The sequence below is a fragment of the Staurois parvus genome, unplaced genomic scaffold, assembly GCF_062004578.1.
Source record: "Staurois parvus isolate SC_StPar_1 unplaced genomic scaffold, SC_StPar_1.0 ptg000850l, whole genome shotgun sequence".
Taxonomy (NCBI): Eukaryota; Metazoa; Chordata; class Amphibia; order Anura; family Ranidae; genus Staurois; species Staurois parvus.
Window position 1 is genome coordinate 1,286,935 of NW_028318646.1, and position 144,179 is coordinate 1,431,113.

The 144,179-nt window shown below is 40.2% G+C and overlaps 1 long non-coding RNA gene across 3 annotated transcripts; it reads right to left on the reverse strand.

Annotated features, from left to right (window-relative positions):
- Window positions 1-4,207: 4,207 nt before the first annotated feature.
- Window positions 4,208-118,087, reverse strand: LOC149443537 (uncharacterized). 3 transcript variants are annotated; one of them, XR_016306656.1, is made up of 5 exons: window positions 98,435-98,948; window positions 47,453-47,504; window positions 34,828-34,951; window positions 8,222-8,289; window positions 4,208-5,798 (listed from the first exon to the last, which is right to left on the reverse strand). It is a non-coding gene; the product is annotated as an uncharacterized LOC149443537 (long non-coding RNA). The 3 variants fall into 3 exon arrangements; XR_016306655.1 differs by lacking the exons at window positions 47,453-47,504; window positions 98,435-98,948 and adding an exon at window positions 117,947-118,087; XR_016306657.1 differs by lacking the exon at window positions 47,453-47,504.
- Between the last annotated feature and the right edge of the window lie 26,092 nt (window positions 118,088-144,179).

Genomic DNA, 144,179 nt, shown 5'->3' on the forward strand with positions numbered 1-144,179 from the left:
GGTCACTGACATCCCCAGTGACACCAATACAGTGATCAGTGCAAAAAAAAAAACACTGACACTGTACTAATGGCACTGGGGAGGAAGGGATTACCTTTTTTTTGCACTGAAAGGGTTAACTGTGTGAGGGGAGTGTTTTACTAGGGGGCGGGGGTGTGTACTGCAGGGAGACATGCTGATCGGGACAGAGAAACTCTTCTCTCCTGGTCAGCTTGTCAGGAACTGTCAGGGAACTGACAGAAAGCAGAGCTACTGCAGCCCTGATCTCTGTCACTGATTACCGCTAATCGCCGGGACACAGCTGATAATAACCGGCTGTGACCCGGTGACTGACACCCGCGGCTGAGATCGGCGGTGAAGGTAGGGCGGCGGTGCGCCTCGCGCATGCCCCCTACCTGTTTTGAAGCAGCACATTTTAAAACATGCTTTTGCCCAGCCGTGCCGCCCTGCCACCGTTTTTATACAGTGGCTGGGCGGCTAGTGGTTAAGGTAAAAAACATTTTAAGAGCAGCTCCTCACACACCCCCCTAAAAAGCCACCTGAGCCCAATCTTGGTCCAATGCTGTGCACATCTTCAGCATTACTTCTCCCCTCTCCCAGCACTCACAGGCTTGGCTGAGAGTAGCGTGAGCCATTGGCTCCTGCTGCTGTCAGTCAGAAACAGTGAGCAGAGAGTGGGGAGTAGGACCGAGCCAGGCTGTTTGTCTGAATAGATGTAAGCAGCTTGGCTCGAGAGCAAGCCAGCACGCGAGACAACCACAGGAAGCGGCTTCCTATATGGTGTGCACTTGGCAGAGGGGGAAGAGCCAGGAGTGCCAGTGGTGGATATGAGAAGATGAGATTCATGGCTGCTTTGTATAAAACCATTCTATAGAGCAGGTAAGTATGACATGATTATTATTTTAATTTAAAAAACCCTCAAGCTTTAATGTCACTTTAAGGTAAAAAGCCTTCCATGATCAGCCCCCTCAGTCCCCATAAATAGTTACCGGGCTCCTATTTCAATCCAGCGCTGTGCCCGAGAGCAGGATTGCTGCGTGCTCTCTTCACACAGAGGCAGTAGTGGGAGTAATTGGCTCCTGCTGCTGCCAATCAAATGCTGTGAGGAGGGAGCCAGGGGTGGGATTGAGCTAAGCTGTGTGTATCTATGTATGCACACAGCTTGTCTCGGGATTAAGCCTGCATGTACACCCCTATAGCAAGAAGCTTTCATTGGTGCTGTACACAGAAAAGGGGGAGCATAGAGTACCAGTGGGGGACCCCAGAATAGGAGGTTTGGGGCTACACTGTGCAACATCTTTGCACAGAGCGGGCAAGTGTAACATGTTTATTATTTTAAGAAAAAACTAGGAGTCTTAACAACCACTTTCAGAAAATTCCCAGTTTCTACCCCAGTCACTTTTGAAGTAAGCATGGCTGTAAAGGTCTCCACCCTCACAGCTGTGTTATTCATTCCCAGAGATCTGTGAATAAATGAAGTACATGTTCTCAATGGAACACAGGCATGGTAAGCCCCGCATTCATGGTCTATGACACTTCCTCCAGCTGTACAACTAAAAGCCCATACCATAAATGCACATTTTTTTCCTGCAAATATGTTTTTTTTTTCTAAAAAGTGGGCTTTAAACCAAGCTTTCAGAACAAAATCCTTAATGACTACAAACCTTTTCTTCGGTTGCAGTGATTAGGTTTTTAAAATATAATTTTTATATTGTCACATTAATTGTAGCAGGTAACATACAGATACTTATAAGAACATAGCGGTGATTGAGAAAAGGATGACAAGTATAATAATCAGCAAATGTTACAGTAAGTACAAGCATAACAAAGTTTCCAGTCATTCCTAACTAGAGAGTAGGAGTTTTAAAAGTTCATTTCTGCGACCCCATGTTCACAAACTCATACCCCTATCCATACTTTCTCTCAATTATATGCCATAATTAAAATAAATAATAGAAAATCTAGCGCTGCAGAAACCCTCTCTGACTCATTTAATTGAAAACCTATTTGAGAGTTGCTATCACCAAGTTGTGATTTACACAATAGAGAATAATAATAATAATAAAAACAGAAAAACATTATATACTGTAAGTGCAGTGCTCCTTTGTTATAAATTATAATATATATATTCAAATTGTGACAACCCACGTGGTACCACAACACCAGTGTAAAAAAAACATGCACACCTCTTATGCAAAAAGAAATACAGTATATAATCCTAATTGGTGAATATAAACCTAAAGTGCAATCAATATTTATAAACCAAAGTGTAAAAAAAATAAAAATAAATAAATTACACTCTCTCTCTGAGGTCAGGTACTGATGTCATACGAGAAGGCCTGGCCCGCAGTCTCCACTCTAATTCATCCCAAAGGTGTTCTATCGGGTTAAGGTCAGGACTCTGTACAGGCCAGTCAAGTTCATCTACCCCAAACTCGCTCATCCATGTCTTTATGTACCTTGCTTTGTGCACTGGTGCACAGTCATGTTGGAACAGAAGGGGTCCGTTCCGAAATTCTTCCCACAAAGCTGGGAGCATGAAATTGTCCAAAATGTCCTGGTGTGCTGGCGCCTTAAGAGTTCCCTTTGCTGGAACTAAGGGGCCAAGCCCAACCCCTGGAGAACAATCCTAAACCATAATCCCCCCTCCACCAAGCTTTACACTTGGCACAATGCAATCAGGCAAGTACCGTTCTCCTGACAATCGCCAAACACAGACACATCCATCAGATTGCCAGACAGAGAAGCATGATTCATCACTCCAGAGAACATGTCTCCACTGCTTTAGAGTCCAGTGGCGGCATGCTTTACACCACTGCAGCCGACGCTTTACATTGCACTTGGCGATGTAAGGCTTGGCCATGGAAACGCAATCCACGAAGCTCTCTATGCACTGTTGTGCTTATCTGAAGGCCACATGAAGGTTGGAGGTCTTTAGCTATTGATTCTGCAGACAGTTGGCGACTTCTGTGCACTGTGCGCTTCCATATACACTGACCCCGCTCTGTCATTTTATGTGGCCTACCACTTAGTGGCTGAGTTGCTGTTGTTCCCAGTTGCTTCCACTTTGTTATAATACCACTAACAGTTGTGGAATATTTAGTAGCAAGGAATTTTCACGGATGGACTTATTGCACCGGTGGCAACCTATCATGGTACCACGCTTGAATTCACTGGGCTCCTGAGAGCGACCCATTCTTTCACAGATGTTTGTAGAAGCAGTCTGTATGTCTAGGTGCTTGATTTTATACACCTGTGGCCATGGAGGCCATGGAGGTGATTGGAACACCTGAATCCAATTATTTGGAGGGCTGGCCAAATACTTTTGTCAATATAGCGTATATATATATATATATATATATATATATATATATATGTGTGTGTGTGTGTGTGTGTGTGTGTGTGTGTGTGTGTGTGTGTTTTGTCAAACTGTGTCACATATGCCACAGTTTAAAAATCAACACACAAAGTCTCTTCCTGCAATATGTCAAGTTACTTATGTGCTAGAATGTGCATAGATCTTCAAGCATGCCAAAGTGAAAAAAGTGCACCTCCTCCTTCTGCCACAAACACCATGTGCTCTTAAGTGTGGTCTCACCTTCTCCAAAAAAAACTGCTAAATACGCACATGATGTCCGGATTTTCCCACACGCACAGAGCCTCTCACATAAAGAAATAAAAACACATCGAAAAGAATAGCATAAAAACACTCACATCTGTGTAGATAATTTTGTAGATACATAAACCACTTTCAATACTAAACAAAAGCTCACTCATGTCCACATTTAAAAGAGTGCTTAGTTCTCAGTAAGTTCTCTGACTTTGCCCCTTGTAAATCAACAGACGCTCCCACCTGATGTGTTGTGTCCTGATTGGACTTCTTCAGAAATAGGAAGGATTCTGTCACATCATGTTCTATATATTTTCTATTGCAAGTTGCTATAGCAGAGTGTACACAGCACCGCCACTACTTTCTCCAATGGTTGCCACAGCCACATTTATACAATCCTGTGATTGATAGAGGCTTTTTGTCTTGGATCCTATCACCCCCAGAATATACCCAAATCTCTTCTCCTTCCCTTACCCCACTCCTTCCCTCTTCTTTTCACCTGCCAACTTTTTCTTTTTAGTTTTACACCCAAATGACAATTTATGGAACTTGTTTTTAATATTCTTATACTGAATAATACCACTCTTTGTCTTTGTATTTATGTATTTATTTGTACAGAAAAAGATTTTTTTAACTCATCTCTTTTACTTTAACATTCTGGATAAAGTAAGTAAGGATTTCATTTTCTGTTGGGTTGTATTTCTGTCTGCATCCCTACATCCTAACACACTGACACCAGTAATAATTCCACAGAGTAAAGAGCGTAATTGTCCCTATTTACTTTACTGATTTTTTTTGTATGTCTTTAAAGAAGATTTACTTTATTTCCTGTTCAACTAAAAAGGGGACTAAATAGCAAAAAAAAATATTTTGTAAGTCTTAATTTGGTTTTATTGTAGTTTCTAAATAGTGTCTGATCAGTTGGAATGACTGAGCAGATCGGTGGAAAATAGTGTGGGTTTTTGTAGATTACTTGGGATCAATGGCTGACATTAGTGACAGAAAAGGTGGTTTTAGGAAAATGCTAGGTGGCCATAGATGAGCAGAAGGAACAGAGAAACAGGTAAAAGGGAAGTGTTACAGCTTCTGAAGACCACTGAAATATTTCTCAACAAATAATTTCAAAACCACCAATTTTCATAAATGTATTACAATATCAAAAGGAAACTATAGCTAAAAAGGCAGCAATGGAAAGCTAGTACTTTTCAATCATTTAGTGACCATGGTGTAATATCAGGCATATCCATGAGGGAGATTTACTAAAACTTGTGCTCTCAGAATCTGGTGAAACTGTGCATGGTAGCCAATGAGCTTCTAACTCCAGCTTGTTCAATTAGGCTTTGACAATAAAACCTGGAAGCTGATTGGTTTCTATGCAGAGCTCTACCAGATTTTGTACCATGCAGTTTTAGTAAATAACCCTAAATGAGGTTTGAACTTAGAAGGCACTTGTTTCTGTTTACATTTATATGCACTGCTATCATGTACCTGGTTACAGATCCTGATATCATGAGGAAGGCCTCTGACTCGGGGCTCCTCGTAATGTAAACAGGAGGCTCAGGAGTGCAGAGTGGCATGAGTGCCTGTAAGTCTTGCTAGCAGCAGAGCAGATATCCACACTGGACAGGTGAAGTCATCAGGGGTCTTCAGTAAGGCAGGCAGACTGGCAGGCAGCAGGGCAGCAGACTGAAAAAGACTGGTACTGGTGACAGCAGACAGATGAGACAGCGGCCGGTAGCAGACTGTAGATCAGCAGGAACAGCAGAGTGGTAGGCAGATACCAGTGGCCACAGGCAAGTGGCAGAGTCAGACAGCCCAGGCCATACATGGGCAGAATATATCAGGTACAGGGCACAAGCAGAAGTGTGGTCTAGGAACAAGCCAGGTCTGGAAGCTGATCAGTGAAGCAGAAGCCAATGGAATAGACAGAAGAGAGGGTCAGAGGACAAGCCAAGGTTGGTGCAGGCAGAGTTCAGGGGGTAGTCAGGACAATCCAGGGCAGCAACTGATCAGAATATACGATATCACGGGACACATGGGAGGATGAAGACAAAGCAGCCCAGTTTAAATAACCCGTTTGGTAGCAACATCTGTCAGAAGTACACTTGAGCGCCGGCACGCACAAAAATGCATGGTTCCACAGGTGCACGCAAGAGAATGTGCATTAGTATTAGCAAGTGTCCAATTTCTGCAAGCACAAAAGGGAACATGTATTAGCCTGTGTACAGAAGTTCATTCAGAGGAGCCAGCCCGTCTATTGTCATGCTCTTCCTGACAATTGCATCGGAATATTTTTTTTTAATTCTGACGTAAATATTTTATTATTTTTTTTGTTGTGCTGTAAGTATATGCAAAATAATATAACATTTACAATCAAAAGCCTCTTGTCCGTGTACTATAAGGCAAATGGTGTTGTAACCTGAACCACTCTAAATTTGCATACCATGGAGAGAAAAAAATTTGGTTAATTATTGTGTCTATTGATGGAAAACTACAGCTTAATGAAGCCTGCAAGCATAGTTGCAGGTTTTATTATAGATATTGTATGTTGTAACATTATTCTTGTTACAAAATATTTTGATTAGTACTTTTACATGTTGTTCAGAGGAGTTCCGTTAAATATGTATATCTCAGTTACAGCACCTTTGCAGGTTAAAAAATATATATATTTTTTTATTAACCATGGTTTTATTGAAATTTGTCAAAGAAAAAGGGAAAAATGTACATTTTACAGTAAAATGTAGTTGGATACATTAGTAAATACTACAGTCCAGAGAAAATAAGTAATAATAATTTTTTTTGCAATAGTTCTGACATAAAACTATTTTATTCAAAGAATAACCAGTACATAAACATCATTCTTAAAAACTTAGTGCATTTTACATCTATTTATAGATGCCATCACCTAGAGAGAGGGCTGGTTAACTGCATTATACCTTGAGGCATTCTGAAGCATTAGAATGATTCAGCCAGTATTTCCAGATTTTATGGAATTATTTTTTTAAGATCTTTATAGGCTAATAGTTTTTCATAGTAACACTACACATTTAAGAGTGCTATGACTTCATCCAGTGTAGGAGGTAATGGAGATTTTCAATGGCCAGAAAGGGCAATTCTAGCTGCAAACAGTATATAAGCCACTACTATGCTATGGGTCATAGAGTAAGACTCAGTTCCTATATTCAGAAGCGCCAATTCTGCTGTGATGGGGGGATTATTATCAGTTATATCACAGATCGGCTCTGATATAGACTTCCAAAATGGTTGAATATGGGCACAGCGCCAAAATATATGGTCAAGATTACCTAATTGATTACAAAGTCTCCAGCAAAGCTCTGACATATTAATACACTGCTCAAAAAAATTAAAGGAACACTTTGAAAATACATCAGATCTCAATGGGGAAACATATCATGCTGGATATCTATACTGATATGGACTGGGCAATGTGTTAGGAGTGTAAGGATGCCCCATCATTTGATGGAAATGAAAATTATCCACCTACAGTGAACTGAATTCAAAGACACCCCGAAAATCAAAGTGAAAAAATGATGCAGCAGGCTAGTCCATTTTGCTGAACTTTCATTGCAGCAACTCAAAATGGTACTCAGTAGTTTGTATGCCCCCCCCCACGTGTTCGTAAGCATGCCTGACAATGTCGGGGCATGCTTCTAATGAAACGACAGATGGTGTCCTGGGGTATTTCCTCTCAGATCTGGACCAGGGCATCACTGAGCTCTTACACAGTCTGAGGTTCAACCTGGCGGCTTCGGATGGACTGAAACATGATATCCCAGAGGTGTTCCATTGGATTTAGGTCAGGTGAGTGTGGGGGCCATTCAATGGTATCAATGTCTTCCCTCCAGGAACTGCCTGCATACTCTCACTACATGAGGCCGGGCATTGTCCTGCACCAGGAGGAACACAGGACCCACTGCACCAGTGTAGGGTCTGACAATGGGTCCAAGGATCTCATCTCGATACCTAATTGCAGTCAGGGTGCCAGTGGCGAACCTGCCAAATGCAGGTGTTCAGTGGCAAATGCCAATCAAGCTCTATGGTGCCGGGCAGTGAGCATAGGGCCCACTAGAGGACATCAGGCCCTCAGGCCACCCTCATGAAGCCTGTTTCTAATTGTTTAGTCAGAGACATTCACACCAGTGGCCTTCTGGAGGTCATTTTGTAGGGCTCTGGCAGTGCTCATCCTGTTCCTCCTTGCACAAAGGAGCAGATACCAGTCCTGCTGATGGATTAAGGACCTTCTACGGCCTTGTCCACCTCTCTTAGAGTAACTGCCTGTCTCCTAGAATCTCCTCCATGCTCTTGAGACTGTGCTGGGAGACACAGTAAACCTTCTGGCAACAGCGGGTATTGATGGTCATTTCATTGTTGCCCATCTAGTGCACCTGTTGTTCATTTCATTAACACCAAAACAACTGAAACTGATTAACAACCCCTCTGCTACTTAACTGACCAGATCAATATCCCAGGAGTTTATTTGACTTGATGCTATACTCTGAACAAAAAGTGTGCCTTTAATTTTTTTCAGCAGAGTTTTAATACTTGAACATGTAATTACACATAAATATCTGATAAAATGACATATATTACATCCCACTGAAGAATGCCGACGTGTTTTGCAGTTCACATCTGCTTCATCAGGGACATTGCGGGATCAGCTAGAAGACATTAGAAGACAGTACAAATAGCAATATAATTATGAAAGTTTTTATACACAAAGTATATGCTAGTCATTTACAGCTTACCACATCAATCACAACCATCTGATAACTGTTAGTTCTTGAGGAAATGCCATATATTACAGGGGAGGGTATGCTGGGCGCTGGGCCAAATGGAGGGGAGAAGGAGGCGAAAGCCGCCACCAACCATACATTCCCAGCTACAATACACAACACAGTAAACACACTTAGTATGTCAAATCCACAGCCTGAGCTTTCATTGGGGGGGGGGAGAAAAAAAATCTATGCATGTGATAATGTAAAACATTAGTTGTAAATGTCTGTACCTTTAAGAGCAGGAGCACAAATGTATTCTGCTTTAGTATATAACCCCCTATTGTCATGGTAGCCCAGGGAATAACAGGTAATCAGTTATAAAGCCCTCTTTCTGAGGACCCCCGAGAGTCCTCCATGAAGGGGACCAGATACAAAGTAACATAAGCCCATCTATGTCATTAGATGGAGAGGAAACAGATCAATAACACCAAATCTACCCCCTCACAATAGCAACATATAGGGCTTACCCAGGGCAATAGTTCGGGTGATCTTCAATTAGATATGGCAGGTATAATGAAAATGCACCACCGCCAACCAAATCATCCGTGAAGATGGCAATCTTACAATGGTGTGTACCATTGCTGCCTCCTCTCCTGTAAATAGCCCCAGCAAACAAGACGCCTAACCCTGACATCCAGACACTAAGCCTGCATGTGATGTCACATCTACTGCATGTGCCCATGTCATGCATGCACATGCCCAACCAAGAGCGCCTTGAGTTGGTTGTGCTCTATATGTGGAACCCCACAGTGCTGAGTCCTCGCCCAAAGATGGAGACAGGAACCTCCCCCATCAACAGCTTGGGCGCTCAAGTGTCTGACCCAGAAAAAAAATAAATAAATCTATGCCGCATCTCTGCAGGAGCAAACTTACATAAAAAACTCCATAATACAACAAACAAAATGTGTATTTTATATTCAATACATTAAACAAAAAACCCACAATTTTTTCAATAAAAGGTTTGAATGTAAGTGTAGTATTCTGACTAGGAGAATGAGTAACTATTAAATTGTATATCCAATGGGCTTCTTGTCTGGGGTCATATCCATGTGATAAGCCCAGATGATCCTAAACCTGACGGCTAAATTCTCTCTTCATCTTTTCATCTTTCCAAAAGAAAGATCCACAGGTGCAGGTCACTGGGTAGACTATCCCAGTGGTCTGACAATTACCATAATGTTTGGATTTCAGAAAGCCCATCACGTGGAATGGGAAATCATTCCCAGAGGCAGTAGTCACACTCCCCATATCTGAAGGTCCCAATTCTATGAAGGGAGACCTCCAAAGTATCTGATGATATAAAGTGACTATGGACCAATTTATCATGAAGTGACTGAGTCCTACATAACGCCACCTCAGGGTGGTCATGAAAAAATGTAGATATGGTCTCATCTTCTGTAAGAAAATGCCAGTTGCGCATAAGGATCTGGTGAAACATCCTGATGAGCACTACATTTTATGATAACTTTTGTAGTTGCACAGTTGGTCCAAGGTTTCAAAGAGAAGATTAAATATTCTATTTTCTGTTCTTTGGCTCTCTGGTAAGATTTTTTTAAATACGTTTTTTACTATAACCACAGGCCAATAACCTATTTCTAAGTGCTTTAGCCTTTATTTCAAAGTCAGTTTCTCTAGCACAATTCCTATGCAACCTAAGGTATTGGCTATATGGTAAACTTCTAACAAGAGGGGCAGAATGAGCACTGGAAGTGTGCAATATAGTGTTACTGGCCGTATCTTTGAGGTATAGCATGGTATACACTGATCCTTCTGAATTCACCATAAGGTACACATCTAGAAATCAAATCTTCCGTTGACTAGCCTGCATAGTAAAATTGAGGTTAAACTCGATTGTTTGATAAAAAGGACATGAAATCAAGTAGTTCACTGTAAGAGCGAGTCCATACAATGAAATATATCCCAATGGTCAAAACATGAAGAGGCCAAATAGCTTACATAGATAGCCTTTCTCCACTGAATCGAGGAAAAGGATTGTGAAAGATCTTTTTCCCATTTTAACATATCAGGGCCCTTAACAATTTACAAGTTCAGGGTCAGAGAAAAATAAAAGAAGGAGATACGTTGTGTTTCTGTCTTAGTTTTGTTTTGAAGATACTACCAGATAGATCTGGGAATCTCTATCTTTTCCTTGCAGTCACTGGCTAGGTGGAAATGATTAATCTGCTTAATCCTATAAATTTCCTGAGGCAATGAGCTGTTTCTAATACTGTCCACAAAGTTATAACCCCGTGTCAAACAATCTCTCACTGAGAAATGAGGGATTAACCATTCATATTCTCTTACTGGTATATCTATAAAAGCACAGATCTACCTTCGATTGGTTTAAATGCAGTAGCATACGCTCGGCCTCTGGTGTAGCTGCTACAGTTGGGTGGCTGATGACACACAAATCTATCTCTCTACCCCTCAGCTCACCCAGGGGCGGACTGACAACTCATGGGGCCCCCGGCAATAGGGGATCATGGGGCCCCTGTGTCCTTGCCAAAACTCAAAAAAGCCTATGAATAGGTACCAGGGGCATCTCATGGGTCACCCTACTGACCCCGGGCCCTCGGGCAGTGCCCGAGTTTCCAAATGGTCAGTCCGCCCTTGAGCTCACCCCATCAATTTCCCTACGTATCACTGATTTAGTAACAGACACATCGGACTGGATCTCACATCACTTCTCCAAACTCAATCTATCCAAAACTGAGCTCATAATATTTTCTCTATCATGTGCCTCTTCCACTGATTTCTCGGTCAAGGTCAATGACATAACTATCAACCCATCCCCACATGCCAGGGTGCTAGGGGTAACCCTGGATTCTGAACTGTCCTTTCAGGCCCATATCCAGTGCTTCTACTTCACTCCCTGGTTATCTCTCGCCTCAACTACTGCAACTCCCTCCTCATTGGCTTATCTTTACATAGGCTATCCCCCCTTCAGTCCATCATGAATGCTGCTGCCAGACTCATTCACCTTACCAACCATTCAGTGTCTAGTACCCCTCTCTTCCAATCCCTCCACTGGCTTCCACTCACCCAACAAATATAATCCACTGTACTAACAACAATTTACAAAGCCATCCACAACTCGTTCCCCAGTTACATCAGTAAACTGGACTCAAAATATCAATCAAACCACTCTCTTCGGTCCTCCCAAGACCTCCTGCTCTCAAGCTACTGTGTCACCTCCTGCCATGCTCACTTCCAAGACTTCTCCCGAGCTTCTCCCATCCTATGGAACTCACTACCCCAATCTGTCTGACTATCTGCTAATCTACAAACCTTTACACAATCCCTGAAAACCCTTTTCTTTAAAGAAGCCTATCCTGCTTTTAACCGTATGCACTGTGTTTTTACTTTCTCCATCAGCTCATCCCCTACAGCTATTACCCTTTGTATCACTTGACCATCCCTCTTAGATTGTAAGCTCTAAAAAGCAAGGCCCCCTGATTCCTTTTGTACCAAATTGTATTGTAAGTGTAATGTCTGCCTTCATTATTTAAAGCTCTGTGCAAACTGTTGGCGCTATATAAATCCTCTATAATAATAATAGTAATAATAATACAGTTAGGTGGGCAATTTATATAAATTGGGTGACATAAGAGAGGCTATCATAGGAGCGGAGAAATCATGGTGTTTAATAAGAGATTGTTCAATAGATACCCATAATTTGTTGTTAAAGAGGGTAGTCCAAAACTTTAATTGAGGTAGGCCATTCTCCCACACTTCCTATGTTGGGTTAGTGTTGCAAATGCTATTCTAGGCTTTTTTCCGTGCCATAAGAATTTTCCTTGCTATAGGATTTTTCTTAGCAGTGCATTACAACTAGAAAAAAATGTTTTCGTGGGATGGGTATCAGTAATCTTCTAAAATGATATAATATTTTTGGAAGCACTTGCATTTTAAAATCTGCTGCTTTGCCTATTCAGAATAAAGGAGTTATACGAATAGGTTTCAGGTCATCAATGATAACTCGTAGAAGGGATGGGAAGTTAGCTTCATAAGGTTTATTAGTGGGAAAAGCCAATTGCATCCCTAAGGCCCCATGTACACGGGACGTTTCTGAATTATGGAAACTGACAGTTGGAAAATGTAGGTTAAAAACCGTCTGTTTAGCCGCGTTTGGATAACTTGTTCATGCGCATTTGCGTTTAGAAGCATTTTTTAAAGATAAGCACAGGAGAACCTCCCAAATGCCTAGAATGCACTGAAAAGTGCTAAATTATTAACTATTTCAGACTGTTTCAGAGAAATACACACAGTAGAAGCAGAGACAGCAGTATGTGTTGACATTAGCTAGGTGTGAGTTGCTCATTAACATTTCTTTTGTTTCCAAGGGTGGGAAAGGTGTCTGCTGGAGGGAGTCTTTTAGGTCACCTGGCAGGGGGTTTTCATGAGGAATTTGAGGTGTGAATGTGCATTAACATATCTTTTGTTTCCAAGGGTGGGAGAGGTCTGAGGTGTGAATTGGTCATTACAATGTGTAACAAGCTTGGTAGGAACATCCTGTGTTAAGTGTTTTGTCCATCTGAGCACCTTGAAAACTCTTTGCATGCATTTTTCATGATGAAAAAATGCTCTGGACAGCATCGGGAACTAGAAGAGTTAAAAAAAAATTTCAAACGCAACGCTTATAAACGTAATTTGCCGTATTTAGATGCGTTTACAAGCATTTTGCATTTGAAACACTGATAACATTGACATCTGAACGCAAATTTCTTGCGTTCAAAAAAAGACTGTAAACTCAACTGCCTGTAAACGAAGATGTGTACATGGACACAGGAAAACATTAGGGTGAGTTCAGGGGCTGCTGCAAAAAACGCTGAACAGCTCCTAAATGTGAGTTTAGCAGCTGCAGTGTACATGAGCCCAGTATGTGATTGATTGGACCTCCCAGTTGTAATTAAATTTACCTTTCAGGTGTTGCATCAGATCGGAGGAGATGTCCAAGGAGAGGACAAGGTATTTACTAGTATTCACCTTATAGTAAGAGATGCATCCAACATCTCCTGTTAACCACTTTCAGGCTGCCCACAATGTACTGCAGACAGGCAACAGCTAAAGGACCAGCGACATACCTGTACATTGCTGGTCTCTTGCCAACATGGGAGGGGGGGGCGTTCCACCGGATATAGTGGAATGAGAATCTCAGTAATCGGGACCCAGTGATCATTTGATTCATAAAAGCTTTTCTTCTTTTTCTGGAGAGCTGTGATTGGTCTGCAGCTCTCACATGGCACATGGGGCCAATCACAGCACCCTGTACCATGTGACCAGCTGGAGCCAATAACAGATCGCTATTATTTTGATCTGTCATGAACTTAACATATTCATGACAGTTTAAAGCAAGCTTTGCATTGCAGAGCAATAATCTCCATTGCTCATGCAATGCAAAGTGTAAAAAATAAAAAAAATCCCTGATCACCCCCCAGAGTAGTACAATGTTACTATAGTAACATTGCACTACTCCGATGAATGTATCTGAATGTGCAGGCAAGTGGCTGCAATGGGTAAAGCGAAGTAATCTTATGTCACTTTCTATTTCTGTGGGGGCGTACACCCTGCACTGCCCCCTATGCCGTCCACGGAGATAAAAACAAACACGGCACTAAGCAAAGGCACTACATTTTACACACACGTTAGATTAGCACATTTAACCCTTTGATCGCCCCTATTACCCTCTTGATCACCCCGTCACCCAGCCAGTGCCATTAATACAGTGCCAGTATATAGAATTTTTCACTGATCACTGTATTACTGCTACTAGCAACATCTGATAGAGTCAGGGTCAGTAAGCACCCCTCCCAGCCAGGGTCATCTAGCGTTATATTGCCCATACACTATCGCACTCACGCTATAGGTCACTGATCACCTCCATTACTAGTATACTGTAGTCTTTGTACATATCAATATATTGATCACGAACAAAACTATACTAGTGCCTACTTTGTATATTGTCCCCAAAAATGCAGTGTTAGCAGGATCGGCCCTGTTCACTGCCAGCACTAGCATTTAGCCCCTTCAGTGAAGATTTGTATGAATTGATTGTGGGCCAAAGCAATTTATACACACAACAGTACATCGCCGCCCACCAAAATTCAGCTCTTGCCAGACAATTCGCATGGAAACATATCACGGCTTCCGATATTTAAAACTTTTTTGGGCCTAACCCTCAACATGGGCATTGCAAAAAGAATGAATTGTGGTCATATTGGTCCACAGACCCGCTTCATCATATGCCCATGTTCTCTGCTGTTACATATATGCCCAACATGGACCAGCAACGTACTGGTACATCGCTGGACTTTGAGTGGTTATACCAGAATGATGCCTGCAGCTACAGTCATCATCCTGGTATCGTTTTTTTCAGCTTTCATGTAAAAACAATCCTAAACACTAATTAGCCGCTGGATCGCTTTTAAAAGCAGCAGGAAGGGACTCCCCACCCCTGCTACCATCTTCCAAGGTTTTCTTGGGCTCTCCCATTCCAAAGGGAAATCCAAAAATGCAGCCGCTGGCTGACAATAGAGCTAATCGGAGACTGGAATGCCTCCAATTATCTCTATGGTCTAAAAGCCCGGAAGCTACAAGCATTTCATCATTTCTGTTTTGCCAGATCTAAACAGCACCATTTTAAAATTGGGAAAGCATACCGATCTTGGTGTGATCAGATGCTTTAAGGGCATAGGCGAGATCTAGAGTCTAAAAGACCCCAGATTTCTTAGAAAAGAGTACCTGTCACAACCTATTGCTATCAGAGGGGATATTTACATTATCTGTGATAACAATAAAAGTGATTAAAAAAAATTAAAGGCACAGTGTAAAAATATTTTAAAAAACAAAATAAATAATTAAAAAAAATTCAACCCCATCTCTGTGCTTGTGCGCAAAGGCAAACGCAATCGGCGGTCTAATGGCGGTATGTAAACAGAGATTGCACCATGCATGTGAGGTATCACCATGAACGTCAGATCAAGGGCAGTAATCCTAGCACTATAACTTCTGTGTAAAGTGGTGACCTTTAAAGGATTTTAAAGAGTCACCTATGGATATTAACAATTTCCATAATTTGTCACCGTTGAATGGGCGTGCGCAATTTTTGAAGCATGTCATGTTTGGTATCCATTTACTCTGTGTAACATCATCTTTTATATGTTATCAAACAACTGAGCAATATATTGTGTTTTTGTGCATTACAATTCTAAAAAGTGCATTTTTTTCCAAAACGTTTGCAGTTGAAAAATTGCTGTGCAAATACTGTGTGACATGAAAAATTTCAACACCCACTGTTTTATGCTCTAGGGACTCTGCTTTAAAAAAATATATAATGTTTGGAGGTTCAAAGTAATTTTCTAGCAAAAAACCCCGTTTTCTCAAATATTTTTAGGGCCTCTGGAACTGTGATAGGTAGTGAGGAAGTGATATGAGGAAAAAGGCCCTTTGAAAGTTTGAAGTGGCCATTGGATTTTGGGGACGTATATGTGGCTAGGCTGACAAGAAGCCTTTCACATGTGGTAGCCCCATATTTGGGAGAAGTAGAAGAATGTGTTTTGGGGTGTTATTCCACATAAACCCATGGCATGTGTGAGCAATATATCATTTAAGTGACAACTTTGTGTAAAAAAAAAATATTTTTCCAAAAATTTGCTTAAAAAATAAAATGTTCCATGGACTCACCATGCCTCTCAGTAAACTGCTTGGGGTGTCTACTTTCCAAAAAAGGAAAATTTAAAGTTTTTTTGTATTGCACTGGCATTTTAGCACCTCAAGAAATGTGATAAGCAGTCAGAAAGTAGAAGCTGCGAAAATTCCAATATATATCATAGTTTTTAGATGCTATAACTTTCACACACCCCAATTAATATACATGTATTGAATTTTTTTTTACCAAAGACATGTAGCACAATATATTTTGGCCTAAATTTATGACTAACTTTTAGTTTACTACGCTGCTCAAAAAAAAATAAAAGGAACACTTTTTAACCTCCCTAGTGGTCTGATTATGTCCATATTTCTGTGCTCAAAGCGGTACTTTTTTTTGCATGGAAATATGTATTTTTTTTATTGTAGGCCTGTAATTTTTAGGAATAACTCACTGAAATCTGTCCGAACAAGAGTCTAGTAAACATCCCGGGTAGGATAAAACTTGAAACACTAAATCATAAATTATAATTGAATAAATAATCATAAAAAATAATAATATAATAATAATTAATTTAATTCAATAATATAATCAAACCAAAAACACTGAAATGTGAAATATAGCGCCAAGTTCGCACATCACTGAGCAAAGTCGCAAAATCGTTTTCAGTGTCTGATGACGAATTTCCCCATAAATCATTATCACTCAATTCTGCAAGTAGTTCTGATTTGCTATCACTGTATTCTAGCCGGTCTAAAACCGCTTTTGACCTAAAGGGATGCTTTTTGGACGCTATGGACGTTTCTCAGTTTCCAGAAAGAAAGAACAGTAAAAATGCAGGCAGGGCACAGGACAAAGCACTAGGGACAAAATGTATGTGAAATGCTTTGATACAGTAATGTTTTACTATGTTATTTTAGTGATTTTAGTGAATGTCACATTTTGTCATTTTCAAATTTCCCGCCGTTCCGTCTCCCGTACGTCCCGACGCTTGCAGGGGACAGAACCCGGATGACAGATGCCGGCATCCACAGGAGGACATTACAGGGGACACTGCAGGAGGGACATCGCGGGAGCGCAGGACAAGGTAAGTGATCGAGGGATCGCTGAGCAGCGCCGCGCCGCATGGTAAGCCCAAGTGTAGCTCGGGGTTACCGTTTGTGGTACTGAAACTTTACCTCGAGCTACACTCGGGAATACCGCCAGGGAGGTTAATCAGAGAATAGCATCAAGTCACTTAAACTCCTGGGATATTGATCTGGTCAGTTAAGTAGCAGAAGGGGTTGTTAATCAGTTTCAGCTGCTTTGGTGTTAAAGAAATGAACAACAGGTGCACTAGATGGGCAACAATGAGACAACCCCCAAAACAGGAATGGTTTTACAGGTGGAGGCCACTGACATTCTTTTCCCTACTCATCTTTTCTGACTGTTTTTCACTAGTTTTGCATTTGGCTAGGGTCAGTGTCACTACTGGTAGCATGAGGCGATACCTGGACCCTACAGAGGTTGCACAGGCAGTCAAACTCCTCTAGGATGGCACATCAATATGTGCCATTGCCAGAAGGTTTGCTGTGCCTCCCAGCACAGTCCCAAGAGCATTGAGGAGATTCCAGGAGACAGGCAGCTACTCTAGGAGAGCTGGACAGGGCTGTAGAAGGTCCTTAACACATCAGCAGGACTGGTATCTGCTCTTTTGTGCACGGAGGAACAGGATGAGCACTGCCAGAGTCATACAAAATGACCTCCTGCAGGCCACTGGTGTGAATGTCTCTGACCAAACAATCAGAAACAGGCTTCATGAGGGTGGCTTGAGAGCCCAACATCCTCTAGTGGGCCCTGTGCTCACTGCCCGGCACCATAGAGCTTGATTGGCATTTGCTATTGAACACCAGAATTGGCAGATCTACCACTGGCACCCTGTGCTTTTCACAAATGAGAGCAGGTTTACCCTGAGCACATGTGACAGATGTGAAAGGGTCTGGAGAAGCAAAATGTTATGCTGCCTGTAACATTGTTCAGCATGACCGTTGTGGTGGTGGGTCAGTGATGGTCTGGGGAGGCATATCCATGGAGCGATGCACAGACCTCTACAGGCTAGACAATAGCACCCTGACTGCCATTAGGTATCGGGATGAAATCCTTGGACCCATTGTCAGATTCTACGCTGATGCAGTGGGTCCTGGGTTCCTCCTGATGCACGACAATGCCCGGCCTCATGTGGCGAGAGTATACAGGCAGTTCTTAGAGGATGAAGGAATCAATACCATTGAATGGCCCCCATGCTTGCCTGACCTAAATCCAATAGAACACCTCTGGGATATCATATTTCAGTCCATCCGATGCCGCCAGGTTGAACCTCAAACCGTCCAAGAGCTCAGTGATGTCCTGGTCTAGATCTGGGAGGAAATACCCCAGGACACATCCATCATCTCATTAGGAGCATTCCCCGACATTGTCAGGCATGCATACAAGCATGTGGGGGCCATACAAACTACTGAGTACCATTTTGAGTTTCTGTAATAAACTTTCAGCAAAATGGACTAGCCTGCTGCATCATTTTTTCACTTTGATTTTTGGGGTGCCTTTGAATTCAGTTCTCTGTAGGTTGATAATTTTCATTTCCATCAAACGATGGGACATCCTTACATTCCTAACACATAACCCAGTCCATATCAGTATAGATATCCAGCATGATATTTTTCCCCATTGAGATCTTATGTGTTTTCAAAGTGTTCCTTTAATTTTTTGTTGAGCAGTGTATATATTTTTTATAACCAAAAGTAAAAAATATAATTTCTTTTTAAATTTCAGTCTTTTTTTGTTTATATCACAAAAAATAAAAAAACCATTGGTGATCAAATACCCCAAAAGAAAGTTCTATTTGTGTGAAAAAAAGAACATAAATTTCGTTTAAGTACAGCATTGTATGACTGCGCAGTTACCAGATGAAACAGCGTAGTGCGAAATAGCAAAAAATGACCTGGTCATTAAGGGTGGAAAATCTTTCGGAGGGCAATGGGTGAAACAATGAAAATTCATGAACAAATATTTTGGGTCAGATAAAGAAAGGATGATATCATCCGCAAAGAGTCCTACTTTATGCTCATAGCTTCCACTGGTCAGATGTTTAATGAATGGATTAAATCTAATTGCCTCTGCGAGTAGTTTGATTGCTAAAGAAAATATTAGAGGAGATAATGGGCCCCCCTGTCTAGTTCCGTTTGTCAGGTTAAAGGCCTTGGACAGCGTGCCCAACACAAAGACTCTCGCAGACGGGTTTTTGTATAACGTCATAATAGCTGAATGGATTAACCCTGAAAATCCAAATTTAAGCAAAACTTGAGAAAGGTATCCCCAATGCAGCATGTGGAATGCCTTCTCTGCATCCAAAGCTAGGACAAAGAAGGCATTCGGTTGGTTTCTGCATAGTGAATTAAATTAATCATCCTCCATGTTCCCTCAGGAGCCTGTCTCTCTTTGACAAACATTACCTGTTCTAGACCAATAAGAAAAGGAATTGAATCAAGGACCCTGTTTGCCAATAATTTGAAGTAAATTTTTAAATACAGATTTAGAAGTGAAATTGACCTAAAGTTCTGTGGTTGGGTGGGTTCTTTGCTGCATTTAGTAACAGCTACTATTACCACTTCCAGCATTTTTTGGGGGAAACTCTTGAGAGGATACAGCTGTATTATAAAATTTCACTAGTTGTGGGCTTAAGATCAATGAGAAAGATTTCTAATACTCAAATGAAAGTCTGTCTATAACCGAAGACTTATTTAAAGGAAGTGCAGAGATAATAGTTATACTTTCCCGAAGTTCTATGGGCTTATTTATCAGGGATAGTGTATTGGAGTCCAATGAAGGAACATTTATACCATTCAGAAAGGATGAAATGTCTGAAGAATTGTGTTGGGGTGTTAGTGGCTTCCTTTAGGTTATATAATGATGCATAATAATTGCAGAATGATTGGGCTACATTGTGTGTTCTTATGGCTACTTCATCTGTGCTATGGTGCTTTACTTTAGCTAATCTCATTTTAGCCTGTCTTTGTTTAAGTTGGGAGGCCAACAGTTTCCCTGCTTTATTTCTTTGAGAGTAGAAGGATCATTTTAATCTTTTATTGAATTTATCATGGTCTGCAAGGAGGGTTGTTTTGAGGTCATCTCTAAGAGATCTAAGTTGGGTCAGAGTAGAGTTCTGTAGGTTCTTTTTGTGTAAGATTTCAAAATGAGCAATATCAATCAGCAGGGCAGATATGCGCTGTGACCATTTCTTTTTTTCCCTGGAAGCTAATTGTATTAAGATACCCCTAATAAAGGTTTTATGAGAACACCAAACATTAAATACAGTATATTGCTGGAGCTGTCATTACTGAACAAAAAGAACTCTTCTAGTTGTTTCTTTATCCAGCAAATTGGGTGCGTAGTCTGACAATGAGATACTGTGGATGTGAGCCATGGCAACCTCTTGCAATAAACGTTTATCTGTGAGGAAAAAGTCTTTTCTAGAGTAGGTAGTGTGTGAATTACTTGGTGAGCATTTGGGGCATATAGAACCAAGAGAATGTACATAATATTATTCACTTTAGTGACCAAAATTTTGTATCTGCCTTTGTTGTCTAGACTGGAAGCAAGCAGTTTGAATGATACTGTGTCTCTTGTTGCTACTAGTACCCCTCTTTTTTTTCTGATCGTTAGCCTGGAAAACTTGAGAGAAGTGTTTATGGGTACAACAAGGTCATTTAGTAGCAGAAAAGTTTTTCTTTTGGCTGCATAAGATATCGCTTTGCTGGGTAAGTTCCTCTTTCCAAAGTGCTCTATGCATATATGTGTTATTGAGCCCCTTGTCATTCAATGGCAATAGTTTGAGCACCATTTTAACATTTTGGGAATTTGCAATAAGTTAAGAAAACCTTCTACTGAAATGACTTGAGTAGTGACATCACTAATGTACCACATGTACTGGTAACACCAACTCAGAAATAAACAACAAAAATGTAAAAGTATTCTAACCAAAGAATACTGAATAAAACAGAAAAAACTTATTATGATACAACTTAAGGGTACAGGCACTGTATAACCTATACAGATCATAAAAGAGGGAAAAATGTCCAGCAAGACAGGATCCAAATCGATAAAGATAGAAGCTGCAGTGTGTTGAGGACTTCTCAAGAGTTATTGGCCAGTAGTAAAAGCCCACACAGTTAAGAGAAAGTTCTTACATATAGGAGGCAAGGATGACCATCAACCAGGACTAGTATTCCATGACGAGGATACTCGGTGAGGGGAGGATCTGTCTGTTATACTGTATCTTCTTAATCCTGTGGCAGAAACCCCCAAGTTTTCATGAGCTTTAGGCCATCTTCCAGATTGGAGATAAGATGGGATGTGTTGTTCCTATCAATGGAAAACTTAGTAGGGATTTTCCTTTTATAAGGAATAATGTTGTTGCGTGATTGTATTTAGGTTCTTGTGGGCTAAGATAGTTGCCTGAGGCAGATCTGCGTACAAAGAGATCCCCACATATGGTTCAGGTAGGGAATATCATTGTCAGGCTGATCCTTAACATGGAAGAAATTAATCTTCGCTATAACATCCCTGGGTGCCTGATCAGGGAAGTATGCTGGTTTAGGGAGCCTGTGAGCTCTATCAATCACTATTTATTGGGGTTTAACTGATGGGAGTAGTTCTGCTATCATTCTTTGTAAGTATGGACAGAGATCCGCAGCAGGGATGGATTCCACTCTATCCCTAAACTTAACATTATTTCTGCAGGAACATTCCTCTAGGTCCACCATTTTAATTCTAATGTTTTGGATTTCTTCCTCCCAGATCTTCATGAGTATCTACAAGTGTGCCTGAGCATAATCTCCCATTTTGTGCTCAATGTGGTCAACCCTGTCCCCAAGAGCTGCTAAATCCCTTTGGTCTGCTTCATAAAGGAAGCCATGTTGTGTTGTAGAGCCCCTGTGAGAGTAATCAACATTTCTTTAAGAGTTGTGCCCAGTATTCGTTGCCCAGCAGTAGGGAAAGAGTCAAGCTGTTCCCGAAAGCCATTGATATCAGTCACAGAGTCAGTGCCAGATTGAATATCGCTTACATTATCTTCTTCATCGTCCAGGTCTGTTGGAGTTATCAATGTGCTGATGAGAGCCTCATGCAGGGGCAGCAGCTGCCACCGTGGATTTATGTGCTGAGGTGCTGGAACCATCTTGGCTCTCTCGGGCTCCCGAAAGAAATCAGTCAGTTTGCGGGGCCCAACATGTGTTTTCCTCTTCCTCATCACTCTCTTGCAGGTCACTGGGTTGAAGGGATGAACGGGGGAGAGAGAATCTAGCTCCCTGTTGCTCTGTGCCGCTGTCTGGATCCCGCTTCACCGGAGCTCAGTTACTGAACGGCCATATCCTCCGACTGCTGGACACGCCCCTCCCATTTTTTTAAATAAACTATTTTACTATTAATTCCCTTTTTAACCCTTGGTTAATTTTATCTATCACCTATTGACTGATACACTAAATACTGGGGGAACCAAAGAGGTCCACCCCTAAAAAAGTAAATGTTCTTAAGGACCAACCGCAGTGTAACCAAGGCTCACAGTAAACTTTGTTCAATATGATATCAAAAAAGTACAATCATGCTATTTTGGCAAAAATATAAAAGAATCCTCCAACTACCACTATTAAAACCAAAGTTTGACAACTTTGTCACCTTATTCACCCCTTGAGCCCGGCCCCCATTGAGCGACATAAGCAGTGTTACGAGCATGGGACTCATCTGTAACAATCGCTTCCATCTTGTTGCCCCTCTTACCCCATACCCAAAACAGAAAATCCAGAAGCCATGAAGAAGGCATGAAGGGAGTGACCTGGATAGCATGTTAACCAGCAGATTGCCATGAAGCAGGATGAAGCAGACAAGATGTGAGCTGGGACACACTAGCACTGAAGTGGTGGAGCCTATGGGCAATGGGATCCTGTAAGAGTGAATGATATAAGGATCCCCTGTGGATTTCCTAGTATATGGGACTGAAGATTTCTATGGAATACATGATGTTTTGAAATTGCTTTATTCTGTCTACTGCGCATAGACTCAGCTGAGCTATTTTGAACTGCTTTCCTAGAACTGATTTGCCTGCTTAAGCTCTTAAGCGTATAAGGATGGACTACCATGGCCTGTGGACAGAATGGTCAGTAAAGACACACTGCTGATAAACTGCTGCCAATGCTTTAATAGATTCTGGACTGCATCTACTATGTATGGTGGACTTTACTTACCTTTATCATTAACAACAGCAGTGGGCTATTGACATTCCTAAGCAAGGAATTACTATCTATTTGCTGCTACATGCTTGACATATTAATTCCAGGGAAACTGATGTTGTGCTACGGCTGATTCTTCAGTTTGCGAAGCTTATTATGAGTAGGCCTTGTAACAGGTGCTAAAATTGTGGCTGGTCAGTCTTTTTGGATTAATTAATTTATGATCCCTGCATAGTGTGAATGTGTGGTTGGTTGTACAGAGGCCTGGGCTCAAGGCATGAATAAGGTGACAATGCTTTCAAACCTTGGTTTTAATAGTGGTGGTTGCTGGATTATTTTATATTTTTTGCTAAAATGGCATGATTGTATTTTTTTTATATATTATTGAAAAAAGTTTACTGTAAACCTTGGCTACACTGTGGCTGGTCCTTAAGTGAAATTACTTTTTTTAGGGGTGAACCCCTTGGTTACCCAGGATTTAGTATATTGGAGTGGTTGGCTTCAAAGGACTCAACCTAATCGAGTGAGGTGAGTCAGTGCCCCCACATTGCGACTTTAAAAAATTGAGTCTCCTTATATGCATTTAAATATTCTTATTGTATTTGTTTCGTTTTTAGTTAACTATCACTTATTGACTCTGATTCATTCATTTCATTCTTCTGTTAAAGTGTATGTCCAGACAATTTTGTTTTGTTTTTTTTAGTTTTGTACAGAGTGGGGAATGTAGGCCCTGGAATGTAGGGTTTCCAATCCTTCCCTACCCTAGCCAAAACTAAAAAAAAACTTTCAGGTAGACATACACATACACTTCTATTTTCTTTTTTGCTCTTTTTTTTATTTTTGTATAAATGACTTTGTAATAAATTGTTATTGCATAGTTGTTTTACTCATGAAAGCTTGTCCCCTTTAACCAGCCATAGATGGTCCTGAATCTTAGCAGGTTGAGCAGGGATCAGTCAAGATTCGAACTATGCATGAGCAGGCTGATTGTACCCAATTCAATTGTTGAACGACTTGGGTACAACTAGCATGTCGGATTTTTAATTTTCCTTCCTGCAACCTGTGGTTGCAGTAAAGAAAATAACACTCTAAAGCTGGCTTTACATTTTGTCATATCAGCCAACTAGATTTAAAACATTTATTTTAATGTAAAGTATGCATGCATTGCAGGCCCACTTGCAAGGGCAAATATACTGTATGCACATTAAGAGATTGCAATCCCTGAGCCTATCTAGTAGATGGTACACTGATGTTCAGCGCATACAGGGTTTATTTATTAAAGATAGAGAGTGCAAAATCAGGCTCACTTCTGCATTGAAACCAATCAACTTCTAACCTGAGCTTGTTAAATTATGTTTTGGCAATAAAACCTGGAAGCTGATTGGTTTCTATGCAGAAGTGAGCCTGATTTTGCACTCTCCAGCTTTAGTAAATAAACTCCACAGTTTGGTCATATTTTGCCGTGTGCACAGAACATTCAAATACTTTCTGTTTCTCTATGGTATATAATGGAATGTGGGCATTAACATTTTAAATGAAAATTAAATCAAATTAATAAAAAATAGGAATGGGATTTGCTCACTCAGCCTTGCAAATTGTTCATGTGCCACGCTACAAGGCATATAAAAATTCCCGTATGCAATGCTGTCATTAAGAAAAAGGCAGAAGATCTACTGGCTTTTATATTGGAATCTCTATTCAAAGCTCCAGCATATTGTGTTTGAATGTTTGTGCATGTGCACAAAGGATTTACATATATGTAAATCAATACCCCTATTCATTTGGTTCAGTTAAGCTTTAAAAAAAAAAGGATTTTTTTACAGTTACTTTCAGTGATACCATGCACCTGATACAACTTACAGTTGTGTCCAAAATTATTCAACCCCCACTGAAATTGAGTGTTTTGGCCAGTTTGACATTGCTTTTGATCATTCAGTCATCTTGCTTACATTTACATTAAAGAGGCACTTGTAGGTCAGACAAATATAACATAACAGTTATAATGAAATAACCACAAATGTCTTTTCTGTGCTCACAGCATTATCAGTTTTATTCAACCCCCAAGTGACATTCAATCTTAGTACTTAGTACAGCATCCTTTTACAGTTATAACAGCTTTTAAACGTGAAGCATAGCTTGACACAAGTGTCTTGCAGCGATCTACGGGTATCTTCGCCCATTCTTCATGGGCAAAGGCCTCCAGTTCAGTCACATTCTTAGGCTTGCGCACTGCAACTGCTTTCTTTAAGTCCCACCAGAGGTTCTCAATCGGATTTAAGTCTGGTGACTGCGATGGCCACTCCAAAATGTTCCAGCCTTTCCTCTGCAACCATGCTCTAGTGGACTTGGAGGTATGCTTGGGATCATTGTCCTGTTGAAAGGTCCAACGTCTCCCAAGCCTCAGGTGTGTGACGGACTGCATCACGTTTCCATCCAATATCTCCTGGTACTGAAGAGAATTCATGGTACCTTGCACACGCTGAAGCTTCCCTGTACCTGCAGAAGCAAAACAGCCCCAAAGCATGATTGACCCTCCACCATGCTTCACAGTAGGCAAGGTGTTCTTTTCATCATAGGCCTTGTTCTTCCTCCTCCAAACATAGCGTTGATCCATGGGCCCAAACAGTTCTAATTTTGTTTCATCAGTCCACAGAACACTATCCCACAACTTTTGTGGTTTGTCCACATGGCTTTTGGCATACTGCAGTCGACTCTTCTTATTCTTTGGAGACAGCAAGGGGGTACGCCTGGGAGTTCTGGCACGGAGGCCTTCATTACGCAGTGTGCGTCTTATTGTCTGGGCTGAAACTTCTGTACCCACATCTGACAAATCTTTTCTCAGTTCCTCAGCAGTCACACGGGGACTTCTCTCCACTCTACGCTTCAGGTAGCGCACAGCAGTCGAAGTCAGCATCTTCTTTCTGCCACGACCAGGTAGCGTTTCAACAGTGCCCTTTGCCTTGAATTTGCGAATGATGCTTCCTAAGGTGTCTCTTGGTATGTTTAACATCTTTGCAATCTTCTTATAGCCATTGCCCTTCCTGTGAAGAGAAATCACCTCTTCTCTTGTCTTCCTGGACCATTCTCTTGCCTTCACCATGTTTGTAACCACACCAGTAAATGTCTAGAAGGAGCTGAGTATCACAGTCATTTTAAAGCTGCCTAATTGGTGCTTATTATGCTTGATTGCTGCTCGGTGACATCCACAGGTGTTTTCAATACCTGATGGAAAGCACCTGTATGAACCTCTGTTCTTCAGAGTGGTAGTCTTTAAGGGGTTGAATAATTGTGGCAATGAAGAAACCACATAAGAACCATTTACTACTGTATTACATAAACAATTGATGTCATTTTAGTTGCATTTGGGTAGTTACAACGTCCTTGTAGGATTTGATTCTGAATACAATTCCAAATGTACACTATAGTCCCTAAACCCCTTTACAGCATTGGGGGTTGAATAATTTTGGACACAACTGTATGTGGTTGGATACACCCAAAAACATTGGAAAAAGTCAATTTTTAAAAATATTTTTTAAACCTTTCTACAATTTAACTAGAAGCTGGAGCATACAGTGTAGGTGCATATACAGAACATATATACTGCTGAAAAAAATTAAAGGAACACTTTGAAAACCCATCAGATCTCAATGGGGAAAAATATCATGCTGGATATCTATACTGATATGGACTGGGTAATGTGTTAGGAGCGTTTGATGGAAATGAAAATTATCAACCTACAGAGGACTGAATTCAAAGACACCCCGAAAATCCTGCCTGACTATATCAGGGCATGCTCCTAATGAGATGACAGATGGTGTCCTGGGGTATTTCCTCCTAGATCTGGACCAGGGCATCACTGAGCTCCTGGACAGTCTGAGGTGCAACCTGGTGGCATCAGATGGACAAAAACATGATATCCCAGAGGTGTCCTATTGGATTTATGTCAGGAAAGCATGGGGGCCATTCAATGGTATCAATTCCTTCATCCTCTAGGAACTGCCTGCATAATCTCGCCACATGAGGCCGGGCATTGTCGTACACCAGGAGGAACCCAGGACCCACTGCACCAGCGTAGGGTCTGACAATGGGTCCAAGGATTTCATCCCGATACCTAATGGCAGTCAGGGTGCCATTGTCTAGCTTGTAGAGGTTCCTCCATGGATATGCCTCCCCAGACCATCACTAACCCACAACCAAAACAGTCATGTTACAGGAAGCATAACGTTTTCCATGGCTTCTCTAGACCCATTCACGTCTTTCACATGTGCTCAGGGTCATCTGTGAAAGCACAGGGCTCCAGTGGCAGACCTGCCAATTCTGCTGTTCAATGGCAAATGCCAATCGAGCTCTATGGAGCACAGGGCTCACTAGAGGACTTTGGGCCCTCAGGCAACCCTCATGGAGTCTGTTTCTGATTGTTTGGTCAGAGACATTCACACCAGTGGCCTGCAGGAGGTCATTTAGTAGGATTCTGGCAGTGCTCATCCTGTCCCTCCTTGCACAAAGTAGCAGATACCGGTCCTGCTGATGGGCTAAGGACTTGTATGGCCCTGTCCAGCTCTCCTAGAGTAACTTCCTGTCTCCTGGAATCTCCTCCTTGCTCTTGAGACTGTTCTGGGAGACACAGCAAACCTTTTGGCAATGGCACGTATTGATGTGCCATCCTGGAGGAATTGGACTGCCTGTGAAACCTCAATAGGGTCCAGATATCGCCTCACGCTACTACCGTAGTAGTGACAATGACCCTAGCAAATGCAAAACTAGTGAAAAACAGTCAGAAAAAGATGAGTAGGGTAAAAAATTTCAGTGTCCTCCACCTGTTAAATAATTCCTGTTTTGGAGGTAATCTCATTGTTGCTCATCTAGTGCACCTGTTAATTTCATTACCACCAAAGTAGCTGAAACTTATTAACAACCCCCCTGCTACTTAACTGACCAGATGAATACCCCAGGAGTTTAATTGACTTGATAATATACTCTGATTAAAAAGTGTTTCTTTCATTTTTTTGAGCAGTGTACTTTGTGAATCAACAGTATGACAGCAATTAGGATGTCAAAGCTCACCTGACATAGACAGGCAAAAAATGCAGCACTGCAAGTTTCAATCTGGAAATAAATTGTGCAATTTGCATAAAAAAAAAGTTATAATCTGCGTGCATATATACACATCATATTTATTTGGCAAAGATGTTTTTCTAGCAAAACCCTAAATGCACTTTTCTTACCTGAACTAGTGCATTCTGATTTCAAATCTTGTAGCTGTATCTTCCATATTATAAACATCTTTAGCGACAACTGTGGTGTTTTTTAAAATATTTTTTAAAACATATTAATAGATGACAACTTATTATGTTAGTTGTCCTGATATCATTCTTTCAAATAGAAATGCCTCATTTTCATAATCTGTGCCATGTTAAAATAAGTGTCCTCCTTAATTCCCTTGCTCTCCCTTTCATTTGAAATATTCCTTTTTTAATGTTGCCTTCTGGCTTAATATATTTTCAATTTCCTTGATAATATGCATTTAGCAATTTCTCTTTTTGCCTGTTAATTTCATAATAGTACCAGGGTTTACTGGCAATCAACATGCACTGTAGCTACATGCTCATTTTGCTCATTCCACTCCCTGCTACAATCTAACATAGAAAACTGCTGTTGGTTGTGCTTCCCAATTATTGCCTACAATTGAGGGTACAAGAGACTGAAATGACTTATTAACTACTTCAAAACCAGGCACTTTTACCCCCTTCCTGCTCAGGCCATTCTCAGCTAGCAGCACTGTCACACTTTCAATGACAATTGCATGGACACGCAACACTGTACCCATATGAAATTTTTATAATTTTTCTTCACACAAATAGAGCTTTCTTTTGGTGGTATTTAATCACTGCAACCCCACACCATAATCTCCCCCCCTCCCCACCAAACACTTACACTTGGCACAATGCAGTCAGGCAAGTACCATTCTCCTGCCAACCGCCAAACCCAGAAATATCCATCGGATTGCCAGACAGAGAAACGTGATTCATCATTCCAGAGAACACGTCTCCACTGCTCTAGATTTCAGTAGCGGCGTGCTTTACACCACTGCATCCGACGCTTTGCATTGCCCTTGGTTATGTAAGGTTTGGATGCAGCTGCTCGGCAATGGAAACCCATTCCATGAAGTTCTCTTTTAACCTCTTGCCGTCCGCCTGCTGTTTATAAACGGCAGGGCGGTGGCACTCCAGGGGCGGGTTGCCGTTCATAAATGGCACCCGCCTTTTCTATCTGTGTGCGCTCCTTGGGAGCGCACAGCACCGCGATCTGGTGCCCGCTGTGTCCTCCGGACACAGTGAAACACCGATCGTCGGACGGGACCTCTGTACGAGGTCCCGATCATGTGATAACTGATAGGCCAATCAGTGATCACATGCAAAGTAGTAAGCAAGATGTCACTTGTGACATCATTGCTTACTACGTGTGAAATCTGTGAATGATCACAGAGGTCACATAGTACAAGGCTATTCACAACAGCCTTGTACCATGTGACAAGGTGTGACCAATCACAGCTCACTCAGTATTTCTCAATGGCTGCAAGAATGCAGACAGAGAGAAAGAGAATTGATTGCTTTTACATCCTATATGGGTGTAAAAGCAATCACTGTAAAAAAAAAAAAAAAAAAATCTTCATCACCCCCACAAGTAGTACAGTGTCACCATGGTGACACTGTACTGCTAGGGTGACAGTATGTAAAAAAAACCCCATAAATAATAATATAAAAAAATAAAATAAAAATGTAAAAAAAATGTTTAAAAAATATAATTTTTGGTTATAAACTAATTTGGCTTATTTTTTTTTTACTAAAAATATAACGGAATAAATTTTAGTCAAGATTTATTATGAAAGATTATTTATTTGCAAAATTTTATAAGAAAAAACACTTTTTTAAAATTTTTTTGGACATTTTCATTTACATAGCAAAAAAAATAAAAATCCCAGCGGTGAATAAATACCACCAAAATAAAGCTTTATCTGTTTCAAAAAAATGGTAAAAAATTCATATGGGTACAGTGTTGCATGACCGCGCAATTGTCATTCAAAGTATGATAGTGCTGAAAGCTGAAAATTGCCCTGGACAGGAAGTGGGTAAAAGTGTCCGGACTGGAAGTGGTTAAGCAACCATTTTTTCAGAATGAAATTGATTCATTCAGTGTTTACTATTGCGATTAGCTGTGATTGGCCACAGCTAATAACATGGTACAAATTGGCTGCCATTGGCCCTGTCTGTACCATGTGATCACTGTGACCAATCACAGAGCTCATCACAATAGTACACAATCAATGGCATGAAACACAGCCGTCCATTGTGTACAATTGTCATGTAATCTGCTGTGATTGGCAGTGGGCCATTACAGTGACATGTCTTGACCATGTCTGGTGGACACAGCTAGTGACATATCACGCCGGAGCATGGCCCGATCCTGGGAGGACATCATATGGCATCCTCTCAGGAATATAGGGCATTCATATTACAATTGGCTGGGCAGGAAGGTGTTAATATAAATTACTCCATTGGAGACTGGAACTGGCAACTGGAACTGAGAATAAGCAAGTTTGAAATTCCTCAATTTTTTTTAGCCGGATTGCTAGTGAGCCAACTATATAGCGTATCTGTTTGGATGCACTTTCCAGACATTTTAAAAGGTTGGCCAACATGGTGTCCAACTTACTGCCTTCAAAATAACATTTAATTTGATTTTGTTTTTTTTTTTTCAGACAACCTGATCTGTTTTTGAGCTTTTTCTATGAGGTTGAGTTACTTCCTGATATGGTAACGCTTTTGTTGGGGTCCAGGGTCAAATTTAATTTGCATTGTATTCAGAGAAAGTGAAATTTTGACTGTAGGCCCACGATCTGGGCTATTCTTTTTTTTCCCTTTGAAATTGAATGAATATGCCTCTGATTGCTACTTTATGGGTGTTCCAAACAGAGTACACTTTGGTGCATGCAGTTGCATTATGTGTGAAATATTCTTGTAGGGTGTGCTGTACAAGACACAGACCTCTCAGTAGGGAGTCATTGTGGTACCATCTGTCATCATTTGGCCTATCATGAATAGATGTCAGAGTGAGTTGTACTGCATCATGATATGACCATGGTATTGGAAATATGTCACAGGAGGCTTTGGAGCAGGAGGGAGCAAGGGACCAGAATATAGTGGATCCAGGACCAGTTCTGATGCTGATGGCAAAAATAAGTATAATCCTATGTTTTATGATGCCATTCTTGGTAACAGTCTGCAACAGTTTTGAGCAAAAGGCCCTGAGCAGGGTTTGGGAATGCAGCTAAAGTCATAGTTTGGGGACATTTTCTGTCACGTTTAGAAAAGACAATAAGGTTAGAGACACAGCATAGCAATAAGATACCTTTCTGGAATGGATATTTTAAATGCAAGCAGTTTGCATAGACATAGTAGACTTGTAAGTAAGTAGAAGAATTTGTCTTGGCATTAGCCTCTTAAAGTCCCTATACAGCAGAGCAGAATGGAAGAGGAAAAAGCAGCACAAGGAGCCAATCAGTTTATGTGCTGGCAAATATCATGTTAATAGGAGAAGAAAGAAGAGTTAAAGGAAATTGAGCTCATCATGTTGATGTTTTTCCTATGACTGGGGTCATTAAGGGGAGGAAAAAAGTATGGTAGAGGATAGTTCAAGATTGAAGGGGAGTGTTGCAGCAAAGCTGTTTTTGTATTTTAACTTATTTTTCATTTTTGACTGGGTTTCTGCTTTAAACATACAGCTACTGTGCAGGCACAAGTAGTATATTATTATAAGATCTGTAAGAAAATAGGAAGAATGACATCCCGTGGCCACAGCCCTGAGGAAACTATAGGTTCCTGAAACAGCTCTAAATGCAATAACAGGTATGAAAATATTTTTATAACATTTAATATGGATAATTACCTTAACGAGTTTACCTAATAATATGAAGATACAGATTGTTGATCTTTTAAATTAAATATATCTTTCAAATCCAAATTTGAAAGTTTTATGAGAGACAGAGTAAAATAGCTTATGTTTTAGTTAACATTTTCCCAGGGTGTTTCATTTTTTACTTTTTTTTCACATGGGAAAAGAGAAAGTGCTTCCAAATGCATGATAGTAAATTTAATTTTGGAATATTTCCATTAAAATGTACCTCTAGAGTACTCTGTATAACTAATATATATATATATATATAATAAACTTGCGCAGTTGTTGTTTCAGCTTGTAAACTTGTTTCAGCTGTTTGCATGTCAGAGCTTTTTTTTTTCTAGTGAACTTAATGTTGTATGTAGAAAAAAAAATGTTGCCACTTTCACTGTGTGGCATAGCAAATCTCTGATATCTGCTTTGTTGGCCTATACGCATGAATAATTTTCCCAGTATTTGATTGTGATAGAAAAGAGAAAGAGAGAATTACCACAGTACAATCTCTTGTTGTCCTCTATCAGAATTCCGTTGGTTTGAGCTGGCTTACAACAGTGTAAAGACATCAGTGGCATGTGTTATAATATATTGGGCATTGTACTCCCAGAGAACACACAAAATAAAGATCATTGTTCTACCAGGGTGCAATTCACTGGGTTTTTCCCAGAGACTTTTAGGTCAAGTTTTTATAGGGTAATTTGATTTTCAAATTCTCCTTCTCTCTTTCCTCTCAGTGAGCCATAGTGTCCAAAGTTGTCTACATTTACTTCCCATGTTTTGTGCATGGTAGATGTCCTTTAAAAAGAGTATCTCAAATAAGTCTTTATTCTTGTTTTGTTGGCTCCTATTCTGTGTTTTCATGAACTCTGGCCCTGGCCATGGCAACTGCTAGAAAAATGTTAACATTGATTGACAGGATTAAAAAAGCCTCCATCCCTATCCGCATTTCAAACACTTTGAGAACAATGGTGTTTGGTGTGATTGAATTAATGAGATATCGCGGACTGTCAAAAGAGCACACATACTTTACATAAACCTGATTATCTTTGCATGGCAGAAACTAAGGAGGAAGAAAAAAAGGGAAAATCGTCAGCAGAGGTTGTCTTTCAGTGATACCTCCAAAGGAGCCATCAAAGTGTACACTCTGGCTCAGGGAGTGATGTGTTCACTCAGCTGGCCAAGCCTACCCTTTTTGTTAACTGCATGGCCCTACTTAGCATATATCAAGCGTGGATTTTAACAAGTCTATTCAAAGAATCAGGCCCTGAACAGCACAGTTTTCATAAGAGCACCTCACTGCAGAATCTCTTTTCTTCAGAAATTCATTGTTTAATATGAACTAAAAGAACACTAATAAAAAAAGTCAGCTTCCAAGAGTCACAAGATGCCATATGTTAACAACAATAAAACACTGATTCAAAAGCAGGAGGTTAAAGCAAGTTTCCATATAAACTAATATTCTGTATATAGAAAACTGATGACAGATCAGAACAACTTAAAAAGCAAACAAAAATTATGTGTGATATATTGTATATTTTAATTTATTGCAGTACCCTAAGCTGAAAAAAAAGTATTTTCTTTTTGGTACAATAGAACTCCAGTTTTAGCAGACCTACACTGAATGGTCATCAATACCCTTCCAGTTGTTTACCTATCCTTGCTCTGCCAAACAGTCTTGGTTGGTGCATCTCCTTTACAATGTTTACTGCAACGTCCAGTTTCACCCCTACATGTGCAGCAAATGTTCCATTTATTTCAATAGAGAGTTTGTAGTGTGCATGCAGGAGGAGCAGGACCCAACAGCAAAGGCTTGAAAGAGAAGATATGCTGAGCATCCAGTATAATGAAGCAAAGAGGGGACAGGCAAGTGAGGAACTTGTCAAGGGTGATCAGACACAGTATCAAAGAACACTAAGTGTAAGTAAACTGAACGTGGAGATACACCGTGTTAACTTGTAAATACAGAATGTCCATTTCAGCCACTCTCTTTTTTTTAAATACATGCCAAACGACTGCAGTACTTGTACTGCAGACAGGCAGCAGCTACAGGTACGTCGCTGTGGCTGTACTAAAACCCCCCATGACTGCTGTATCCATCAGTAATTGGCACCTGCTGATCATGTGATCGCTATGCGATCACATGATCACAATGTTAGCTAAGCTGTTATGAATCAATCTGCTTCATAATAGCTTTGATTCTCTTCCTGGTGAGCTGTGATTGTCCCACAGCTCTCACATGGTACATGGACCAAACAGAACCCTGTATCATGTTATTAGCTGTAGCCAATCACAGATCACTAGTATTTTGAACTGTCATGAACGTAATCCATTCGTCCGTTCAATGCAAGCATTGCATTGCAGGAGCAATAATCATTATTGCTCCTGCAATGCAAAGTATAAAAAAAAATCCCTGATCATCCCCACAGAATAGTACAATGTTACTATGGCAACATTGAACTATTCTGATGAGAGTCATTTTTTTAAATAGTAAAAAAAAAGAAGAAAAGAATGTTTTTAATTTTTTTAAGGTTTTTTTTTAACTACTTCTTTAATGCTCACCTGCAATGTGTGGGTGAGCGGCTGCTCTGGGTAAAGCAATGTACCCTTATGTCGCTTTCTATTTCCGGGTGTGAACGTGCATGCGTATGCTCCCTGCTGTTCCTCTGTTGGTCCTAGGAGAGAACTAAGAGAGAGCACCACACTGTGAGTAAAAGCACTACATTTTGCAAATGCACGTTAGATTAGCACATTTACCCTTTGATCACCCCTATTAACTCTTTTATCACCACTTCACCCAGCCAATCCCATTAGTACATTACATTTTTCACTGATCACTGTATTACTGCAACTACCGACATCAGATAGTGTCAGGGTCAGCTAGTGCCCCTCCCAGCCAGCGTAAGCTTAGATTGTCTGCACACTATTGCACTCACACTATAGGTTGCTGATCACCATTACTAGTATAATGTTTGTACGGATCAATATATTTATCATGAACAGAACTATACTAGTGCCTCCTTAGTATAGTGTCCCCAAAAATGCAGTGTTAGCAGGATCATCCCTGTTCACTGCCAAGGTACTAGCATTTATCCCCTTCACTGTTTTTTATGGAAGATTTGTATGAATTGATTGTGATTATGCACAACAATACATTGCTGCCCACCAAAATGCAGCTCTTGCCAGACAATTTGCATGGAAACCTATCATGATTTCCAAATTTAAACTGTTTTGGGCCTAACCCTCAACATGGGTATTACAAAAAAGAATGAATTGCGGTCATATTGGTCCACAGACCCGATTCATCATATGCCCACATTCTCTGATGTTACAAGTATGTCCACCAAGAACCAGCAATGTACTGGGACTTTGAATGGTCATACCAGGATGATGCCTGCACCTACTGGCAGCATCCTGGTATTGTTTTTTTCAGCTGGTGGCAGTCTTTAATGTAAAAGCAATCCTAGTGGCTAATTAACTGCTGTATCATTTTTACAAGCAGCGGAAAGGGATGCCCTCCTCTCACCACCTTCCATGGCTTTCTCTGGGTCTTTCATCCCACCGGGGAACCAGATAATGCAGCTGGGGGTTCTTGGTGTGATCAGATGCTTTAAGGGCAAAGGAGAGAGACTAACAGACCCCAGATTTCTCATAAAAGAGTACCAGTCGCTGCCTATCATTATCACAGGGGATATTTACATTCCCTGTGATAATAATAAAAGCAAAAAAATGAAAGGGACAGTGTAAAAATAAAAAAAGCAAAATAAATAATAAAAAAAAAACAACCTTGCAAAGGCAAATGCAAGTGCCGGTCCCATGTCGCTATGTAAACAGATATTGCACCATGTATGTGAGGTATCACCGTGAACATAAGATTGAGGGCAGTAATTCTAGCCAAAGACCTTCTGTGTAAATCTAAAGTGGTAACCTGTAAAGGCTTTTAAAACATTGCCTATGGATATTAAAAATGTATGTAGTTTGTTGTCGTTGCACATCATGTTTGGTATCTATTTACTCGATGTAACATCTATTTTTATCAAATATTTGGGCAAAATATATTGTGTTTTGTGCATTAAAATTTAAAAAGTTTATTTAAAAAAAATAGTGTTTGAAAAATCACTACACAAATACTGTGCGAAATAAAAAAATTGGAACACACAGCATTTTATTCTCTCTGCTTTAATAAAATATAAAGTGTTTGGGACTTCAAAGTAATTTTATAGAAAAAAACCCTTGTTTTTTTAGGTAAACAAAACGGGGTTTATTTACTAAAGCTGGAGAGTCCAAAATCAGACTCCCTTCTGCATAGAAACCAATCAGCTTCTAACCTCAGCTTGTTCAATGAAGCTTTGGCAATGAAACCTGGAAGCTGATTGGTTTCTATGCAGAAGGGAGTCTGATTTTGGACTCTCCAGCTTTAGTAAATAAACCCCAAAGTGTCAGAAAAGGTTTGGTCTTCAAGTGGATTTAGAAAGACACACAGTTTGACACAGTTCCCCACACATGGCTAATGTGTAAGGTAAAGTCTATAGGCTTGGAAAAATCTGTATGTAAATGCATAGAAAACTGGCTAAAAGATCGTATTCAAAGAGTAGTGGTTAATGATTCATACTCTGAACAGGGGTGGACTGACAACTCATAGGGCCCTTGGACAATAAGGGATCATGGGGCCCCTGTGTCCTTGCCCAAACTCAAAAAAGCCTATGAAAAAGGTACCAGGGGAATCTCATGGGGCCCCCTACTGACCCCGGGCCCTCGGGTAGTGCCCGAGTTTCCAAATGCTTAGTCTGACTCTGAATGGTCTAGGGTTGTCAGTGGTGTACCCCAAAGTTCAGTGTTGGGCCCCTTACTTTTTAATATATTTATAAACAACATAGGGTCTGAGATTAAAAATCCCATTTCAGTCTTTGCAGATGACACCAAGCTGTGCAGTGGAATAACGTCCTTACAGGATGTCTCCAACTTAATTGGGCAACTATGTGGCAAATGAGGTTTAATGTTGATAAATGTAAGGTTATGCACTTGGGGGCTAAGAATATGCATGCATCATACATACTAGGGGGGTACAACTGGGGGAATCAATGGTGGAGAAGGATCTGGGAGTTCTGGTAGATCACAAGCTTAATAATAGCATGCAATGCCAAGCTGCAGTTTTTAAAGCGAGCAAAATCCTCTCTTGTATTAAAAGAGGTATAGACTCCAGAGAGAGAGATATCATATTACCCCGGTACAAATCATTAGTAAGACCTCATCTGGAATATGCAGTTCAGTTTTGGCACCAATTCACAAAAAGAACATTGGGGAACTGGAGAAAGTACAGAGAAGGGCATAGTGAACTCAGTGTAGAGCTATTTACCCTGAGGTCAACACAGAGGACACGGAGGCATTCTTTACATCTGGAGGAAAGGCTTCTTCACAGTGAGAGCTGTGAAAATGTGAGATAGACTCCCTCAAGAGTTAATTCTGGCAAGCTCAGCAGATTGCTTTTAAAAAGACCTGGATTCTTTCTTAGATACACAGAATATAACTGGATACTAACATTTATAGGTAAAGTTGATCCAGGGAATATCCGATTGCCTCTCCGGGGATCAGGAAGGATTTTTTTCACTGGAGGAGCAAATTGGATCATGCTTTGCTGGGTTTTCTTGCCTTCCTCTGGATCAACTGTGGATATAGGATTATAACTTTTGTTTGTTAATGGTTGAACTGGATGGACTGTTGTCTTTTTTCAGCCACACTAACTATGTAACACTAAGGTATTTACTAAGAGGCATGCTGAGTATTTTGCAGATCTCATTTGTTGCCACAAGTTTTTGGAAAATCAAGAAAGAAAACAAAAATTTATTTTTTCTTTTCTTTCTTTCTTTTTCAAAACCCTGTGAAAATGATATATGAAAAATACTCACCATGCCATTTACCAAATTACCTGGGTGTCTAATTTCCAAAAAGGGGTCTTTTTTTTTTTTTTACAATTCTGGCATTTCAGGGCCTCCAAAACTGTGATAAGTAGTGAGGAAGTGACACGAGGAATTATGCCCTTTGAAAGCCTGGAGGTGGTCAAAAAGTCTCTCACATGTGGTATTCTCATACTCATGAGAAGTAGCAGAATGTGTTTTGGAGTGTCTTTCCACATATACCCATTGCATGTGTGACAACTTTGTGTAAAAAAAAAAAGTCATTTTCCCAAAAATTGTGCAAAAAAGAAAATATTCCATGGACTTAAACATGCCTCTCAGAAAATTCCTTGGGGTAACTACTTTCCAAAAAGGGGTCTTTTTTTTATATATATAATGCCCTACCATTGTAAAACATCAAGAAATGTGATAGGCAGTCAGAAAGTAAAAACTGTGTAAATTCAAATATATATATACTATAAACTATGGTGTGTGTGTATATATATATATATATACACACACCATAGTTTGTAGACGCTATAACTTTCACACAAACCAATTATTATACACGTATTGGGATTTTTTTTTTACTAACAACATGCAGCAGAATATATTTTGGCCTAAATTTATGACTAAATTTGAGTTTATTGGATATTTTTTTTTAACAGAAAGTAGAGAATATAGCATTTTTGCAAGATTTTTGGTCTTTTTTTTGTTTATATCCCAAAAATGCAAAATCCAGTGCAGATCACATACCACCAAAAGAAATCTCTATTTGTGTGAAAAAAAGGACATACATTTCATTTGGATACAGCGCTGCAAGTCCACGCAAATACCAGTTGAAATAGCGCTGTGCTGAATAGCAAAACAATTGGCCTGGTCAGGAAGGGGGGAGGGAAACCTTGCAGGGTTGAAGTGGTTAAACATATTTATAGGCATCTGTTTGTTACAATAGAACAGGATCTGAGCAACATTGGGTACATCTATCCAAAAGCATTAAAAAATTTCAGTTTTTTTTGTGGTGCTAAGTAACACCATTTTAATATTGTAAAATACTGAACTTAAGGCATTTATTCATCTCAATATTTTTGCAAATATAAGCAATACAAATAGATAAAATAACACTTATTGCTATTAAAGCAGTTTTGATTTTGATCATAATGTTACTTTGCTGTTTAAAAAAGATGGAATTTGTTCTGGCAAGATGGTAAGTAAAATGTTCCCACCTATTGTCAATAAGAAACACAGTTATTACATACATCCAACAAGCATATCACAGCAGGACAAATTTCTCTGCAGAATGCATGCCCTTTTGCATGCCACATAAAAAATGTATTGAGACAGGACCGATACCTTCACATTTAACCACCTTATATGAAGCCTTGTAATGTAATGGCAGTTATTTTCCATAAAGTCTCAGATATACATTTGTGATAATGAATAATGTTATATTATGACTGGAGGTCACAATGTTTGATTATGTTAATGTAGGGAATATAGACAATTTCTAATGAACAAATGTCAAATGTAGGTGAAATCTCCTAACACAATGATAATGCATTATTATGTTGTGCAATACTTTTATTATCATCCTTGTTATCCTCCTATTTTGTTTAAGGGTTTGTTTTGCATACACCCCCTCACTCTCTGCCCGCATCGCCCGCCTCCTAAATGACATATCAGACTGGATGTCGCTCCATTTCCTCAAACTTAACCTATCCAAAACAGAGCTCCTGGTCTTCCCCCACCCTGTGCCCCCCCATCTTCTCCATCACTATTAACAACGCCACCATCTCTCCCACCCCACACGCCAAAGTCCTGGGTGTCACCCTGGACTCCCACCTCTCCTTCCTACCCCACATCCAACTGCTATCTAGATCTTGCAGGCTCCACCTCCGCAACATCTCCAAGATATGCACATTCCTCACCCCAGACACCACCAAACAACTCGTACACTCCCTCATCATCTCACGCCTGGACTATTGCAACTCCCTTCTCACTGGCCTACCCAAACAAACGCTATCCCCACTCCAGTCGATCCTAAACTCAGCGGCTAGACTTATCCACCTCACCAAGCGCTCCACATCTGCCTCCCTCCTCTACCAATCCCTTCATTGGCTCCCGATTGCCCAACGCATCAAATTCAAACTGCTAACTCTGACCTACAAAGCCATTCACAATGCCGCCCCAAACTACATAACTGACCTGATGCCCAGATACAACCCTACCCGTGCCCTCCGCTCCTCACAGGACCTCCTGCTCTCTAGCTCCCTGGTGTCCTCCTCCCACCCCGATTGCAGGACTTCTCCAGGACTTCCCTCATCCTCTGGAACTCCCTACCCCAATCCATCAGACTGTCACCTACCCTCCTCACCTTCAGGCGGCGCCCCCTGAAAACCCTCCTCTTCAGGGAAGCCTACCCCAACCTCACCTAACACCTGACCTCACCTAACAACTAACCTCCTCCAATCCTCCCACCACTCCATCCCCCACAGCCATTTCCTCGTGTACCACCTTCCCCTCCATCCTAGATTGTAAGCTCGAAAGAGCAGGGCCCTTGAACCCCTCGTGTATTGTATTGTTACTGTCTTGTCTCATGTTCTGTCCCCCTTGCTACTGTACAGCGCTGAGCATACCCTTTGGCGCTATATAAATACTGTATAATAATAATAATAAGTAGCTAAAAACATTTTTTTGGATAAACATGTAAAGGGCATCAGCCTATTGTGTAAAAATAACAGTAATGAAAGCAACGATATTTGCTCATTGCTTACACAGGCTCTTGTTTTGTGAAGCTGCTGCTCACAATGCAAGTTTATGAGTCATTCAAATCATTGAAAGCCATGTGCACCTTGTCTTTCAGATACAGTATGTTACCTTTACAGCTGTACACCAGCTAGTTGCAGTCATTTTAGCAGCTAATGTATCTTGCCCAAAATGGCTTAACCATACATTTTTCATTCAAAGTGAACCATTCCCCAAGTGCAGAACCACACTCTACATCATTATTTGTTTCACCTGTTTTCTCCTCCAAAACATCAGTGTAAGCAGACCAAACAGTGCTGTGTACTGTCATGCAAATTTCAACTTTTTGCAAAGAAATAAAAAAAATCAAGAACAAAGCCTAGTCACTCCCTGACAGCTCAGGAACCAGTAGCACATAACTCTCATTGGAAAAAGAGATGTCATTGACATGTGGGGCGTAATTGACAGCTGTGTTTTACCTTTGCCATGCTGTGCAAGGGGCAATGCTTAATAGAGAATAGCTGGATCTCTGAGAGCAAACTCAAGCTGAGTTTTTTGCACTAATTCACCAGTGAGTTGTTCATAAGTTAAACAGTTTACTTGTGGTTGAGGTTTCCATAAACATCAGAAAAGGAATAGGATAACAACAAAAATAAAAGGACAAAATATGTAAAACACATAAAATTACTTTAAAGAATATAAAAACCAAACCTTTTTTGAAAAAATATTTGGAAAAAGTATGGAATGGTTAAAAACTTTGTCATGGATTTTTTTTTTATAAGCCTCAACATCAAAGATCAGTGGGAGTATGAAATGACCCTACATCAGAGGTCGATGGGAGTACAAAATGTCCCTACATACTGTATGAGGATAGTGGGAGTAATGCATACCCTGCCATCCATAGTCAGTGGGACAGTGATCAGTAAAAGTAAATAAATGCCCTGTGTCAGTTAAAATACGCCTTCATGTCAGTGGCCAGTGGGAGTAATAAATGCTCCTGCTTCAGTGGGAGAAAACCATGCCTTAACATTACTGGGAGTGAAAAGTAGAACCTGTGCATCCTTGAAGGTAAAAAAAAAATCCCCATTTATGTATATGAGTTAAACATGCCACTGAGTAATTGGGAGTAATAAATGTAGCAGTGTCAGTGGTCAGTGAAAGTAATGAATGCAGTGGGTCATTGGTCAGTAGGAGTAGTAAATGCACCACCTTACATCATGTTCAACAGAATTCCCCCTTACACTGTAAGGGGGTCTCTGAAGACTCTGCTGTAAAGGGGAACTCTGATGTAAGGTGGGATTCTTGGAACCCTGATATATAGGGGAATGTTGTGAGGGTTCATCCTGACTGCTGCAATCTTGTTTTGTATGTTACTTACTCCTGACCCCTGCACTCTATACAATATGTTGTACATTACATACAGTAGTCCTGACCAAAGTGCTCATTGTCCCAACAGTTGCTAGTTTTAATGAAGTTCTTCTTTAAGGTTGGCTAGGTCAGTCATTCCTTTTTGTGTGCATGAAAGCATATGCAATGAAAATGTTGAATTTTTTTAAAAAAAAGATCCTTTGCCATGAGGTTTATATGTGTCTATGAGACTGTCAGTTGTGGTACAATAATTAGGAATATTTTGCGGGTACAAGGGCCATTATACAGTATGTGTGCAATGTATATATAGTGACTAGGCACAGATTCCGTTTAATGGTTCCCGTTTAATCCCCTCCCACTGTTAGCCAAAATTTGGCAATGCATATTGATCACAGCGACGTGCTACGCACACCGCAGAACTTATTTTTCTGTTTAATCCCAGGATGCCCCAGGTTTTTTATCATCCTAGTCATGCTCACATTTTGTCTTTCTGTTCGGGATTTGTCATCGTAAAGCTAGCAGATTATTTGTTCTGAGTATTGTTAATGTTTATTCATCGTTCATACTACTTACAGTAGATGTTGATTGTCTGAGTTTATAATAGGAGTTTCTGTCATATTTCAGGATGTCAGTAAAAATGTGCATCCGTAAATTTTCTTGTTCAAGTATTTTTATTTTAGAATAGTGAATGCAGAGAGTACTGGCAGAAAAACCTCACCAACCATAGTAGCAAAGTAGGTGCATACAGAGTAGTTCTGGAGGTTAACAATGCACAATCCTGAGAGTTTACTGTTGTGCTGGGAGTTACTGTGCCATGCTAGGATTTACTGTGGTGCCATACTAAGGGGTTAATTATTGTGCATTGTTGGAGGTTAATTGTTGTGCAGTGCTGGGGGTATATTATTTTGCCATACTGATGGTTCATTATTGTGCCGTTTGGGGGTTAATTATTGTTCTGTGCTTGGGGATAATTATTGTGCCAAGCTAGTTGTTTATTTTTGTTCCATACCGCTATTATGCACTTTCTGTCCGCCCACCCACCCGCAATGTACTGTGAACGGGCGGCAGCTACAGGACCAGCAAAGTATCTGTATGTTGCTGGTGTTGTACCAATACAGGTGTGTGCTGCCATGTCAACTGTGTCAACTGGACATATCTGAATGAAGATCCTAGTGAACAGGACCCGGTGATCATGTGGTCAAAATGTGATCACATGATCACAATGAGAACAAAGCTGTTATGAATCAATATGATTCATAGCAGCTCTGCTTCTCTTCCTGGTGAGCTGTGATTGGCCCAAAGCTCTCACGTGACACTTGGGGCCAATCACAGCATCCTGTACCATGTGACCAGCTGTAACCAATCACAGATCAGTGTATTTTGAGCTGTCATGAACTTAACACATTCATGACAGTTCAAAGCAAGCTTTGCATTTCAGGAGCAATAATCTTTATTGTTCCTGCCTACAATGCGAAGTGTAACCCCCCCCCCCCAGAGTAGGGAAAAAAAGGAAAATAATGTTTAACCAGTTGCCCTTCGCCCTATAACAGAAATATTGCTACAGGGTGGCAGGGCTGTGCAAAGTTGGCAGCTACAGATATCAATCACTGGGTCCCGGTTTGGAATGGTATAGAACAAAAATAAACAACTAGCTTGGCACAATAATTATCACTTTCTGACTATCTATCACAGTTTCAGAAGCCCTGAAATGGCTTGATAGAACACCCCTCCCAAATAGCCCCTTTTTGGAAATTAAATACCTCAGGATATTTGCTGAGAGGCATGTCGAGCCCATGGAAGATTTTATTCTTTGCCACATGTTTTTGGAAAATGACACTTTTTTTGCACAAAATTGTCATTTTAATTAGATATTTCTCACACATGCCATATGTGGGACTACATCCCAAAACACATTCTTCAATGTCTCCAGAGTATGGGGATACCACATGCGTGAGACTTTTTGGGAGCTTAGCCATGTACTGGGCCTGAAAAACAACGACCAACATCAGACTTTCAAAGGGAGTAAAACTTATTTGACTGACTTATCACAGTTTCAGAGGCCCTGAAAGGCATGGTATTACAACCCTGCACCCCCCAAATTACCCCTTTTTGGAAAGTAGATGCTCCAAGGTACTTGCTAAGAGGAATGGCAAGTATATTCAAGATATTATTTGTTGCTACAAGTTTTTGTAAAATGAAGAAAGAACACAAAAATGTATTTTTTATTTTCTTTTTTCATTTTCCAAAAATGAGATCTGCAAAATACTCTTCTGGCCTCTGATCAAATTCCATGGGTTTTCTACTTTTCAAAAAAGGGATCATTTGGGGAGGGGGGTGTTTCTACTATCCCAGTTTTTCTGGGCCTCCAAAACTGTGATCTGTACTGAGGAAGCGACATGAAAGCTTGAAGGTCATTGGATTTCAGGGGCCTGTACGTGGGTAGGTTGTCAAAAATTCTCACACATGTGGTATCCCCATACTCAGGAGAAGTAGCAGAATGTCTTGCCATCTGTCACCCATGGCATGTGTGAGAAATATCTAATTAAAGTGACAACTTTGTGCAAAAAAAAAAAAAGATTTTTTTGGTCATTTTCCAAATACATGTGGCAAAAGAATATCTTCCATGGACTCAACACGCCTATCAGAAAATAGCCTGGGGTATCTACTTTCCAAAAAGGGGGCATTTGGGGGATGTTTGAACTGTTCTGGCATTTTATGCCAAACATTAGAAGCTTCTGCCACACATCCACCTACACTTCTAATGTTGGGCATGCATGTAATGTTACTTTTTTATGTATCCTATGGGCTGCAAAAAAAAGAATCTAACTGATTCCTTCATTCACACCAACCAATGTAGATAAAGAAATCTCGGCCAGATAAAAGTGAAAAACACATATGCTGATGCATAGGAGCCTACTGACCATCCCACACTCTTAGTGCTTAAATAGACACCTTTTTGTACCAATATTGAACTCTACAGGAAACTAAATACGGCTTCATCATTTGGTTGTTAAGCATACACCTCCCATATTAAGATTATATTCTTGGACACAGAGAATCTTTTCAACACACACTGAAGCCACGCAAATGTGGACTTTCATATCTGATTGAATGGCAGGCAGAATGAAAACATCCCATTTGTCCTTCCACTTCACTACGGTATGAGTAATTTACCATTCAGCAAGTAGGCTTTCTCCCACTTTCTAAGTCAGGTGTTAACAAGCCATTGAGGGAAGATCCGGCAATTAGGTTGTATGGTGCCACAGCAGCCAAATCCAAGATTGAATAAGTGTCTAAAAAATGACAAGCTTGGATAGGAAATGTCCACATACAAATGGTATCCCTTCTGGAACAAGGATGACACCAAGTGCCATACTATCTTGTCACTTCTATGTATTCTAGAAAATCGGTTAAAAAGATGCTGCATCAATGTCAACTGATTGATGCTTGGAGACTTAAACATCCAAGAGAGATTATACTTTCTTTTCCTCTGCACATAGGATGTACTCTTGACTGGATTATATAATGACTGAGCATAGACTCTTGGGCCCTGATTTACTAAGAATTGAGTCTACCAGCAGACGCTGAACATTCGGCAGACTCAATTCAATCAATCAAGACCTGTCAGTCTTCAGAAAGGTACCCAGCAAGCTGATTAAAAAGAATCTACTTTCTAGACTCTTTCCTGTTAGTAAATACATAATGACGTTGGGCACATTTCTAGATGCAATGCCAGATATGTTTGCTAGGTGGTGTACAACCACGGGCTTTGTCCCATTGGCATTTATCTGATTGCATATGAGAATACTTATAATTTAAAATAAAAAGCACACCTATATTATAATTTATTTTTTTTGCTGCTGTTTCTCCAAAAATGATCGGCCAACTAATGTGTTTCCTAATGAATGTCATACATTCTATTTTCAAATATCAAACATTTTCACACTTATAGCTCAAATAATTTGAATGTATAGTTTATATGTCTAGTTTAATTATATCAAAGTATAATTATATATCTTAATTCTCTTTAATTGTGTAACTATTCTGCATTCCAGCTCAAACTCTGTCTCCTACAGTGGCTTAGTGATTAGAACTCAGAATTCACAGCACTTGGGTCATGGGTTCTAATCCCAGTCATGGCTACACTTGTCTGGAGTTTGCATGCTTTCTCTGCACGTGTGTGTTTCTGTCAACACTCCAAACACATGCTGTTAGGTTAATTGGGCCTAGTATATGTCTGAGTTTCTGGCCTTAGATTGTATGCTCCTTGACATTTGTAAAAGCCCAAAATATGGAGATCAATTTCCAGGGTTCTGTCAGTGCCAGGAATATTGATCAATCAATTAAGTTTTTGGCTACTGACTAGAAAGTGGAAAGGGAATGAATCTTACCTGCGTCATGTTCTTCTGATAAGTTTTAAACTTTCAAATTTTCCTTCAGTTTATATTTCATTGCAACTTTGTTTCTCTTCTCTTAGGCTACGTTCACACTAGCTTTGTCAGCAGACGTCAGACAGGCGTATGGGAAGCTTTTTTAACGGTTCTCAAATGCCTATGAAAATTCTGCACATGGCAGCACACAGTGCTGTTCACACTGAAGCGTTAGCGTTGCGTCACGGCAAAACTGTGCCTCATGCGAGTCAGGAGGAGTTGAAGCCTCCCATTCAAGTCTATGGTGCTACTCCTCAAACGCCTGGCAGGCGTTTGCGGTGCAGTTGCAATGCGGTTGCAAGGCGTTTGCGGAGCGGTAATACCATTTAACTTCATTATAGATGTTTGTGGTGCAGTTTTAACGCTTGGCAAATGCCTATAAAATGCCTCAAAACTGCACATAGGGCGTTTGGGGAGCAATTGAGGAGTATTAAAAACACTTTCCAAATGCCTGTCATATGCTATAGGAGCGTTTGGCGAGAGCAGAAGTAAAGTCAAGTGTGAATGAGCCCTTAAACCTCTCTCCTTATACAACTTGACCCCCCCCCCCCCCGTCATCACCTGTTCCATCTGAAAATCTATGTATCACCGCCCCGCTCTTTTTATTTAAATATTTATTTACTGATCAAGTTAATGTGTCTCATTTCCTATCACCTACAGCTCAGATCTCGCATTATTATAAGATTCCTAAGTGTATCTCACCACTAGTCTGATTGAATTCACAATTCCTGGTCAGTCCCGTTAACTTACCTCTAATAATCTTTAGGGCCAGTTCACACTACATGTGTTTCAGTTGTTTTTTCTGCATCCAAAACACACAGAAAGAAGGTTATATGGTTGTCAATGTCATAGTTCACATCAGCACTTGCAGTTCCAGTGCGTTGCAGGTGCTGCCAAACAAGTCGAACAGGCTGCATTGTTTATGCATAGACTGGAAACTGTACGGGAAAATGCCCTGGAATGCACTAACATGCACATGTCCCTAAATAAATTGAAGAAAAAGAGAGGGAAAAAATTAACTGGAAAGCATAAAAAAATGCACTGGAACACATCAAAAACACGTCCAAAATTCACTGGAACATGCTAAACATACATCAAAAAAGTGCATGCAAAAACGCATCTGGAACACATCTAGACAGTGTTTCTATAGTGTGAACTGACCCTTAGGACTTGTTCACACCATTTGTGGTGCAGAAACGCATGCAAGAGCACACATTGTCCAGCACAGCAAAGAAATGCAATGCCCTCTGCAGATGCAGGTACCATGGTGAAAACTTAATTACACCTCCACACGTCTAGTAAACACAGACGCATTCACAGACACCAAAACGCATGGCACCACACTACTGTGCGGTTAGGCGCAACACAATTTTAAAATAATATGCCTGCAGTATTTTTGCATGTTCCCACATGTTAGGCAGCACATTTAACCACTTGAGCCCCAGAGGATTTACCCCCCTTAATGTCCAGGCCTTTTTTTGCTGTTTGGCGCTGCACTAATTCAAATGATAATTGCGCGGTCATGCAATGCTGTACCCAAACAAAATTTACGTCCTTTTTTTCACACAAATAGAGCTTTCTTTTGGTGGTATTTGATCACCTGTGCACTTTTTATTTTTTGCGCTATAAACAAAAAAATCCACGAAACTTTTGAAAAAAAACAATATTTTCTACTTTCAGCTATAAAAAATATATCGTAAACTCAAAGTTAGTCATAAATTTAAGCCAAAATGTATTCTGCTACATGTTTTTGGTAAAAAAAATCCCGTGCATTAGCGGGCAAACTGGCGCTATCTAGGAGGGGCGCCAACACTATCGGAAGTCACCAGTGACACTAATACAGTGATCAGTAAAAATCTGTTCACTGTAATCAATGACACTGGTGACAGGGCAGTGAAGGGGTTAACTGGGGGGGGGCGATCAAGCGGTTAAATGGGATTTCTGGTGCACTAGCGGGAAAACTGGCGCTATCTGGGAGGGGCGCTAACACTATCGGAAGTCGCCAGCGACACTGATACAGTGATCAGTAAAAATCTGTTCACTGATCAATGACACTGGTGACAGGGCAGTGAAGGGGTCAACTCGGGGGGGGGGGCTATCAAGGGGTTAGACGGGATTATTGGTGTATTAGCGGGCAATCTGGCGCTATCTGGGAGGGGCGCTAACACTATCGGAAGTCGCCAGCGACACTGATACAGTGATCAGTAAAAATTGCTTCACTGATCAGTGACACTGGTGACAGGGCAGTGAAGGGGTTAACTGGGGGGGAGATTAATGAGTTAAATGGGATTACTGGTGTACTAGCGGGCAATCTGGCGCTATCTGGGAGGGGCGCTAACACTATCGGAAGTCGCTAGCGACACTGATACAGTGATCAGTAAAAATTGGTTCACTGATCAGTGACACTGGTGACAGGGCAGTGAAGGGGTTAACTGGGGGGAGGCGATCAAGGGGTTGAACGGGATTACTGGTGTACTGGCGGGCAAACTGGCGCTATCTGGGAGGGGCGCTAACACTATCAGAAGTCGCTAGCGACACTGATACAGTGATCAGTAAAAATTGGTTCACTGATCAGTGACACTGGTGACAGGGCAGTGAAAGGGTTAACTGGGGGGAGGCGATCAAGGGGTTAAACGGGATTACTGGTCTACTGGCGGGCAATCTGGCGCTATCTGGGAGGGGCGCTAACACTATCGGAAGTCGCCAGCGACACTGATACAGTGATCAGTAAAAATTGGTTCGCTGATCAGTGACACTGTTGACAGGGCAGTGAAGGGGTTAACTGGGGGGGGAGATTAAGAGGTTAAATGGGATTACTGGTGTACTAGCGAGCAATCTGGCGCTATCTGGGAGGGGCGCTAACACTATCGGAAGTCGCCAGCGACACTGATACAGTGATCAGTAAAAATTGGTTCACTGATCAGTGACACTGGTGACAGGGCAGTGAAGGGGTAACTGGGGGGGGGGCGATCAAGGGGTTAAATGGGATTACTGGTGTACTAGCGAGCAATCTGGCGCTATCTGGGAGGGGCGCTAACACTATCGGAAGTCTCCAGCGACACTGATACAGTGATCAGTAAAAATTGGTTCACTGATCAGTGACACTGGTGACAGGGCAGTGAAGGGGTAACTGGGGGGGGCGATCAAGGGGTTAAACGGGATTACTGGTGTACTGGCGGGCAATCTGGCGCTATCTGGGAGGGGCGCTAACACTATCAGAAGTCGCCAGCGACACTGATACAGTGATCAGTAAAAATTGGTTCACTGATCAATGACACTGGTGACAGGGCAGTGAAGGGGTTAACTGGGGGGGGGGCGATCAAGGGGTTAGACGGGACTACTGGTGTATTAGCAGGCAAACTGGCGCTATCTGGGAGGGGGGCTAACTCTATCGGAAGTCGCCAGCGACACTGATCAGTAAAAATCGCTTCACTGATCAGTGACACTGGTGACAGGGCAGTGAAGGGGTTAACTGGGGGGGGTGATCAGGGGGTTAAATGTTACCTAGAGTGTTCTAACTGTCAGTGTGTAGTGTTTTACTCACTGTTTGGATGTCTTCTTCTCTGTCTGGAACGGAATGTGTCCAGGCAGAGAAGAATGACATCATATCCTGCCCTGTGTAAATGTCAACACTGGACAGGATAGGACAGGGACCGATCATGAGATTTCAGCCAGAAATCACTGGCTGAAATCTAATGATTGATCCCTCCTGGATCGAATCCTGTCACCCGCGGGTCGGCGGGAGCGCACGTGCGCGCCCCCTACCCGCGAATGTGTCGGGAGCGTGGAGCACGTTTTAAAACGTGCTTTTGCACTCCACTGCCGCCCTGCACACGTATATACACAGTGGCAGGGCGGCAAGCGGTTAAATTAATGAGCTGAGGAAAAAAAGTCAAAAATTCCACATTCACACAGGTCCTCTGTCCTGTACAGCATGAATGAGGGGGTTGTTCATGTGGAGCCACCTGTTACACTATGGGGACACAGCAGCTGTATGAACACAGGTTTTAACCTGACAGGTGTGCAGGTGTGGGGAAGTGGCCCTGAATGCTCACTGTACATTCACATGTACAGGGCTGTACACCTGCACCCATATGTTTGTCAAATTAGGACCTGCAGCATTTCCATAGTGTAACATAGGTTGCCTGCAAACGGTGACAGCCACAAAAACAAACCCTTGATTCACACTCTACAGGCCACAGCACCCATATGAATGAGCCCCAAGGCTTCAATTACACACACAGCTTTATTTATGAACTCAGTACAGTTTTATCATTTAGATTTCACAGGAATATGGTTGGGATTATGTCTATTAATAATGTTTTTAGTGTATTTTTACCATAAATATAATTTGGATATTTTCTCTGGCGGTGGGGGGCTGTCAGGTATGCTGTATGGGGCCCCATGATATCTAACAGTGGCCCTGGGTGTATGCTTGTGTCTGTGCCACCTGTATAGTTAGGCAGAACAATAACTTCTTCTATGGAATACCTTGAACCTCTGCTATGTACCTCAATGTATCTAGGAATTGGACATGTTTTCAACTGAAAATACAACAATTATTAGTAATGTTTCCCCGGCAAATGAGGATCAGCTCCTCGGTGGAGAACAGCGATCTTGCCATGTCCAGATGTGGTCTGGAATTCCACAAAAGAACAATTCACAAAGCCAAAAAATAGACTTGCAAATTACCACTAAACTCTCCTAACTACACTCCCATCCACTAACACTCCCCACTACCACTTCCGGGTGTGTGCAAACTTCCTTCCGCCAACATCATGACGTATTTCCGGTATGACAGCTGCTCTAGCGCCTCCTCCAACAGCCGTCTTGGCGTTTATTTGTGCACCATAGCAATTTTCCATGCGGCTCCATTGTGTATATTATTAATTGCAACAAACAAGTCAAAGCTGCTCTTTTTCTTTAGTATGTTTCACTTAAAGGATTCTGTACTCTATTTTGGATGTCTTCTTTTATTTTCATATAAATCTTGTGAATAAAAGGCCTTTCAATGGCTCTCTTGGCATACTTTGCCTAAGCAGTATTTGTCATTGTGCATAATGCCTAGCTATTCTATACAATACCTGAGTATAGTATATAGCAGGACGACTAAAACATGTTATGTTTTCAGGACTCTCTTTTCATACATTGCCTAAGTGGTATTTTGCTTAGGTATTCAATAGAATGCCTAGGTAAAGTATATAACACATTTAATTAACTCAGACATGTCATCTTTTCAGGACTCTCTTTTCATACGTTGCCCAAGCAGTATTTGTCATTCTACATAATGCCTAGGTAGTCTATAGAATGACTAGAAAAAGTATGTAAGAAAATAAAAATTAGGCAGACATTTTACACTTTGTAAAAAACATCACACATTGTATATAATACTAAAGAAATACTAAATTCTAACGAATACTGGATTTCATACTTTGCCAGTAGCATACGCTATCACTGCCTGATCTGCTGCAGTAAACGGATTTTGAGTATAGCTGCTATTTATTGTTTATCTCAGAGCAGGTGGAGAGTGAAATTGCTAGGGGGGGGGGGGGGTGACAAAAAATGTTTGCCCAGGGTCCAAACAATATTAAAGATGGCCCTGGATAGATAGATAGATAGATAGATAGATAGATAGATAGATGGATAGATGGATAGATGGATAGATATATGGATAGATAGATGGATAGATAGATATTTAAATTAATCTGAGTGAATCTCTGCAGACAGCATACAGACGGCATTTTAAGCCTGTGATGTGTAATTTTATTATCTCTGTTTTCTGTGTCACCGATCACATTCAGACTTCCAAGGTAGGTTTTGATCTGATAAGTAATAGACATTTTTTAGTGCTGTCATATTTTACATGAGGTGTTCCATATGTGAGAACAAGGAGATTGCAGGGGGTAGAGGTTGCTATGCATTCCAAAATTATTGACACAAAAAATGTATTAGAGTCTGCAGAGACACTTGTATAAAAATATGAATGACTGATTTGGTGGGCTGTGTATGAACTCCAAGGCCAAATATTTGAGTTTTACTGTAGTGTATCATCCAACCCTGTAATGGACTTCTCCTTCTGAGTTTAAATATGATAAATATTTAAAATTCAGCCTGACAAAATCCAGATGTGTCCAAAGGCTAGTTTTTAGCTGACCAGACAATTAAATCTCGTTAAGGTCTTCAAATACGACCCCCCTTTTATTGTATTATACAGATATATGAAGCAGTACCCTGTCCTGATCTCTAAATTGTGATCTACATTAAATGTCTGGTGGCAATTTACATTTCTATTTTATGGCCTTGAAAAGTATTGGAAAATGTACATGCCTTCAAAAAGGGGTCAGTCTCAAATTTTCAGCAGATATGTGTATATCTTTGTTGATTTTCACTCCAATTTTTATAAATAAGATAAAAAACCTTAAAGTGAGTGCTAAAAAAATAAGTTGCTAGTTGGATTTTATTGGTGCCTGTTCATGTCTGTAGAAGCTTTCATTGCACATTGTTTACCTAAAAGTCAGCCTGTTAGGAGCTTTGGCATGTCTTTGTGATGAAATGTGCATGCCCCTTCCCTCCACCCACACATTCCTTTTGGCCAGTGAGACATTTCATCATAACAATGGGCCAACATGAATATGGGGGTGTTTCAGAAGGTTTCAGGCAAGATCCAACACCACCTTGCATACATTTAGGTGCCTACAATTTATACCTGCTAGCCTTCAGTTCACTCCCCACTGATCCTTTTGCTGCGTGAAGTGAAGAGTAAAAACTCAGGTATGTGTCACATACAGTGGGGCAAAAAAGTATTTAGTCAGCCACCAATTGTGCAAGTTCGCCCACTTAAAAAGATGAGAGAGGCCTGTAATTGGCATCATAGGTAGACCTCAACTATGAGAGACAAAATGAGAAAAAAAATCCAGACAATCACATTGGCTGATTTGGAAAGAATTTATTTGCAAATTATGGTGGAAAATAAGTATTTGGTCAATATCAAAAGTTCATCTCAATACTTTGTTATATATCCTTTGTTGGCAATGACAGAGGTCAAACGTTTCCTGTAAGTCTTCACAAGGTTGGCACACACTGTTCCTGGTATGTTGGCCCATTCCTCCATGCAGATCTCCTCTAGAGCAGTGATGTTTTGGGGCTGTTGCTGGGCAACACGGACTTTCAACTCTCTCCAAAGGTTTTCTATGGAGTTGAGAGATGGAGACTGGCTAGGCCACTCCAGGACCTTGAAATGCTTCTTACGAAACCACTCCTTCGTTGCCCGGGCGGTATGTTTGGGATCATTGTCATTAGAGATGAGCGAATTATTCAAAAATTTGATTCGGCTGATTCGCCGAATTTGCGGGAGAAATTCGATTCGATGCGAATTTATTCGCCGCGAATTTAACTTATTTAAAGGGTTTCTAGGCTTCAGAGAGCCTTTATATTAGTGCAGAACACTGTACCTTTAATTTAAATGCCCTTGGAGTCTGCTGGGGAAGAGAAATAATACTGTCAGTCAGTATGACATGCAGATGAGTGCCGTCGATCTTAGAATCACCGCACACTTCACTCATTTGGGCAGTCACGGGGCACGAAGAAGAAGAAGAAGAAGAAGAAGAATGAAAAGAAGAATGAAAAGAAGAAGAAGAAGAATGAAAAGAAGAAGAAGAAGAATGAAAAGAAGAATGAAAAGAAGAAGAAGAAGAATGAAAAGAAGAAGAAGAAGAATGAAAAGAAGAATGAAAAGAAGAAGAATGAAAAGAAGAAGAAGAATGAAAAGAAAAAGAAGAAGAATGAAAAGAAGAAGAAGAAGAATGAAAAGAAGAATGAGAAGAAGAATGAAAAGAAGAATGAAAATAAGAAGAAGAATGAAAAGAAGAATGAAAAGAAGAAGAAGAATGAAAAGAAGAATGAAAAGAAGAAGAAGAATGAAAAGAAGAAGAAGAATGAAAAGAAGAATGAAAAGAAGAAGAAGAATGAAAAGAAGAAGAAGAAGAAGAAGAATGAAAAGAAGAATGAAAAGAAGAAGAAGAAGAATGAAAAGAAGAAGAAGAAGAATGAAAAGAAGAAGAAGAAGAAGAATGAGAAGAAGAATGAAAAGAAGAATGAAAAGAAGAATGAGAAGAATGAAAAGAAGAATGAAAAGAAGAAGAAGAAGAATGAAAAGAAGAATGAAAAGAAGAAGAAGAAGAAGAATGAAAAGAAGAAGAAGAATGAAAAGAAGAATGAAAAGAAGAAGAATGAAAAGAAGAAGAAGAAGAAGAATGAAAAGAAGAAGAAGAAGAATGAAAAGAAGAAGAATGAAAAGAAGAATGAAAAGAAGAAGAAGAAGAATGAAAAGAAGAAGAAGAAGAAGAATGAAAAGAAGAAGAAGAAGAAGAATGAAAAGAAGAATGAGAAGAAGAATGAAAAGAAGAATGAAAAGAAGAATGAAAAGAAGAAGAAGAAGAAGAATGAAAAGAAGAAGAAGAATGAAAAGAAGAAGAAGAACAATGAAAAGAAGAAGAAGAATGAAAAGAAGAAGAAGAAGAATGAAAAGAAGAATGAAAAGAAGAAGAAGAAGAATGAAAAGAAGAAGAAGAAGAATGAAAAGAAGAATGAAAAGAAGAAGAAGAAGAATGAAAAGAAGAAGAAGAAGAATGAAAAGAAGAAGAATGAAAAGAAGAATGAAAAGAAGAAGAAGAAGAATGAAAAGAAGAAGAAGAATGAAAAGAAGAATGAAAAGAAGAAGAATGAAAAGAAGAAGAAGAAGAAGAATGAAAAGAAGAAGAAGAAGAAGAATGAAAAGAAGAATGAGAAGAAGAATGAAAAGAAGAATGAAAAGAAGAATGAGAAGAATGAAAAGAAGAATGAAAAGAAGAAGAAGAAGAAGAATGAAAAGAAGAAGAAGAATGAAAAGAAGAAGAAGAACAATGAAAAGAAGAAGAAGAAGAATGAAAAGAAGAAGAAGAAGAATGAAAAGAAGAATGAAAAGAAGAAGAAGAAGAATGAAAAGAAGAATGAAAAGAAGAAGAAGAAGAATGAAAAGAAGAAGAAGAAGAATGAAAAGAAGAAGAATGAAAAGAAGAATGAAAAGAAGAAGAAGAAGAATGAAAAGAAGAAGAAGAATGAAAAGAAGAATGAAAAGAAGAAGAAGAATGAAAAGAAGAAGAAGAAGAATGAAAAGAAGAAGAAGAAGAATGAAAAGAAGAATGAAAAGAAGAAGAAGAAGAATGAAAAGAAGAAGAAGAAGAATGAAAAGAAGAATGAAAAGAAGAAGAAGAAGAATGAAAAGAAGAAGAAGAAGAATGAAAAGAAGAAGAATGAAAAGAAGAATGAAAAGAAGAAGAAGAAGAATGAAAAGAAGAAGAAGAATGAAAAGAAGAATGAAAAGAAGAAGAAGAATGAAAAGAAGAAGAAGAAGAAGAATGAAAAGAAGAAGAAGAAGAAGAATGAAAAGAAGAATGAGAAGAAGAATGAAAAGAAGAATGAGAAGAATGAAAAGAAGAATGAAAAGAAGAAGAAGAAGAAGAATGAAAAGAAGAAGAAGAATGAAAAGAAGAAGAAGAACAATGAAAAGAAGAAGAAGAAGAATGAAAAGAAGAAGAAGAAGAATGAAAAGAAGAATGAAAAGAAGAAGAAGAAGAATGAAAAGAAGAAGAAGAAGAATGAAAAGAAGAATGAAAAGAAGAAGAAGAAGAATGAAAAGAAGAAGAAGAAGAATGAAAAGAAGAAGAATGAAAAGAAGAATGAAAAGAAGAAGAAGAAGAATGAAAAGAAGAAGAAGAATGAAAAGAAGAAGAAGAAGAATGAAAAGAAGAATGAAAAGAAGAAGAAGAAGAATGAAAAGAAGAAGAAGAAGAATGAAAAGAAGAATGAAAAGAAGAAGAAGAATGAAAAGAAGAAGAACAATGAAAAGAAGAAGAAGAAGAATGAAAAGAAGAAGAAGAAGAATGAAAAGAAGAATGAAAAGAAGAAGAAGAAGAATGAAAAGAAGAAGAAGAAGAATGAAAAGAAGAATGAAAAGAAGAAGAAGAAGAATGAAAAGAAGAAGAAGAAGAATGAAAAGAAGAAGAATGAAAAGAAGAATGAAAAGAAGAAGAAGAAGAATGAAAAGAAGAAGAAGAATGAAAAGAAGAATGAAAAGAAGAAGAAGAATGAAAAGAAGAAGAAGAAGAAGAATGAAAAGAAGAATGAGAAGAAGAAGAATGAAAAGAAGAAGAAGAAGAATGAAAAGAAGAATGAAAAGAAGAAGAAGAAGAATGAAAAGAAGAAGAAGAAGAATGAAAAGAAGAAGAATGAAAAGAAGAATGAAAAGAAGAAGAAGAAGAATGAAAAGAAGAAGAAGAATGAAAAGAAGAAGAAGAAGAATGAAAAGAAGAATGAAAAGAAGAAGAAGAATGAAAAGAAGAAGAAGAACAATGAAAAGAAGAAGAAGAATGAAAAGAAGAAGAAGAAGAATGAAAAGAAGAATGAAAAGAAGAAGAAGAAGAATGAAAAGAAGAAGAAGAAGAATGAAAAGAAGAATGAAAAGAAGAAGAAGAAGAATGAAAAGAAGAAGAAGAAGAATGAAAAGAAGAAGAATGAAAAGAAGAATGAAAAGAAGAAGAAGAAGAATGAAAAGAAGAAGAAGAATGAAAAGAAGAAGAAGAAGAATGAAAAGAAGAATGAAAAGAAGAAGAAGAAGAATGAAAAGAAGAAGAAGAAGAATGAAAAGAAGAATGAAAAGAAGAAGAAGAAGAAGAAGAAGAATGAAAAGAAGAAGAAGAATGAAAAGAAGAAGAAGAACAATGAAAAGAAGAAGAAGAAGAATGAAAAGAAGAAGAAGAAGAATGAAAAGAAGAATGAAAAGAAGAAGAAGAAGAATGAAAAGAAGAAGAAGAAGAATGAAAAGAAGAATGAAAAGAAGAAGAAGAAGAATGAAAAGAAGAAGAAGAAGAATGAAAAGAAGAAGAATGAAAAGAAGAAGAAGAAGAATGAAAAGAAGAAGAAGAATGAAAAGAAGAATGAAAAGAAGAAGAAGAATGAAAAGAAGAAGAAGAAGAAGAATGAAAAGAAGAAGAAGAAGAAGAATGAAAAGAAGAATGAGAAGAAGAATGAAAAGAAGAATGAAAAGAAGAATGAGAAGAATGAAAAGAAGAATGAAAAGAAGAAGAAGAAGAAGAATGAAAAGAAGAAGAAGAATGAAAAGAAGAAGAAGAACAATGAAAAGAAGAAGAAGAAGAATGAAAAGAAGAAGAAGAAGAATGAAAAGAAGAATGAAAAGAAGAAGAAGAAGAATGAAAAGAAGAAGAATGAAAAGAAGAATGAAAAGAAGAAGAAGAAGAATGAAAAGAAGAAGAAGAAGAATGAAAAGAAGAAGAATGAAAAGAAGAATGAAAAGAAGAAGAAGAAGAATGAAAAGAAGAAGAAGAATGAAAAGAAGAATGAAAAGAAGAAGAAGAATGAAAAGAATAAGAAGAAGAATGAAAAGAAGAAGAAGAAGAATGAAAAGAAGAATGAAAAGAAGAAGAAGAAGAATGAAAAGAAGAAGAAGAAGAATGAAAAGAAGAATGAAAAGAAGAAGAAGAAGAATGAAAAGAAGAAGAAGAAGAATGAAAAGAAGAAGAATGAAAAGAAGAATGAAAAGAAGAAGAAGAAGAATGAAAAGAAGAAGAAGAATGAAAAGAAGAATGAAAAGAAGAAGAAGAATGAAAAGAAGAAGAAGAATGAAAAGAAGAAGAAGAAGAAGAATGAAAAGAAGAATGAGAAGAAGAATGAAAAGAAGAAGAATGAGAAGAATGAAAAGAAGAATGAAAAGAAGAAGAAGAAGAAGAATGAAAAGAAGAAGAAGAATGAAAAGAAGAAGAAGAAGAATGAAAAGAAGAATGAAAAGAAGAAGAAGAAGAATGAAAAGAAGAAGAAGAATGAAAAGAAGAATGAAAAGAAGAAGAAGAAGAATGAAAAGAAGAAGAAGAAGAATGAAAAGAAGAAGAATGAAAAGAAGAATGAAAAGAAGAAGAAGAAGAATGAAAAGAAGAAGAAGAATGAAAAGAAGAATGAAAAGAAGAAGAAGAATGAAAAGAAGAAGAAGAAGAATGAAAAGAAGAAGAAGAAGAATGAAAAGAAGAATGAAAAGAAGAAGAATGAAAAGAAGAAGAAGAATGAAAAGAAGAAGAAGAAGAAGAATGAAAAGAAGAAGAAGAATGAAAAGAAGAAGAATTCCAGTACAGCAAAAAGTGTATCTGCAGAGAGCTCCGCTATTTCTGACAGTTCTCTGACAGTTCCTTCACATTTACTGCGGTTGAAACATTGTATCTATTTATTTCCGAATAAAAACATCTGTATCCTAAATGGAAACAAATAGATACAATGTTTCAACCGCTGTAAATGAACTGTCAGAACTGTCAGAGAACTATCAGAAATAGCGGAGCTCTCTGCAGTGACACTTTTGCCGGCTGATCGGGGAAAATTCGATTCGTGCATCCAAAGTTGGCTAAAATTCGGATTCGATGCAAATCGAATTTTTCCTAATATTCGAAACGAATTCCACTTCGCCAAGTTCGATTCGCTCATCTCTAATTGTCATGTTGGAAGACCCAACCACATTTCATCTTCAATGCCCTTGCTGATGGAAGGAGGTTTGCACTCAAAATCTCATGATACATGGCCCCATTCATTCTGTCCTGTACATGGATCAGTCCTCCTGGTCCCTTTGCGGAGAAACAGCCCCAAAGCATGATGTTGCCACCCCCATGCTTCACAGTAGGTATGGTGTTCTTTGGATGCAACTCAGCATTCTCTCTCCTCCAAACACGACGAGTTGTGTTTCTACCAAACAGTTCTATTTTGGTTTCATCTGACCATATGACATTCTCCCAATCCTCTTCTGGATCATCCAAATGCTCTCTAGCAAACTTCAGACGGGCCCGGACATGTACTGACTTAAGCAGGGGGAAACGTCTGGCACTGCAGGATCTGAGTCCCTGGCGGCGTAGTGTGTTACTGATGGTAGCCTTTTTTACGTTGGTCTCAGCTCTCTGCAGGTCATTCACTAGGTCCCCCCGTGTGGTCCTGGGATTTTTGCTCACCGTTCTTGTGATCATTTTGAGCCCACGGGGTGAGATCTTGAATGGAGCCCCAGATCGAGGGAGATTATCAGTGGTCTTGTATGTCTTCCATTTTCTAATTATTGCTCCCACAGTTGATTTGTTCACACCAAGCTGCTTGCCTATTGCAGATTCAGTTTTCCCAGCCTGGTGCAGGTCTACAATTTTGTTTCTGGTGTCCTTCGACAGCTCTTTGATCTTCACCATAGTGGAGTTTGGAGTGTGACTGTTTGAAGTTGTGGACAGGTGTCTTTTATACTGATAACAAGTTCAAACAGGTGCCATTGATACAGGTAATGAGTGCAGGACAGAGGATCCTCTTAAAGAAGAAGGTACAGGTCTGTGAGAGCCAGAAATTTTGCTTGTTTGTAGGTGACCAAATACTTATTTTCCACCATAATTTGCAAATAAATTCTTTTCAAATCAGCCAATGTGATTGTCTGGATTTTTTTCCTCATTTCGTCTCTCATAGTTGAGGTCTACCTATGATGCCAATTACAGGCCTCTCTCAACTTTTTAAGTGGGAGAACTTGCACAATTGGTGGCTGACTAAATACTTTTTTGCCCCACTGTATCTGTTGGAGATCAAGCTGGAGAGGGGGTCTTCTCTCGCACCTCTTATCCAACATCCCTATTAGTAATGACAGGAGGTCTATTGACACAGAGTGTCATGAGGGCTGGTGTAGCAGGCAGCAGCAGCTTGTGTTTGCAGGATGCAGATGACCATAGATCACCAGACAGGAACCAGGAATCAGAACACAGTGACACTTGATCGGCATGCAGGAGCATAGCCAGTAGACATAACAAAAAAAATGTGTTTATTCGTTTTTGACAAGATTCAAATTTTTACAATGGATTTGAAGTATTCAAATAGAATTTGAATTAAAAATATTGAAGTGATCCGAGTTCATTGTGAAGAATAGCTGGTTTCATTCTATTCAAAATTGGAAGAAGGTTTTATGCTTTCTATTTTATTCTATTCTATTATTTTCTATTCTATTTTAATCTATTCGATTTTTATTCTATTCTGTTTTATTTTATTCTATTCTTTTCAAAATTAAAATTTTGGAAGACGGCTATATTTTTTAAATTTTGTTCAATTCTATTCAAAATTAAAATTTCAAAACATGGCTATATTCTTTCTATTTTCTTCTATTCTATTTGCCATTCATATTTCAAAATTAAAATTTCAGAGGACTGCTATATTCATTCTATTCTATTTTTTCTATTCTATTCTCTTTTTTTCTATTCTATTCTTTTACATTCTATTCTTTTATATTGTGTTCTAATCTGCTTTAATCTATTCTTTTTAAAATTTGAATTTCAGAACGTGACTATATTCCTTCTATTCTATTTAATTTTTCCTTCTCTATTCTTTTCTATTCTATTTGAAATTTGACGGCTATATTCTATGGCATTCTAATCTATTCAAAATTCAAATTTTGACATTTCAATTTTGGAAGACAGCTATATTCTATTTTGTTCTACTCTATTCTACTCTAATTTTACTTAATTTTTTCTATTCTATTCTATGTTTTATTTTATTTTATTCTTTTTCAGAAGGAGGCTATATTCTAACACTGATACACACGGTCTTTGAAGGAAATAAGCAATAGTCAGCAATATGTTTACATTTTGAATTTGTTTTCAAATTAAATTTAGTTTTTGAATTTGTTTTGAATTCAATTCAAATTCAGATAATTTGTTATTTTGGATGAAACGTTCTTTCATTGTTTCTGATTCATTTAAATTCATTTCTATTGTAAATCAGAAATTTGGACACATCCGAATCTCTGAAAAATTTAAAAATTTGCCAAAATTTTGATTCAGAACTAAACGCACCACACATTGCTAATAGCCTCGATACAAGCCAAAAGGTCATTAACAGTTGGGCAGCGAGGTACAGGAACATCAGGCAGAGACAGAGTCAGGATACAAGCCAAGATCGGTACACAGCCGGGCAGTGGGATACAATAACATAACGCAGGAATGGAGTTAAAGTACCAGCTGAGGTCACAACAGGTTGGCCGGAATCCAGAGGCAGGTCAAGAGTAAACCGGGTTATGCACAGGAAGGAAAATATAGCAAGTCAGGGTGCGGGTAAAGCAGGAACTAGCTAAAGACCATTCAGAAATCTGTTCATGTCATAGTCCACCTTAAATAGACAGTTTGGTGCCAATGCCAGTGGCAGGCATGTGCTTGCAGTAAATCTTTGCACTTGCAATAAGCATGCAATAATCTTCAATCTCCAATATGTACTGTTTTTTTTTACACCATGACAGAGCATACACAGGTCTGAAGAAGCTCTACTTCTCCCCATGTGACAGCAATGGGCGTGGGCAGTGGCGGACTGACAACTCATGGGGCCCCCGGGCAATAAGGGATCATGGGGGCTGTGTCCTAGCCCAAACTCAAAAAAGCCTATGAAAAAGGTACCACGGGCATCTCATGGGGCCCCCTACTGACCCCGGGCCCTCGGGAAGTGCCCAAGTTTCCAAATGGTCAGTTCGCCCCTGGGCGTGGGAGCATCCAGTTGCCAAGCATCAGCACTATCATACAGGAGAAAATGGAGAGAGTCACATTATTCTCCATTATACATGGTAGAAATTCAGGTTATCAAAGCTGCTGGTAGGGTTGCCAATAAAGTGAATCTGTTGTTTTGACTTTCATGGGCAAAACACAGTTTAATTTGAATTCTGTATATATTATTTAAAATACTTGATACTGTTTTAATTTTATGCTACATAACTTTTTTTTTGTCTGATACAGAATGCGAAGAATTAAATCTGTTGCAATTTTTCAATCAGCCCTATGGCAGCCTGGGGTCAACTTTGCTCATAAACTCAAGATAAATATTTCTCTTTCTGATTGCAGAATCCTAATTTTCTGTGGTGACCAGTGTCAGATTATTACATAATATTAAATATTAATTAACATTGTCTGGAAGCTGTAAACTGCAAGGGATACTGTAATGGATAAAAATCTGTTCACATGTAATTAAACAAAGGCTGAAGAGTACAGCCATTTTGGTTTAATTTACTCCATCTTGCTGTATCAACATGTATAATTGTATCTGTAAATTAATCTGTATTAATAAACAACAAAGATCATTTACAAAGAACAATGTAAAGTAGGTTGGTAGTACTGAGCCTTTTAGTTTACATTTGCTTTCATTACTGTATCCTTCATTGGCTACAAAGACCCATTATAGCTTTCATCATTCCATTAGGAATAATCATTCCATTACACGATCCTTTTCTCACAAAATATGCACATCGGTAAGACTCAGTAGGCAATCTCACTATAGAGCATGACAAAAAAAAGGCTGGTATAAAATTGGTCTAATGTTAATCATATGGCTAGGTTATTGCACTACTGTATTATAATCATTTATATTGCTGGTCAATTTGACCCCAATAATCAGTGTTTTCATACGTACTAAGAAATTGGCTTTTGTTTTTTTGCAAGTCTAAAGGAATACAAATATCACAATGGAAAATTAAAAACATGTTCAACATTTCTATTTAAAAAAAGAAAGAGATTCCCTTTTAGGTTTTTATTGATCTCTGTGTCCTCTGGGTGGATCTGTTGCACCTTCAGGACAAGAAGTAAAAATACATCTTTCCAGTGGGGCACAGACAGTAAAAATAAAATTATTGAGGTTTTTACCCTTCTCTACTCTATTCCAAACTGAAAAATATGTTTTTCCTACACATACACACTATTTGTCCACATATCAATTGATGTTTTTGTGCACCCTAGTTTCTCTTTCATCCAGTTTTAAAAACAAGTCCCAGAATTTCTGGAGCTGTAAACCCTACCTCCTTTCCCCAATTTGATGGTGTAAGTGTAACCAATTCTTGGGAGTGTTTGCTATTCTTATGACATTTAGACATTTGCTTACTCAGCAGTCCTTGGTAGAAGGTTCAATATTTCATATTCCATTGAGGCAAAATGTATATATGATAGATTGCAGGTTTCAATACATATCAATATTTCTCTCAGTTCTGAATGTATCTTATGTATTACATACAGCATTCAGTATACAGTATGTGCAAGTTCTAGAACTTTTTTAGAATATCAGCTGTGCTTTTGCAAAATTAAAATTCCCATCAAAGTCAATAGCATTTCCAAAAACTGTATTACAAGGCAGCAAATGGTGCGTGATTGTACAGAAAAGTATTAGAAGCTCCTGGCAGCTCTCCTCACTGAGATGATGAGGTCCCAAACAGTCTGAGTAACTTTTTTGCATCAGAGATACTGAGATAGAAAATGTGACTTGGTGGCAGGCAACAGCAGAAACAGATATAGGGTATCAGGAAGGAATATTTTCCCAGCAGGAGTAAATTGGATCATGCTTTGCTGGGTTTTTTTTGCCTTCCTCTGGATCAACTGTGGGTGTAGGATTATAACTCTTTTTTTTTATATGGTTGAACTGGATGGACTTTTGTCTTTTTCAGCCAGACTATGTAACTATGTATAAACAGTAGACATGTGCAGTTTGTTTCATTCTGAATCGAAATTCAGACAGATTTTCCGTAATTCGGAGATTATTTCAAAAACAAATTTGAAAACTAATTTGAATTTGAAAACAAGAATAGAATAAAAAAGAATAGAAAATAAAGAAATAGAAAATAATATAATAGAAAATAAAAGAATATAATAGGAAAGAATAGAGGAAAAAAGAGCAGAATAGAAAATAAAAAAATAGAACAGAATACAGTAGAAAATAATAGAGTAAAACAGAACAAAATAGAATAGAAAATAAAGGAAAAGAAAAGAATATAATTCATTTGAATAGAACAGAAAAGATTAGAATAAAAACTCAAAGAATAAAATAAAAAAGAAAAGAAAAGCTTAGACTAGAAAATCAAAGAATAGAATCAGTTAGAAAAGAATAGAAAATATTAGAATAGAAAAACAAAACATAGAATAGAAAATCAAAACATAGACTAGAAAAGATTAGAATAGAGAATCAAAGAATAGATTAGAATACAGTAGTATAGAAAAACAATAGAATAGAATAAAATAGAAAGAATATAACTACCTTCCAAAATTCAAATTTTTGATAGAATGAACTTGAATTAGAACAGAATACATTAGAATAGAATATAAAATGATAGGAGACCTTCATTTGCTTACTATTTCCACAACTTCTGTAGACCAGAGTCCGTTGGTTAGTCTGAGCCCTATAGTTGCACCAGCCAGTCTGCCTCCTACAGCTACACCTGCTGTGGTACTATCACCTTCAGAGCCCAGGGTCCCCATCCTTGAACGCTTCTTAGGGGACTAACGCAAATTTCAAGCTTTTAAAAATGCCTGTGAGCTGTATTTCGCATTGCAACCAAGGACCTTCTCACTAGAGGCTGTTAAAGTGGGGTTCATCATTTCTCTTCTTTTTGATGAACCTCAATCATGGGCACACAGCCTACTAGAACAAAAGAACCCCACGCTCAACTCCGTGATCACATTTTTCGAAGCCATGGGGGCTCTCTATGATGATCCCCAGAGGATCTCCACTGCTGAGTCCGCCCTCCATGCTTTACAACAAGGCCAACGGCCTGTGGAGGACTACATTGTGGATTTCCGCGAATGGTCAGCCGACAGCGGGTGGAACGATGCAGCACTAAAATACCAGTTCTGTCTTGGCCTTTCCGAATCCCTTAAGGACGTTCTAGCTAGGGTGTAAACTCCCTCCTCCCTGGAGGACCTGATCCAGCTCGCTACCCAATTAGATCGACGGCTACGGGAAAGGCGTTCTGAACATACTCAGTCCTTGCGCCCGAAGTGGGTTCTGCCAAAGTTTCTAAGACCAATGGCTCCGCTACCTATTGCTCCGCCCATCAGCAACTCGGAAGTAGAACCCATGCAAATTGGCCTTCTCCGACCCACTTTAACTCCAGAGGAAAGAGCACGCAGACGGCAAGGCAACCTATGTCTTTACTGCAGGGCCATGGGTCATTTCTTACGCAACTGCCCTGTGCGACCCAGTAAGTCCAGCCAACCTCATCCCTCGTATCTCCATCACCCTAACCACCCATGTCATTCTACCCATGTCATTACAGGTGGCTGGAAGGGAAGTCAAGTTGCGGGCAATCGTTGATTCAGGGGCTTGTAGCTGCTTCTTGGACATCAACCTTGACAAGAACCTAGAAATTCTGCTGCTTCCTAAGAAACAAAGGCTGGATGTATTACTGGCAGATGGCACCACCCCTAGTTCAGGACCCGTTACCCAGGAAACCATTCCCATCCTAGCGACAACAAGAATTCATCCGCTTTGCTGTCCTTAGATCCCCTATGTTCCCAGCCATCCTTGGTTGGAATACCTTGGTTGCAAGCCCACAACCCACAAATCGACTGGCCCAGGAAAGAAATTACCTTCCCATCGAGTTACTGCCTGCAACACTGCAGCAGCTCCACACCCTCCAATGTCCCTGTGTGCCTTTCAGTTCGGCCTACTTCAGATGCTAGTCAATCCGTTCCCTCTGTCTACCACAGTTTCCTGGATGTGTTCAATAAGAAAAAGGCCGACACTTTGCCTTCTCATCGATCCTATGACTGCCCTATTGAACTGCTTCCATGGGCAGAAATACCATTTGGATGAATTTTCCCATTGTCCGAACTGGATCTGGAAGCCCTCCGGCAATATATTGACAAGAACCTTGCCAAAGGATTCATTCATCCTTCTTCCTCCGCTGCCACAGGCATTTTCTTCATTGAGAAGAAGGATCAATCTCTCTGACCCTGCATCGACTGTAGAGAGCTCAACAAGATCACCATTAAGAATCGGTACCCACTCCCTCTTGTTCCTGAGTTATTTCAGAGGTTCTGGACAGCCCAAGTGTTCACTAAACTAGATTTACGAGGGGCCTACAATTTAGTTCGCATTAAGGAAGGTGATGAGTGGAAAAAAGCCTTCAGAACACTCTTTGGGCACTTCGAGTACCTGGTGATGCCGTTTGGATTATGCAACACCCCTGCAACATTCCAACACTTCGTAAACGACATCTTCAGGGAATACCTCGATCTCTTCTTGATCGTCTACCTGGACGACATCTTAATTGTCTCGGACTCTCTAGATATACATCGAGACCATAAGGTACTGACTACGCTGAGGACACATGGCCTGTACGCTAAGGCGGAGATGTGCGAGTTTGATAAACAGTCTATCCAGTTCCTGGGGCTTGTCATCTCCACTGAAGGAATCTCCATGGATCCTCAGAAAATCTCCACCATCTTGGAGTTGCCTGCACCTACTGACAAGAAAGGGGTCCAAAGATTTGTGGGCTTTGCCAACTTCTATCAGAAGTATATCCAAGGCTTTTTAACCATTATTGCCCCGATTACTCAACTCACCCGCCAGCATGCACGTTTTTTCTGGAGCCCAGAAGCACAAATAGCCTTCGAGTAACTAAAGAAGCAATTTACATTGGCTCCTCTGTTACGACATCCAGAACCAACACTTCCCTTCATCCTTGAGGTGGATGCATCGTAGGTGGCTACAGGAGCCGTGCTCTCACAACGCCAAGGTCCAAAAGCCCTGCTCCATCAGGTAGCCTTTTGTTCAAGGAAACTAAGTCGAGCGGAAAAGCACTACAACTTAGGTGGTAGGGAACTTCTGGCGATCAAAACGGCCTTCGAAGAATGGAGGTACCTTTTGGAAGGAGCTAGTCTTCACAGATCATAAGAATCTAGAATATTTAAGATCCGCTAATCGCCTAAGACCCCGGCAAGCTAGATGGGCCTTATACTTCTCCAGATTCAATTTTCATATAACCTACCACCCAGGAACCAAGAATGGGAAGGCAGATGCTCTATCCCGGCGCTGAGCAAATGTTTTGGTGCTATATAAATACTGTATAATAATATAATAATCCCGTATGTTCCCAGATTCAGTTGAACCTTCGCCCCCCCACACCATCCTGTCTGCCCCAAATTTTTTGGTAATCCAACCCAGTCTAAGATCATCGATTGAACAGGCCTAGACAAGCTATACCGAACCCGAACCAGACTCAATAAGGAGGCAGAATGGCTTTCTGTGGCACCAGGATAAGATCTTTGTACCCCAGGAGGTGAGATTCAAGGTTTTCAGGACATTCCACGACCATCAACTTGCTGGACACTTCGGGGCCCGTAAAACTATGGAACTAATCCAATGGTCCTTTTGGTGGCCCAACTTAAGTCAGGACTGCAGAGCCTACGTAAAATCCTGCACAGTGTGCCTTGTTCAGGTCGGTGGGCTCCAGTGAGGGCTTTTTAAATATGGGAGTGATATGTGCATGCTTTAGGGGGGAGGGGAAGATGCCAGTAGAGAGGGAGAGATTGAAAATGTGAGTGAGAGAGCATAGGATAGAAGAAGAGGGTGACCATAGTGTTTTTGAGGGAACAGGATTCAAGGGACAATTGGTTAGGTGGGCATCTGAGAACAGTTTGGTAACCTCTTCAATAGTAGCTGGGTCAAAAGAAGAAAGTGTTGACTGTGCTGTTGGACAAAGTATGTTAAGTTTCCTCACGTATTGCATCAATCTTGTCTTTGAAGTGATTGGCAATCTCTTGGACAGTCAGTGAGTTAGTGGGTAAAGGAGGTGGAGGACAAAGCAGAGAGTTAAAGGTAGCGAAGAGTCGGAGAGGACTGGATGACAAGGATAATAATAAGAGAGACAAAGTAAGTTTGTTGGCAGCATGGAAGAAGGAATGGTATTTTCGGAGGGCAGATTTATATAGGGTGAAGTCCTGCAGGGATTTGGTTTTATGCCACAGTCGTTAAGAATACAATAACGTCTCTTGAGATTTCTGGTGTTGTCAGTTTGCCAGGGTTGTAACGGTCGGGGCCTGATTCTTCATGTAATTAGAGGAGCAAGTGCATCCTCTGTGGATGAGAGTGAACTGTTGTAGACAAAGGTGGCCAGGTTAGGACAGGAAAGGGGAGAGACTTTGTCATAGATGTGGTCAGTAGCATAATAGAGAAGTGAAGGGTTAAAGTGGTGAAGGCTTCTACAAGTAATCATTTGCTGCTTGGAGGGATAGGTGGTTGAAGAAAAGGATACTGTGAAAGTGATGAGGTTGTGGTCAGAGAGAGGAAAGAGGGTGTTAATTAGGAGTGCAGAGATGGGAGAAGACCAGGTCAAGGGTATTATCATTAGAGTGAATAGAAGTGTGTGCCCATTGTGTTAGGTCAAAAGAAGAGGTTAAATTGAGAAGCTGAGCTGTAGCTGGACTGTTAACATTACTAGGAATGTTTAAGTCACCAAGAATGATAGTGGGTATAATTCCCAAGAATTTCACCTAGGTAGAAAGTCCCTAGGCTTTATCTCTGTTTAATACCCATACTCTGTCCTCCATGTTATGTATCAGAAGGTGCAGTGTTTCAGTTACATCCTATTTAGTCTCCGAGATCATAGTGTCAGATGTAGTGCAACACAACAATTTTAAAATTCTGGGTGCTCAAATCTTATTAACTATATGACAAATCATTAGAAAATGAAAGTAACTTTAAAATTGGTGGTGAAAATGTACTGGTGACTTACCCATACAAAGGGAAATGGGTCCTGACACTTCAAGTCTATTCAGATGGAAAATAAAGCTTTTGCCAGGTTTATCACAATGGGATGTTCTCCCATCTTGTTTGCAATTCTTTCAATGGAGATCTCATCAGGTACAGCTGACCTTAAAGCAAATGTAACTTTGTGTAAGTCTTTGTAATATACGGTTATCCCATATGTCCTATCAGGTTTCTTTACTGGGAACACCAGAGCCAAGAAGGCGCTTAAAGCAAATCTAAGGATCTCTATTTTCAACATTTCTTTGAATGGTCTTCCCAATTATCTTTGTAGCTATTATTGTTATTATTATTATTATACAGTGTTTATATAGCGCCAAAGGGTTTGTTCAGTGCTGTACATTAAAGTGGGGGGACAGTACATGAGACAATACAGTAACAATACAATACACGAGGGGTTCGAGGGCCCTGCTCTTTCGAGCTTACAATCTAGGAGCTATGTATATGGCAGTCTGTACTGCCAGAGACAAAATAGCTTAGCTGGGGATGGAATGTACAAGGGGTTCATTTCAGATGGCCTCTGACTGCAGCCCCTTACCAGATATGCTGTGTGAGGATACCCAAATGTGAATGCGCTACCTTCGATCTGGATTGGCTGTTCTTGAAGTAAATTTATCACAAGTATGTTATTAGGTAACTCTTAACCCAAAACATTTGTCCAAAATAGTGGTCCCTTAGCAAAAGCCAATTTCATTGTGTCCTGAACTCTGGTGTGGTCTTTCCTCCCAAACCTTCTACATGGGTTGCCTCTCCTTTATGATGGGAGGGGTTTCCTTGTAAAAACGAGACTTCGGCACCAGTGTTCTCTAAAGCCATCACATATGTAGAAGAAGGTGACTTCCCTTTCATTCAGTGACAGATTCATATGGGTGGAGGCTGCCTGGAGGCTTTGGAAATTTTATTTATGTAGGTCCACAGTATACAGAGGACTCTTGATGTGTGACTGTGGCTTACGCATGTGTTTGCAAATATGTGCAAACAAAACCCTCTGTTTTTAACACATACTGTTAGAAAGGCCCAAAATGGTTGTTTTGCAAGCTGGCTGGTAAGTGTGCTGGGAAATCTTTTGTTTGTTTTGCGATGTGCATTGTCATTCCATGTGCACCTTACTGCTAAGGCTGGTTATAGGTTGGGATGGTTGCCATTTTGTTTTTTCTTTCTGTATCACCAATAGTAGAATTCATTTATCAAGTATAAAAGGTAGGGACCCTCCTGGCAAGGTAATCCCCCCAATGTTCAGGACATTCCACCTGGTATGGTTTTTGGGGGGGGGGAGGTGATCATTCCTCCTTTTCATGGCCAGTGAGTCTGATTGCTCAACTATGGGTCTGGTCTGGATATTTGGCAAAAAGACCTCTTTTTAAAAAAGTTTTGTGGGCAGTTCCTTATTGAAAGTCATAAAAGACCAGAAGGGTATTTGGGGTGACCCATGCCATTTTTGTGTGAGGTCCCCCTTGACATCCATACCAGACACTCATCAACAAATAGGGGTCTAGGATGTATTTTTAGTGAGAACCCCATGCTATTTTTTTAGTCCCCCATCAATATCTATATAAGACCTTCATCTTGGATAAGGGTCTGGTATAGATGAAGAGAATCCCCAGATGCTTTGATTTACAAACAGAAATGCTCATTCAGGAGCTGTCATTTGTTGGCAATTTAATTAGCATTTTTTTCTTTATAAATGTCAATTTTGCTGTTCCAGGTTGTCTACATCATACAGGTGTGCCACTTCCCAGGCAGCTTAAGGGCATCCCCCAGGCACACTATTTTAATGATTTTTTTATGTTTTACTTTAAACATTATTAAAATTGCAGCTCTCTGCCAAATTAATTTTTTTTTCTTTGGTACAAGTTTCCCAGGGCAGTGGCCAGCTACTATACATTGGGTCCTCTCTTTATTGAGCCCGGTCCCATGCTTGAGTAAAACCTCCCCAGATCACAGCTTTATGTGCTTCCCACACACACAGAAAGGAAAGATCAGTATTAACATTTGCGCTGAAATAAGCCTCTGATTCCTATGTGAGATCCACCACTGTAGCAGAGCCCTGCAGAAGGGATTCACTTAAGTGCCAGGACCAGAACATTTGAGTCGTGGGGCCCCAGGTGAGGGATAGCATAATCTAAATGTTATATGGCCTATATCAGAAGCGGTGGTTAAGTGAAGGTGGGAGTGTTTAATCAGGAAAAAGTCAATGCATGAGTAAGAGTTATGCACTGAGGAATAATAATAATCTTTTGTATCTGGGCGGTGGATCTTTCAAACAGCAACTAGTTGGTTGATGTTTTATCCATTGAAGGAGATGTTTTATCTGTTAAGGGACAACTTGCTAAAGACGTGAAGTAGGGCCTGTGGAATCTATGGTTGGCTCCAGTACCAGATAAAAATCCCCCAAGTATTCTTGTATAGTCAGTAAACGTCAAATGAGTTTTCTAGTGCAGATTCTAAATAGTAGATTTGTGATTAGTTTGGTAAATAAACTGATATGTCATTATTTGAGTATTAAGATGGCTTTTCACAAAAATATGTCTCCCACATTTGTCTTTATATTCCACCTGAAGAGTCCAAGAGGTAATATGCGTGAGCAAAATACTCACATCTCTGGATTTTTTATCTGGGAGAACCTGCATGATATACAACCAGGAAATGTCTCTCAGTTATTTTAGGTATCTTTCCAACCAGAAAATGAGTTTCCTCTTGACCTCACCTGAAATGTATGCTTCTTCAGAATAATCTTCTTTAGAATAATTGTACATCTGTCTGGTGTATTTAACCCACTAACCCTAAATAAAAGAATATGTAATGAGGTCATAGCAGCAAGCAACAGGTAATAAGTAAGGGAGTTTGGCTTGTCTCTAAAGGTCTCTTGGTAAAGCAGAACAGCAGACAACAGATGTAATGCCCCCCACCTGAGTGCTTGAAAAAGAAAAGAGGGGGAGAGGGAGGGAGTCAGGGATGAGGGAGAGAAAAGGAGTCAAGGGGAAAAATTAAGTAGGGAATCAGCAGAGTAGTGTTTGATTAGTGAAATATACCATAATCAACCAAAAAGAGTAATGTGACTGCTAAGGTATAATGCATTAGCAAAACAGTCTTCAGGAAGAACCTGATAAAATTCCAAAGTGGTGAAAGGTGATAGAACATGCGGCAGAGAAGCCATTCATGTGCCAAAAATATGAACAGAAATGGATGGCATGCAGAGAAAAATCTCAGTGAGAAATAGTACCAAATAGAAACTTAAAAGTCAAAAAGCTATGCTGTAGAGTAAACGTAAGGGAAACCGAATTCCTATCACCAGTAAACCAGTACAGGCTTATGCTCATATCCATATGCATTGCTCATGTGTTTATACTTCAAAAGCAATAGCATTTGTGCACGCATGCAAACAAGCACACAAGCATTCCAATTAGCATGCACACTTGGCACCCAATAGCCTATTTAAACTGGTCTGTTGTTATCAGCAGTTGCTGAATTGTCTTCAGCTTGTTCCTGTAACCTAATACACTGTATCTGCTTACCTGTGTATGACCCGCCTTGCCCTTGGACACTGCTTCTGCTCCTGCCTAAACTCTGTTCCCTGATTACTCTGAGCTTGTTTTCTGGGCTTGCCTTTGCCTGCTGTTTCTGTACCGCTTTGCCCAGATGTCACTGACCTTGTCCTGACTCCTGGACTTGCTCAGCCTGCCGATTTGGTCCCTCGCTGCCTGGTCGTTGGTGACTGCTGAATGCTGCCTGTCTCCTGGTCTTGCTTCTATCTTCTGCGCTGGTGCCAATATGCTCCTGCTTTCCATTCAGAGAACTGCAACTACCAGCTCTACCCACCTACAGAGTGGACACCACCAGCCAGCTACTCCGGCACTTGTGCCACTATTTGCCCTTGCACTCTCTGTCTCCACCTTCAAGAGCGTTGGGCAGGAGGTGCAAGAGAGGCCTCCACAACATTCCAGTCTTCACCAGGTATGTGATAGTAAACCTCAAAAATAACACAATATATCAGATTGCTAAATGCAGTAAGTAGGAAATGTAACATCCACCTGGTGTCAGAAGACTTGCTAAAGGTTCCTCCTAGAGGGTCAGTTAGGCAGAAGGGGTGACCTATCTTGTGTACGGTAGCATTACAACCCAGATACCCAACCCATGTTTATACAGGGAAAAGAACATGCAGACAAAATGTACTATCAAGCCTGGAAATCAAAGTTGATTAACTATTAAATCTCCCCAAGGGTAGAGCAAAAGAACAAACAAGGATCACCCACTGCAAACCCCCCCCCCCCCACAAAAGAACAATCCACTCAGTAAGAAAGACATCAGTAAGCTGGGGTGAAACCAAAAAGAAAAAACAGTATCCTACTAGGTCAAAAAGATTATATACTGTAAATCATATCACAATACCTGGGTGGGAGCTGTCCACAATATCCACAATCCAGAAATTCTATCATACAAATGGACTACAGGGCTCTAAACCAATCCCAGACAATTTCTTTACAAATATTATTGTAAACCTGATGGTGAAGGTGAACAAAATAAAGATTATTTCTAGACAGATGTCCTTTAAAGGATAAGTTCACCTTTTGGACAAAAAGAATAAATGCACATTTTTTTGCAGGTAAAAAAATGTGAATTTATTATTTTTTTTCATAGGAGTTTTTTTCTTTTTGATGTGACCTTTTGGGGAACTATTCCCAGGGTATCCTCTGTTAGTATATAGGTTAATTCACAATATTGGAGGATTTTCCGCTCGGTTTCTCGCTTTTTTTTCTACTATTATTATGGATCCCCAATTTTGGGATGAGATGGTGAACAAGATACAGATACAGGAAGGTATAGCCTCCAGGGATACATCAGAAGGGAGCAAATAAAGCTGTTATTCAAACTGAAGGGCCTTTATGAGAGGAAATCTAGAGTTTGGTGGAATATATACTATTTTAAAAGATATCTTTATGAACAGATTTACCCAAAGGGCTTGAGAATTTTGAGTGTACCATGAATATGGTTGTTCTCCTAGTGGATTTCTATGAATCTCAGATGGTGGCAGGGGAGCAGCTTTACTACAAGAAACATCTTGGAAGGCCTGACAATGTTGAGGGAGCATCGGAGAGGTGGTGGCCTCAGCCACAGGTACAGTGCGAGGTGGGAGCACCTTAGGGAGACAAGTCCAATTGCATTTTGACCCCCAAGACAATACTTGGCCAGAGTTCCAGTCAAGATTGGGTGAGTGTTTCTGCAACCATGGAAGTCCAAGAATGATGGGACTAGAAGACTTAGGGAGAATCAGGAAGGAGATTTCCTCACGATGAAGAGTGCCAACATGCATAGTTATGGAGGTGGTTCGGAAGCGTAGAGGTCCTAAGGCCAAGGTAGAACCATCAACTGTAGATACTGATTGGGGTGTCATCAAATGGACAAGAGGAATGCCCAATTCAGTGACCAAAGATTGCTCGATGAAGTTCCTGGTTGCCCCAGAGTCCACGTAAGCAGAAATCTGGTTCGAGTTCAGGGCCCAAAGAATAGAGACAGGTATTATAAATTGAGGGAAGGTGGCAGAATTCAAGTTCTGGTCTAGATCACCTCCCTCAGAGTGACGTAGACCAGAGTTTCGTGGACGGACAGAACAGGACTTAATTATATGACCTTCAGCCCCGCAGTAAAGGCATAGACCAAATCTTAGGCAACGCGATCGCTCTTGTGGAGTGAGGCATGTTCGACCTAACTGCATAGGTTCTTCAGATGTCAGTATGGTTGCAGAGGTAAGTTGACCAGGGGCTTTCTGGAAAACAGGAGCAAATGAACCCATTGGGGGGTGACGTGGACGAGCCCTTTCCAGATCTTGCTCCTGGAAGTAGATATCGATTTGGATGCTAAGAGCAATCAAGTCATCTAGGGTGGTGGGTATGGTTCTTCCAGTTAGTTCATCCTTATAAGACCCTGCCAGTTCCGAAGCTAAGGTGCAAAACTGAACTGCATATTGTCCAACAGTCATGCTACCTTGACGAAGCTGAAGATGAGCTCCTGAGGCAGACGAAGTTCTACCAGGCACATCAAAGGCTTTACGGAAAGCTTGCAGGAAGGCTGAGAGGCTGCAAATAGTTGGATCTTGACGCTCCCACAGTGGCGAGACCCAAGCCAGTGCTTCACCAGAAAGGAGGGAAATCATGTATGCCACCTTGGAAAGGCACTGCAGCAAGGAGGTAAGAATACACAAACAAGAAACTGCAGGCTAACTTGTGACAGCAAGCTCTGCATTCCTAGAGCTTTAATGGCCTTACATGTCATGTGTGACAGGCTGAACTGAGTTATTATTGTTGTACGATAGGTCATAGGGAAGACTTTTTTATGGTTTATGGAAACAGACATCCTGCAGACCTCAAATAATGTTTTACAACTCTAAACGGGTCTGTTTGCTGTGTTCTGTTGTCCCTGATTGAGATAAGAGGCTCTTTTGAAGTTTGTTAAAAGAATGAAAATGTTAAAATGAAAACAAAATGGCCGATACCTTAACAAGATGGCTGTCGCCTACAGCTTCCATGTTCCTATTGTGCACAATCATTACAAGGGTACCTAACTAAGAACCACTGCACAACCAGGTTTAGCATGTCTGACTGGCAAATGTGTGAACTATTCCTGCCAAACTGCAGATAACAGGCTGGTGACATTGCCTCACATGACCTTGTCTTGAACAAGATGGCAAGGGGTGAGCCACCTCTTGGCTGGCCCCTGAGGAGCTGCCAGAATCTCTGTCCCACTGTAGTTCCCCCAGCCATATCAGCTGCAGAAGATCATAGAAAATGTTTTCTTCCACTTTAGCAGCTGGAGAAAAGACACTTGGATGGTAAATGCTGCTGCTCAAGATGGTAGGGTGGGGTTAGAGGACTTATGGGGAGGTTAGGACCTATGTTTAGCTTTTCTCCCAATGGCCCCAAATGCTGACACTCTTTCCTGCTTGATGTGCCTTAAGGTAAGCCTTTAAAATCCTTCATTCAACTTCCAGCCAAATCACTGGAGGCTGCAAATATTGCAGTGGATGCAGATGAAGATTCTTGTGGTGTAGGTGGAGAGGTTGAAAGGGTAGAGAGGAGGAAGAGGAGTGCAGGCCTTTTGCTGTGGGTCAGTATCATTGATGTGCTGCTCCTACCAAGCTTTGTGGTGAAGAATGCATGTCGTACCTAAATGATTGGTACATTTACCACACATCATCGCATCATAAAGAAGCTAAAAACCACTCCAGTGATGTCGGCTGCAGATGTATGAAAAAAAAGCCCAGGCTCGATAGCATAGCTTGGATGACCCAGGAATATGGCCCTGGATATGGTTCCCTCATAACCCTTCCCTCCCCTCCTCCTTTTTCTTCCTCATTTCTTTTTCTTTCCATATCTTTTGCCATTCTGAATCTTTCTCTAGTCTTTATTTCTGCTGAGAACCCAGACTTTTATAGAGAGAGGTTTGAAACATAATAAAGCCCCATTATTTTCCCTTCTAAGCCATATGACCATAATTCTAAGGCCAGGAAGTGTGTGATTGGTAATTGGTTTCAATAGTAACAAGCAGTCATATTAGTTGGCTATTTTTCAATACTGCAAACAACTTGACTTTGAATTGAACTTATGGTCAACCTGAACCTGAAATTTATCCATAGTTATCCGTTATCATTAGTTTTTGTGTTATTGTCTTTTGATTTGTTTGCTGGTTTACTGATAAATTAGCTTGCTTTGTTGTTACCCTAAAGTTACTAGTTTTGCACTGAAAGGCTCAATAGAGATGAGTGTATTAGAGAAAGCATGCAACTAAAAGATTGTTTTTAAAAGGAATTTTCAGTCTGAAGTCTTTAGACCTTTAAATTCATTGATGCCAGTAAATAAAAAACACTGATGACTTTTATTGTTGTAAAACGTAATTATAATTCACGAGGCCAAGCCTTTTTGTGCCACTGAATGCTTCACTTGTGGTTTGCATGAACAGATACATTAGCTTCTTTTAGCTTGTTTCGTTTAAGAATGCTATTACCCATTGAGGATTGATCAATACATCATCTATATAGCAACTTGAATGTGGTTGTCTGGATCTATTGTGGACTTGCTGATAATGACTTCTTTATTTGAGCTAGCATGTAGGAACAAGGAGATAAAGAAAAGGACAAAGAATTATAGCATATGCTCATGAAAGTGTTTCAAAGGATATAAGCAGGGAAGAAAAGCATGTCGATACAGTGGAAGAAATTTATGGAGCGAATGAGCTCAAAATTATATGTAAACGTAGAGAAAAAAAGTAAACATTTTATAAAAAGATTGTAGTTAATGGTTGTTTGCAACCTTCTATCCCTTTGGGGATTTACTTGCCCTACCAGTTTTAAATCCTGGCCTTTATTTTAATACATGTACTGTACATTTTCTTTGTATATTATTTAAATGTTTAATTTTGTCACTGTTCTTTTAATATAATTTTGTATCTTTTTTATTGTACAAAATACTGACATACAAAACATCAAAATAATAAATATCATAAATCATATACAGTATATCAAAATTATCGGTCATGCTAACACACTGATATCATTGATCCAATATTGTGCTTAATCCACGCTTGGCAAATTAATTAATCAAATTAAATGAAGGTGAGAAAGTAAAAAGTCCTGACTGCAGCGCTCACTGATATTTACACATAAATATTGAAAGACAACTGAAAGAAAAAAGTGTTGCGATGTCAGGAAAACATCTAATTCAATATAGTGTATGACAAACATATCACAAACAAAGTCCTACAAATGAACCCCTTGGCACCGGCGCCTCCTGGCCCTTTAAGGGTCTCAGAAGCCGGGAGGCGAGGCAGAGTTTTAAGGTTATATGACCGCCTTGATTCGCCTCATAATCACTTCAGCATTATAATCACTTGGCGGTAGGTGCACAGCTGCTGCATATACACGCAAAACTAAAAACTAGCTGGTGCGCTGGTCAGACGAGCTACAATGGTTACAGAGGATGTCAAAGTCAACATCCAAGGCTTTGGGTGCTACAGCTCTCTAAGGGCTCGTTCACACTTGACTTTATTTCTAACTCTTGCCAAACAGCCCTATAGCGTTTGACAGGCGTTAGACAGGCGTTTGGGAAGCATTTTTCATGCTCCCAAAATGCCCTATGCGCAGTTTTGAGGTGGTTGATAGGCACCATAGACTTGAATGGGAGGCTTCAACTCCTTCTGACTCGACCAGAGGCGTCAGTTTTGTCGTGACGCGATGCTAATGCTTCCGTGTGAACAGCACTGTGTGCTGCCATGTGCAGAATTTTCAGAAGCGTTTAAGAAGCGTTGTCTCAGCAGCAGCTGTGCACCTACCACCAAGTGATTATAATGCTGAAGTGATTATGGGGCTCTGTATGGGACCTTGGAAGATGCCCTGAGTTTAGCTGTGACATCATCATGCCTGCCTGGAGAGTTGGCGGTGTGATATGCTTGTCATAGTATCTGTTTTGTGAGTACCCACTTGATTTAGTAATAAATGTTTTTAAACGGTACTTCACTATGGGATTTCCTTGCTCTTTCCTGGGTATGTGTTTTTGCTGCTTAGATCGGTATATATGAAAAGTGATCCAGTGACCACTTTTGGGGCATGCCATTCATGAAAGAGTGAGGCTTTGAGGCTTGCTGAGGTGTGAGAGGATGAGAGCTTGAGCCATCCATCCATGCAGGATTTGTCATCTTTTAAATGCTGATCCAGAACTCTTGAGTTGTGTGGTCTAAGGATTTGCTAAGGGGCATTATAATCGCTTGTCTGATGCCTGCTGACAGAGCTAGTGCGAACGTAGCCTAAGACCTCCACTAGGGGGGGGTGGATGCAAGCCTAAAGCAATACAAAGGAGGGAGAGTGGACTGTCATCCCTTGTGTGATAATGTTTTATTAAAAAAGCAATTCAAATCTAATATAGATGCACTCACAGTTCCCAAAAGGGTATGTAGCATATAATGTGCCCAAATGCTTCTGCGTGGTCACTGTAAGAAGGAATATGAAGCCTGTGGATGACACACTGCTTAGGTCTACACTGAGTCTGCCACAAACACCGGCGTTCTCTGCCAACTGCACATGCACCCGGTCCAGCCGGCACACAATCCACAGAAGACAGATCGCAGTAAAGGCAACAGGATGGCAAGGCAGGAACACATGTAGCGGTTACTATGACAACACATTTCAGGGCAGAGCCTTCTTTAACAAGACGTGCCCACCCTCCTCCCTCTCAGAATTATATGGGGAACCTATAGCTCCTCCCTACACTCAGATCTTAAAGGGAACACATCAGACGAAACAGATGAAAATGCAGAGGGATAGTGGGACTGGAGCAACCTTTCAATACATTAATATATAAATGAAAGTGCATCAACTACTTAGTCAACATAGTACTTTTATACAACCACAATAATCATTTAAAAAGAATTATTATAATCATAATTAAAAATGTTTCTGTTTCAGCTTACTATAGAGAGATTGAGTCATATAATCCATACAGTATATAGAAGATAATAAAAATAAAATATAAAAATAGTTTATCCTCATATTAAATAACATTTCATTGATATCCATGTATGATTAAAGAGATAAAAAAGCAAAGCATCCTGCTGTATTCCTTATACCTATTTAACACTATGAATTAATATAAGTTTAATATAAATTAATATACATCAGATTGTATACTTGAACCTCGGCTGTCGGTACTTAGATTAAAATATTAATCTCAAACTCCTCATTTAGCCCATCTGGGCACATGATATTTAAGGTGAAAATGCAGACTGTTTTGCATGCACAGTCTGGAGAACCTTTCACCTTGTGGGACAACCATAGGTATCACCTCAATGCCAAAAAGCTCTAGGTCCTCAGTACTACCCCCATGTACCTGAGCAAAATGTCGGGGGATGCTATGTTTATCTTTTTTGTGTTCTATAAAGGATCTGTGCTGCCCAAACCTTGTGCACAACGTGAGCACTGAACTTCCCACATAATGCAGGACACAATAGCACCTTAAGCCATACAGAACAAGCTGAGTATTGCAACTAGTAAACTTAGTAAACTGCCTAATATGAAATATTTGGTCATCTTTTCTTAAAAAGGTTTTTTTACCATGGGACATAAACTGTCAGGTTTTACATTTACTAGATTTACACTTGAATGATCCTGTTATATTAAGAAAAGTAGGGATATCTTTCACCCAATGGTGCTGGTCCTGATCCGACTAGGGACAACCAGACTTTTAATTTTTTGCCTGTCTAAAAGCCACTTTGGACTTGTTTGAGAACACTCCCCCAAGGGCTGGGTCTTGTTTTAAAATGGGCCAATACCTTTCTATCATCTATTTTATAGCCCAATGTTGGTCATTGAATATAGTAATGAATGGAATGTCTTGAAATCTGCCCCCCAATTTATCCTTTACACTCAAACAATTCGTCTAGAGATCAACCGCCTTCTGAATGAGGTCTCTAGAATAACCCTTTTCAAGAAACTTGTTCATCAATAACTCAGCTTGCTGGAGATAATCTGAGGTATTGGAACAGTTCCTACAAAGCCTAAAGGACTGAATATAAGTTACATAGTTACAAAGTTACATAGTTAGTCTGGCTGAAAAAAAACAAAAGTCCATCCAGTTCAACCATTTAAAAAAAAGTGATAATCCTATACCCACAGTTGATCCAGAGGAAGGAAAAAAACCAGCAAAGCATGATCCAATTTGCTCCTGCAGGAAAAAAAATTCCTTCCTGATACCCGAGAGGCAATTGGATATTCCCTGGATCAACTTTACCTATAAATGTTAGTATCCAGTTATATTATGTGTATATAAGAAAGAATCCAGGCCTTTTTTAAATCAATGCATTGAGCTGGCCAGAACCAACTCTTGAAGGAGCCTATTCCACATTTTCACAGCTCTTACTGTGAAGAAAGCTTTCTGTATTTGGAGATTACATTTCTTTTCCTCCAGACGTAAAGAGTGCTCCCTTGTCCTCTGTGATGACCTCAGGGTGAATAGCTCTACACCGAGTTCACTATATGAACCATTGATGTATTTATACATGTTGATCATATCCCCCCTTAATCTGCTCTTCTCAAGAGAGAATAAATTCAGTTCCTCTAATCTTTCCTCATAGCTGAGCTCCTCCATGTCTCTTATCAGTTTAGTTGCCCTTCTCTGTACTTTCTCCAGTTCCCCAATGTTCTTTTTGTGAATTGGTGCCCAAAACTGAACTGCATATTCCAGATGAGGTCTTACTAATGATTTGTACAGGGGTAATATGATATCTGTTTCTCTGTAGTCTATACCTCTTTTAATACAAGAGAGGATTTTGCTCGCTTTAGAAACCGCAGCTTGGCATTGCATGCCATTTTTAAGCTTGTGATCTACCAGAACTCCCAGATCCTTCTCCACCATTGATTCCCCCAGTTGTACTCCCCCTAGTATGTATGATGCATGCATATTCTTTACACACAAGTGCATAACTTTTCATTTATCAACATTAAACCTCATTTGCCACATAGTTGCCCAATTAAACAGTGCATTGAGGTCGGCTTGAAAGGTGAAGACATCCTGTAAGGACGTTATTCCACAGCACAGCTTGGTGTCATCTGCAAAGACTGAAATGGTATTTTTAATCCCAGACCCTATATCATTTATAACTATATTAAAAAGTAAGGGTCCCAACACTGAACCTTTGGGTACACCACTGACCAGCCTAGACAGAGTATGAATCATTACCACTACTCTTTGAATACGATCTTTTAGCCAGTTTTCTATCCATTTACATACAGATTTTTCCAAGCCCGTAGACTTTACCTTACACATTAGCCGTGTGTGGGAAATTGTGTCAAACGCTTTTGCAAAATCCAAGTATATCACATCCACCGCCACCCCTCTGTCCAAGGTTTTGCTCACCCCCTCATAAAAAGAAATCAGATTTGTTTGACAACTTCTGTCTTTCATGAATCCATGCTGTCTGTTACTTAAAATATTTTTTTCCAGCAAGAACTCATCTATGTGGTCTTTTATTAACCCCTTGGTGCCGGCGCCTCCCGACCCTTTAAGGGTTTCAGAAGCCGAGAGGCAGGGCGGGGCTTAGAGTCATGTGACTGCCGTGAAACACCGTCACGGCGGTCGCATGATCGGGAAAAGTCCCGATCGAAAGAAGAGATTGGGATCTTTCCGGACATGTGTGCTGGGAGACAAAAAATACCAAAAATATATATATATGAATAATAATTAAGTGAGAAAAAGTTCAAATAATAAGTCCACACTTTAAAATATAAGTAACACAAAAAATGTGCAAAAAAATGTCTAAATGTGACAGACCACCACCAAAAAACTAAATAAACTCACCAGAGCTATAAAACAAAAAACATGTATTGCTCTGGGAGCGATGATATAATGGCAAGTCATTCGTAGATATATCTTCAGGAAATGAAATTCTGCAGAACACCGATCCACATAGACCAATTTCAGATGGAAAAAATACTTTCAAATTATCATCAAGGAAATCCACTTCTCCAGAAAAGCCACCCTTAATCGTATCCAAGGAAGAAGATGCCAGACACTCGGGAGAAACAAGAGAACTTCATGGTGCAGTATTATTAAAAACCAAATTCCTTTATTAGGTACTCATTGCACTTAACTCAGGAGGTGTCCCAGCCAACACCAGCGTCAACAGCATAACAGCAATCACAGAAAACTGACCCAGCTACTCAGCACATCGACGTCCTCACGGAGCGGATGGATGTGAGACATCGCAACCTCATTAAATATGCACTGCACAGGGAACGAACAGCTGACATCAATGGGGAATCAAGCGGGCAAGCCGCCCCATGGATGACAGGTGTCCGCAGAAGGTACACAGTATATATAATCTATTTAACATCATAAACGGTAAAAAAAGGGGAATATATAAAGGAGAATTATAATTAGATGAAATAAATAGATATACGATTAAAGGGCCAATACCCTCCAAAGCTATATCTCAAATACTTGTCAAAAAAACTTTAAAGGGTCAGTTGCACATTAAAACAAAAATAAAGGGAAACTCTAATAATACAACAAAAATGTACAAAAAATATACAAAAAACATAAAATTGAGTCACAAAAAAATATCATCGTTAACAGGCAAGTATATAAAATTAAAAAATTAAAAATTTGTGAGAAAACAATTTTGTTGTTGAATTACTGGAGTTGGCGATGAATAATAATTTCTTCTGGTATAACAATACCTTTTTTCAGCAATGTAAGGGTGTTGCCATGGGAGCTAAGTATGCTCCCAGTGTGGCAAATCTAGTAATGGATAAATGGGAGGAAGAAAGTATTTTCAATAAATGGCCAGAGATGGCGCTATACAAGAGGTATATAGATGACATTGTAATGTTATGGGATGGATCCAGAGAAAAGCTTGATTCTTTTATGGAGTATATTAATATGAACAGTTATGGATTGAGATTCACTGTTATTAGTGACTTTCAGCAAATAAATTTTTTGGATCTGATCCTATATAAAGATAATGGTCAAATCTTTACTAAAACTTATTTCAAAGAAGTGGACAAAAATAGCTACATACCTACATCTAGTGGACATCATCCTAATTGGCTATATAGTACCCCAAAAAGTCAGTTTACCAGAATAAAGAAAAATTGTAGCGACAATAAAGATTTTCTTGATCAAACTGAGGTGTTAATTGAGAGATTTATAGAGAAAAGGTATGAGAGGAGATTTCTGATCAAGGAAAGAAATTCGATAAGTAATAGAGATAGGGAGACACTTCTTGGAAATAGAAAGGCCCATTTGGGATTTGAAAATAATGTACCTTTTATCACTAATTATAATATGCAATATAAGAACATTGAACAAATTTTCAAAAAATATTGGCCCATCTTATTAAAAGATGATATATTGAATAAACTTTTACCTAAAACCCCGAAATTTATTTACAGAAAGAATAGGTCCTTAAAGACGAGATTGGCCCATAATGTCATCGAACCCCCGAACCTTTTATGGGATTGAGATGGTGAAACCCCATTGGAGGGGATCGGATTTGGTTAATGAAATATCCAAAAAAGAGACGTTTTGGATTTATGAGTTAAATTCCTTGCAGCCTTATGGGTTAAATGTTGACATAGATTTAAATTGTTTTCTCACAAATTTTTAATTTTTTAATTTTATATACTTGCTTGTTAACGATGATATTTTTTTGTGACTCAATTTTATGTTTTTTGTATATTTTTTGTACATTTTTGTTGTATTATTAGAGTTTCCCTTTATTTTTGTTTTAATGTGCAACTGGCCCTTTAAAGTTTTTTTGACAAGTATTTGAGATATAGCTTTGGAGGGTATTGGCCCTTTAATCGTATATCTATTTATTTCATCTAATTATAATTCTCCTTTATATATTCCCCTTTTTTTACCGTTTATGATGTTAAATAGATTATATATACTGTGTACCTTCTGCGGACACCTGTCATCCATGGGGCGGCTTGCCCGCTTGATTCCCCATTGATGTCAGCTGTTCGTTTCCTGTGCAGTGCATATTTAATGAGGTTGCGACGTCTCACATCCATCCGCTCCGTGAGGACGTCAATGACGAAACGCGTAGGGCGGAGCTTGATCGATGTGACGTCATTACGTTTGTCTACGAGCTACTGCGCATGTGCTGAGTAGCTGGGTCCGTTTTCTGTGATTGCTGTTATGCTGTTGACGCTGGTGTCGGCTGGGACACCTCCTGAGTTAAGTGCAATGAGTACCTAATAAAGGAATTTGGTTTTTAATAATACTGCAGCATGAAGTTCTCTTGTTTCTCCCGAGTGTCTGGCATCTTCTTCCTTGGATACGATTAAGGGTGGCTTTTCTGGAGAAGTGGATTTCCTTGATGATAATTTGAAAGTATTTTTTCCATCTGAAATTGGTCTATGTGGATCGGTGTTCTGCAGAATTTCATTTCCTGAAGATATATCTACAAATGACTTGCCATTATATCATCGCTCCCAGAGCAATACATGTTTTTTGTTTTATAGCTCTGGTGAGTTTATTTAGTTTTTTGGTGGTGGTCTGTCACATTTAGACATTTTTTGCACATTTTTTGTGTTACTTATATTTTAAAGTGTGGACTTATTATTTGAACTTTTTCTCATTTAATTATTATTCATATATATATATATATATATATATATATATATACATATTTTTGGTATTTTTTGTCTCACGGATATATTTTTTTATTTACTAGTGCAAAATATTTTTTGTAATAATCGTTACACTTTATTTACTTATGGTGATTTTTTGCAGCTGGTATATCACAACAAATGATTTATATATAATTTTCATTTTTCCATAGGCGCTATTATATATATTTTCTTTATGTGTGCTGGGAGCGTACAGGGTGCGCGCTCTCAGCACATATGTTTTTTTTACTAGAACGCAAATGTGTGGCTGCTCGACATCTAGGCCCAGACGCTGGGAGGCCCCACATTTGCGTTCGGCAGGCGCCAAGAGGTTAAATTCTCCATTATCTTTCTAACTATATAAGTTAAACTAACAGGTCTATAATTACTTGGTAAAGATTTTGACCCCTTTTTAAATATTGGCACCACATTGGCCTTACGCTAGTCCAATGGTAGTATGCCAGTCATTAAAGAGTCCCTAAAATTTAGAAACAATGGCTTTGAAATGATAGAGCTTAATTCTTTAAGGACCTGTGGGTGTATGCCATCCAGGCCAGGTGCTTTATTCACTTTAATTCTGTCTAAATATTTTTGGATCATATCAATTTTGAGCCAATGTGGATCACCTGGAGCTGTAAGTAATGTTTTCTTTCCAGCTGGGATGATAACAGCTGTTTTTATGCAGGTAGAAATTACTCACTGTTTCTTTAAAATGGGTTTTAGAGATGATGTTGTCCTCTATATCCTAAGAAAGTTCCAGGTCCAGGAATACTAAAGAATTAGCATCTAATAAATGCATGAACTTTAACCCATAGCTATTTGAATTACAAAAAGAGACAAAGTTGGATACAGTCTCAAGAGGGCCATCCCAGATGATGAGCATGTCATCAATATAGCGATCATAATATACTAGATATTTTGCAAATGGGTTGTGGGACCAAATGCTGAATTTCTCCAAGTGGTCCATAAACAGATTGGCATAACATGGTGCAAAATGAGCACCCATGGCTGTGCCTGCTATCTGTCTATAGTGATATAATTAACTTGTTATAGAAAATATTCAACTGCTCGTAATCCAACCTCATGAGGGCTAGGGGTATAAAGGGAGCAGATAACCAAAGGTAACTCAATTCCCATTTTTATTCCTGCAACTGTTCTAAAACATGAGAGGAGTCCATTATGTAAGTTGGTAGAGATGTGACCAATGGTTGCAGGAAAATGTCTACACACTGGGATAGTTTGCTTGTGATACTGTCCATACTAGCCACTATAGGTCTCCCAGGTGGACAAAGAGGTCTTTATGGACCTTCAAAATTTATTGGCTCCAATAGTTCTGATTTGCATTCCGGCAAAAGGTGAAAACTTAATATTTCATAAGTGGCTCGATCAGATAGAAGCCTATTAGATTTTTTCAAACAATCATCTCTATTTTAGATGACTACCCCGCCCCCCTTTGTCTGCATATGCGAATAACCATATCATGATTGTTTTTGAGGGCCTCTAGGGCAAGGTTTTCTGTGGTAGTAAGATTTCTTTTACATACTTTGCCTCTGGGATGGCCACACAGCCTCTTAAAGTCAGCATACAACATGGCATAAAATGCCTTGATGTCAGGGCCTGGACTTGAACCTGGGACCTCTACTGTGTCAGGCAGTAACTCTCCTCACTGAGCTACCTGGGATGCTAGACAACACTCTGCCTGATCTATTGGACAATCCTGCCTGTGCCTTGTTTTTTGATGAACCTTGAACTCCTTGCTCCTCCCATGAACTTCCTGATTGAAGCCATGTCTCTGCACTTCCTGGTTGCCAGATTATTGTGCCTTCTCCAGTCAGTATCTTGCTTGTCTCTCCTGCTGCTGTCTATGCCTACGCTACCGAACTTTGGCTTGTTCCTGGACTACGATTCTGCTTCATCCCATCTACTACCACTTGTTACCGAACCTTGGCTTGTTAACTGACTCCGCTTTTGCTAGATCCCTACCTGCTCTATCTGCTATTGGATTCCGGCTTGCTCATTCCCTGGTGGGGTGATCCTGAGATCTGCGACCTGGTACTAACACGCAGCTAAATCCATCTCCACTATTAGGAGGTCTGGTTAGTGCTTAGACCCCGCACCTCAGGTGAGCCTGCGTCATTTCCCAGGGTGACCTGCTGGTGAACCTATCCTGCTGGTTTCAGCTATAGCAATTGGTCTCTGAACGTGACCTCACACCGTGACACTTGATGAACTAACTCTTTACATGATGTGGATAAAATGCTGATTTGGGGGAAAACTTAAATTAATGATTTTATTATTACATGGGGTAGAAACACATAAGTCATGATCTGGTCCTCCTTCCACTAGCATCTCCTCCAATATAGTCAAAATGTTCACATCTATTTCTGATCTCTCCCAAGATTAGCTAATTTAAAGTCACTATTATTTGAGGTATTAGCATAGGGTTTTAAAGTGTAATATCTTGTTACAGTTATGTCACAAATATACTTGCAGATCCCTAAACAGATGAAACAGGTTGCCATTACAACTAGGGGCAAAGCTTAACCCCTTCTGTAGGAGACTAATCTCGCCATCATTTAATCTATGTGATGATAAATTGAAAATCTTGATGGTCAAGTTTAGTTTTCCTTCTTCTTTTTTGACCCCTTCCACTATCCTCCTCTGACCCCTCTGGGTATTCTATTTTCTTGTTCTCTTTTTTTTTTTTTTTAAATGATTATTGTGGTTATATATAAAGTATTATGTTGACTATGTAGTTGATGCAATTTCATTTATATATCAATGTATTGAAAGGTTGCTCTAGTCCCACTATCCCTCTGCATTTTGTTCTGTCCCGTCTGATGTGGTCCCTTTAAGATCCGAGTGCAGGGAGTAGCTATAGTTCCCTATATAATTTTGAGAGGGAGGAGGGTGGGTGTGACTTGATAAATAAGGCTCCTCCCCAAAACATACCATCATAGCAACCGCTATATGTGTTCCTGCCTTGCCATCCTGTTGCCTATACTGTGACCTGTCAGCCATGGAGCGCAGCGCCAGCTGGACCGGGCACATGTGCAGTTGGGAAGGAATGCCAGTGTTCTCAGTGTAGACCTAGGCAGATAATGTGTCACCCACAGGTTTCCTATTCCATTGGATCTTACATTGACCACGCAGAAGGCAAGCATTTGGGCACATAATATGCTACATACCCTTTAGGGAAATGTGAGTGCATCTGTATAAATTTATAAACAACATTTTTATCATTTTATTCACACAACTAGAGTTTTCATTTGGTGGTATTTAACCACTTCAAGTCCGGATACTTTTACCCCCTTCCTGTCCAGGCCAATTTTCAGCTTTCAGTGCTATCACACTTTGAATGACAATTGCGCAGTCATGCAACACTGTACCCATATGAATTTTTTTGCATTTTTTTGAGACAAAGAAAGCTTTATTTTGGTGGTATTTATTCACCGCTGGGATTTTTATTTTTTTTTGCTATGTAAATGAAAATGTCCATAAATTTTGAAAAAAAGTGTTTTTCTTATAAAATTTTGCAAATAAATAATATTTCATCATAAATCTTGGCCAAAATGTATTCCCTTATCTTTTTAGTAAAAAAACAAATAACCCAAATTAGTTTATAACCAAAAATTATAATTTTTAAACATTTATTTTTTTACATTTTTATTTTATTTTTTCTATTATTATTTATTTGACACTGTACTACTTGTGGGGGGTGATGAATATTTTTTTTTTACACTGATTGCCTTTACACCCATAAAGGCTGTAAAAGCAATAATTTCTCCTTCTCTCTGGCTGCATTCTTTCAGCCATTGAGATCTAGTATGTGAGCTGTTATTGGTCACAGCGTGTCACATGGTACAAGGCTGTTGTGAATAGCCTTGTATCATGTGACCTCTGTGATCATTCACAGATTTCACACGTAGTAAGCAATGATGTCAGAAGTGACATCTTGCTTACTACTGTGCATGTGATCACTGATTGGCCAATCAGTGATCACATGATCTGGACCTCGCACAGGTCCCATACGATGATCGGTGTTCCACTGTGTTCAGAGGACACAGCGGGCACCGGATCGCGGTGCTGCATGCTCCCAGGGAGCACGCACAAGCAGGGGGCGGTTAGTCCGTTTATAAACGGCCACCCGACCCTGCACTGTTCCCGTCCGGGCGGTGGTTAATCACATTGGATTTTTTATTTTTTGCTAAATTAACAAAAAAAGACCAACATTTTTTAAACAAAAACAAGTTTTTCTTTGTTTCTGTTATAAAAATTTATAAAAAAAATTTATAAAATGTTATAAATAATTGTTCTTCATAAATTTAGACCAAGATACATTCTGCTACATTTCTTTGGTGAAAATAACCCAAACCAGTATTTATTATTTAGTCTGTAGGAAAGGTATAGCGTTCACAAACTATGGGATACAGTGGGGCAAAAAAGTATTTAGTCAGCCACCAATTGTGCAAGTTCTCCCACTTAAAAAGATGAGAGAGGCCTGTAATTGGCATCATAGGTAGACCTCAACTATGAGAGACAAAATGAGAAAAAAAATCCAGACAATCACATTGGCTGATTTGGAAAGAATTTATTTGCAAATTATGGTGGAAAATAAGTATTTGGTCACCTACAAACAAGCAAGATTTCTGGCTCTCACAGACCTGTACCTTCTTCTTTAAGAGGCTCCTCTGTCCTGCACTCATTACCTGTATCAATAGCACCTGTTTGAACTTGTTATCAGTATAAAAGACACCTGTCCACAACCTCAAACAGTCACACTCCAAACTCCACTATGGTGAAGACCAAAGAGCTGTCGAAGGACACCAGAAACAAAATTGTAGACCTGCACCAGGCTGGGAAGACTGAATCTGCAATAGGCAAGCAGCTTGGTGTGAACAAATCAACTGTGGGAGTAATAATTAGAAAATGGAAGACATACAAGACCACTGATAATCTCCCTCGATCTGGGGCTCCACGCAAGATCTCACCCCGTGGGGTCAAAATGATCACAAGAACGGTGAGCAAAAATCCCAGGACCAAACGGGGGACCTAGTGAATGACCTGCAGAGAGCTGAGACCAACGTAACAAAGACTACCATCAGTAACACACTACACCACCAGGGACTCAGATCCTGCAGTGCCAGACGTGTCCCCTGCTTAAGCCAGTACATGTCCGGGCCCATCTGAAGTTTGCTAGAGAGCATTTGGATGATCCAGAAGAGGATTGGGAGAATGTCATATGGTCAGATGAAACCAAAATAGAACTGTTTGGTAGAAACACAACTCGTCGTGTTTGGAGGAGAGAGAATGCTGAGTTGCATCCAAAGAACACCATACCTACTGTAAAGCATGGGGGTGGAAACATCATGCTTTGGGGCTGTTTCTCTGCAAAGGGACCAGGACGACTGATCCATGTACAGGACAGAATGAGTGGGGCCATGTATCGTGAGATTTTGAGTGCAAACCTCCTTCCATCAGCAAGGGCATTGAAGATGAAACGTGGCTGGGTCTTCCAACATGACAATGATCCCAAACATACTGCCCGGGCAACAAAGGAGTGGCTTCGTAAGAAGCATTTCAAGGTCCTGGAGTTGGCTAGCCAGTCTCCAGATCTCAACCCCATGGAAAACCTTTGGAGGGAGTTGAAAGTCCGTGTTGCCCAGCGACAGCCCCAAAACATCACTGCTCTAGAGGAGATCTGCATGGAGGAATGGGCCAACATACCAGCAACAGTGTGTGCCAACCTTGTGTTTGACCTCTATCATTGCCAACAAAGGATATATAACAAAGTATTGAGACAAACTTTTGATATTGACCAAATACTTATTTTCCACCATAATTTGCAAATAAATTCTTTCCATATCAGCCAATGTGATTGGTCACAGCAGGTCACATGGTACTGTCAACGGCCGGTACACAGATCTGTCATCGGCTGTGTCCAAGGTACACAGCCGGTTACAGATCTCGCCACAGCGTGGCCCTGCGGACACGTGCAAGGTGTGATAAAGGAAGGATGTCATATGACACTCACACCCAATGTGCATTTATTTTTTTCTCACAGGAGCCTGAAAAGTATTGGACTGAGTAGATCAATGGATCGCGGGTGCAATGTCAGGCTCCTGCAGACACTTTCTCTAGCTTATCTCTTAATGGACTACAAGTGTGCTGATCAGTGGGTGAGGGTTGGGGTGCTTAGCAATATGTTACACCCTAAATACAGGTGTAGCATGTAACATGTTCCTAAATGTGAACTATGCCTTTAACCACTAGGGGACCGCCCACAGTACATATACTGCTACAAGGCGGCCCCTGTGCACAGGATCACGTATATAAACGTGATCCTGTATTTCGGGGTAGGGGCACACGTGAGGCGCGTGACTGCCCTACCTGTGGCACCGATTGCGGCCGCGGGTGTCAATCACCGGGTCCTGGCCAGTGATTACCCACCAGAGCCCGGCGATTGCCGGCAAACACTGACAGGGAGGAAGGCTGCATTGTTTTCAATGCAGCGCTCCTCCCTGTCAGTTTTCAACACACTGTTCCGGGATTGCTGAGCTCAGCCTTCCGGAACAATATGTAACAGACAAGTACACACCCCTGCCCCCTAGTAAAACACTCCCCTCACACAGTTAACCCTTTCATTGCCTCCAAATGTTAACCCCTTCCTCCCCAGTGCCATTAGTACAGTGTCAGTGGTTTTTTATTTGCTCTGATCACTGTATTGGTGTCATTGAGGATGTCAGTGACCCCAAGTCAGTTCCCCCCCCAGTGTCAGAATGTCCGCTGCAGTCCTGCCATAAGTCGCTGATCGTCACTATTATTAGTATACAAAAAAAAAATCCAGTATCTATACCGCCATTTGTAAATGCTATAACTTTCATGTAAACCAATTAATTTACACATAATGGGATTTTTTTTTAGAAAAGACATGTAGCAGAATACATTTTGGCCTAAATTTATGCTGAAATTTGATTTTTAAATTTTTTTACTTGACATATTTTTTATAGCAAAAAGTCCAAAATATTGTTTTTTTTTCTCAAAGTTGTCAGTCTTTTTTTTTATAGCGCAAAAAATAAAAAAATGCACAGGTGATCAAAACCACCGAAAGAAAGCCCAATTCATGGGGAAAAAAGGAGGTAAATTTCATTTTGGTGCAGCATTGCATGACTGCGCAATTGTCAGTTAAAGTGACAGTGCGCCATAACACAAACCGCTTATGTACCCGCTTTCTGACCGCCCTATATCAGAAATACTGCTACAGGGTGGCACATGTGTGCAAAATCACATATATATACCTGAATTAGGCCCCCGTGGTTTTCACACCCCTCCCAGATAGTGTCAGTACACCAGTAATCACATTTAACCCCTTGATTGCCAGGAAGACGCTCATAAACAATAAACCTCCATTGCTAGCATAGTGTCTGAAAGGATCAATATCTTTGATCAGATCAGCACTATACCAGCGTTCACATTAGTATAGCGTCCCCAAAAACGGAGCGTTAGCGGGATCAGCAATGGCACCTGCCAGCACCTGCATTTAGCCCCTACACTTACCCCCCCCCCCTTCTCCCCCAGCAAGTGTAGTGTCAGTAGGTCACTGTCACTTGATACATTGCACACAAAACCGCAGTGTTGGCAGAATCAGGCCTGATCTTTTTTAGCACTTGCCGGTAAATTTTGATGACTCTTACATGCAGCAGAGTGCCAGTGCTAGTGCCGCGCTACCTTTTGGTGAACTGGCGAGCACCAGCGGCCTAGTACATCTTGGTATTTCACATACCTCTTAGATTGTAAGCTCCAAGGAGCAGGGCCCTCCTAACCCTCTTGTATTGAACTGTATTGTCTCCTGTTATATTGTAAAGCGCTGAGCAAACTGTTGGCACTATATAAATCCTGTATAATATTAATAATACCAGCACTGCAGTAAGACTTGGTGATGTGGCGAGTCCCATAAGTGTAGTATAAGCTGCTGCGGTGAAGAGCACAAGTATTGTTCCGCAACCATCAAGAATTCGCACACAGGCCCATGGAGCCCCTAGTATCCTTCCGGATGTGCTTGCAAATCCCGATTGGCAGCCCACAAATTCAGATATGGGGTCAAGACCTGTGAGAGGGCAACAGGCTATACATATAAGTTTCGGATTTACGAGGGAAAAGATAGTCACGAGGAGCCCCCCCAGATGCCCAGACTACATGGGGAGTAGTGGCAACATAGTTTGGGATTTTTCCATATGGGGTACCACTTATATGTGGACAATTTTTATTCAAGCTTGCCACTATTTAGATATTTGTACAATCTTGGAACTGGCGCATGTGGCACCGTGAGACCTAATGTGTGCCCACCATTAGAAGTGGATGGATGCAGGGCAGTATATTCTAATGGTGGGAATACCACACACTTTTTCTGGCAAAGATTTCTTTTCTTTTTTTCATTCAGTCCACAGGCTGCATACAAAAAAAAAAAAGAACAGAGCATATATACCCAACAAGGACCAGCGACGTACTGGTACATCACTGGACTTTGAATGGTTATACCAGGATGATGCCTAGAGCTGCAGGCATCATCAAGGTATCATGTTTTTCAGCTGGAAATCGGCTTTCATGTAAAAGCAACCCTAGTGGATAATTACCTGCAGGATTGCTTTTACAAGCAGAGGGAGACAATGCCCCCTCCCTCCCCTGCTTACTTACACGGCCTTCTCAGGCAGTCCCGTGCCATCGGGGGAACCTGAGAATGCAGCTGAACATAGAGCTGATTGGAGACCAGAATGGTGCCAATCATCTCTATAGCCTAAGAAATCAGAAACTATGAGCATTTCATCAATTCAGTTTCACAGGATATAAACAGCGCCATTTGTAAATTGGGAAAGCATCTGATCACACTGATCTTGGTTAGATAATGTAAGGGCACAGGAGATATCTAGAGTCTGATAGAACCCAGATTTCTCAAAAAAGGATATATGACAATGCCCATTGAAGTTATAGGGGATATTTGCATTCCCTGGGATAGCATTAACAGTGATCAAAAAAAAAAAAGGGACAGTGTACAAATAATTGAAAAAATCAAAATAACTTAAAAAAAAAAAAAACAGTACCGACGCCCCACGCACGCACCTCGTGAGCGTTGACCCTGTACCAGTATGGAACCAGCGGTTACACCATTCATGTGAGGTATCGCCACAAACGTGAGATCACGGGCAGTATTTATAAAACCAGACCTCCTCTGTAAATCTAAAATGGTAACTTGTAAAGGCTTTTAAATGTTGCCTATGGATATTAAAAACATATGCAGTTTGTCGCCATTGCACGGGGCATGTGCAGTTTTAAAGCATGTCATGTTTGGTATCTATTTACTCTGCATACCATCATCTTTTATATGTTACCAAATAATTGGCCAATATATTGTGTTTTTGTGCATTAAAAGTAAAAAAAAGTGTATTTTCTTTTAAATTGCATTTGCGCAAGTACTATGTGACATAAAACATTGCAGCACCCACCATTTTATTCAGTAGGGTGTTTTCTTTAAAAACAATATATAATGTTTGGGGTTTAAATCAATTTCCTAGCAAAAAATACAGATTTTTTGCATGTGAACAAAAAGTGTCAAAAAAGGCTTGGTGTTCAGGTGGTTAGAAGAGTGAATGATGTGTGGCATAAACTGCTAATGCTGGGCATAAAATGCTCCACCCCCCAAAACGACCCCTTTTTGGAAAGTAGACACCCAATACTATTTTCTGAGAGGCATGTTGAATCAATAGAAAAATTTATTTTTTACCACAAGCTTTTGAAAAATGATAAACAAAATTTTTTTTTTTTTACACAAAATTGTCACTTAAATGATTTATTGCTCACACATGCCATGGGTGTAATTCCACATATACCCATGGCTTGTGTGAGAAATATATAATTTAAATGACAACTTTGTGTAAAAAAGAAAAAATGTTTTTGTCATTTTCCAGATACTTGTGGAAAAAAAATAAATCTTCCATGGACTCAATATGCCTCTCAGCAGATAGCTTATGGTGTCTACTGTCCGAAAAGGGGTCATTTGGGGGTGTTTGTACTATCCTGGTATTTTAGCATCTCAAGAAATGTGATAGGCAGTCAGAAAGTAAAAGCTGCGTAAATTTCATTATCTATACCATAGTTTGTAGATACTATAACTTTCACACAAATCAATCAATATACACTTATTGGGATTTTTTTTAACCAAAAACATGTAGCAGAATACATTTTGGCCTAAATTTATGACATTTTTTGTTTTTTTTGGATAATTTTTATGACAGAAATGAGAATATATTGTTTTTTTTAAAAAAAAAATGTTCTCAAAAAATTTTTTGTTTATAGAGCTAAACATAAAAAGCACACAGGTGATCAAATACCACCAAAAGAAAGCTCTATTTGTGTGAAAAAAAGGACATAAATTTCATTTATGTACCGTATTGCATGACTGCGCAATTGTCAGTTAAACTAGTGCAGCGTTGTATAGCAAAAAAATGGCGTAAATTGCAGTATCTATACTATAGTTTGTAGACACTATAACTTTCACACAAATCAATCAATATATATGACTTATTGGGATTTTTTGTTACCAAAAACATGGAGCAGAATACATTTTGGCCTAAATTTATAACTAACTTTGAGTTTACTATATATTTTTTATAGCCGAAAGTAAAAAATATTGTGTTACTTCAAATTTTCAGTCTTTTTTTGTTTATAGCGCAAAAAATAAAAAGCGCACAGGTGATCAAATACCACCAAAAGAAAGCTCTATTTGTGTGAAAAAAGGACGTAAATTTTGCTTGGGTACAGCATTGCATGACCGCGCAATTATCAGTTGAATTAGTACAGCGCCGAGTAGCAAAAAGAGGCCTGGTCATTAAGGGGGGTAAATCCTCTAGAGGGCAAGTGGTTAAACAGTGCAAACAATAAGTAAGCATTAATTATATTAACAATACTCAAGTAATCTACCTGGCTTTATGAAGAAAAAGTCAAAACAACATGAAAAAAGACTTTTTTAAAAATCTGCTTGTCGCCGATTTTGAACTGCGCATGAGTTGGCCTCAGATTGGGCAGTGGGATGTGTTAATAAAAGCCACGCTCAATGTTGTCACCTCATAGGTGTGCACCCAGATCCAAACCATGTCCCACTTGGAAGCTGAACTCAGCAGTTCACCATTCAGATGACTACAGAAATGCAGTGACAAGCAGGGGCGGACTGACAACTCATGGGGCCCCCGGGCAATAGGGGATCATGGCGCACCTGTGTCCTTGCCCAAACTCAAAAAAGCCTATGAAAAAGGTACCAGGGGCATCTCATGGGGCCCCCCACTGACCCCGGGCCCTCAGGCAGTGCCCGAGTTTCCAAATGGTCAGTCCGCCCCTGGTGACAAGCAAATCTTTTACAGGCAGTTTTCTCCTGACTATGGACCTTTACAACACGTCAACACAGCCGCTGACTGAGTGCCTTTTTTCCAACATTCAATCAACAGAAGATGATTGGTAGATGAGTTTCAGTTGAGCGGCAGTGGGCACACATGGTACACACACACACACTCATACAGTGTACACACACACGCAGTATATACTCATACACATATACTGTACATACAATACATACATATACACACACACATACAATATATATACATAAACACACACCAGCACTTTTCATCTAAAATTCAGCCTGATCTAAGACATTGCTTGATTTCTTGACATTGGTGATCAGTTTTTTGTCCTTAATGGAGAAGGTGCAGCAAAGGTTGTGGGAGATCGCAATGTCTCTCTTCCAGTAGCAGCAGACAGTGCAGTTGCCTTCACACAAAAAATCAATCTAACATCCATTAAGGGTCCATGCACACCGGGCTCAAAAAAAGTCAGTCCTTTTGGCAGAAAAAAACGCTCATATGAAGTGTTTTTGTACAGGCGTTTTGGAATATTTAGGAACATTTAGCATTTTTTTCTGCCAGAAAACTCTCAGAAATGCATGAACACATAGGATAACATAGAGCTGCTTCTACAGGCAAAATGCTAAACTCTTGTACAAACAGCATTAACCACTTGCCCTGCAGAGGATTTACCCCCCTTCCAGTCCAATTTTTGCAATATGGCACTGCATTACTTTAACTGACAATTGCACAGTCATGCAATGCTGTACATAAATGAAATTGATGTCTTTTTTTCCCCATAAATAGTGCTTTCCTTTGGTGGTATTTGATCACCTCTGCATTTTTTATTTTTTGCTCTATAAACAAAACAAAACTATTTTGAAAAAAAAAATATTTTTGACTTTTTGCTAAATCCAGTTAAAAAAAACAAATTTCTTCATAAATTTAGGCCAAAATGTATTCTGCTACATGTCTTTGCTAAAAAAAAAAAAACCAATACATGTAAAATAATTGGTTTACATGAAAGTTACAGCGTCTACAAATGGTAGTCTATATAATGGAATTTTTTTTTTTTTTATACTAGTAATGGTGGCGATCAGCAACTTATAGTGGAACTCCGGCAGGCATTCTGACACTGACTAACTGCCACTAACATCCCAATGACACTAAAACAGTAATCAGTGCTAATAAAAAGCACTGACACTGTACTAAGGACACTGGGCAGGAAGAGGCTATCATTTGGGGTGATCAAAGGGTTAACTGTCCGTGATGGTAGGAGAGAGACCTGTCTTGTTTACACACAGGTCTCCCTCATATCAGCTTTCCCTGACGATCGCCGTGTGCCGGAGGGGAATTTCTGGTATATATACATGATTTTGGGCAGCCCTGCCGCCCTGTAGCAGTACTTCTACTATAGGGCGGCAGGCAAGCGGTTAAGCTAGTGTACACGGAGCCTAAAACATAGGACCCTGTTGGAGGGAGCACAGCCTCTCCTCTCTCCTTTATGTATGGAGGGTACTAGGTATCCCAACTAAGGAAGCCACTGACTACATTATGATCAGCCCAGCTTACCTTCTCTTCCTGCTAGGCTCAAGCTCGTCCAACTTTGCAAGCTGTACCCATTGTTCTCTCTCCCGCCTGCTCCAGCTGTCATGACCTTCTCATGTTAAAAGTTAAATAAGATGGGCTGGTACAGTGGCTGGTACAGTGCTGTTCTGATTGGCTGAGGAAGCAGCAGAGAGGTGGAGCAACTGTAGGTTCAGCATTTTTATGGACACTGAATGTCTGGAAAAAAAAAGTCATGGACAGATGTGAAAATCGTGGATTTACTGACAGTTGACAACCCTGGTCCTGTCTTTAAACAGTAACTATTTCCTATTCAAGCTCTTTTTTGCTTGGTCATCTCTTAAGTGTGTCATGCTTTGCTTTGCTAATATATAATAGTGATAAACAGCCTTTTTCCCAGTCTAAAGGTTGGTTTTCTATGTTTTGGTGGCTCTCCTGGTGCATCTGAGGTGGAATAAGAATAAGAAAAGCAAATATTAGTAACAGTAGTAATATTAAGTAATATTTAGCATATTTTTAAAACATATACATTTTATTGCCTTTTTTTTAGATTAAGAAAGGAAAGTGCTCTCCTTCTCTATCAACAATGTTTTTCTGGACAATGTTTTTGAGAACCATAAATAATTATAAACTTTAGTTTCTTTTTAAAAAAATTCAGAAATAGCCTTATGAGGACAACATTCTGCTAGTTAGGTCTGCTCAGTTTGCTCAACTGCTGCCAGCCTGATAGCTCCCTCTGCATCCAGAAAGCCTGAGACATTTCTACATAATAGGTGTGGAGCTATGTATATGGCAGCATGAATATTGATACACTGGGCTCTGGGTCTTTTCCTGTCCAGCCTGGAAGAGGGCACATTGCCCTCCCAGGTAACCACTGCCATGTGACCTCAGGTGGGTGACCTGAGGGCCTGAATGATGAGGGGGCTGTCTACTGAAGGTCTGGTCCGGTATCATGGGGTAGGGTGTCCAGCTGCTCTTGGGCCTTGTGAATACAGACAAGGATCTAAAGGATCTTCGAGACTTTGTCCCCTGGTGCTAGGGGGTCAACTGAGGTTCTAGGCAAAAGGGGACACTGACTGGTGTTCCAAAGAGCTTTGTTGATTTCATTTCCTACTTCAAGGGACTCTGCTCAAACTTCCTACTACTATTACTACTGCTGCCTTAAAGCTGAAATCTATTGTTTAAATCTCAAGCATAAACTTTATCATAGCTTATCTAAAAGAATACTTAAAGTCCTCAACTGTACATAGTTCTTATTTTTGGAGTATCCCACCTAATTCTCCATCCCCATCCAAGTTTAAAATAAATAAATAAATAAAAACAACAAAAGCATCACCCTTATAGTGGTCTTTGAAGAAATGTGTGAATGGGTCTATATGCCTGTCACGTACCTGGTTGGGGAGCCTGATGTGGAGAGAAGGTGTCCTCTTAAGACTCGGAGCCCCTGATAGTGGGAACAGAGGGTGCAGAGCCAGGAGTGGCACGATTGCCGAGTAAATCTGGAGCTGGCGGCAGGAGATCCGGATGCAGGCCAGTGGGTGCAGCGGCAGGTAAGTATGGCAGTGACCAGGATGTAGGCCAGGTACAGGACCGTGGGTGCAGCGGCAGGTAAGTATGGCAGCCATCAGGATGCAAGCCACACAATATGTCTTATCAGGACCTAGTCTACACCCGCCTATGCTCTCACCTCAACGACAACAACCTCCTCGATCCCCTACAGTCCGGCTTCCGTCCCCTACACTCCACCGAAACTGCCTTACTCAAACTCTCCAACGACCTGCTAGCCGCCAAAGCTAATGGCCACTATTCAGTGCTCCTACTCCTTGACCTCTCTGCGGCCTTCGACACAGTCGACCACCCCCTCCTCCTCAAAAAACTACACTCCCTCGGCCTCAGAGATTCTGCTCTCTCCTGGCTCTCATCCTACCTGTCACAACGCTCCTTCAGCGTTACCTATAATGCTACCACCTCCCCCTCACTCCCCCTCTCTGTTGGGGTCCCTCAAGGCTCTGTCCTCGGGCCCCTTCTCTTCTCCATCTATACCTCCTCCCTTGGCCAACTCATACACTCTCACGGCTTCAACTACCAACTCTATGCCGACGACACACAAATCTATCTCTCAACCCCCCACCTCACCCCCTTGGTCTCAGCCCGAATCACACACCTACTGAGCGACATATCAGACTGGATGTCGCTCCACTTCCTTAAATTGAACCTCTCCAAAACCGAGTTTCTTGTCTTCCCCCCAGCCCGGACACCACCCCCCATTGATTTCTCCATCACATCCAACAACGCTACCATCAAACCCGCCCCGCAGGCCAGAGTACTGGGTGTCATTCTGGACTCCAACCTATCCTTCCAGCCCCAAGTCCAATCTTTAACAAACTCGTGCAGACTCCACCTCCGCAACATCGCCAAAATCCGCACGTTCCTAACCCCAGAAACCACTAAACAGCTCATCCACTCCCTCATCATATCACGACTCGACTACTGCAACTCCCTCCTCACTGGCCTGCCTCGCCGCTGGCTATCCCCTCTTCAGTCCATCCTGAACACGGCTGCCAGACTCATTCACCTTTCCAACCGCTCTGTCTCCGCCACCCCCCTCTGCCAATCCCTCCACTGGCTTCCGATTGCGCAACGGATCAAATTCAAAATCCTAACGCTGACGTACAAAGCTGTCCACCATACTGCCCCGTACTACATCTCTGACCTAATATCCAAGTACCGCCCAACACGCACACTCCGCTCCTCACAAGACCTCCTTCTCTCTAGTTCCCTGGTCTCCTCCTCCCATGCCCGCCTCCAGGACTTCTCCAGGGTGTCACCCATCCTCTGGAACTCCCTGCCCCAACCCATCAGATTATCACCTACTCTCCTCTCCTTTAGGCGCACCCTGAAAACCCATCTCTTCAGGGAAGCCTACCCCACCCCCTGCTAACTTGCTGACCTCCTCCACTCTTCCAACCACTCCATCCCCCACAGCTATCTCCTCCTGTGCCACCACCCCCTCCCTCCTAGATTGTAAGCTCGAAAGAGCAGGGCCCTCGATCCCCTCATGTTTTGCATTGTATTGGTATTGTTCTGTCACATGTTCTGTCTCCCTTTGTAATGTACAGCGCTGAGCGAACTATTGGCGCTTTATAAATACTGTATAATAATAATAATAATAATAAGAGGGGGACACTGGAAGAAGGGGAGGATCAGAGAAGTCAGAATCAAACAGCCTTTTTACACAGTGCAGAAGATTAACCCCTTAAGTTCCTCAGTGTGTATAACAAGCATGCTTTACTGCATAAACACACTGATTTTACTATTCTGGGTTTACTAACACTTTAAGCCTTTTGGAATAATACAATAACAAATGTGCTGCACTATTTCAAACCAAACAAAATAAATGGCATATATTTGTGAAACGCAATAAAACTTAGCAAATAACATAATTGTGCAAAGAAACCAAATTATTATTATGAGTGTTCAATATAGTCTCTGCAAGTGAAAAGTCCAAAAAAATCATAGAAGTGAAAAAGCTTCTTTCCAGCAAGTGCAGAAGATATGTGAAAGTGAAAAACACCTCCACCACAGTGACTCCCACAGGGTATACTCTCACCTTGTTGTATTGACCCTCAGAACAAAGGTCCAAAAGCTCTTTTGTATAATCAATCAGGTCTAGTATACCTTCTGCTTGATCTTTCCAAGGATAAGCCTCATAAACGCCACTGGTTTTCTAATCGTCACCAACAGCTCATGTAGTGGGTGGATGGATCAGTGCAAGTTATATGCTCAAAAAACAATAGAAACTGGCATAGTGCCCACTGTTTTTTTTATGCATAAAACATGTCAACTTGATTGGTTGATTATAATTCTTGAATCTACTCCTTTTTTGTGAGTATTTTGTTCTTTTAATAAATTGAGTGAAGGTTCTTCTTTTTGCTTCCTGCATATGAGACCACTTCTAGTGTATATGAGCAGCACAGGGGGAGAGGGCCATCCATCCACTTGTGAGCACTTACCAGTAAAACAGAGGAAAGAGCCATCCATCCATCCATCCATCCATGAGCTGTTTAAGGCTGTAAGAGAACTGCTTCTGGTGTATGTGTGAGAAGCACAAGAGGAGAGTCATCTCTCCATCCATGGGCAGCATAAAGCTATATTAAACCCCCTATACATTGAGGTCTAATGTCCCTGTAAGCTGATTGATGTGTTTATCTCTGGGAGCACATGAATTTCTGATATTGGTGCAAAGACTACACTTCACAGTGAACTTTTTTCTTTTAAGGTGTTTAATTACATAAATAATGTTTTCACAACAGAATTTTTTAGAATGATGTACTTAATTGTTCGATGGATTTATAACAGAGCAACACATTGCTTGTTTAACTGTGTAACTTGGCTGGGGATTCCCAGTCATATAGCTCAGTGAGGGCAATGACATAACTGGTTGTTATCGACTTGGCAGTGCCTTGCACCTGCTGGTGTCCTTAACATCCATTGACAGTGGGAAGCTGTCATGTATAATAGTAGTAATATTACTGCTATTATACATGACATTTAGGCTCAAGATGAACAGACGTTCATCCGAATACCCAAACAGCCATGGTTCAGTGCCAGTTTGAGCTCATCCATGTTCAAAGTATGCAGATTATTTTTGTTTACAAACAAGTTTTTGAAAAAAAAAAACATGAAAAGAATACAAAACAGTGTCCAAGTGTTACAGTTTTTGACATAAGGAACTTGACCAAGCCAATATGACAGAGACCAAATTGATAGCATCAACAAATACATACAGATGGCTATAAGTAGAATACATTATAACAAATCAAAAGGTGGCTTCCAAAACGCCCATATGCATGAGAAAGATTGTCACACATGGGAGAAAATAACAAGTGACCAGATTTCATGACTTTGGTTTTGGTGAAAAAGTATACAGATTATAACAGTATCTACAAATGAAAGCATTTTCCAAATCTTTGTATATTAATTTATATATTAAATTTCTTTTAAACTACAGGGGTGTTGCTAGAATTGTGAAAAACCGGTGGAACCCTTGGGCACCTAGAAGAGAGAAAAAAGAAATTGCATACTGCACAGAGTGATGGGTGTGGCCATATTGCACTAACATTGGGAGGAGTTTAAAGTGGCACAGTTATAAACACCTGAGCCTACTCGCTGTATACATGGCACACACATGTCACAATCCTTGAACCTTAAAAATATACTTCAATTACTTTTCCACAAGTGAGAATCAAACAAGATACAGTATGTACAAACCTCAGCACAATCATTTTTCCATAACATGCTTTTCTGCTCACCTTAAAGAAGAGCTTCATTTAAATAGCCAGTGACTACTTGGCAACCAACAATTGTTAAGACATAAGCATTTTGATTAGGAGCATAATGCATAGTGCATAACGCAAGGGTGAGGAGTGCAAACACATAGATACCAGGAATGTGTAGTGTACACAAATCATAGGAGTCGGGAGTATGTAATGCACATAGCACAGGGGTCAGGAGTGTGTAATGCACATAGCACAGGGGTCAGGAGTATGTAATGCACATAGCACAGGGATCAGGAGTATGTAATGCACATAGCACAGGGGTCAGGAGTGTGTAATGCACATAGCACAGGGGTCAGGAGTATGTAATGCACATAGCACAGGGATCAGGAGTGTGTAATGCAAAGAGAACAAGGGTCAGGTGTGAACAATGCACAGAGCATATGGCTCAGGAGTACATAGCACAAAGAGTGCAGGGGTGAGTAGTGCATAACGAAAGGAGCATAGGGGTTAGTATATGTTTTTTCAATGCATGTCCAGTTTGAATTGCCCATGTTTGTAACAACTGTAAGTTTTCCATTGTTCCCAAATGCTTGTTAGCTGAACATTATATAAGTGGGTAGGTAATGGCTTTTTAAATAATTTGCTCAGAAGTTTATATGAAAAGAATAATATATATTTACAATATATTAACCAAAAGTTTGCAAGGACAATATTTTCCAAACAGGGTCTTCAATGCTTCATGTGACTAATTATAATGATGTAGGCAGTTTCTTTTTTGTCAAAGGTGTACTAACAATGAGCCAACTTACTAATATTAAACAGAAAATTATAATCAAAGGAATATCAACCTCAATTTTTTTTCTTTACATAACGGTGTAAATGCCAGGGTAAAGGCTTTGTAGCTAATAATCATACTATCACTTTGAGCAAATAAAACAAATACCTAGGGCCTTAAACTATACATATAAGCTGCCATACTACATCTCTAGATTCTTTCTATTCAGACCAAGTTCAAAGTTATAACACATTCCATCTCATAAATATATTTTACTTCTAGAACATGCAACCATGTACTGTACTGTGATAAATATTGTCAATGCCAGTCATAGAGACATAATAAAGAAAATATATTTTTAATTTTTTAATATTTGATCCTTACAATTTCCTCTTCACCAGTGCTTCACATGTACCCAATACCTAGCAATTCCACCCACAAATATTTACCAGGTTGGGCACCCAAAACTGGCTATATTTTTTCCATTGGTATTGTTGGTTCTCTTGATTATCATTTACTTCTATTCTTGTATGTAATAAAAAGATAAAAGTAAGGCAATAAATACAATCCAAGTACAGATTGCAAGACCTGACTAAAACAAACCCTTTTTATCCTTATGGGGACAAAGATAACAATAAAATCTTGATTGTAATTCTAGCTATTTATATTTCCTAATAAGAAGAAATAAATGTATCCTCACCTCTTGCTCTTTCTGACACCTGTAAAATTGACAAGAAGTGAAAAAAAATTTCCTTCACTTGTCATTCTGTCAAATAGGCAGGATATAAGAAAAAATCTCCCACATGGCAACACAGAACTCAATGAAAAGTTGAAAATTAACCCCTCCACACAGTGAAATTGAAAGAATAGGTTTGGCTGTAGCTATGATTTCAAATGCACCTGTGCACAGACTTTGGTCACTAAAATGTTGACATATCCTTAAAAGAAAACAAAACCTAGTAGATCCCTTAAATTATAACAACATTAAAAAAGCAGTAAAATAATAGCATGGTATTAGTGGTCATTTTTATTTTGTTGAATTACAATGAACCTATTGACTTGTTTTTATTTTTTTTTTGTTCACACAATGAAATTATATTGTGTTGAAATATATATCAGTTTAGGTTTCGCTTGTAATGGAAAAACAATAATGGAAATTAAAGGAAGTGTGGATATTTTGTTTTGCAATAAAAAACATACTAAATATATGTAAAAAAATATATATACTAAAAGGCAAAGAGAGAAATATTCTGATCCAGAGAGATGAAGATCTGACCCACAATTGTCTGAATTTGGACTTGATAAACATTGGTATTTTTTTCAAATTATGTTTTTATCAACTACAGTATGTAACTCATAAAAAAAATAGATAGGTTTGATAGTAATGCCATGTTAGCAGTGGTGAGCTTAAGCTTGTAAATTTTTTCCACTTTAGTGAAACACTTTTTGAGAGTTTTTGGTGGTAAAATCATGGAAAATATGTCATACTTTAGTAAGGCAATGCATAATACTTTGATAACCCAATAATAGGTTGCATTCACATGGGTGTACTTAAGCATACACCCGTGTGAGGACCATAATTATCTGCACAGGATGCACAGGTGTTCCATGAATGTTCAATTTGGCATCTGTGTGGGTGCACGCTCATGTGGCTGTTTGTCCCCAAATGCAGACAGTGTGAGTTCAGGGATAAGCACATTGATGTCAGATTGGAAGCAATGGCTGTGACCATGCAGCCGCTATGTCCCAATTGATTGGAATTGCATGCATATGGATGCAAGGAACACCGGTGCATCCTGTGCAGACAAACATGGCCCTCAAATGGGTGTACCCTTAAGTACACCCATGTGAATGAGGCCTAATGCCAACCAGACACTAGGCAAAAAATTGTTCAAACCCATTTTCGACTAACGAACATTCAGCACTCGGTAGTGAGAGCAAACAATAGTATCATCATGTAATCACTGAATTTTGAGCAGTAAATTGTTGAATGGACATAAATGAATCCATTTTTGTTTGTTTTGTCACATACAGTATGTGCAGTACAAATAGGGTGGGGTCAAGACCTCTGTGTGACCACTACAGTTCACTGTAATTGTAGTTAATTAACTGACCATAAATAATTGACTCTAACTTCTCTGTTTGTAAAATACATAGTTACTTGGTAAGTGTGGCTTAAAAAAGACAAAAGTCCATCTAGTTCAAAAAGTTATAATCCTATACCCAGAATTGATCCAGAGGAAGGCAAAAAAAACCCAGCAAAGCATGACCCAATTTGCTCCTGTATGGGAAAAAATTCCTTCCTGATCCCCCGAAAGGCAATCAGATATCCCTGGATCAACTTTACCTATAAATGTTAGTATCCAGTTACATTATGTGTATCTAGGAAAGAATCCAGGCCTTTTTTAAAGCAATCTACTGAGCTGGCCAGAACCAACTCTTGAGGGAGTCTATTCCACAGTTCTTACTGTGAAAAAAACCTTTCCGTATTTGGAGATTAAATCTCTTTTTCTCCAGACGTAAAAAGCACCCCCATGTCCTTTGTGATGACCTCAGGGTGAATAACTATACACCGAGTTCACTATATGAACCCCTGATGTATTTATACATGTTGATCTTATCCCCCCTTAATCTCCTCTTCTCAAGAGAGAATAAATTCAGTTCCTCTAATCTTTCCTCATAGCTGAGCTCCTCCATGCCTCTTATCAGTTTGGTTGCCCTTCTCTGCACTTTGTCCAGTTCCCCAATGTTCTTTTTGTGAATTGGTGCCCAAACCTGAACTGCATATTCCAGATGAAGTCTTACTAATGATTTGTACAGGGATAAAATATCTCTCTCTCTGGAGTCTATACCTTTTTTAATAGAAGAGAGGATTTTGCTCACTTTAGAAACCGCAGCTTGGCATTGCATTCCATTATTAAGCTTGTGATCTACCAGAACTCCCAGATCCTTCCCCACAATTGATTCCCCCAGTTGTACTCCCCTAGTATGTATGATGCATGCATATTCTTAGCACCCAAGTGTATAACCTTACATTTATCAATATTAAACCTCATTTGCTACATAGTTGCCCTATTAAACAGTGCAATGAGGTCGGCTTGTAAGTTGGAGACATCCTGTAAGGACGTTATTCCACTGCACAGCTTGGTGTCACCTACAAAGACTGAAACTGTATTTTTAATTCCAGACCCTATATTTTATATATATATATATATATATATATATATATATATATATATATGTAAAATAAACAGTAAGGGTCCCAACACTGAACCTTGGGGTACACCACTAACAACCCTAGACCATTCAGAGTATGAATCATGAACCACTACTCTTTGAATACAATATTTTAGCCAGTTTTCTATCCATTTACATACAGATTTTTCCAAGCCCACAGAATTTACCTTACACATTAGTCATGTGTGGGGAACTGTGTCAAACGCTTTTGCATAATCCAAGTGTACCTCGTCCACCGCCACCCCTCTGTCCAAGGTTTTGCTCACCTCCTCATAAAAAGAAATCAGATTTATTTGACAACTCCTGTCTTTCATGAATCCATGCTATCTATTGCTTAAAATATTTTTTTCCAACAAGACCTCATATATATGGTCTTTTATTAAACTCTCCAGTATCTTCCCAACTATAGATGTTAAACTAACAGGTCTATAATTACTTGGTAAAGATTTTGATCCCTTTTTAAATATTGGCACCACATTGACCTTACGCCAATCCAGTGGTACTATGCCAGTCATTAAAGAGTCCCTAAAAATGAGCAACAATGGCTTTGAAATGACAGAGCTCAATTCTTTAAGGAGCCGTGGGTGTATGCCATCTGGTCCAGGTGCTTTCTTAACCTTTATTCTGTCTAAATATTTCTGGATCATGTCAGTTTTAAGCCCATGTGGATCATCTGGGACTGTGGCAATACCATGCCCATTATAGACAAGAGCTCCCCAGTGCTATATATTATTAATATATTTGAAGAATTTTTGGGGGGTTTGTAGTGCTATCTTTTGAAATCTGTCATTCGGTTAAAAATTTCCTTTTTGCATATTATATTCTTTGTATTGTTTAAACGATGATAGCATTCATTCATTTATTTAATAAAAGCTATTTTATTATTATTTATAGCTTTTTTAACTTTGGCCATAAGCCACATAGGTTTGCTTTTTAGCCTTTTAAATTTGTTGCCCATGGGAATATATTTTGCAGTGTATTCACATACAGTCTTTTTGAAGAACTCCCATTTCTGTGTTGTGTTCATCAATGTTAATATTCCCTCCCAGTCTAAGTCTTGGAGAGCAGCTCTCAGCCTCTTAAAGCTGAGCATTTTTATTTTTCCCATTTGTGCTTGTTGTTTACAGCTAACAATAAATGAAATCATGTGATGGTCACTGCTACCCAGATGTTCTTTTATATGGACATTAGTAATAAGTTCTGCATGGTTTGAGATTACCAGGTCCAGCAGAGCATCATTCCTAGTAGGGGCCTCTATGAACTGTACCATAAAATTGTCCTGTAATAGTCTTATAAATGTTTTCTCTTTAACTGTTCCTGCATTATTATCACTGTGCCTTGCAGCCCTTTTGATCTGTGCAAGGAGCTGAGTCTCCACCTCCTCATTAACACTCCATTAAGTTCTCCTTATCTTCTACAACAGCTTCAATCCACTGACACTATACTGTAGCTGCACTGAGCCGTTGATTTTATAGTGAGCAGGCTAGGTTGTTAATTTTCCCCTTCTTAACCATTCTTCTGAATCTGATGAGCTGGGTTTAAAGGACCATGGAGTATCTGAAAATTTGCCTGGATAAATGTGCCCCAAAATTCACCCATTCATCCACATTCAAATACCAGGGATCCAACATGGGGGTGAATATAAACTTTATTTCCAAATGAAGCCTTCAGACAGCATATTTTAAGAATTGATGCAGACAGGAAGTTGTTTTAAGAGGCCAGAATTCAGCAGTCCTGAGGTGCAAAAAAAGACAAATAAAGGGGAAAATAGGAAATAGTTTTCACAGTAGTTTAGCTATCTAAGTTTCATACAGAAAAGTTTTTCATCTACTTTAAATGTTCTAATTATAGAATAAGGGCCAATCACATGAGAGGCCAGGAAAGTAATACATTCTAGAACCTTTGGTCTTGCTAAATATTTTAACTGAAACACAAAAAAACCATGTAAGTAATTGCATTTTTTTTCTTTGCAAAGCCTAGATGGTTTAGACTGTTTATTTTTATAATTTTTTTTTATTATATGCTCTTTGCATACAAACCTTTCTACATTGATAATACATTTTGTATACATTTAGAACTACTCTAGTCCTTTTTATAAAGAATAAAACAAAATGGCATTTATGATCTTCCCATATCAGGGGTAAGTACAGAATACTATTCACTTTGTATGCAGGAAAAAAGATAAAAGTAGTAATATTTACTTATCATAGCGCCTAATTTTAAAATAATACACGTTATGTAATGTTGTTATTTGAAATGCACTATTTTCTGTATTTTTTTTTTCTTAGCTGTCCCAATTATAATAAAAGCAGAGAATTCATGTTTGATATATGTAAAGTTGGCTTTTTCTCAGCTGCTCTGCCTTAACTGAACAAAAGAGGCATAAAGGTCTGAACTTGAAGCAAATGATTGGATACAGTTTGTATTTTTTTTTTTTTTTTGAAGAATGAAATCAAGCAAGTTAAAAGCTGCATTCAAATACATAACCTCCAGCTTCTTAACTCACCTGGAGAGCTTTCTACCCACAATGCACTAAGTGGATGATTAAAAAGAAATGGGGGCTTAACCGAGGGGTAAGCATAGTGTCCCTTGAGCACTACAGAGCACTGAACCATGCAGCTACAGCTGTCCTCCAAACAAGGCCGACATTCTTTATTTATTTGTCATGAAATATTTATAGATGTTATGAAAGGTTTAAAATAATGTGTCTGTGTCTTTTCTTTCTCTCTTCCTCTTGCCCTGGCACACTGTTTTCTAATGCATAAATAATTCTGGCCTGTGGACAGCAGGACAGCACATTCGCTGGGATGTATCCACTGTATCACATTCTTTCTGCCTCAGAGAAAAAATCATTCCTAGTAATTTTCTACACTTATACAATCTGCGTTGAAGGTAAATAATTGATGTATGAATTTAGGACTAAACTCCAACACAATATGACTTTATGTCAAGGGTTACTCCCAGAAGATTTCAGCTAAATCATTTCACAAAATGGGTTCTTTCAGTAGAGAAAAAAACAGTTTGAAATTATTTTAATGGAAAGATGGGACCTCTCAGTAGCATCTTTTTGATGAGGTCTTTTTTTGCGTGGCTGGAAATAAAACTAGGCAATCTACCCATTATGAGATTGGAAATGTTTCATTTCTGATCATAAATGGATTTTTTTAGCCTGACACAGACAGTTTTTCATGTCTGTCATTTTTTTTTATCCCTGTTTGATTGTGATATTACATTTTGCATGTGATAGGGTGCCCTCTGCTTTTCATCCTGGTGTCTTTTCCAGGAAGTACAATTATGCTTTAAATTTATTCATTGTTATTCTGAAAACGAATTAGACAAAGGGTAGCTTAGAGCAGTGGAAAACAACTTCATATTTAATTTTGTGTTAAAACATTTTCTGTTTTAGAATGAAAAAGAATGGACCTTACATTCTCGAATAAAACCAAAAAAAAAAAGTTTTATTAAAAATTATATTAACAATAATAAACACACACACACACATACATATGTGTGTATACATCACTACCACATTATTACTGTTATATACTGTCACATGTAATATATAATATTAATTTTACAAAGCATTATAAATTACTTGATTTAACAAGTTATATAGCACATTCTCAGTATTCAGCACAAATCTGGAGGACAGGACACAGTTTTTTCTTTCTATTGGTTGAACCAGATGTATTTGTGGATTCTCAACCTATCTATAATTTTACAAATTTAGGTTCCCCTTCCTCAGTCACGCCCTCTCTTTTTTTCCTGCTGTTATCTGGCTGGACAGTTAATGACCCATAGAGACTTTATGGGTGCTCTTTGCCTAACCAGATGCTGCTCCAGTGATGGGCACCACTATAGAGATGCATTAATTTAAGTGGTAACCATATTTGGTTTACAAATTAACCTAAGACTAATTTTTGAGCATTCTGTTGATTTTTATTTAAACACTTGTTTGACTAATGCGGGTCTTGAGTACATTAGATATTTTTTTAAGAAGAAATTCATCTAGTACTGCTCTGGATTTTTGGATCTGGGTAATGTTGCCTATTTTCCAATGTTTTCCTTGCCTGCCCATAAATGCCACACACTAATGTTTCTTGAGTTGTCTGCTTGTGTGTAGTAAGTTTTTTCAATCAGAACATTTTTCTAGGTTGGCACCTTTTTGAAAAGTGTGTGTTTGTTAGCATGTGGGCATGTCCAAGTGTACGTTTTTATGTGTGTGTGTTCATGTGTGTGTGTTCATGTGTGTGAGTCCAGGTCATAACATAAACTGCTGCCATCTAGATGGACTTACTGAACACTAAACCACACTAAACCACACATCAATGTGTCCAGTCCTGTACTATGGAAATAAAAAAAAATAGAATGTTTGTCAAGTTTCCTGGCAGCTAGCACCTACAAAAGTAAGGACGGGTATTAGATATGTTGATGTTCGCTCTGATAACTCTCTTCAACAAGTCTCTCTCCTTTGCATAAGTAGATAAATACAGGGAACTTGGTAGTTATAGCAATAAAACTGCCTGGGCTAAAGGATGTGAACACGTTTCATGCCATCTCAGCGCTTACTCATGACTAAACAGACACACACACAGACAAGATCAGTCTATAATTACTGGTGTGTGTTAATCTCTCAATTTTTCAATGCCTTAACCATAAAGAAGATGAGAAGATACAGTAAAATCACAATTACAAAATACCAAACAAAACAAACATACACCCATCATAATACCAAAACATAAAGAAACAAAACTGAGTATGTAGAGTGCACATGCGAGAGGCCTTGGAGACGTCCATGCAATAACTGAGCTCGGCCACTCGCTGGCACTACCGGCTATATTCAGCCTCTTGGTGACAATCCCACACACCTCAGGCTGAAGGGAGCAGCAATGTACTGTAGGACAGCAGGATTGGAGAAATAGAAGCCCAGCCCACCCAATCAACAGCCCCGATCCCCCCCACACCTCACAGCCTCTGTCATCACTAGCTAAGATGGTGCCAGGGCTGAAGGCTGCAGCATCACACAATTTCAAAATCAGATTGGATGTGAATGGAGCCTATAGTAGACAATAGGCTTGCGACTTGGCCTACAATTTGCAAGTCGCCTGTCATGCAAATTGCATGCCAAATCGCACCCAATGTGAATGGTGGCCACCCAGGTCACATCAAAGTGAAGTCGCATGATTTCAAAGTCGGGGGACATGCTGATGTAAAGTGCGATTTGCAAGACATCTGACACAGATCTCTCTGCAAATCGCATGAAAAGTAGTGTATTCATTGCTTTATAAATCGTGGCTTCGACCAAGTTTGAACCACACCAATATGAATGTTCTAATAGCGGTCACATTGAGTGCGACTTTGCATGTGATTTGTGCGACATGCGACTTGCAAATCGTATGCCAAGTCGCACCCTATTGTCTGCTATTAGAGTGGTTTCCAAATCGGCTTTGATGTGACCGGGGTGTAAGATCTTTTTATGTTTGATTTCCGGAGTGTTTTTTTGATTTATGGGAAATCCCGCATACTAGCAAATGTGAATTGACATTTTCAGTATTGCATGCGAGATGTGGACATGTGACTGCCTTAATGCATGCGATAATCTGGAGTGAATTGTGTCCATAGTGCCAATAAATATTGCCATGGGGTTCCCCTTCACATCCCTGTTCAATGCTCTGTTGTTGCTGCACAGGTACACTTCACTGTGGATTTCTTTCTGATTCTGATTTGTGGGGCCTGTATACCAAGGGTTAACGCAAGTGGGAAGAGGATTGGTGCCCGATAATCAGGTGCAAACACTTTCTCTGACCAAATGAATGACAGTGGTCGGTGTGGCCTTCATTGGGGGTGGGGCCTTGTTTGGCATGCTCCAATTGCAACCTATGTTATATAAAGACCTACAGTAGTGGGTGATTTCCTGTTACTAGGCCAGGTTATTTTCAGCAAGTCCGTGCTTGTGGTGATTTGGGGAGGAAGAGATATTGTGCTGAATTGCCCCAGACCCCACTCAGGCTGTGTTTTGATGTGGGCTGTAAATGTTTTGCATTTTTTTCCTTCTAAAGTGTGTTTGTGTGTTATTGTACAATGATTGTGTGTTTATTATCTTTGCATTGTAATCCTAACACATGTCAATTGCTTTGCTCTTCCAAATCTGCACTTGGCTATAGTTTGCTTATTTAAACTGAAATGCAGTTTTAGGACAAACCTGATGAGAAATGTATGTCTGGGGGATCTGGGGAGGTGGGAGGCGTTTGGTATTTTGGCACTACCTTATGTATTTTTATATTGATATTTTGATCTGCAACCTGTTTTTTGGATAGATAATCCTACTGATGGTGATGTGTTAATTGTATGGCCCTGAAAATGTTGCTTGAAGAAGTTGACTGTACCCACTTGTTGCTGCTGTCCAAATAAATGTGGAATATGTATTTGATCAATAAATGTTTGGACTATGTATTTTTTTTTTTGGGGGGGGGGGGTTATTTCATGTTCAATATACTAGCTATACTAGCACCCCTAACACTTATATTTTGCGAGCTATATAATATGCCCAAATCTAGCTTGTTAGAGTGCACATATGCAAGTATGTCCAAACTAACAAACCAAAAGCATCCTATTGCACCACAAGACCATGTTGTGTACCAATGAATAGGTCATGTTCAGTGTGCAGCTAGCTATTCTTATTCTACAATCCTCTTAAGAGCAATAAATTAGGCCCCCAATTTATGTTCACTTTGGCCCTTACCGGCAAACATATATTCACCAATGCCAAATACACAATAGAGCTGCAAACATATATTCACCAATGCCAAATACACAATAGAACTGTAAACATATATTGGCGAATGTCATATACACAATGGAGTCACGTGGAAAATTGCTATGGTGCACAAATAAATGGCAAGACGGCTGTTGGAGGAGGCGCTAGAGCAGCTGTCATACCGGAAATACTTCATCACGTTTGCGGAAGGAAGTTTGCACACACCCGGAAGTGGTAGTGGGGAGTGTTAGTGGATGGGAGTGTAGTTAGGAGAGTTTAGTGGTAATTTGCAAATCTATTTTTTGGCTTTGTAAATATTTCTTTTGTGGAATTCCAGACCACATCTGGACATGGCGAGATCGCTGTTCTCCACCGAGGAGCTGATCCTCATTTGCCGGGGAAACATTACTAATAATTGTTGTATTTCCAGTTGAAAACATGCCCGATTCCTAGATACATTGAGATACATAGCAGAGGTTCAAGGTATTCCATAGAAGAAGTTATTGTTCTTCCTAACTATACAGGTGGCACAGACACAAGCATAGACCCAGGGCCACTGTTAGATATCACGGGGCCCCGTACAGCATACCTGACAGCCCCCCACCGCCAGAGAAAATATCCTAATTATGGTAAAAATACACTAAAAACATTATTAATGGACACAATACCAACCAAATTCCTGTTAAATCTAAATGATAAAACTGTACTGAGTTAATAAAGAAAGCTGTGTGTGTAATTGAGGTCTTGGGGCTCATTCACATGGGTGCTGTGGCCTGTAGAGTGTGAATCAGTGGTTTGTTTTTGTGGCTGTCACCATTTGCAGGCAACGTTATACTATGGAAATGCTGCATATCCTAATTTGACAAGCAAATGGGTGCAGGTGTACAGCCCTGTATATTTACATGTGAATGTACAGTGAGCATTCAGGGCCACTTCTCCTTGCCTGCGCACCTGTCAGATTAAAACCTGTGTTTACACAGCTGATGTGTCCCCATAGTGTAACAGGTGGCTCCAGCCACATGAACAACCCACTCATTCATGCTGTACAGGACAGAGGACCTGTGTGAATGTGGCATTTTTGACTTTTTTTTCCTCAGCTCATTAATTTCAATGGGCTGCCTAACATGTGGGAACATGCAAAAATACTGCAGGCATATTATTTTAAAAGTGTGTCGCACCTAACCGCATAGTAGTGTGGGGCCATGCGTTTTGGTGGCTGTGAATGCATCTGTGTTTACTAGATGTGTGGAGGTGCAATTAAGTTTTAATCATGGTACCTGCGCACATCTGCAAAGGGCATTGCATTTCTTTGCTGTGCAGGAAAATGCGTGCTCTTGCATGCGTTTCTGCACCACAAATGGTGTGAACAAGTCCTAAGGGCCAGTTCACATTATAGAAGCACAGTCTAGATGTGTTCCAGATGTGTTTTTGCATGCACTTTTTTGATGCATGTTCAGCTTGTTCCAGTGTATTTTGGATGTGTTTTTGATGTGTTCCAGTGCATTTTTTTATGCTTTCCAGTTAATTTTTCCCCTCTCTTTTTCTTCAATTTAATTAGGTGCATGTGCGTTTTAGTGCATTCCAGGGCGTTTTACCGCGTTCCAGTACAGTTCTATACATAAACAATGCAGCCTGTTTGACTTTTTTGGCAGCACCTGCAACGCACTGGAACTGCAAGCGCTGATGTGAACTATGACATTGACAACCATATAACCTTCTTTCTGTGCGTTTTGGATGCTGAAAAAGAAACTGAAACACATGTAGTGTGAACTGGCCCTAAAAGTTATCATAAGTAAGGGAACGGGACTGACCAGGAATTGTGAATTCAATCAGACTAGTGGTGAGATACAATTAGCAATCTTATAATAATGCTAGATCTGAGCTGTAGCTGATAGGAAATGAGACACATTAACTTGATCAGTGAATAAATAGTTGAATAAAAAGAGTGGTGCGGTGATACATAGATATGCAGATGGAACAAGTGATGACAGGGGGGTGGGGGAGGGGTCAAGTTGTATAAGGAGAGAGGTTTAAGGGCTCGTTCACACTTGACTTTATTTCTACTCTCGCCAAACGACCCTATAGCGTTTGAGAGGTGTTTGGGAAGCGTTTTTAACGCTCCTCAAATGCTCCCCAAATGCCCTATGCGTGATTTTGAGGCATTTGATAGGCATTTGCCAAGCATTAAAACTGCACCACAAACGCCTATAATGAAGTTAAATGGTATTAACGCTCCAAAAACGCCTCACAACCGCGTCAAAACTGCACCGCAAACGCCTGCCAGGCATTTGAGGAGTGGCACCATATACTTGAATAGGAGGCCATGATGCAATGCTAACGCTTCAGTGTGAACAGCACTGCGTGCTGCAGAAAAAAAAGCTTTTTAAAGGCCTGTCTGACACCTGCTGACAAAGCTAGTGTGAACATAGCCTAAGAGAAGAGAAACAAAGTTGCAATGAAATATAAACAGAAGGAAAATTAAAAGTTTCAAACTTGTCAGAAGAACAGGGCGCAGGTAAGATTCACTCCCTTTCCACTTTCTAGTCAGTAGCCAAGATCCTAATTGATTGATTGCAATATTCCTGGCACTGACAGAACCCTGGAAATTGATCTCCATATTTTGGGCTTTTACAAATGTCAAGGAGCTTACAATCTAAGGCCAGAAACTCAGATGTCTTTGGAGTGTTGGCAGAAACACACCCATGCAGAGCAAGCATGCAAACTCCAGACAAGTGCAGCCATGACTGGGATTAGAACCCATGACTCAAGTGCTGTAAGTTCTGAGTTCTAACCACTAAGCCACTGTAGGAGACAGGGTTTGAGCTGGAATGTAGATGCCTGCAGATACCTGAAGAACATGGAGTTAAATGGATTAAATTTAGCTTTAAGGGCACTGAAAGATAAGAAGGTAATATTACCTATTATATTTTGTAAGGTCTTGTTATTATATTAGGCCTGTAGTTATAGATACAGCATGGTCAACTGAGGCAAAGTGGGATTGTCCTAGAAAGATACGAAGGGGGGAGAAACAGTCAAGACATAGGAATTTATGCGTGATTATATTTCATATTTTTCGGGTGCACATAGGGTCAGTAATATTAGAGTGTGTAATGCAATGCTGGATTCAATAACTAAAAGCAAGTCATATACACACAATTACACACACACAGGTACATTTAACCAGCATTTACACCATTAATTATTCTAAGCATGTGAAAGACCCTCTACCAAATGAACACCTACCCTGGCACATCATAGCATTCACTCTGCACTCCAAGAAATAACAAAATCCAACTGCAATATTCTTGCACTGTCAAAACCTCTACTTTTATTATCACACAACACACAGGAGGATATATCTTATAGTCATCACAATCTGCATAATAACACACACCAATAATAATGTGAGCATTACAGAATGAAATAGACACATTTTTTGACAGTGTCACAGCATAGAATTAATACATTACCAAAGCTATGGGAAGACGGGAAGGAACAGACCCCAATGGAACCATAATGCTTAGGGGTCATGGGTAAGCCGTAAACACGACCAATTGATGAGCCCATATAGCCTTGGCAAGAGTCCCAGCATCAGAGCATCCTCGTCTGCATAGGAAGGCTCCCATTGATTACTCTTAAGCTCCCCGTTTTTAAACCCTTTTTTTGGCAGCTTTCCAAAAGTGGGCGGGTGTCACACCCACTATAGGAGGAGCTATCAGAAAGGTTCCCTGAGGATAACAGAGTCACGTCCAGCCACTATATTGAACAAACAACGTTATCTAAGAATATCATACTTTTGCTTCAGCTCAGCTTCATATCTACCCTAAACTTAAAGATTTTTTCTTATTTATCCTAAACTTAAAGATTTCTAACTTCTCATGCAAGTAGACATCTTTAATTGCACAAACAAGTTCTTATCTAATTTAAGCAGTCTAATGTAACATTTCTAGATGTCACAAACACGTTCTATCCCACAAACAAGTTCTTATCTGCTTTAAGTAGTTTAATATCTTGTGATTTGATGTTGACTCTGTTCCTTTAGCCTAGAGAAATGACATCAGTCACTTCTCATGCTCCTGGCATCTGGACAACAATGCTCTATTGTAAAAACTACCCAAGAAACAAAGGGTCCAAGGCCAACACATTTCATAGGCATTAGAGAGTGAGAGCAAGGAAAGGACTTTGGAACAACAAGTTCCCAAGTGTAGTGAATGATACCAGTGTTGCTGCTTCTACAGCTGTTTTTCTTTGTATCTTTTAAGGTTACTTTGTGGTAAAACAAGGAAGCACGAAACCCTATGTAGTATATATGAGAGTTCTTCAAAATATTTCAGCTAATTTTTTTAACATAAATATAAGGATAAACGTGCAGAAACTGTTTGACGACCCCTCATATTTGTGCTTTCACTAAACAAGAATGCTGTAAATACAAACTACTTACAATTGTAGGAAAACAATACAAGACACACAATACCTAACCTTCTTAGCACTAGCAAATGAGCCTGAATAATGGTCTGTGTACAATAGGGATGCACTAAAAATCTCTTAGCCTGGTTTATAGAGGCTTCACAAATCTCCATCAGTTACTTGGGCTCCAGGCTCTAAAGTGATTGCAGGAAATTGGGCAATAGCATTATCCCCAGGTGAAGTTCCTTCTGACAATAGCAACCTCTTACTTCTTGTGTTGTATTGGAACCCCCTAACACAGACATTTCTTGTTGTTATGGAGTACTCCTTTCAACTTATTCTGCTGGTCTTTTTTTAGAGATATAATTATAGGACATTATTGAAAATTATTTAAATTTAGGAAGAAATATCGTTTAATTAGGTTGATCTGTCCCACAAGTGTCAAGAGAAGTGAGCTCCTAAAGAAGACACGTGACCACACAATGAATCTTAAACTGCATAAGGGGTTCTTTACTATTAGAGTGGCAAGGATGTGGAACTGTCTTCCACAGTTGTTGGTGTCAGCAGGAACTGTAGATAAATTGAAGACAGGTTGAAGTGGATGGACTGGTGTCTTTATTCAACCTTATCAACTATATAACTATCTAAATTGAGGTACCCATTTGGGTGTCAGGGGCAAGAGCTTTCACCTTGAGGTCAAGTGTGCAAAAAGTGATTTGCCCAGTTTATAGCAATTCTAGAGAAAGTCCCAAAATTATTCAAAGGCAGTATGAAAGGGCAGCTTGTAAGGAGTGTGTAGGATCATTAAGGTATAACAAAGCAATATTCACATAAATGGAGATCTTTTCATGTGATGGACCTATCAGTATTCACGAACAGAACTATACTAGTGCCTCCTTTGTACAGTGTCTCCAAAAATGCAGAGTTCACAGGATTGGCCCCGTTCTCTGCCAGCACTAGTGCTTAGCCCCTCCACTGTTTTTCACAGAAGATTTGTACCAATTGATTGTGGGCCAAGGCAATTTATAAGCACAACAATACATCGCCGCCCACCCAAATTCAGCTCTTGCCAGACAATTCGCATGGAAACCTATCATGGCTTCTGAATTTAAAACTTCTTTGGGACTTACATTCAACATGGGCATTACAAAAAAAGAATGAATTTCGTTCATATTGGTCCACAGACAGGCTGAATTGTGAGAGGGAAAGCCAGAAATATTGTACAGTTAATGCACAAAATGTAAGCAGCTTTATTAGGCTGCAATTTAAGTGGGGGAGAAAAGGCAAGTTGTAATCAAGAGATGAAAATTAGAGTGCACTAGTTCACAGAAAATAGACAGAAATATTACATAGTTAGTGCCCAATATGTAAGCAGTCTTACCAGGCAGCAGTTTAAGAGAGAGAGTTGATTTATTAAGAACAAAAATTAGAATGGATTTTTTCGGAGTCAGTAACAAGAAATATCATACAATCTCTGCACAGTATGTATGCAGTTACAGGCATCATCCTGGTATCGTTTTTTCAGCTGGCAGTCGGCTTTAATTTAAAAGCAATCCTAGTGGCCAATTAGCTGCTGAATTGTGGCCCCCTCCTGCTGCATTCCACAGTTTTCTTGGGCTCTTCTGTTCCACAGGGGAATCAGAGATTGCAGCCAGTAGATCCGCTGGCTGACTATAGAGCTGATCAGAGACCAGAATGACTTCAATCATCTCTATAGTCTAAGAAATCAGAAGCTATGAGCATTTCATTCACTTCAGTTTTGCAAGATATAAACAGCACCATTTGTAAATTGGAAAAGCATCTAATCACACCGATATTGGTGAGATTAGATAATGTAAGGGCAGAGGAGATATCTAGAGTCTGATAGGCCCCATATTTCTCAAAGAAGAAGATATGACAATGCCCATTGAAGTTATAGGGGATATTTGCATTCCCTGTGATACCATGATAAAAAAAAATAAAGGGACAGTGTAAAAATAATAAAAAAAATCAAAATAACGAAAAAAAAAAAAGCACCCTTGTCCCCCTGCACGTGTTCACCTGTACGTGCAAGCTTTGACCCAGTGACAATATGTAAACAGCAGTTGCACCATGCATCTGAGGTATCACCATGAACATCAGATTGAGGGCAGTAATTCTAACACTAGGCCTCCTGTGTAAATATAAAATGCTGACCTGTAAAGGCTTTTAAAGCGTCACCTATCGATAATAGAAATGTATGTACTTTGTTTCCATTGCACCTGCATGTGCAATTTTAAAGCATGTCATGTTTGGTATCTATTTATTCAGTGTAATGTTGTCTTTTATAACTTATCAAACAATCAGGCAATATATTGTGTTTTTGTGTATTAAAATTCCAAAAAGTGTTTTTTTCCAAAAGATTTGCATTTGAAAAATCTCTGTGCAAATAATGTGTGACATAATAAATTTCAACACCCACCGTTTTATTCTCTAGGGCCAGTGCTTTAAAAAAATAGATAATGTTTGGGGGTTCAAAGTAATTTTCCTCTTTTTTCTTCCGAACAAACAGTGTCAGAAAAGGATTGGTCTTCAAGAGTAGGTGATGTGTGACATAAGTTTCTAATGGTGGCTCTGAAATTATTATTATTATTATTATACAGTATTTATAAAGCGCCAATAGTTCACTCAGCGCTGTACATTACAAAGGGGGACAGAACATGTGACAGAACAATACCAATACAATGCAAAACATGAGGGGATCGAGGGCCCTGCTCTTTCGAGCTTACAATCTAGAAGGGGTGGGATAGTGGTACAGGAGGAGATAGCTGTGGGGGATGGAGTGGTAGGAAGAGTGGAGGAGGTCAGCAAGTTAGCAAGGGGTGAGGTAGGCTTCCCTGAAGAGATGGGTTTTCAGGGTGCGCCTAAAGGAGAGGAGAGTAGGTGATAATCTGATGGGTTGGGGCAGGGAGTTCCAGAGGATGGGTGACACCCTGGAGAAGTCCTGGAGGCGGGCATGGGAGGAGGAGACCAGGGAACTAGAGAGAAGGAGGTCTTGTGAGGAGCGGAGTGTGCGTGCTGGGCGGTACTTGGATATTAGGTCAGTGATGTAGTTCGGGGCAGTATGGTGGACAGCTTTGTACATCAGTGTTAGGATTTTAAATTTGATCCGTTGCGCAATCGGAAGCCAGTGGAGGGATTGGCAGAGGGGGGTGGCGGAAATGGAGCGGTTGGAAAGGTGAATGAGTCTGGCAGCCGTATTCAGGATCAACTGAAGCGGGGATAGCCAGCGGCGAGGCAGGCCAGTGAGGAGGGAGTTGCAGTAGTCGAGTCGTGATATGATGAGGGAGTGGATGAGCTGTTTAGTGGTTTCTGGGGTTAGGAACGTGCGGATTTTGGCGATGTTGCGGAGGTGGAGTCTGCACGAGTTTGTTAAAGATTGGACTTGGGGCTGGAAGGATAGGTTGGAGTCCAGAATGACACCAAGTACTCTGGCCTGCAGAGCGGGTTTGATATTGACGTTGTTGGATGTGATGTAGAAGTCAATGGGGGGTGGGGTTCGGGCTGGGGGGAAGACAAGGAGCTCGGTTTTGGAGAGATTCAGTTTAAGGAAGTGGAGCGACATCCAATCTGATATGTCGCTCAGTAGGTGTGTGATTTGGGCAGAGACCGAAGGGGTGAGGTGGGGGGTTGAGAGATAGATTTGTGTGTCGTCGGCATAGAGGTGGTAGTTGAAGCCGTGAGAGTGTATGAGTTGGCCAAGGGAGGAGGTGTAGATGGAGAAGAGAAGGGGCCCAAGGACAGAGCCTTGAGGGACCCCAACAGAGAGGGGGAGTGAGGGGGAGGTGGTAGCATTATAGGTAACGCTGAAAGAGCGTTGTGACAGGTAGGATGAGAGCCAGGAGAGAGCAGAATCTCTGAGGCCGAGGGAGTGTAGTATTTTGAGGAGGAGGGGGTGGTCAACTGTGTCGAAGGCCGCAGAGAGGTCAAGGAGTAGGAGCACTGAATAGTGGCCATTAGCTTTGGCGGTTAGAAGGTCGTTGGAGAGTTTGAGTAAGGCGGTTTCGGTGGAGTGTAGGGGGCGGAAGCCAGACTGTAGGGGATCGAGGAGGTTGTTGTCGTTGAGGTGAGAGCATAGGCGGGTGTAGACGAGACGCTCGAGGAGTTTAGATGTAAGTGGGAGCAGGGAGATGGGTCTGAGGTTGTTCGGGTCATTGGGGTCCAGGGAGGGCTTTTTAAGTATGGGGGTGATGTGTGCATGCTTCAGTGGGGAGGGGAAAGTGCCGGAGGAGAGGGAGAGATTAAAGATGTGGGTGAGGGAGCGTAGGATGGAGGGGGAGGGAGGTCGTAGGAATTGTGAGGGGATAGGGTCGAGGGGGCAGGTGGTGAGGCGGGCATCAGAGAGGATCTTGGAGACTTCCTCAATGGTAGTAAGGTCAAAGGTGTGGAGTGTTGGGGGAGCTTCAGTATGAGGAATGTAGGGTGGGGTGGGAGTGGAGGTCAGAGCAGTGGTGGGGCCGTGGGAGAGGGGTGATGAGGGGGTAGCCGAGTGAGGGGGAATGGGGTCGGAGGGAGTTTGAGCAGTGACGAAGTCCCTGCGGGTAATGTCCAGGGGGGGGGGGATGAGGGGGTAGCTGTGTGAGAGGGGACGGGTTGAGAGGGCGTGTGAGTTGCGGCAATGTCCTTGCGAATTGTGTCAATCTTGTTTTTGAAGTGATTGGCAATCTCAAGGGCGGTGAGTGAGGTGCTGGGTGGAGGTGGGGGTGGAGAGAGTAGAGAGTTGAAGGTGGAGAAGAGTCGGCGAGGATTGGAGGAGAGGGCCTTGATGAGGGTCAGGAAGTAGGCTTGTTTGGCTGCGTGGAGGGAGGAGGTGTAGGTGCGGAAGGCAGATTTGTAGCAGGTGAAAGCTTGTTGGGATTTTGTTTTGCGCCATAGTCGCTCCAGGGCACGACTGCGTTGTTTGAGGGTTTTGGTGTGATCAGTCTGCCAGGGCTGGAGCGGTCGGAGTCTGATGTTGCGTGTGGTTAAAGGCGCTAGTGAGTCAAGGGCTGCTGACAGCACGTTGTTGTAGGCAGTCATAGCCAAGTCGGGGCAGGACAGGGGGAGGATGCGGTCGTGGAGTTGATCAGCTGCAGAGTGGAGGGGGGCAGGGTTAAGGTTGCGGAGGTTACGGCTGGTAGTAGTGTGACATTTGGAGGGGTTTTTGTTGGAGGACGAGGAGATAGAGAAGGTGATCAGGTTGTGGTCAGAGAGAGGGAAGGGGGTGTTAGTGAGGTTGTGGGGAGCGCAGCGGTTGGAGAAGACAAGATCAAGGATATTACCGTCGGAGTGGGTGGTGGATTGTATGCACTGTGCAAGTGCAAAGGAGGAGGTTAAGTGGAGGAGACGGGCTGTGTCCGGGTTGTCAAGGTTGACAGGGATGTTGAAATCCCCAAGAATGATGGTGGGTAGCTCAGAGGAGAGGAAGAAGGGTAGCCAGGAGGAGAAGTCTTCCAGGAAGCGGGGTATGGATCCAGGAGGCCGGTATATCACAGCAATCTTCAGGGGGGTTGGGGAGAATAGTCGGACGCAGTGGGCCTCGAAGGAGGAGAAGGATAGGGAGGGGGGGTTTGGGAGGACTCGGAAGGTGCTCCGCGGTGACAGGAGCAGACCAACCCCACCACCTTTACGACCGTTAGGTCTGGGTGAGTGGGTCCAGGTGAGACCTCCATAGGAGAGTGCAGCAGGGGAGGTAGAGTCAGTGGGCTGGATCCAGGTTTCCGTGATCGCCAGGAGGTTGAGGGAGCGGGAAACAAAGAGGTCGTGGATGGCGGTAAGCTTGTTGCACACCGATCGGGCGTTCAGGAGTGCACATGAAAACGGGGGGGAGATTTTAGGGAGCAGGGGGGCAGATACTAGGTTGCGGTAGGACATGGCGGCGGGAGGGTGTTGTGCGGGTGAGGGAGGTGGAGGGCCAGGATTCGGGGAGATGTCTCCCGCGGCTAGGAGGAGGAGAAGGGTGAGAAAGGTGGCATGGGAGCGGGATGTGCAGGAGCGTGAGAAACTCCTAGTGGAGGTGTTCGGGTCAGTGGGAGAGTGGAATAATAGGAGGAGGTGGTGGGTGCCATAGAGGGGCCAAGATAGTAGAAGCAACCCCTCCAAATGACACCTTTTTGGAAAGTAGACACTCCAAGGTATTTGCTAAGAGGCATGTTGAGTATTTTGCAGATCTCATTTGTTGCTACATGTTTTTGGAAAATGAAGAAAGAAAGCGAAGATGTATTTTTTATTTTCTTTTTCAAAACCCTGTGACAAAAATTATATCTGTAAAATACTCACCATGCCTCTTATCAAATTCCTTGAGGTATCTACTTTCCATGTATGTAGCTAGGCTGCTAAAAAGTCTCTCACATGTGGTATCCCCATACTCAGGGGAAGTAGAATAATGTGTTTTGGGGTATTATTCCACATATACCCATGATTACCCATCATTAAAGTGACACCTTTGTGTAAAAAAAAAATTGTAATTTTCAAAAAATTTGTGGCAAAAAATAAAATGTTCCATGGACTCAACATTCCTCTCTGCAAAATCCTCTCCTATGGAACCCAATGTTTCTTCCTTATTTTGTATGTTTTCTTAAAGCTTGAGTTGCAGTTTACTAAAAATATTAGTGAGAACACTGCAGGCTTTCTCATCACTTCTATGTATCAACAAATGCAAAATGCCACAAAATCTCTACCTGACAACCATAACTTTTGTCTACCCTTGCATATAAGTTGGCAGTCTTCTCCTGTGCATTAAGGGGTTCACGCTTGCTGATAGGCTGCTTCTAATTATGGTCAAGATTTTTTCTTTGGTTAGGTCAGGCAAAAGGTATTCTAGGAATGATGTAATTTCTAACCAACATTAAACCAAAACAGTACATGTAAAAACAAAATGTTGTACATTGAGGAAGTGAGCTGCCATCTAGATAAAGAAAGCGCAGTGAATGTGGTGTATCTGGATTTTGTAAAAGCATTCCATAAAGTCCCCCATCAATGCCTAATTTACAAACTAAGGTATGTAGGATTCTGCCATAGGGTTTGTTCGTGGATAGAAACCTGGTTACAAGGGAGCATCCAGAGGGTGGTGATAAATGTGTAAATGTGTACTCAGACTGTTCTGGAGTTATAAGTGGGGTACCCCAGGGCTCTTTCCTGGGATCAATTCTATTTAATTTATTCATAAGTGATATAGAGGTTGGTATAAATAGCGCATTCTCAGTGATTGCTGACTATACAAAACTAAGCAGGGCAATAATGTCACAGCACAATATGGAAATTGTACAAGAAGACCTTAATAAAATAAAGGGGTGGGCAACTACATGGCAAATGAGGTTTAATGCTGAAACATGTAAAGTAATGCATTTGGGGACTAAAAATATGAACGCAAGTTACTCAATAAGGGCAGAACCTTTTGGGGGAATCCAGGATGGAAAAGGATCTGGGGGGGTCCTTGTAGATGACAGGCTCAGAACGCAAACACAATATTAGCATGCATAAAAAAGGTATATATTTGAGAGATAAAACTATAATCCTGCCACATTACAAAACTCTTGTTGGACCACATCTGGAGTATGCCATCCAGTTCCGGTCACCAGTCCTCAGGAAGGATGTGCTTGAGCTAGAGACAGTCCAGAGAAGGGCAACAAAGTTAATAAGGGGGATGGAGGCCCTTAGTTATGAGGAAAGACTACAAATATAAACTTATTCTCCCTGGAGAAGAGACGCTTCAAAGGAGATATGATAGCAATATACAAATATCTCAATGGTGATTCTAACATAAGAAATAAACTACTCAGTCTCAAGGAGTATAAAAAGACACATAGCCACTCAATGAAATTGGAAGAGAAGAGGTTTAACCTTAAACTGTGTGTGGATGGGGTTTCACTGTCAGAGCAGTAAGCGCTACCTGCACCCTTGTTGGTAGTTTCAGGTAACTGAATAAGATATGACTTACTACTGATTGCAAGTGGTAAATATGAAATAACCATAGGCCATAGGCATTATTTTATATTTTCCTGGTTAAAAAGACAAAACAGTATCTAGTAATATATTTAGATAGCTGAATATAATACATTAAGAAAATATACATTAACAGTGTATATACAGTACATTTAAGGTACATTTTACCACTTACTATTTGTATTTTAGAGCAATTGAAAGAACAAATATTTTTTATATCTAAAGCCATTTTTTTTTCTTTTTAATTTTTGGATAGGGTGAGGAATTGTTCAAACTTCTTAGTTTTAAAATTGTGTGTGTCCCTGCAGGAATGTTTGTCCTCTCATGTTTCTGCTGACAAATGTCCCTGGAACTAAAAGTGAAGGAAAATTCTAAATCTTGAGTTGTTATCAGAAGAGTTAAAGAAAGTTAAATATTTCCATAGTAATAACTACCTAGGAGGGGGGTTCCTTCACTTAAAGGAGATTTTTCTCTAAATTCCTACTTGGTCAATGGGGAAGGAAGCGAATAGAAATCTCCCCAAAGGCATACAAATGGAGGAAATAGTGTTTTCACCATTCCTAGTCTATCCAAAAATCCTATACATTTCTTTCTGTTTCTTCCTTGTCATTCTTATACAAAAATATAAAACAGGAAGGCATAGACACGTTGATCAGTGATCATAAGATATAATGTTCCCTAGACGTTTAAAATTGTGGTTTTGTATTCCCATTGGAGAGATTTCCCATCCTGTTATAACAAGAAGTGAGGGTTTTACTATATACTCTAAAGTGGATTCATTGATACAGTATATAGAAAATACTTTGACCAGTGCACCAATTAGCCCTTTTGCAGGAGGCATGACTCTAACAGTAGGTGGTCTATTTGACCTATGGAGCCCAACGTTTCTTCCTTATTTTGTATGTTTTCTTAAAGCTTGATAGGACTCTTGCAAGGGCTTGTTCACTTATAGTTATAGCCATCCAAGATGTTTATTAAGATAAAATTTTAAAGATAGAATAGTAACATTCCTAGCAAGAGAAGCATTTCTTCAACAAATGTATTCGTTGGCTTGTGTAAGCATGTATTCAGGTATACGGGTCAAAGGCAATTTGTGTCATGTATAGGAATTAAAATGTTGTAGTTCAAGACACACATAAAACAGAGACTAGCTGAAGACCATTCAGCAATCTGTTCATGTCAAAATCCAGCTTAAATAGGCCATTTGGTGCCAATGCCATTACTGAAGTGCTGGGCATGTTAAAACACATTTTGCAGTGAACCTTTGCTCAGAGTTATGCTCAAGTCTTCTTGTTCTAGTACATGCTGGCCTCTTCTTACAGGCATTCTTTTAAATTAATAACATGTAAAACCCAATCTAAAAAAAAGTTACTGAATAAAAACTGAATAAGTAAATCGAAAGAGCAGAGGAAGCAAAGTGAAGGTTGAATGGAGTTTAAGAAGTTTGTTCATTTTTAGATCACAACTTGAACATGCCCACCATTGGTTTAAAGAGAACACAAATTTGGTCAGGTAGATAACCATGTATATACTAGTGATGGGCTTAATGTTCGAGTCGAACTGCTCATTGGCCGTTCGTGTGTTTGGCAAACACACAAACGGTAAGGGTGTTCGGTGAGCTATTCGCCTGCCACACCCCTGCCCGCAGTGCACTGCACTCTTACAGTGCATTGTGATTGGCCAAAGCAATGCACCTGACTAAGGTCAGGTGCAATGCTTTGGCCAATCACAGCACAATTGATGTCACCACTAGCTCCGCCCAATGGTTTACACCTGACTGGCGAATGTCAGATTGCGGCGAGTGCTCGGTGGGGGTGGACGGGTTGGCAGGTGTGGTTTTTTTTCTTTTAATATTGGCGAGTCAGCATCATCGTGACAATGCTGGCTGCTGTGAATGCTGGATGCTGAATTACAATGACAGAACAATTTTTTTGGCTTTTTTTGTTAAAAAAAAACTTTTGTTTTGTTTCTTGTTAAATAAAGGAATTTTTCAAAAGACTAGTCTCTTTTTTTTTTTTTTTACTCAATTTAACCCTTTAGTGAATGGGTAGGAGTACAAGTACCCCTTACTCATTCACAAGGGGGGGGCAGCATCAGGATGTCGAGGGCATGTGGCTTGGCAAGCCACAGGGAGATGGAGGTGCATGTTCCTCCCCCCCCTTTCCTACCCTACCAGGCCTGTGCTCAGATCAAGGGTCTGGTGAGAATATAGAGGGGACCCCACACTTTTTTACCCCATTTTTGGGTGGTGGGGTTCCCCTTAAAAGTCCTAACTGGTTTAAAGGGTCTGGTATGGATTTAGGGGAAACCTCTCACACTTAAAAAAAAAATACTGTGGGGTCCCTCCTAACCTTCCTGGATTAGGGAGGACTCCACAATGTTTATTTGTTTTTTTTATGTCATTTAAAAAACAAAATGTCAGTCCTTCTGCAACAGGTTCTATACATTGTACAGAGCTGCAACTTTGCAGGTAGTTTAAGGGGACTCCCCAGGCATGATATTTAAAGGAAGTTTTCTTTTTTTAAGCAAGAAAAAATGACTGCCCCGTTAAAAACAGTACTGTTTGAAATGTTTTTTTCACTGATCCATGTCCCTCTTGGCAGTACCCGAGTCCCCATACCCCTTTATGATATGAGCTCAGGCACATAAGAGTCAGTTAACCACTTACCCTCCAGAGGATTTACCCCCCTTCCTGACCAGGCCAGTTTTTGCGATATGACGCTTCATTATTTTAACTGACAATTGTGCGGTCATGCAAAGCTGTACTTAAATGAAATTTATGGGTTTTTTCCCACAAATAGAGCTTTCTTTCGGTGGTATTTGATCACCTGTGCATTTTTTTATTTTTTGTGCTTCAGACAAAAAAAGACTGACAATTTTGAAAAAAACAATATTTTTTACTTTTTGATATTAAACATGTACAATACAAAATTTTAAAAAATCTAATTTTGTCATAAATTTAGGCTAAAATGTATTTTGCTACATATCTTTCCTAAAAAAAATCCCAATACGTGTACATTATTTGGTTTACGTGAAAGTTATAGCATCTACAAATGGCAGTATATATACTGGAATTTTTATTTTTATTTTTTTTATACTAGTAATGGCAGTGATCAACAACTTATTGCAGGAATGTGGCGGGCATTCTGACACTGGTTGGGAACTAACAGTCACTGACATCCCAGTGACACTAATACAGTGATCAGTACTAACAAAAAGTACTGACACTGTACTAATGACACTGTGCAGGAAGTACTGACACTGTACTAATGACACTGTGCAGGAAGGGGTTAACGTTTGGATGATCAAAGGGTTAACTGTGTGCTGTGTGTGTTTTACTGTGTATGCTGTGTGCTGTTTTGCCTTGGAGACACGCTGTTTTGTTTTTCTCTGCTGTGCATAGAAATACAAAAGCGCATGTCCTTGCTGGCAGGAGAGAAACCTGTGTTGTTTACACACAGGTCTCTCCCCAGCAGGGGCGGACTGACCATTTGGAAACTCAGGCACTGCCTGAGGGCCCGGGGTCAGTAGGGGGCCCCATGAGATGCCCCTGGTACCTTTTTCATAGGCTTTTTTGAGTTTGGGCAAGGACACAGGGGCCCCATGATCCCCTATTGCCCAGGGGCCCCATGAGTTGTCAGTTAGCCCCTGCTCCCCAGTCAGCTTTGCACAGTGATCGCCGGGTGCCGGTGGGGAATCTCCATCCATGATTGACATTCCTAGCCACCAATGGGTAGGGCAGAGCACGCTCCCTACAGGGAAATGCAAATCACGTATATACGTATAATTTGCGCAGCCATGTCACCCTGTAGCAGTAATTCTACTATAGGGCAGCGAGGAAGCAGATAAATTAAATAACAATGTAATTGGAATCAACAGAACCCAAACACAAAATATCAAAGAGTGTTTATCCTTAAACTGTTCCCTAAATCTATGTTTCAATATACAATGTTTTATAATTATGCTGAAAAAACTTGAAATTTCCAATGCTCAATAATAAAATTAAATATACACAATAAAGTGTCTATAGCATCTCCTTTCACTGTCAAGGCACAGACTGGGGAAGGAACATGACCAATAAGTGTTACTTAACTACAACACAGAAAAATCAGATCTCCTTGCCCTGCTAGAGAGGACTATACTGTTTAATGCTCTGAACTGAATGGAAAGAAATACAAATCCTTTGACAGATAACACAGCTCCCGTATATGTATTTCATCTGTGTACTGCATTTAGATTTGTGCCCAGAGTTCAATTTTAAAGCGTATGTAAAGCCAAAACTGTTTTTGTAAAGTGTTCCTACTACATGTTTTCTGTGGAACTAGTCCTAACAAATAAAGTTATTAGGATTTTTTTGCAAAAATGTGAATGTAACATAAAATTATTTACAGCCACCTTTTGTATTAGTGTTAGGGTTCACTGTTTATGTATAAAATATGATATATTTGGACATTTCAAGTTACAAGCATGTGGATGATTGATAAACAATAACAGAAACAAAAATTAAGAGTTTCCGCTTTAATGTATCGGTGATCACCCAAAAAAATAATTATGGGATCCTGGATAATAAATTATATCACCCCACCCTAGTCTCTATACTCTGTGTGTAAGAAAAAATCTCAGGTCTATTAATATAAAATATTAAATCAAAATTATATTGTATTTATACAGTACACCTGTAAGAGACTTGGCTTATAAAACTATAGTATGTCTAGCCATTCTTCATTCGAAATGCTATTAAAACTAAAGTGCATAATAGTTCATTACATGTGATACTTTGGTTGTTCATATAGTAGTTTTTTAATTTCTTATGATAAAGGATGCATCTAATTATTATTACTTTTCTTTATTTCTATAAACTATGCAGCCCATTAAACATTATCATCAGACCAACATTTCGTATGTCTGGCTTCACTTACACACACCACTTCAATAAATACATTCATTTGAATTTTTTCACGTAAAATCCTTAAACAGTGCAGCAGAACTCCTACTTATGTTATCACATACAAAGCTTCCTTAATCACGCAAGCATTTGCCCTGAACCTGTCATAGCTTAACACACAGACACCCTGGCGCAATCAGTTAAGGTGGCAATTTTTATTGCTATTCATAAAATGCTTATTGATGTTGGCTGTAGAAATAACTTTTGCAAATTAAATCCAGATGGAAGCAAGTGTAAACTGACATTTTAAAGCCAGCTAATAGCATGCAGGTTCAGTTCGCATTTTCCCACAGAGTTATGAATACTTGAATGCAGGTGCAGTAGAGTGTAATGCTCCTGTTCCATTAACTGATATTCCCTAGGGAAGAGATGGGTGCATGCCACATTCCTCTCTGTTTATGTGTGCACAGAGAATTCAATTTGAAAATATGTATAACACACAAATAACTAGGATTTTAACTTTTTAAGGCTTGCACTTCACTATATCTTTGATAACAGATTCATGGAAACCCAAGAATTTTTGCCCCCTAATCTGATATTGTAATAGGTAATGTTTTTTAAATACAGGCAACAAAGTACATATAATACATTTAGAGGGTGCATTTAGTAAAAACTAACTATAAATGTAAAATCAAAAAAGAGATTTTATTGTAAAAGTCCTCCAGACTCATAAATCCATACTCACTTCTAGCTGTCAAGTCTTGTAAGTGGTAATCAATTGAAAAATTTCCCTTAATTTGTTTGGAAGTTGTTTGAAGAGAACATGTTTATGGGAATATTGGGTAAATTATCTTCTAATGTCTCCTACAAAATTCCACTTAAACATGCAGCAATTGACAACTCGGGACCCTTTCACATATGGCAGATTCCGTTCCAATCAGCAGGGGTTCTGTGAGATGATCCCCTGCTTGTCAAGAGCTTGTCAGACACGTACATGTCTTTCAGTTTCTGCAGAGTGGACATGGACAGGACCCACTCTGCTTTTCATTGCATGGAAGTAAATGGTCCATTTACACCAGGCTACCACTGATCCGAGTCCTCTCCCATTTCTTTAGTGGACCTGATCAAACCCAGAGGTAGGTGGGTGTAAACCAACACAAGTAAGTTTACACCATCCTGTTTAGAGGAATGCATGGACCTTCCAATCAGGTCTGGCTGAAAAAACTGACAGGTGGACCTGATCAGAATGCCCGCCTGAAAGGAGCCTTAGACAAAATATATTTTTGCCAGAACTATCAGTGTCTTGATTAGTGTTATAATGTAGCTGTTAGGGCTCCCGGTATGACCAGAGGTGTGTGGACTGACACAGGGAAACGCAGGCTTCAGATATGGTATAAACAATATAATTTCTTAAGACTAACAATACAAAACGCAGTGCAAAACTAAACATAAACACAGTGCAAACAAACCAAACCACCCACCGATAGCAATACATACAATACAAAGAGTAGTCAGGCAGGCCGGGTCAGTAGCAAACGGGCAAACGGAGTACCAGGAACAGGCGGGAGAGTGGTCGGGGTCACAAGCTGGGTTCAGTAACTCACGGGCAGCGCGGTACAGAGGGTCGGGCAGAGAATGGTCAGGGTCACAAGCCAGGGATCAAGCAGGAGCAGTCAGCAGAGGTCAGGATCAGGCAGGGTCGGCAACAAGTCAGACAGGAACAGGAATACAGGATACAAGGTACAGGGGCCCATGGAAAAACACACACCAAGGCCCTGACTGTGAGTCTGGCCATTCCTTAAATACAACCCCTGCAATCAGCTTCAGGTGTTTGGCTGACTGCAGGGGTGAGTCTCTGATTGCTGAGAGCACCCGCTGGCCAGCCCTGGTACTGCAGCCCACAAGGCAGGTGAGTCCCACCATTATTGGCAAGTCCATTCCTGACAGTAGCAATGATGGATGATGTTATGTTGAATAATTCAGATTTTTCAGCAAAAGTCTAACTGTATGTAGTGTGTCCTGATCATAATTAGTATATTTAACTTTAATTAATGGAGTTAAAACTACAGCTTTCCATTGCTTAACATATATTTAGAGTGGAACAATATTATTACATTGCAGTGGAATACATGATGTGTGATTATTATTAGTGACCTTAGTGGAAAGTTGGATGTAGCTCTCATATCGCTTCCAACATGTCTGCATTGGACTTCCTGTGCCATACAGTTGTAACAGCCAATGTGTCACACTCACCTGCTCTCCATTCCAGCATCATATCTTCTCTCCAGTATGTAGGCACCTGTTTCTGAATTCTGTCAGTGCCACAGCCAATCATATGCTGGGCAGTTCCCTAAAGGGCTAGGCAGCAACATGTCACAATGATAACTACTGTGTCTTCTGTGTTTCCAATGCTTGCCTACAGCTTATGAATACCCAAGCATTTCTGTGCTCCAACATTCACTGCTTCTGTCACTTGTGCATTCCCGTGCCCCTAATGTTTGTGTGTTTCAACCACATCTATACTCCTGTGTTTCCAGCATCTGCTGTGGCAGCTATGCATTTCTGTGACACCCCCCTCTCCCTTGACTTCTGAACTCTCAGAGACTTTGTGATAGCTCCCATGAAGCTTGATCTAGAACCCCCCCCCCAGGTCTTTTCCATCATTATGCATCCAAGCCTTCTACCAGTTGAAGTAATTGGACTTTATCCAGGTTCTCCACCTGAAGCCATGAAGCTTCATCGGGTCTACCCTCATAACCCCAGTCAACTGTCTCCATGGCCCCCAAAATCCCTGCCCAGCTGTCTGTCTTCAAGGCCTCCTCCAGCTTTTTGCCAGCTGTCTGTCTCCAGAAAACCCTCTTGCCCTTTGCATCTGTCCTTTCCAGAGCCATTACCCCCTCGTGAGGGACATACTATTGCAATGCAGTGCTGAATACAATTTTGATGCCCCCCAAAATTGAAACAGACCTTGGCTACATGTTGTGCACAAAACTGTAAAAATGTTGTCTTGACTAATTTGGTATATCTGTATGGTTGGCTGTCAGCAGAAAACAGCTACCAAAAATATATTGGGGCAAATTTCATATTATTGTCTATATTCTATCATGGATACTGATAATGGGCCCCGACAGCCATTGGTTCTCATTAGTGATGGGAGAGCCTGTTCGGGTTCAAGTCATAAAGGGCTCAGCAAATCATGTTTACAACTCTAACATTTTTTTGAGCTAATAGGCAAATTTCTGTAAATAAAAGGTATGGAGAGCTGGGAACTGCCATGGGGAACATGAAGCAAAAAAAAACAAAAAACATACAGTGTAGAGAGGGTCTTTTCATATGGCTTCAACATTTAAAATGCATAAATGTATATAAATAACATGCTTGGGGTATGCCTTTAAACTGTGTGTAGTGTTATGGACTCTAGAACTGATATTTTCTTTTACATTTAATTTGGTTTACATACAGCAACAGCACCCCAATCTAAATGATTCCATTATTTTAAGTAGCTTTAGCTGTGACACATGCTCTTTCATCCAACGGTAATAGACCCACTATGACTAGCAGATAGAAACTGGCCAGCAGTTTGCTGTGGTTGGTCCTGTTGATGCTGATGCAAACAGTCTTTCTGCTTGCCAATGTTTATCAAGTATGCATTAAGAAGAGATAGTAACCCTAACAGGTGTACTGTATATAGTAGGGACAGTAGGCCTAACTGGTCAATTCTTATATTGTATTTCATCTTTGGGATATATATATATATATATATCGTTAGGTCCATGTATATCTGGACACAGGCACAATTTTAGTTTTTTTAGGCATTTACCAAAACATATTCAAGCTATAGTTCTATAATGGATATGGGCTGAAAGTGCACACTCTCAGGTTTAATTTGAGGGTATGTACATCCAAATTTGAGGAAGGGTTTAGGAATTACAGCCCTCAAGAGTAGCCACCCCCCCCCTTTTTCAAGGTACCAAAAGTAATTGGAAAATTGAATCAAAAGCTGTTTCATGGCCAGGTGTGGAGTTGATTCTAAGTGTGGTATTTGCATTTGGAATCTATTGCTGTAAACCTCCATCATGTGTTCAAAGGAGCCATGATGTCCATGCAAGTGAAGCATGCCATTGTAAGGCTTAAATAATGAAACAAATCCACCAGAGAGATAGCAGCAACATTAAGAGTGGCCAATCAACAGTTTGGTACATTCTGAGGAAAGAACGCACTGGTGAGCTCAGCAGCATAAAAAGGCATGGATGTTCACGGAAGACAACAGTGGTAATGATCGCAGGATCCTCTCTATGGTATATTTATATGTTCAACCCCTTGGATTAACGCTGACAGTCTGTGCTTCAAATTCATTTGGATTGTTTGGTTTTCATTTATTCTGGTGGCATACAGAGCCAAAAGTATGAAAATTGTGCCTGTGTCCAAATATACATGGACTTAACTGTATATAGACACACTATATTCCCAAAAGTATTGGGACACCCCTCCAAATCATTGGATTCAGGTGTTCCAATCACCTTCATGGCCACAGATGTATAAAATCAAGCACCTAGGCATGCAGACTGCTTCTACAAACATTTGTGAAAGAATGGGTCGCTCTCAGGAGCTCAGTGAATTCAAGTGTGGGACCATGATAGGTTGTCACCTGTGTAATAAGTCCATCTGTGAAATTTCCTTGCTCCTAAATATTCCACAGTCAACTGTTAGTGGTATTATAACAAAGTGTAAGAAACTGTGAACAACAGCAACTCAGCCACAAAGTGGTAAGCCAAATATAATGACAGTGCAATGTGCATGCTGAAGCGCACAGTGCGCAGAAGTCACCAACTGTCTGCAGAGTCAATAACTAAAGACCTCCAAACTTCATGAGGCCTTCACATTAGCACAACAGTGTGTAGAGAGCTTCACGGAATGGGTTTCCATAGCCGAGCAGCTGCATCCAAGCCTTACATTAACAAGTGAAATGCAAAGCATCGGATGTAGTGGTGTAGAGCACGCCACCTCTAGAGAAGTGAAGATGTGTTCTTTGGAGTGACCAATCACACTTCTCTGTCCGGTATTCTGATGGACGTGTCTGGGTTTGGCAGTTGCCAGGAGAACAGTACTTGCCTGACTGCATTGTGCCAAGTGTAAAATTTGGTGCAGGGATGATTATGGTGTGGGGTTGTTTTTCAGGAGTTGGGCTTGGTCCCTTAATTCCAGTTAAGGTAACATTTAAGGCATCAGCATACCAAGACATTTTGGGCAATTTCATGCTCCCAACTTTGTGAAAACAGTTTAGGGATGGCCCCTTACTGTTCCAACATGACTGTGCACCAGTGCAAAAAGTAAGGCCCATAAAGACATGGATGAGCGAGTTTGGGGTGAAGGAAATTAACTGGCCTGCACAGAGCCCTGACCTCAACCCGATAGTACACTTTTGGGATGAACTAGAATGGAGACTGCAAGCCAGGCCTTCTCGTCTGACATCAGTGCCTGACCAAAAAATGCACTTCTGGAAGAATGGTCAAACATTCCCATAGACACACTCATAAACCTTGCGGACAGCCTCACCAGCAGAGTTGAAGCTGTTACAGCTGCAAAGGGTCGGCAAACATAATATTGAACCCTACGGACTACAACTGGGATGCCATTAAAGTTCATCTGCATGTGAGGGCAGGCATCCCAATACTTTTGGCAATATAGTATATATATATATATATATATATATATATATATATATATATATACACACACACATTTCATATATATATTTCATATATATATATATACATTTCATATATATATATATATATATATATATATATACACATATATATATATGTGTGTGTGTAAATGTCATAAGGCAGCTCCAATAACAGCTGGGCAGTAATGGGTGAATGCTGCTCTCCATGCACCCCAAGCCCTATCAACATAGCATAAAAAAGTTTCCTCTGAACAGAATAGCAGCTTAAAGTGACCACTGACCTCAAATAAATTACAAAATAAAATAAACAACAAAAAAGTCCCCCAAAATAAGAGCAAAAAGACAGCAAAGGGTCGCTAGTCCAAAGATCCAGAAATCAGCATTGAAGTAGTTTCCTAACTAACCCTATCTCCCTATGCAGTTTGCCAGCTTTCCTATTGTTTCCCAGCAACAGCTTTCAATTCCCTGACAGTATGGCTGCTCTGTGTCACCCCTTTTAGAGTAAGTGGATTAACCTTTACTCATGTTATTGGTCCTTCTAAGCCTGTAGCTATAATTAAAAGGCAATGCAATATGATCTTGGGTGAATCTGCCTATAAATTCACCTCGAATCTCAAGTCCCCAGGATTCATCTCAAACCTATGGTAGTGACAAAAGGTTCACCTTATCCATAGTTCTCACAGAATAAGGAAACAAGAGTTTCAATGTCTAAATCTAAATGTGCAGCTCCGCTGGAGAATTCCAAGGGACTTATGACACTCAATGTGCTTCAAGTTTTTAAATGGATAGGTTTTTTTGCTTTAAATGTTAGTTTAAAATTAAATTAAATATTGTAAGTGCATTGTTCTAATCTTATACAGTATATATTGTATATGCGTTAATATAGACACCAATGGACAGATTTCCATGTAGCTTCTAAAAATGTTATATCCTTTTCCTTCTTTATAAAGTTCAATTTCCTTGTTATGCAAGTCTTTTGATCTTTTCTGCTCCCATGGCTTATCTAGCCTCCTCAGTGCATCCACGCGTTACATAGTTAGTCTGGCTGAAAAAAGACAAAAGTCCAACCAGTTCAACCATTAAAAAAAAAAGCTATAATCCTACACCCACAGTGGAAGGGAAAAAACCCAGCAAAGCATGATCCAATTTGCTCCTGTAGAGGAAAAAATTCCTACCTGATCCCCTGAGTGGCAATTAGATATTCCCTGGATCAACTTTACCTATAAATGTTAGTATCCAGTTATATTCTGTGTATCCAAGAAAGAATCCAGGCCTTTTTTAAAGCAATCCACTGAGCTGGCCAGAACCAATTCTTGAGGGAGTCTATCCCACATTTTCACAGCTCTTACTGTGAAGAAAGCTTTCCATATTTGGAGATTAAATTTATTTTCCTCAAGATGTAAAGAGTGCCCCCTTGTCCTCTGTGATGACCTCAGGGTGAATAGCTCTACACCGAGTTCACTATAGGAACCACTGATGTATTTACACATGTTGATCTCCTCTTCTCAAGAGAGAATAAATTCAGTTCCTAATCTTTCCTCATAGCTGAGCTACTCAATGCCTATTATCAGTTTGGTTGCCCTTCTCTGTACTTTCTCCAGTTCCTTAATGTTCTTTTTGTGAATTGGTGCCCAAAACTGAACTGCATATTCCAGATGATGTCTTACTAATGATTTGTACAGGGGTAATATGATATATCTCTCTGGAGTCTATACCTCTTTTAATACAAGAGAGGATTTTGCTCGCTTTAGAAGCCGCAGCTTGGCATTGCATACCATTATTAAGCTTGTGATCTACCAGAACTCCCAGATCCTTCTCCACCATTGACTCCCCCAGTTGTACCCCCCTAGTATGTATGATGCATGCATATTCTTAGCCCCCAAGTGCATAACCTTACATTTATCAACCTTAAACCTCATTTTCCACATAGTTGCCCAATTAAACAGTGCATTGAGGTCAGCTTGTAAGTTGGAGACATCCTGTAAGGACGTTATTCCACTGCACAGCTTGGTGTCATCTGCAAAGACTGAAATGGGATTTTGAATCCCAGACCCTATATTGTTTATAAATATATTAAAAAGTAAGGGTCCCAACACTGAACCTTGGGATACACCACTGACAACCCTAGACCATTCAACGTATGAATCATTAACCACTACTCTCTGAATACAATATTTTTGCCAGTTTTATCCATTTACATACAGATTTGTCCAAGCCTGTAGACTTTACCTTACACATTAGCTGTGTGCGGGGAACTGTCAAATGCTTTTACAAAATCCAAGTATACCATGTCCACTGCCACCCCTCTAACAAACTCACTGACCATGTATACACAGACACTAATTGCAATTTAAAAAGTCACAGATGTGGGAAATTAACCTTTTTTTCCATTTTAACCCATGTATGTCACTTTGTGTGTCTAGGCCAAACATTCCAGGGTATGTAAACTTTTGATCAGGGCTATTTGGATGATTTCTGTTAGCATTATGATTTAAATAGAAACCAAACAACTATATGATAATAAATGGCTTCATTTGATAACTGTCCTAAACCACTTGCCTACCGGGAACTTTAACCCCTTTCCTGCCCAGGCCAATTTTCAGCTTTCAGCGCTGTTGCACTTTGAATGACAATTGGGCGGTCATGCAACACTGTACCCATATGAAATGTTTAGCATTTTTTTCATACAAATAGAGCTTTCTATTGGTGGTATTTAATCAGAACTGGATTTTTTTATTTTTTGATAAATAAATGAAAAACTGAAAATTTAAAAAAAAACCCTGTTTCTTAGTTTCTATTATAAAAGTTTGCAAACAGGTAATTTTTTTCCTTCACTGATGAGGCTGAACTTATGAGCACTGATAGGTAGCACTGATGGGCACTGATAAGCATCACTGATGGGCACTGATGAGGCAGAACTGAAGAGGTGGAAGTGACAAGGAGGCACTGGCGGACATTGATGAGGAGGTACTGATGAGGCTGCACTGATATGCGGCACTGATAGGCAGCAATGATGGACACTGATAGATGGCACTGATGGACACTAATAAGTGACACTGATGGGCACTAATAGGCAGCATTGAAGGACACTGATAGACAGCACTGATGGGCACTAACTGGCAGCACTGCAGGGCACTGACTGGCAGCACTGCTGGAAACTGATTGGCAATAATAGGCAGCACTGATGGACACTGTTGGGGCTGCACTGATCATCAAGGAACTGATAATCAATGCCTTAATTATCAGTGTAGATGTCTTCTTTCACACTTGCCGGTAATCGGCAGTATTTTCTTCATGCTGTCTACAGGGATACACCTAAGGTCGGTGTAACCTCCTTCAGCAGACTTGTTTTTGTCTCCAACCTTTCTATACCTGCTGATACCTACACCAGGCTCCCTGCCTGAACATTTAAGGTGACTCTTTCTGTTCAATGACTGCCTCTCCTTCAGAAAACATACTTTGTGTGCATCCATTCAGAGTGACCTCTTTCTACTCCATACCATCTTCTGCACTCTCACCCTATTTCAACCCTCTTACATCCTCTCTTTACCTACCTTCCACTTCTTCCATGTCAGCCCATTTCAGTGTTTTACCTCCTGACATTCCATGATGCTGTTTAGTAGCTGGTTATGTGTTTATGTATTTTATTATGTCTTCCAAATTGCCTATGTTATCCACATACTGCTTGTTGTACACATTGATGTACACAGCTTGGTCTTTTAGTACACACTCCACCTCCTACCTCAACTCTTCACATCTGTCTCTCTCAGATCTATCTCACCTGATATGAGCTAGGCTGTTATATTACATTTTTAAAAATGGCATGGGGAGACAGGACATGATATATTGGGTATTATATTGCATAGAACAGTTTTGACATCTGTTACATATTCTTATTCCCCTTCCCCATATCCACATCTCCTTTATAATTTCCCTTACCCTTCTTTGCACTGTCCCCCCTTCCCCCAGGTACACGCTTTTTCAATCTCTTGGTCCACCTCTCCATACCTGATCTCATAGTTCCCAACCTGCTTATAGGTGCCACTACGTTTATAATTAGGAAGGCCCATGTAATGACAGCTGTAAGATACATGTGCTTATGGCCTTCACCTCAGTGTGGCTCAACCTACTTCAAGGATAATAAAGCTTATGGATCTTCAAACCCATGCTCTGTGGATAAGGGGCACTAATATCTTTGCCTATGCTTTTCAGTTGTTTTTGGCTCATTTGAGATACCTGTTTTATATTTTAAAGAAGTTCTTTCTTATGTTCCTTCTCAGATCTGGACTTTCTTTCTTTTTTACTCCCCTTATGTCCCCAGATATGGTAAATAGGCTTGTCACACCGCTGGGGCTTGTACATATCTAGAAAGCTAAAAGCTATGCCATTGGTAGTTTTACTACCAGCAGGGCCTCCCAAGGCAGACAGGTTCTGGGCGAAATACCAGACTAATGACATACCACCCATCTGAACAGCAGCGGACAGGCAGTGTTGAAAGCGGAAGATCATGTTTGACGTGACTACAGTGACAACATCGAACTTACAATGGCTCGGCAATCTACTTCTGATTTATGCCAAGAAAACTTGATGATGATGCTGAGAAAACTAAGAGAACTGTCATATAGTGCTGAAAGATGGTCCCCTAGGTAGGAATGCACTCATCATGCTACTAGGGAAGAGCTGATGGTCACCAAGAGTAAGCCTGGTAATTATGATGGAGCAAAGCCTACATGATGTCCTGATGTTGATGTTAATGGATAGAAAAAGGAGATCAAAAGCTGTAAAGATATTATCACCATAAGGACATTATAGGAGGAGCCTTTGCACGCCTTGACGTTACGCCGCCGGGTCAGGAGGTCCGGCGGCCCACCCATGGTTTTTACTGGTCAGTGTTTAGGATCATCTTTTTTGAAGCTGCATTTACTGGCTACAGGCTGCAGGCATGCGTTTTTGTAAATTTATATGGCTTTACGTTTTGAATAAATTATTTTAAAACATACTACACTATGAGTATTTTTACTCCTTGCACCTGGTACTGAGTTCCCATACCTCAGCCCCAGCAATTTTTAGGCTCTCTGTGTGGATCCAAGGTGCAGCGTGTTCCGACCAGGCCAGCATCGTCCCACCACCGACGGACCATCTGGGTACTAGAAAGCAGCGCCTACATGGGATTCCGGCTACATGTAATCTGTACATGCGCATTTAAATTGCGCTTCTGGTAAGCAGGCAATTTATCTATTCCTGGGATTGGATTACACCCATATGCCCTGTGATTCCCCCTTCACTGAACTGTTTATCATCTTCAACATTCCTATATCTGACAATCGTTTACATTTTTTGTCATTTGAATATTGTTTGTAGCGCTGCACTTATATTGTTTATTTTGGTTGGAAGGGCTTGTAGTTCCTTTTTGTGCACTTGTCGCTCACTGGAGTGCGCTCACTTTTTTTTTTTTTTTTTTTTCCATATTTTATATACCATAAGGACATTGAATGCACGTAGTATGAACCAAGGAAAATTAGAAATTGTTAAAGATCAAATAGATAAAGCCAAAATAGATGTATTAGAAGTCAATGAACTCAAATAGACAGGACAGGACACTTTCAATCAAATTAACATTGGATATGCTACTCTAGTCACAAAACTTATAGGAAAGATGGTGTGGTATTTATCCTCAACAATAAGCTCTCAAAGATGGTACTAAAATGCAATAATATCAGTGATATAGTCATCTCAATCCATCTACATGCAAGGTCAATCAATGTCACCCTGATCCAAGTGTATGCTCCAAAAACATATGCAGAAGAGGAGGATGTAGAGTTGTTTTATGAACAACTTCAAAATTCAATAGATCAAGCAGTGAATCAAGATCTACTAAATATCATGGGGGACTTCAATGCAACAGTAGGATGTAAATCCAAAGATACAGTTGTTGGAAAGTATGGCTTAGGAGATAGAAATTAAACCAGTGATAACTTTGTTTTGGAAAACTAACCAACTGTCCAACATGAATACACAGTTCTAGCACAGCATTGGCTACACACATGGGTCTCTCCAAATGGCATGCATAGTAATAAAATTGACTACATCTGTGGTGAAAAAACTGCAATGTTAATAGCAAAGACTAAACCAGGAGCTTATTTTGGCAGCGATCATAAGCTTTTGACATGGAAGGTCACGATAAAGCTTTACAAGCTAATGATCAATAGAGGCCTTCCAAATATGATATTGCAAATATTCAACAAGATTACTGGATTAAACTTAACAACAGATTTGCTGTTCTGGATACAGGAGATATAGAGCCCAAAGAGTTATGAAACAATATCATAACAATAATTTGTGAAGAAGCTGAAAGAACATTACAGATGAAAAAAAAAGTCACCTTGAATTTCAGAAGAAGCTAGAAAAGTAGCAGAACTAAGAAGGCAAGCCAAAATGTATGGTGTTAAAGTAAATGTTTCTCAGATAGATTGAATGTTTCAATGACAATTTCAGAAAGATAAAGAAAGATAACTCAAAGTTATTTGTCAGAAAATTGAGGCTGAGCATGTAAGGAAAAACCAGACTAGCTTTTCAAGACATTAAGAATTTGAGACAGAAATTCCAACCTTGATTAGGGATGACTAAAGACTGATATGGAATGATTCAGAGAACATTAAAAAGAGATGGAAAGATTATAGTTAAAATCTATATAACAAAGCAGTGTGGAAAAAATTGTAGAAAGTGGACCAGACAGTGACGCTAAAGGTGAACTAGATATACTAAAGGAAGAAGTCATAGC